General features: G+C 44.6%; 3 protein-coding genes across 3 annotated transcripts; 1 reads left to right on the top strand and 2 right to left on the bottom strand.

Annotated features, from left to right (window-relative positions):
• Window positions 1–25,992: 25,992 nt before the first annotated feature.
• On the bottom strand, window positions 25,993–61,433 carry CCDC69 (coiled-coil domain containing 69). Its single transcript, XM_027545916.1, has 9 exons — window positions 61,262–61,433; window positions 45,721–45,790; window positions 40,547–40,653; window positions 39,937–40,024; window positions 31,557–31,630; window positions 30,546–30,647; window positions 29,937–30,056; window positions 28,913–29,010; window positions 25,993–28,279 (listed from the first exon to the last, which is right to left on the bottom strand). Exons 1-9 carry the CDS (start codon window positions 61,307–61,309, stop codon window positions 28,102–28,104), a joined length of 885 nt encoding a protein of 294 aa, XP_027401717.1. The 5' UTR covers window positions 61,310–61,433; the 3' UTR covers window positions 25,993–28,101.
• Window positions 61,434–87,409: 25,976 nt separating this feature from the next.
• On the top strand, window positions 87,410–101,166 carry GM2A (GM2 ganglioside activator). Its single transcript, XM_027545915.1, has 4 exons — window positions 87,410–87,646; window positions 93,084–93,236; window positions 99,070–99,252; window positions 99,581–101,166. Exons 1-4 carry the CDS (start codon window positions 87,557–87,559, stop codon window positions 99,734–99,736), a joined length of 582 nt encoding a protein of 193 aa, XP_027401716.1. The 5' UTR covers window positions 87,410–87,556; the 3' UTR covers window positions 99,737–101,166.
• Window positions 101,167–113,359: 12,193 nt separating this feature from the next.
• Window positions 113,360–135,349, bottom strand: SLC36A3 (solute carrier family 36 member 3). Its single transcript, XM_027548494.1, has 10 exons — window positions 135,210–135,349; window positions 133,171–133,261; window positions 129,953–130,041; window positions 127,323–127,418; window positions 122,833–122,917; window positions 121,696–121,914; window positions 119,678–119,776; window positions 119,177–119,343; window positions 114,874–115,043; window positions 113,360–113,640 (listed from the first exon to the last, which is right to left on the bottom strand). The coding sequence occupies exons 1-10, from the start codon at window positions 135,347–135,349 to the stop codon at window positions 113,372–113,374; spliced, it is 1,425 nt and encodes a 474-aa protein (XP_027404295.1). The 3' UTR covers window positions 113,360–113,371.
• Between the last annotated feature and the right edge of the window lie 399 nt (window positions 135,350–135,748).

Genomic DNA, 135,748 nt, shown 5'->3' with positions numbered 1-135,748 from the left:
GTCCTGCAAGTGTTTATTTTGCTGGACTATAATTACCTGGGATGATTTACAATTAAATCGGCCAACTTGGGGCTTATTGGAAATGCCTGGAGAATCCCAGGGACGGCAGAGCCTGGCGGGCTGCCGTCTATGGGGTCGCACAGAGTCGGACACGACTGAAGTGACTTAGCAGCAGTAGCAGCAGCACACAGTTAATTAGAAAAAGGATGTAAAACAACAAATAACAGGAACCCTATTTCAATTGGTATTGGGAGCCTCCAAATATAATGAACCCAAAACCACTTCCCTGGGAGAAACACAATTATCTCAGAGCATTTCCAAATTGAAAAAATCTCTGAGGCTCCTGAGAGTGCTCTCTCTAGCTTCCTCTGCTCCTTCCTGTTCCTCTGAATGTCCACCACAATGTTCTCCTACCAGCTGTCCATCTATCTCTGAACTTCCTTTTTGTAACCCTGAGATTTATCCCCTGCATACTGCCCTTTCTGTTATGACAGTCCCCTTTAAAACCAGATATTATGCAGCTGGATGGGTGGATCAATCTACAATGTCATTTAAGTTACATCTTACAAATTTTTGCACAATTGTAAATGCAGCTCTAGAGGCAGTTCAGATTCTACCCATTCCTCTTCATGAATCCCAAAACCATCCCTATTAATCTCAAAAGGCTTGTAACCTCTCTGGGAACTCTTACCTAAGCCATCTCTGATTCCCAAGATGGGAGAAAAAAATTTTAAAAAAGGAAAAGAGGTATTTTTAAACTCAAATTGCCTAAAGGACTCTGTTGTTCAAATTACATCCTTAAAATTGCTTGTCAAAGGCATATATACCTATGGCTGATTCATGTTGAAGTTTGACAGAAAACAACAAAATTCTGTAAAGCAATTATCCTTCAGTTAAAAAATAAATGAAATTTTAAAAATTGCTTGTCAAGGGCAAATACAGGTCTTAAAGATATTCTCCACAAATAATGAAAGACTTTATTTAGCCTTCTGAGTGACTATACAATTTATTCCAATATTATTTTTTAAACTAATGAGGTTTTTTTTGTCTTTTTATTGACATATAGTTGATTTACCATTCAGTTCAGTTCAGTTCAGTTGCTCAGTCGTGTCCAACTCTTTGCAACCCCATGAATCGTAGCACACCAGGCCTCCCTGTCCATCACCAACTCCCGGAGTTCACTCAGACTCACGTCCATCAAAGTCAGTGATGCCATCCAGCCATCTCATCCTCTGTCGTCCCCTTCTCCTCCTGCTCCCAATCCCTCCCAGCATCAGAGTCTTTTCCAATGAGTCAACTCTTTGCATGAGGTGGCCAAAGTACTGGAGTTTCAGCTTTAGCATCATTCCTTCCAAAGAAATCCCAGGGCTGATGTCCTTCAGAATGGACTGGTTGGATCTCCTTGCAGTCCAAGGGACTCTAGTTTCAAGCATATAGCAAAGTGATTCAGTTATATATTCTTTTTCAGATTCTGTTCCTTTATAGGTTATTACAAGTTATTGAATATAGTCCCTGTGCTATACAGTAGGTTCTTGTTACTTATTTGTACCCATCTACCTACCTATCATTTTTTTTTGACTGTGCAGAAAGTGTGGGATCTTAGATCCCCGACCAAGCATCGAAAGTCTTAACCACTGGATTGCCAGGGAAATCCCACTTACCAATTTTGTACGCAGTAGCATGTATATGTTAACCCCCAACTCCTGATTTATCTCCCACCTCCTCCCTTTGATAACAATGAGATTATTTTCTCTGTCTGTGAGTCTGTTTCTGTTTTGTAAATGAGCTCATTTGTATCCTTTTTTAGATTCTGCAAATAAGCAATATCATACATTTGTCTTCTGTCTGACTTACTTCACTTGGTATAATAATCTCTACAAACTAGTGAGTTTTGTATTACACCTGATTAAGGACTAAAGTTTTAAAATGAAAACTGTGAGATCTTTGTGTCTGTTTGTGTAGATATCTATGTATGTACATTATAATATAGATATGGTATTTTTTTCTACATTCAGATGGTGTTGCTAAAACTAATTTGTAAAAGAGCCCTATTTAATTGGCTTAAATCAAAAAAGCACTATATAAATTGAGTATATTCCCCGATATATAACAGAAACTAAGCCAAATGTTTTTCAGGTTCACATGATCTAGGATTAATCCACAGTAAATAAAGCTAATTTGTTTATTGGCTTATTCCTATTGGTCTGCTCTTGATAATAAGTGAGTGTAAAAGGTAGAGCTTATTTTGCCAAAATTACACCTTATTTTCTACATTGTCTTTATCAGGTCTTTAGTCCTCCGGATATTAAAAAAGCTAAATTTTGCTCAGAACTATATAACCTGCTATGTTTGCCTATGAAGTCATTGTTATTATTATTTAAATGGATAACTAAGTATATTTTCACAGTGACCTATGATCCTTTTTGACCAAGTGTTTTGCAAACTTTTGATATTTTTGACAAACTTTCCAAAATGAAATTCTCAACAAAGTCTTTTGGACTTAGAACTAACTCTGAGATTTGAAATATTTCATAGGGTCTCTCAAATGTACCAAAGATTTGTTTTCTCTCCTTGTAAAAAGGGAGATGTCAAACTAATTAGGCTTATCTGATATGTTACATTACACGGGAAGCACTGTTTCCTGTGCTGTGAAGAGCAGACTCGTTGGATTGTCGCGGGTACAGACTTGACTGGAATGGGCTGAGGATTACAGAATGGGCTGCGTATTCCAGGAGCTTTGCTGTAAAAGCCAGCAAAGATACGTAGCAGTTTCTGGCAGGGGGATGGGGTCAAGGGAGAGTTCTGGGTTTTTTTTTTAATGATTGGAGGCATCACAGCATATTCACGTGCTGATGGGAATGATCAGATAGAGAGGGACAGCACAGATGATGGACAAAGAGTGGGAACTAGGGGACTTCCTTAGTGGTTCAGTAGTTAAGACTTCAAGCTCCCAATGCAGGGGGCCTCAGTTTGATCCCTGGTCAGGGAATTAGAGCCCGAATGCTGCAACTAAAGTTCCCACATGCAACAACTAAGACCTTTATTTACTTGGTGCAGTCAAATAAATAATAATTTTTTTAAAAGAGTGGAATCTAGTGTACAAGTGTAGGGATTTGCAGTAAGGTTAACTGAAGTTCGGAGAAATTATGGCCTTTGCCCAAAGTCAGCCCAAGGGACCGAGAGCAGGAGTGAAAGCCAAGTCCCCTTAACTGCAGAGCCCAGGGCCTTATTCCCGGATCTACAGAAAAAAGTCTAATATATCACTCATTCTTTCTGAGCCGATCATTTCATTTCTGGGAATTAATCCTAAGAAATTTTAGTCCAAAGGAAATAGTTTGAAATACAGAGAAAGCTTTTTTAGGCCCAACAGTGTATTTCTTAACTGCAAAAAAGGAAACAAGCTAAGCATGCAGGGACTGTGAAATAGCATATGTCACACAGCCTCATTGGCTGGTGGAAACAAAGCCTGAAAGGAGACAAACAAAGGATTTCTGTGTTAGGAAGAGAGAGCAGGCTAAGATGACTGCATCTCTTTGGCACTGACCCAAGCCCCCTCCTCCACGGAGTGGCCCTTCCAAAAGTGTTAAGAGACGCTGTGGTGCTGTGACACAGGTCAGAACAAGGGACTGAGATTCCAGACTTTCTCACTTTCCTTCGCTGGACTGTGGTTTCTCTGATATAAGAGAGAAGTTCAAGATCTGGTTGGTGACACTAGTTGTAAAGAACCCGCCTGCCAATGCAGGAGAGGTAAGAGATGCAGGTTCAATCCTTGGGTGGTGAAGACCCCCGGTAGGAAGGTGTGGCAACTCACTCCAGACACTGACAAGGAACACAGGCATGCACACCCCCTGGGGAAGCTTGAGACAGTCAGATACTGCCACCTACTGGCAGTTCCTAGTTCTGCCTGCCTCCATCCAGAGAGGTGAGCCACTGTTGGGTGGTCCCAGAGATGGGTCTGATTTTATTTTTTAAAAACTGTTTGGCTATACTACATAACTTGTGGGGTCCTAGGTCCCCGACCAGGGATTTAACTTGGGTTCCCAGCGGTGGAACTGTGGAGTCCTAACTACTGGACCACCAGGGAATTTCTGGGTCTATTTTATTTTATTATTTTTTATTTATATTTTTAGGCCACACTGCACTGCCTGTGGGATATTAGTCCCCTGACCAGGGACCAAACCCACACCCCCTGCATTGAAAGCACAGAGTCTTAACCACTGGAACACCAGGGGGGTCCCCCCAGGTCACACTTTAAATTCATTTGAGAACGGCACCCCAGACTGCTCACATGGCCACCAGGAAGAACCTTTTCCTCCACCACTCCTCTAAAAGCCTGTTTTAGTGCCTGGCATTTCTCCATAGGACTCGAGGGTCACTTCTGTCTAAGGAAAAGCACATAAGGGGTTTCACTTGGCACAAAGATTGTTTTCTGCTCTGGGGTCTTACGAGGACACTTAGTTTTGGGCAGGCAGCTCACTGAGAGGATAAAGAGATGGGGAAGCAGTGTACTAAAGGAAGACAGGCTTAGAAATCACAGACCCACTTTTCTCATTGTTTCATTCCTCATTATAAAAATAATGGGTGTGCGTTATAGATAATCAAAAGATGAAAAAAAATTAAAGCCATGATTTTACAATCCAAAGATAGCTTACAGCATCACATCATTCTTTATCATAACACAGTATTATTACTGTATTATAATAGCAATAATAGCAACATTTACGGAGAACTTTCGTGCCACTGGAGAAGGGAATGGCAAACCACTTCAGTATTCTTGCCTTGGGAAGCCCATGAACAGTATGAAAAGACAAAAAGATAGGACGCTGAAAGAGGAACTCCCCAGGTCGGTAGGTGCCCAATATGCTACTGGAGATCAGTGGAAAAATAGCTCCAGAAAGAAAGAAGAGACAGGGCCAAAGCAAAAACAATACCCAGTTGTGGGTGCAACTGGTGATGGAAGCAAGGTCCGATGCTGTAAAGAACAATATTGCATAGGAATCTGGTATGTTAGGTCCATGAATCAAGGCAAATTGGAAGTGGTCAAACAGGAGATGGCAAGAGTGAATATCTACATTTTAGGAATCAGCAAACTAAAATGGACTGAAATGGGTGAATTTAACTCAGATGACCATTATATCTACTACTGTGGGCAGGAGTCCCTCAGAAGAAATGGAGTAGCCATCATAGTCAACAAAAAAGTCCGAAATGCAGTACTTGGATGCAATCTCAAAAACAACAGAATAATCTCTGTTCGTTTCCAAGGCAAACCATTCAGTATCACAGTAATCCAAGTCTATGTCCCAACCAGTAACGCTGAAGAAGCTGAAGTTGAACGATTCTATGAAGACCTACAAGACCTTTTAGAACTAACACCCAAAAAAGATGTCCTTTTCATTGTAGGGGACTGGAATGCAAAAGTAGGAAGTCAAGAAACACCTGGAATAACAGGCAAATTTTGGCCTTGGAGTATAGAATGAAGCAGGGCAAAGGCTAATAGAGTTTTACCAATAGAACTCACTAGTCATAGCAAACAGCCTCTTCCAACAACACAAGAGAAGACTCTACACATGGACATCACCAGATTTTCAACATCAAAATCAGATTGATTATATTCTTTGCAGCCAAAGATGGAGACGCTCTGTACAGTCAACAAAAACAAGACTGGAAGCTGACTGTGGCTCAGATCATGAACTCCTTATTGCCAAATTCAGACTTAAATTGAAGAAAGTAGGGAAAACCACCAGACCATTCAGGTATGACCTATATCAAATCCCTTACAGATATACAGTGGAAGTGAGAAATAGATTTAAGGGACTAGATCTGATAGACAGAGTGCCTGAAGAACTATGGATGGAGGTTCGTGACATTGTACAGGAGACAGGGATCAAGACCATCCCCAAGAAAAAGAAATGCAAAAAAGCAAAATGGCTGTCTGAGGAGGCCTTCCAAATAGCTGTGAAAAGAAGAGAAGCGAAAAGCAAAGGAGAAAAGGAAAGATATACCCATTTGAATGCAGAGTTCCAAAGAATAGCAAGGAGAGATAAGAAAGCCTTCCACAGTGATCAGTGCAAAGAAATAAAGAAAAACAATAGAATGGGAAAGACTAGAGATCTCTTCAAGAAAATTAGAGATACTGAGGGAACGTTTCATGCAAAGATGGGCTGAATAAAGGACAGAAATGGTAATGGACCTAACAGAAGCAGAAGATATTAAGAAGAAGTGGCAAGAATACACAGAAGAACTGTACAAAAAAGATCTTCATGACTCAGATAATCACGATGGTGTGATCACTCACCTAGAGCCAGACATCCTTGAATGTGAAGTCAAGCAGGCCTAGGAAGCATCACTATGAACAAAGCTAGGGGAGGGGATGGAATTCCAGTTGCGCTATTTCAAATCCTAAAAGATGATGCTGTGAAAGTGCTGAACTCAATATGCCAGCAAATTTGGAAAACTCAGCAGTGGCCACAGGACTGGAAAAGGTCAGTTTTCATTCCAATCCCAATGAAACACAAGGCAAAGAATGCTCAAACTACCGCACAATTGCACTCATCTCAGTCCAGTTCAGTTCAGTTCAGTCGCTCAGTCATGTCCGACTCTTTGCAACACCATGAATTGCAGCATGCCAGGCCTCCCTGTCCATCACCAACTCCCAGAGTTCATTCAAACTCAAGTCCATTGAGTCGGTGATGCCATTCAGCCATCTCATCCTCTGTCATCCCCTTCTCCTCCTGCCCTCAATCCCTCCCAGCATCAGAGTCTTTTCCAATGAGTCAACTCTTTGCATGAGGTGGCCAAAGTACTGGAGTTTCAGTAGCATCATTCTTTGCAAAGAACACCCAGGACTGATCCCCTTTAGAATGGACTGGTTGGATCTCCTTGCAGTCCAAGGGACTCTCAAGAGTCTTCTCCAACACCATAGTTCAAAAACATCAATTCTTTGGCACTCAGCTTTCCTCACAGTCCAACTCTCACATCCATACCTGACTACTGGAAAAACCATAGCCTTGACTAGATGGACCTTTGTTGGCAAAGTAATGTCTCTGCTTTTGAATATGCTATCTAGGTTGGTCATAACTTTCCTTCCAAGGAGTAAGTGTCTTTTAATTTCATGGCTGCAATCACCATCTGCAGCGATTTTGGAGCCCCCCCAAAATAAAGTCTGACACTATTTCCACTGTTTCCCCATCTATTTCCCATGAAGTGATGGAACCAGATGTCATGCGTTAGTAAAGTAATGCTCAAAATTCTCCAAGCCAGGCTTCAACAATACATGAACCATGAACTTCCAGATGTTCATGCTGGTTTTAGAAAAGGCAGAGGAACCAGAGATCAAATTGCCAACATCTGCTGGGTCATTGAAAAAGCAAGAGAGTTCCAGAAAAACTTCTATTTCTGCTTTGTTGACTATGCCAAAGCCTTTGACTGTGTGGATCACAATAAACTGTGGAAAATTGTTTAAGAGATGGGAATACCAGGCCACCTGACCTGCCTCTTGAGAAACCTGTATGCAGGTCAGGAAGCAACAGTTAGAACTGGACATGGAACAACAGACTGGTTCCAAACAGGAAAAGGAGTACATCAAGGCTGTATATTGTCATGAGAAATGCTGGGCTGGATGAAGCACAAGCTGGAGTCAAGATTGCTGGGAGAAATATCAATAACCTCAGATATGCAGATGACACCACGCTTATGGCAGAAAGTGAAGAGGAACTAAAGAGCCTCTTGATGAAAGTGAAAGAGGAGGGTGAAAAAGTTGGCTTAAAGCTCAACATTCAGAAAACTCAGATCATGGCATCTGGTCCCATTACTTCATGGCAAATAGATGGGGAAACAGTGGCAGCCATTTTGGGCTCCAAAATCACAGCAGATGGTGATTGCAGCCATGAAATTAAAAGACACTCCTTGGAAGGAAAGTTGTGACCAACTTAGATAACATTATTAAAAAGCAGAGACATTACTTTGCCAACAAAGGTCCATCTAGTCAAGGCTATGGTTTTTCCAGTAGTCAGGTATGAATGTGAGAGTTGAACTATAAAGAAAGCTGAGCACCGAAGAATTGATGCTTTTGAACTGTTGTGTTGGAGAAGACTCTTGAGAGTCCCTTGGACTGCAAGGAGATCCAACCAGTCCATCCTAAAGGAAATCAGTCCTGAATATTCATTGGAAGGACTGATGCTGAAGCTGAAACTCCAATACTTTGGCCACCTGAAGAACTGACTCACTAGAAAAGACCCTGATGCTGGGAAAGATCGAAGGCAGAAGGAGAAGGGATGACAGAGGATGAGACGGTTGGATGGTATCACCGACTCAATGGACATGAGTTTGAGTAAACTACAGGAGTTGGTGGTGGAGAGTGAGGCCTGGCATGCTGCAGTCCATGGGGTTGCAAAAAGTCGGACACGACTGAGTGAGTGAACTGAACTGAACTATGTGCCACACACAGACTTTTCTTTGCAAAAAAACTGTAACATATTGAAAATATTTTTTAATAAGTTGATTTTTATTTTTTTAACAAATAACTTGTTTTTAAAAGTCGTATTTATTTATTTATTTTTGACTGTGCCATGAAGCCTGTGGGCTCCTATTTCCCTGACCAGGGATTGAACCCGAACACTCTGCAAAGTCTTAATTGATGGACCACCAGGGAAGTCTCGCAAATATTACTTTATCCTCCATAAATCTTTATTTTAAACATTTTTTCATGCAATTGAATATTGTTATTCAAAACATTTAAGTAGCTGGATCAAATTCCTTTCCATGATAATAGTATAATTTACTTATCTAATTGCCTGATGTTGAATGTTTAGGTTGATTCTGTTTTTTTCAGCACACTTTTGAGATTATTTTCTAAAACTTGAATTCCAAATAAAAAGAGTAGTGAATATTTTTTGAGGCTTCTGATAAATATTACCAAATTACCCTCCATTTAGAGGAAATCAGTGTACACTGTCAAAGAGAAACCCCTGAACTGTAGAATCATTACCTGTATTTCATACATCAAGAAACACATTGGCCTCCATTATCTCAGCACAGTTGAGGCAGACAGATCTGGTGCTATAGTCCCATCTAAAGGACATGGAACCTGAGACCCCAGGAAGCTCCGTGACTGAGTCACATAACACAGCTAGTTAGTGCCCAAGCTCAGACTCGAACTCAGGTTCTCTCACTGTGTCTCTTGAGTCTCATAAGCAAACTCACTTCTTTTACATTTGACACCACATCTAGGTCTTCAGTTTTCTTCCCATTTGCCATGAAGTGATGGGACCCGATGCCATGATGTTCATTTTTTGAATGTTGAGTTTTCAGCCAGCTTTTTTAAAGCCAGCTTTTCAACCAAGTGACTGAACAGCAACAACAACATCTATGTCTTCAGAAGGCTTCTTCGACTGGAGAATGTACTGTGGACCCTCCAGACAGCTCATCACCCCACAGCAAAGCTGAACTACGAGATTCCCTTAACCCCTAAGGAGAAGGTCACAGCAAAGCTAGGGTCATGGTGGAAAAAGCAGACTTGAAAGCCACCGTAATTAGAAAAGGAGGCATAGTACAGTGCTTTAGAGCAGGCTTTTTTTTTTTTTTTTTAAGTTGCCCTGAGGCATGTGAGATCTTAGTTCCCCAACCAGGGATTGAACCCTTGTCCCCTGCATTGGAAGGCAGATTTTTAACCACTGGACCACCAGGGAAGTCTCTAGAGCATAGTCTTTAAATTAAAAAGCAAATAACCATCAAAGCTGTAGGGGTCTGGTTCCACCACATCTAGCAGAGCAACTGTGAACCCTTTATTTTTCTGAGATTCTGTTTTTTCAGTTACAATACATGGATATTATAAAAGTATCTACCTTGCAAGTTTGATGTTGGAATTTACTGATATAATGATATAAATCCCTTAGCAGCAATTAGCACTTGGTAGAGACTATCAATTTAAGCATCATTATGGCTCAGTCAGTAAAGAATCTGTCTGCAATGCAGGAGACCCTGGCTCGATTCCTGGGTAGGGAAGATCCCCTGGAGAAGGAAATGGCAATCCACTCCAGTATTCTTGCCTGGAAAATCCCATGGACAAAGGAACCTGGCAGGCTATAGTCCATGGTGTTGCAAGAGTCGAACTTGACTTATCGACTAAGCCACCACCAAGCTGCCACCACCATGATTACTATTTATTAAATGGATGTTATCCTGGTCTGTAAATAGTAAGAGGCAGGAGCTACTCTGGCTGGGTTATGTGACCTTGCAGTGTAGTTTTTGTTTTGTTACTATCTGTACATTAGTAGAGAGGAGGGGATGGGGGAAAAAAATGATCTCAAGATTGCCTTTCTATTTGTCTGTGAAGATTTAGTCTGTAACATTCTAAGATTCCATTTGCTGTTGAGGAATCTGTTTCTTTCAAGATTCTGTGAGATGAAGGCTCTGTAACTTTAAGGTCATCTCTCTGGGATTCTGAAATCCCATGCCTCACTCACAATTCTATTGAAAGAGGCCATTTGCATGGAATGAGAGCTTTCCTTCAAAGCTTGCCTGACTAGCTCTCATTATTCTTGTGGGTTTCTCCTTAAATAGCACTTCTTCAGAAATTCCTTTCAGCCCTTCCTCCAGTGCACTTTATACACCCTTCTCCATTGTCTCTCATGGAATCCTATCCTTTTTCATCACAACTTGGGCCCCAGTTGGTATTTATATATTTACTTGTGTGTTTGGTTAATGACTGTCTTCATGTCTCCACTGATTGTAGATTTTCATTCATCACTTCGGATGAATGAAAAATAAACTGGTAGCGCAGTGGTTAGGGGTCCACCTGCCAGTGCAGGGGACATGGATTCGATTTCTGGTCTGGGAGGAGTCCACATGCCAAGCAAAAGCGAGGCCTGTGTGTCACAAGTTCTGAGCCTGTGTGCGGCAACTACTGAAGTCTGCACGCCTAGAGCCTGTGCTCTTCAAAAAGAGAAGCCACCAAAATGAGAAGCCTGCGAACCACTTCAGAAAAGTAGCTCCTGCTCGATGCAACTAGAGAAAGTCCACACAAAGCAACAAAGACTCAGCGCAGCCATAAATAAACACATTCCACAATTTTAAGATTCCATGAGTGTTTAGTCCCACCCTTACCCCTTCGGAGGGCTGACAGGAAGGCAGTGACCTTTCCAATTCCATGATGTTTCCTCCACCATTTATGTCCTGCCCCCCTCTATTCCCCACCTTTCTGTTACTTGCCACTTTGGGAGCTCTTGGATTAGAGAAGAGGCTGGGCTATGTCCCTCTGTTGAAACCAGCCTGGAGCAGTTCATTCAGTCATTCATTCAGCACATGTGTGTCTAGTGCCCACAAAGTGCCAGGCAGCGTGCAGGAGGCTGGAACAAGGTGGGAGCCAAGCAGACCTGGTCCCAGCTTCACAGAGCTCACACCCTAGAGCGTTGCAGGTGAACAATGACAAATTATCATAAAATTACAAACTGAGTTAGATGCTGTGGGACAAAGAGGGATGGGGGTCTCTGAGATTGTGTAATGACCTGCAGTCTAGACCCAGAATCTTGAGTGGCTCCGCCACGCTCATTATCTGGGACACATGGCTGCTCTCCTGGTGAAACTGCTCCCTTAGGGAATGGTCAACAAAAGCTTGAGTATGAAGTGGTGACTTGCCCAGCATCTAGCACCTCCATTAAGAGCACTGTGCCCATGAAACTGGGAGTTAAACCGGGAGCTCTAGGTGTCTCCTCTTGGAACTGATGGGGAAACTGAGGCCCAAAGGGAAGAAGAGGCTCCTCAAGGTCACACAGAAAGTGGCAAAGTGAGCACCAGACCCCAAGCCCCTCAGGCCCCCCATGCTCTGCTGCCTCCTGCCGCTACACACTACTTCCCTCCTTCTAAGAATGACTGTTAAACATATATACATGGGGAGTCTTGTCTCAACAAAGAGACAGGAGGGTTTCTACCAGCTCACAAACCACAGAATGTTGGTTAGAATGTTGACCAGACTTTGCAGGAGAGCAAGGGCTCCACCAGGCTCTGTTTAGAAAGACTTGCATGGTCGTGTTCACGTAGGTCACAAACATATGTGAATGAAAACCCATCCATGACATGCCTGTGTTGAATATATTCTTTTCCTTTAACAAACATTTTCTTGGAGTAAATGTAGCTATGTGAGCCTTGAAATGCTAGTTCCTGCTCACTGTAGCATGGTTTCCTGTAGCAAAAAAAATGGAAACGACTGCTACTGAAACAGCCTAATTAACATCTGTTGCTAAAGCAACAGATGAACGGTGGTAGAACCAAGGCATCGGCCACTCGGTAGCACTTTAAAAGGACAGCGGTAGGTCTATACAGGGGGCTACTGCTCATTGTTGAGTTAAAAAAAACGAAAAAGCAAGTTTAGGAAAAATATCTACAGTGTAAAACCACATACAGAAAACAAAAGAACTCATGAAACAATCCTGTATCTTTCTGTGGATACACATGTGCTTATATAAATGTAGAAATAAAATCTGGAAAAACACACACCAAGTTAATAAATAACATCAGAGGCAAGGGGAAGGGGCCATGTATTGGGGGAAGAGGTTATGTATTGGGGGAGGGACTGGTCAAATGGAACCTCATCAGCAAAAGAGACAGAGATGTATAGTCTTTTGGACTCTGTGAGAGAAGGCGAGGGAGGGATGATTTGGGAGAATGACATTGAAACATGTATATTATAATATGTGAAATGAATCACCAGTCTGATGCATGAGACAGGGTGCTTGGGGCTGGTGCACTGGGATGACCCAGAGGGATGGGATGGGGAGAGAGGTGGGAGTGGGGTTCAGGGTGGGGAACACATGAATCCTGTGGCAGATTCTGACATGAATCCTGTGGCGGATTCATGTCAATGCATGGCAAAACCACTACAATATTGTAATTAGCCTCTGATTAAAATAAATAAATTTATTAAAAAAAGAATAGACAAGGAAAAATTTATTTGCACATTATTTAAACTATTTTAAATTATTTATCTATTTATCAATATTTATATTTTGGCCATGCTGTGTGGCATGTGGGATCTTAGTTCCCCAACAAGGGATCAAAGCTGTGTCCCCTGCATTGGAAATGCAGAGTTTTAACCACTGGACTACCAGGGGAGTCCCAAGTTACACTAGTTTATAGAAATACTATACTTTTTTTTATATTGGAGTATAATTGATTTACAGAGTTGTATAGTTTCAGATGTACAGCAAAGTGATTCAGTTATACACATTTCATATACTATTCTTTTACAGATTCTTTTCCCATTTAGGTTATTACAAAATATTATATATTGAGTAGAATTCCCTGTGCTATGGGCTTCCCAGGGGTTCAAGTGGTAAAGAATTTGCCTGCCAATGCAGGAGCTGCAGGAGATGTGTATTTGATCCCTGGATCGGGGAGGTCCCCTGAAGGAGGAAATGGCAACCTACTCCAATATTCTTGCTGGGAAATCCCATGGACAGAGGAGGAGCCTGGTGGGCTACAGTCCAGGAGTCAGAGAGTCAGACATGACTGAGCAACTGAGCATATATAGCCCCCTGTGCTAAACCGTAGGTCCTTGATGGTTATCTATTTTATATACAGTACACTGTGGTGGGTATATGCTAATCCCAAACTCCTAATTTATCCCTTGCCCCACCTTTGCCCTTTGGGAACCATAAATTTATTTTCTAAGTCTGTGAGTCTGTTTCTGCTTTGTCAATAAATTCATTTGTATGGTGTGTGTGTGTTTTTTAGATTTCACATATAAGTGATATCATATGATATTTGTCTTTCTCTGTCTAACTTCACTTAGTATGATAATCTCTAGCTCCATCCATGTTGCTGCAAATGGCATGAAAAATACCTTTAGAGCCAGGGCTGACAAAGTTTTCCTGTCTGTGAAGTGAAGTGAAAGTCTCTCAGTTGTGTCTGACTCGTTGCAACCCATGGACTGTAGCCTGTCAGGCTCCTCTGTCCATGGAATTCTCCAGGTAAGAATACTGGAATGGGTAGCTGTTCCCTTCTCCAGGGGATCTTCACAACCCAGGGATCAAACCCAGGTCTCCTGCATTGCAGGTGGATTCTTTTACTGTTGGAGCTACCAGAGAAGCCCAGAGGTAGCAGTAAATATTTTAGGCTCTGTGGGCTATAGTCTGCTGTCGTAAGTGCAAATGCAGCCCTGAACAGTACATACAAGAATGAGTGTGGCCGTTTTCAAATACGACTTTATTTATGGACACTAAAATTTGAATTTCACATATTTTCATACGTCATCAAATATTTTCTCTAACCATTTTAAAATATTAAGACTATTCTCAGGTCACTGGCTCTCTTGAAGCAGGCAACAGGAGATCTGGCCCCAAGGCAGTAGCCAGACCCTGCTCTAAGTCCAGTCAAACCCCTCCCTGCTAGCCACACACATTTTTTTTGTCCTCAAGTATTCCTGTCCTTCAGGCTCCCTCATGGCCCTCTAGTGACCTGCAGTGGCCCCTCCAGCTGCCTCCTAGGTCCACCTGTCTGCCCTTTGGGACCCACCTTGCAGAGCTGCAGGGCCGTTTTTCACTGAGCTAGGCCTCTGAATGGCTCCATTCACCTTAGCAGGGGGAACACAGAGAAAATAATTGTGTGTGGAGCCTACTGGAGGAACCAGAACTTTGATTTGCCTTTGAAATTAGCCCTCTCCTCCCCTGCTGTTCCCAGGGATCCCTCCCACTTCCCTAATCACACCTTGCTTTTGCCATCTCTCCCCTGCAGGCCCACAGCTGCATCAGCATCTCAGTTCCAGGCGGCTCCACCATGGACCCCAGAGCTTCTTGCTTCCTGTCCTGGTGTCTGCTCATCTGAGTCACGTCAGGTATGGACGACTTCTTCCATCTCAGCAGATCTTTTTCCTCCCCAGTCCTCTTGAGGACTCCCTGCCCCAACCTTGCCTCTTCTTTCCCAGGAGTGTCTCTTGACAGCACTGGAGTGATGCTGGAACAGAGCACACAGCCCAGCTCCTCCCTCACTGTCTGTGGCCCACTCTCTGTGCTGGGTCCTGTCACCTCTTTGAGCTCAGCTTCCTTATTTCATAGTGACAAGGACGGACTGTGTGCATTATCTCCCATGTCTCTTCCAGACCCAACAAGCCTATCTGGTCTGAAAGTCAGAAACTATGAAGTCTAGTAGTCTGGGGTTCACCTGTGGTTCAGTGTGTGGAACTCTGAAATCTGACAGAATAAAACCTGGCTCCTATGATCACTGATAAGATTTAACAAAACCAAGACTCAGTTTATTTGTGAGTAGAGTGGGTATAACAGTTAATCATAGAATTATAGAGTAGTTTCAATGATTAATTTATATAATGCATATAAACATCTTTCTTTAGTGCTTAGCTTTCTTTATAGTCCAACTCTCACATCCATACATGACTTCTGGAAAAACCAAAGCTTTAACTAGACAGACCTTTGCTGGTAAAGAAATGTCTCTGCTTTTAAATATGCTGTCTAGGTTGGTCATATAAAGATGCTGAGCACCGAAGAATTGATGCTTTTGAACTGTGGCGTTGGAGAAGACTTAAGAGTCCCTTGGACAGCAAGGAGATCCAACCAGTCCATCCTAAAGGAAATAAGTTCTGAATATTTATTGGAAGGACTGATGCTGAAGCTGAAACTCCAATACCTTGGCCATCTGATGTGAAGAGCTGACTCCTTGGGAAAGACCCTGATGCTGGGAATGATTGAAGGCAGGAGGAGAAGGGGATGACAGAGGATGAGATGGTTGGATGGCATCACTGACTCAATGGATATGAGCTTGAGTAAGCTCTGGGAGTTGGTGATGGACAGGGAAGCATGGTGTGCTGCAGTCCATGGGTCACAAGAGTCGGACACGACTGAGCGACTGAACTGAACTGAACTGAACTGATATAAACATCTGGCCTGGAGCCTCACACACAAACACTCAATAAGTGGTAGCACTATTAATTTAAAGGAACTTGATTATACTTGATCATACCAAGATTATGTAAATCTAAGCATCTAGAAGTGTTTATTTCTAGATTCTATGACTCTGTTAGTTGCTCAGTCATGTCCAGCTCTTTGTGACACCATGGACTATAGCCTGCCAGGCTCCTCTGTCCATGGGATTCTCTAGGCAAGAACACTGGAGTGGGTAGCCATTCCCTTCTCCAGGGGATCTTCCCAACCCAGGGGTTGAACCTGGGTTTCCTGCATTGCAGGCAGATTCTTTACCATCTGAGCCACCAAGGAAGCCCCTCTCTAAGAATCTCTGATTTTTCTCACAAAGATCAACAGTTGTAGGGCTCCATCAGGCATACAGCCTGAAGGATTTCTGACAGTCAGTAAATGCTCAGGGGAGGCTCAGTCCCCAGGGAGACGTTCTTCTATCTCTCTGCTTCTAACCATCCCAGGAAGAGGCTGGGGCCGTAACAATCTCTGCGAGATTTCAGCTGTGGCTGAAATAGGATTTAGAGAGCTTGCATCACCCCAGATGTCCTCTCCCAGATGTGTCTGGTCATTGGCACCAGGTATTCCCATGTGGTGCTATCAGATGCTCTTTAGAGAGCCTCAGATGGAAGGGAAGGGCAGGCACCCTCTTGATAATAAGGCAGCAGTTTAAGAAAGGGTTAATTGTTGAGACTGGAGGGTTTATTTGAAGGGGAAGGAGTTGGAGGATGGGGATACTGGAGGTGATGTGGTCATACATTTAGAGCATGGGCACTGAGAATGATCCTTGAGAGCTCATCCAGACCAGAAATTTAAAAATGATGCCTGAAGGAATCCATTCTATCGCCTTACTGCCTACTTTGGGGTCAGGACAAGAGACGAGGAGAGTAATGTTTGAAAAGCTGGTTGGGTGAGTCTACAGCCCCCTCAATTCTTCAACCAGAAGGATCCCACCCCCCTTTTTTTTCTCAACATGTCTAGAGAGGGTTCTGTTATCCAGAGTGTGTCTATTCATTGGTTTGTTTTTTAAAATGGAAAATCTTGGTTTTCCAACCTCTTCATTTTATAAGTACAAAAACGGAGGTCCAGAGACAACAAGATGAGGAATAAAGAGGTAGCATCTAAGAATCTCCATCCTGGGAGGTCCGGCCTCTGCTAGTGAAGTGTTTGCAGCCACCCTGTAATCAGGGCTTGCTCTGGGTACTGGCTGAATCCAGCCAGGACAACCCTAGCACTGGGAGCTGCTCTATCCCAGTCAGTGGTCACATTTTAACTCCAGACCAAATAGGGTTTCAGACCCAAGTCCCAGAGATACCCCCAGCTGGTTGCTCTGATAAGATCTTCTCAATTGGGGCAATCAAAGAACCAGCCAGTGTTCCTGGCCCCTCTTTTATCCTGCTCACTGATTGGTTGATTCACTGAAGGCTCCTATCCATAGAGGTTTGCCTATTAAAACATTAGCTTTAGTTTTAAAAAATATACTATGGCCTCCCAAAGATGTCCACATCTTCATCCCCAGAACCTTATATAGCAGAGGCATTAAGCTCACAGATAGAGTTAAGGTTGCTGGTCAACTGACTTAAAATAAGGATAGTGTGCTGGGTTATTCATTCAGGTGGGCCCAATGTAATCACAAGGATCCTTAAACATGGAAGAAATGAAACTTTGGGTTAAATCCGGTTCACCTACCTTCACTAATCCAGGTCATCGTAAAACTTGCATGTCCCCCAAGCATCATGAAGCCTAAAGGATAAGATGTTTGCCCAAGTTATTTTCTAGGACTTGGAATCAGCCATGTCTAGTTTGAGCTGAGCTGGTGAAGATTGGGTGGACCACAGACCTTTCAACTGGGCAATCGCTAGTGACCTTTGGACATCAGAGGGTGGAAAACGCCATGTTTAGAACATGTGGCCTAGTTACGCCTGTACAGAATAATACTTACTGAACCTTTTCCGAATCACCTTTCCCCATGCCTCAGACCAAGCTGCTTCTTTATTTTTCATCCTGTAGACACTCCGAGCCCCTTGCCTTTGGGATGTGAATTTGAGACTTGGTCTTCCTGTTCTCAAACTCCAGTGGCGTCACAGTGCTTGACCGTCTATTCACTGAAAAAAACAAACTTGGTCTGTAACAAAGGGACTCACAGGAGAGGATCAGAGAGGTGGCACCACGATGAAGACTTGGTCCAACGAGGCTGGCTTTGAAGACAGAGAAAAGGGGAACGTAAGCCAAGGAATATGGGCAGCCTCTAGAAATCGGAAAAGACAAACATCTTCCACGAGGCCCTGCTGACACCTGAGTTTTAGCCCCATGAGAACCATTTCAGGCTTTTGACCTCCAGAACTATAAGATAATAAATTTACGTCATTCTAAGCCACTGAGTTTGTTACAGCACCAGTAGGAAATGAATAAATTATTCATGATAACTCTTTATTGAACTTCTGTCATATTTCAGGCACTGTGTTAAGTGTTTCACATTTATTACTTAATACATATAATAGTTCTATAAAGCAGGGGTTCTTGTTCCCATTTTCTAAATTTAGAAAATGGGACTCAGGGAAATTTAGTGACTTGGCCAAGGTCACACAGCTAGTGTGTAGCAGAGCAAAGATTCAAAGGCTAACACCTCTAGCTCTAAACGCCATGTACCATCAGCTTGTCCAGGCTCACCTCTGCTTATCTGGAGTGGCTTAGAGAGTACCTCCTCAGGGAATCTTTGTTTTCAGATGCCAGACCTCAGTGTCTAGGCCAGGGGTCCCCAGCCTCTGGTCCCCAGTACCTCCTGTCGGATCAGTAACAGCATTAGCTTAAAGTGCACTATAAATGTAACGTGCGTGAATCACCCTGAAACCACCCCCACCACTTCCCAGTCTGTGAAAAAATCATCTTCCACGAAACCGGTCCACTAGGCCAAAAAGGCTGGGGAGCACAGTTCCAGGCCGCCTCTTCAGTATTTTGAGTCCAACTGTTCTCTCAGAGGCTTAGTTTCTTGTAAAAAGAGGGTCATGATGCTCATTGGGTGCTCTTCTGGGCTATGGCAAGATTTAAACCAGAATGTGGGTGGTAAAATTCTCTGAACTGTTAAGTGTTCTCCATGTAAGTAATTCAGAATAAACCTCTTCAAAGTACCAAGACTTTCCCAAACCATTGCAACATCCTTTCCCTCCAAGGCTAGGAGGGGCTCCCAGGATACTTAACCCACCAGGGACACCAGGGAGACCTTTTATACAGTAGTGAAATAACAGAAAAAAATATACACCGGTCCTCAGTTCCTGACACCAGTTCCTAAAAACCCTCGGAATTTCCCAAGTGATAGGTGCACTGGAAGCGTCTTAAAATGTTTGGTCTTTGATCCCAGTTCCCAACAGAGTTCCTAGAGCTCTTTGGATTTCCCAGGTGACAGGAGTGTCTTTTGTTCTAACGAGGTGACTCTTGTGGGCTCCTGGATAAGGGCTGGTCACCAGAAAGAGCAAACCATGGTTAGAAGCTTGGAACTTTCAGCTCTACCCGTGTCCTCTGGGAAGGAGAGAGGGGCTGGAGACTGAGTTGATGGAGGATGTCTACATGAAGAAGCCTCCACAAAAAATTTTAAATTGAAGTATGGTTGATTTACAATGTTGTCTTAGTTTCAGGTGTACAGCAAAGCGAATCTGTTATACAAATACATATATCCACTCTTTTTCAGACTCTTTTCCCATATAGGTCATCACAGAGTATTAAGTAGAGTTCCTCGTGCTGTAAGTAGATCCTCAATAGTTATCTCTTTTTATCTAGTAGTGTGTGTGTGTCAATCCCAATCTTCCAATTTATCCTCCCCAACCCCCAGTAACAACAAGTTTATTTTCTGTATCTGTAACTTTATTTCAGTTTTATAGATAAGTTCATTTGTAGCCTTTATTTTAGATTCCACATATAAGCAATATCATATGATATTTGTCTTTATCTGACTTAGTTCACCTAGTGTGATAATCTCCAGATCCATCCATGTTGTACAAATGGCATTATTTCATTCCTTTTATTGACTGAGTAATATTCCACTGCCTCTCACATCTTCTATATCCATTGCTCTGTCCATGGCCACTTAGGTGCTTCCACATCTTGGCTATTGAAATATTGCTGCTAAGAATGTTGAGGGCACATGTATCTTCTTGGATTAGAATTTTGTCTAAATGTATGCTCAAGAGTGGGATTGCTGGATCATATGGTAGCTCTATTTTTAGTTTTTTTTTAAGGAACCTCCATACTGTTTTCCATAGTGGCTGCACCAATTTACCTTCCCACCAACACTGTAGAAGGGTTCTCTTTTATCCACACCCTCTCCAGCATTCGTTTGTAGACTTTTTGATGATGGCCTTTCTGACTGGTGTGAGGTGATTTCTCATCATAGATTTGATTTGCATTTTGCTGATAATTAATGATGTTGAGCATCTTTTCATGTGCTCTTTGGCCATTTTTATGTCTTCTTTGGAGAAATGTCTGTTTACATCTTCTGCCCATTTTTTGATTTTTTAAAAAAATATAATTATAACATTATTGAGCTGCATGAGCTGTTTGTAAATTTTGGAGATTAATCCCTTGTTGGTCCCATTGTTTGCAAATATTTTTCTCCCATCTTGTGGGTTGTCTTTGAATTTTGTTTATGGTTTCCTTTGCTGTGCAAAAGCTTTTGAGTTTAATTAGGTCCGGTTTGTTTGTTTTTGCTTTTCTGTTACTCTAGGAGACAGATCAAAAAAGATCTTGCTGTGATTTATCTCAAAGAGCGTTCTGCCTATGTTTTCCTCTAAGAGTTTTTTATAGTTTTGGTCTTATATTTAGGTCTGTAATCCATTCGAGTTTATTTTTGTGTATGGTGTTAGAGAATGTCCTAATTTCATCCTTTTACAAGTAGCTGTCCAGTGCAACCAGCAGCACTTACTGATGTGACTATCTTTTCTTCATTGTATAATCTTACCTCCTTTGTCATGGATTAATTGACCATAGGTGCGTAGGCTTCTTTTGAGGCTTTATATCCTCCAAGGGCTTTTTTCTAGTTCCAGAGAGCTGGGGCTACTCTCTAGTTTCTGTGTGCACGTGGTAATTCCACCAGCAGCGTATCTGCTCGAGGCAGCAAATACTGCCTGTAGGGAGAAATGTGGCAGTGGTAAGGCCAAGAAGAATGACCTGTCGGTGCTTGGATGCCAGGCTGGAGACATCCTTCTGTCAAGGACTCCATCACAGGGAAGGCAGGAATAAAGGCAAAATTGGTCCCACAGTGTTGCCCCTTTGAGTCCAGGGGAAAATTGGGCAGAGGCTGGGAAATAAAAACAGTTCAGATTTGTCCTCTCTCGATTGAGTCTCTTAAAATAAGATTTCCTGGGACTCTGCCTCTTTTGGCAGATGGAGGTATTCAGAGGGCATTTGCTGGCCTGAACAAAGGGACACAAGCAAGAAGCCAAGAAGGGCAAAGGGATTTGTGAAATTCCGTTTGCAAAGTGTGGGCAAGGTCAATGATGGTGGTGGGGAGGGGAGTGGTAGATGGACCAATTAGAAGCTGTACTTGAGGCCAGTGGGATAGGAGAGCTGGTCAAACTGTGGGTGGGGAGAATTCCCTGGCCATCCAGTGGTTAGGACACCGTGCGTGTTGGGTTCATCTCTGGCCAGGAAATTAATATCTTGCAAGCCATGGTGGGTAGGGCCAGAGACCAATACAAATCCCGACAGCTTGACTGGGGACGAGGGGAAGACTGAGTGGGTGGAGTGATAAAAGCTGGGGAAGGGGACTGTCAGCTGAACAAATGCTGCTCACTAGGTGTCTCAGCTCTTGCCCATCTCCTGCCCACCCAAGCTAGCACCCCAGAATGAAGCCAGCACAGTCAGTTCAGCTGAGAGACTCCGTGGGTGCAGACACAGGGAAATACAGCTGCTGGGCTCTGCACTGCCAGGACAGCACGAATGCAGAAGGAGAGGACCACCAGGGAAAGACCTGCATCTTCACAAGGGCCCTGGAGTCAGGGTCTCCAAGAACCTCAACTCAGAAAGTCCTTCACACCTGCCTTAAGTATCTCTTCTTAGACCCACCTGTAAACTGAGGGAGCTGCACTAGCGGTTCTCTAAGATCCTTCTTGTGACATTCTGGGATTTATGGTTAGTTCTACATGGAACGGGGGAGTCAGGGTCCACCTTTGTCCAACAGAGGAAAGAGATGACTCTTCTAGACTCAACGGTGTCTCTCCCTTACTCAATTCCAACCGTAACAGTAACGATGATCCAGTTTAGAAGATCTTGACCATGACTATCAGCATCACTTGGGAGGCTGTTAAAAACAGATTCTTAGACCCCCCCTGCCATTAAGTCTGGACAGATTCTAGAAGCCTAACAAGTCCTATAGGTGATTTCAATCTTCAGGAAGATTTGATAAGCAGTGTGTCTCAACTATAGCTGCACAGTAGGGTCACCTGGGGAGTTTTCTTTTTAATATTTTTTATTGATTTATTATTTTGCTGTGCCAGGTCCTAGTTGCGGCACACAGGATCTTCTGTCTTCATTGCTGCATGTGAACTCTTAGTTACAGCATGCGGGATCTAGTTCCCTGAACAGAGATCGAACCTGGGCTCCTGCATTGGAAGCATGGAGTCTTAGCCACTGGATCACTAGGGAAGTCCCCAACTGGGGAACTTTAAAACTACTGGCACTAAATCCTCACCTCAAGCCATGTTCCAATGGGTTTGGTCTGGAGGTGGGGCCCAGGAATTGGTTATCTTACAAGCACCTCAGTGACTCTACTGTGCAGCCGAAGTTAAGAAATCTATGCATTTGTCTACCTCAGCTGCTTCACCCAATACAGAAGGCTTTTAACAGATGTGGCTATTTAAATCCAAATTAACTAAAAGCTTAAAATCCTGTTCCCAAGTTGCACTAGCTACATTTGAAGAGCCCTATAGCTACATGTGACTGCTGCTGCTAAGTCACTTCAGTCGTGTCCGACTCTGTGCAACCCCATAGACGGCAGCCCACCAGGCTCCCCAGTCCCTGGGATTCTCCAGGCAAGAACACTGGAGTGGGTTGCCATTTCCTTCTCCAATGGATGAAAGTGAAAAGTCAAAGTGAAGTCACTCAGTCGTGTCCGACTCTTAGGGACCCCATGGACTGCAGCCTACCAGGTTCCTCTGTCCATGGGATTTTCCAGGCAAGAGTACTGGAGTGGGGTGCCATTGCCTTCTCCGCTACATGTGACTAGTGGTTACATATTCAGCAACACAGATGCCAGTGCAGAAAGTTCTATTGGTAGCACTGCTCTAGAAAACTGGTCCCCAGATATTCAGAATTCCTACTCACTGCACCATGATGTACCAAAGAATCTGATTTGAGATTGTGTTGCTCAGAGTACCATGAAAGAGTTTGACGAATGTTTGCCTCCCACAGGCCTGGCGTCTCATATCCAGTATCTCATTTGCTTCTTATCAGCTCTGCAAAATAGGCCAGAGTAGGATTATTGCTTCCACTTGATAAACAACCAAGGCTCACAGGAAGAAAGGGATTTGTTTAAGGTCCCACAGCTAGCAGGTGGCAAGGTTAGGAATCAAATCAGAAACCTGGACTTCTAGTTCAGTACTTCCAGTGATGTTTTTCACAAAGGGCCCTTTAGAGACCAACTGGTATGAACACCGTCATTGTATAAACGAAGACACTAAGATCAGAAAGGGAGGGAGACTGCAGATGCACAGCAAACTGATGACAAACCGAAACTGGTAAACTGGTTTTTAGTCTTCAGTGCAGGACCCCATATAAGAGAGCAAGGAGCATGGAGAATGGGGATGGGGAGGAAAAGTGGGATTTCAGGTCCCCACCAGGGACCTCCTGCTTGTAGGTAGTGGTAGAACATCAGGAAGCTAGAAGTCAGGCAAGCTCATTCTCTCCTTCCAGACCCAGAGGAGTTCTTCGTCCTCAGGGAGGATTATATGAGATGGCACAGCTGTACAGCTATCGGCCAGTTCTGCTTCCCTGTCAGATGAGCAACCCCCTGGCCTAGGGGACACTACATTCAGTTCCCCACTTTAGAGGTGGCAGTGGATGGGACCAATGTCTCCCTCTTTTAAAGTTTCATTTTCATAATTTTTAATTGAAGTATAGTTAGTATATGATATGTTAAAAGCGTACAACATAGTGAATCAAAACTTTTACATATTGTACTCCATTTACAGCTATTATAAGACCATGTGATGCTGTTAGAGCAGGTGCCACAGCGGCCACTGCTGCCCCACCTGGACCACACACACTCCAGGCCCCCGGGTCGCCTCTGCATCCCTAGACGCTCTGTTCCCAGATCCTGGCTGTCCTAGACCCAGTGCCAGGCTGTGGTGTGGACTGAGTGGGGCCGGGCATTCGCTCAGATCGGGTGAGGTGGTTGTTGCTAGGGCAGACCTCTCTGCCCTGTCTATTGACAGGTCAGCACCCATGTACTCCTCATGAGTGGAGTCTAGGCTCTGCCAGCATTTCTGTCAGTCCCACTGGTTCTCCAGGCAGCCACAAGGGCTTGTCCCTTCTGTGTGGGACCCTAGGACTGGAACGTCCAGTCTGTGGCTCCACCCGCTCACTCCCCAGGATGAGTGTCCACTCGTGTGATCAGATTTCCTTCTCAGTCCCCTCCCAGGGTCACAGGTGCTCACCCAGTGCTTTTCTTCCCGTCCTACCTGATTCTGTGGGAATCTTTTCGTAGCCTTGGTTACACAGGAACTCTTCCAGTTTCCAGATAGAATTCTGAGAGGCTTATTGTACACGTAGATGTGTTTTTGGTGTGTTTGTGGGGGGAGGTGAGCTCTATGTCCTCATACCCAGCTATTTTGTTCAGGCTCCAACTCAGATCTTTATTCCAACCATTCTAACAATCAGTTCAACATGTGTGTACCCATGTCTCTCCCCTTCTCTCCATGGCAGACCCTTCTTTCTCCCCTAAACCCGCCATCCGAGCTTCAGCGATCTTGGTACAGAAGAGTGCGACAAAACCCATTCCAGGAAGTACCGAGTTACCTTATGTCTCTCCTCCACTGGGGAGGAGCCCTCAGCTTCTCTCCAGGGACCTGAACAGCTTATCTTTGTCCACAGACACCTGGCCTTTCAGGTGCTCTGATACTGACGTGTGACGGTGGCCACGTCACTATTCTCTCACTGTGCCTCTTACCTGCCCACCATGCCCCATGCAGAGACAGCACATGGGGCAGCTGATAGACAGTAAAATTTTGTCCCTGCAGCTGGGCCCACCCCCTGATGTCAGCGCCAGGCCCACAGCGATACACGATGTGCTAGGAGAGCCAGGTGGGATGCAGGGAGCACCCTCTGTGTGGAAAAGACCTAGGCCAGGGATGCTGCCATTGATACCTGCCAGGCCAGGAACCCCAGGGTGTGGGGACAGCTACCACCCATGTCCTTGTGTCCCCCTGCACCCTGACCTCTGGCATCCAGGTGTAGAGCAGCAGGTAGAAGCAGGGGTAGGTAACTGTGTGAACCTTGGTGGTTTTGATGCCAAGGCTGCTACTGCTGCTAAGTCGCTTCAGTCGTATCAGACTGTGTGTGACCCATAGACAGCAGCCCACCAGGCTTCCCGTCCCTGGGATTCTCCAGGCAAGAACACTGGAGTGGGTTGCCATTTCCTTCTCCAATGGATGAAAGTGAAAAGTGAAAGTGAATTCGCTCAGTCGTGTCCGACTCTTAGCGACCCCATGGACTGCAGCCTACCAGGCTCCTCCGTCCATGGGATTTTCTAGGAGGTGCCCCTAAAAAGCAGAAAGAACCTTCACCATCACCCTTACACTCTGCCAGCCCATCAGTGCTTTCACCTCTTGTTTCAGCCTCAGGGCCTCACTCCAAGCCTTGGCCTATTCTGACAGGCAGCATTTGAGCCAGCCTTTACTCCAGCCTCAGCCCCAACACCAAGCCTGGGTAAGGCCAGGGCCCATGGGATGCCAGTTCCTGAGAAGTCCAGAACTGCTGGTGAGTCCCTCAGCTCCCAAGACTTACTCAGCAAGGAATGCTGCCCCCAGCAGAGGCTTTGTGTAAAGACCCACTTCCTCTCTCTCCCAGGAAAGCAAGGCCAGATGAATGCAGTATCACGTGTTCTTTTTATTTTCCATAGCTTGCCTGCCCCAGGGTGAAGGTATGACCACAGCTCACCTCTTCACAGCCACCACAGGCTACACGAGGGAAACCCCACCTCCCTCAACCTGCCCCTTCTCCAGCCTGGCCCGACCCTTCTCAATTAGAACAATGTTTTCTAATTTGCATTCTGCAGCCTGAAGAGCTCAGGTTGGGGGAGAAACTTGGTTAAAGATGTTTAAGAGACGCTGGATTCTTGGCTCCTTCTTTGTGAATTTGCAATGCACATTAGCATATTAAAGGATCTGAAAAGTCCTGCAGTTTGCAGAGCTGTGTAACTTGAGTGAACCTGTGTGGTTAGTTGCTCAGTCATGTCTGACTATTTGCGACCCCATGGACTCTAGCCTGGCAGGCTCCTCTCTATGGGATTCTCCAGCCAAGAATACTGGTGTGGGTTGCCATGCCCTCCTCCAGGGGATCTTCCCAGCCCAAGGATTAAACCCAGGTCTCCTGCATTGTGGGTGGATTCTTAGCTGTCTGAGCCAACAGCAGAGCTGTGTAACTTGAGTGAACTTAGAGTTTCCCAAATTACTTGGCCACCCCTTCTTTTATCGGTTGTGACCATTCACATCCAGAGCTGTCCCCAAGGCTCCTGGATAATGTGTTTGCACAGGTTTGGAGAAGCAGAGTTACATCTGAATACCTAGAAGGAGAAATGGATGAAGCCCAGATGGAGGGGAATGAAGAAAGCGGTCTGGGTTGATGCAGGAAACCTCTGTTCCCATGAGTCGACCTTTCCTACACGCTGGCCCCTGGGGGCTGGGAACCTCAGGCAAGGCCCACTGGATCTTGTGATCTCAGTGTGCCCTCTGCTAAAGCTTGGAAAGAAGCTGCTTGGAGGATCTTTCACAGAAGGGGAGTGAGGTGTATGTGAAGGCATTTAATCAAAATGCTGATACAGAGACGGGATTGTTACTGTCTCCAGATGACCCAGTGCTTCCTGAGAAGAATCTTGAATCCACAGATGGTCAGGCTTGGACAGGCCTGCCGAGGTTAGTTCCTCCAGCCATCCCTCTGCACTGATGGGGAGGCTGAGGGCCAGGATCTACAGGCCTGGGGTCGGGGTGCTAGAAGGGACTGAGTGGACAGCAGGACTGAGAGACTGGTCAGGGTGGGGCAAACAGAGCAAGGAGAAAGACCACGTCTCATACCTGACCTCCTAGACTTCAGGGAGGAAGACAAAGTACGCTCAGATGACAGATGAGCCCCAGTCCTGGCTCTGGGTCCCTCTCCCCGCCTCGGTTTCCTCATCTGCATGGGTATGAGGTTCCAGCTCTGGCTGTTGAGGGTACTTAGATCCACTAGGGGGCACCCGAGTCCTGATGGTGCTGAGGCTGCGGGAGCAGGAAGGTGCCAAGTGAACCCTGCCTGGTCCAGGAGGAGGAGCTCTGGCCTTAGCCCTTGGATGGACCAGACTCTGGGCCTGGGGCCGGTGGCGTGCCCGATGCTCTGCCCAGGGGGCAAGGGACTCCAGTGCCTCCCCACTTTGATTTCACAGCGTGCGGTCTCCACCCTTCCCTGCTGACCCCCCAGCCCCTAGTCTGACCTTCAGACAAGTCTAGAATGGAACAGTGAGTGACTCAAGGGCGGTCTGTTCAGTTGCCCTAACTGGTTTACAGGCTGAGGAAAGGCCAGGCGGGGTGAGGTGGCTGGGGCAAGTTAGGTCACTGAGGAGCTGGCAGCAAAGCTGACAAGTTAGGACCAGGGGTGTGTTCCCTCTTGGTCGGATGCCCAGTGTGGCACGGTTGCCCCTGGGGAAAGCCTCAGTACTCCCTGACCTGAACAGAGAGAAGGGTCGGGGTGGGGCGGGGAACAAAAGGATTCCTCTCGCTTGTCCTCTGCACCGGCTCGAGGGAGGGCGCTGCTCGGGGCCTAAGCAGCCCCCAGGTGATTCTGTGTGGCCCAAGCCCCCAGGGCCTGCTGGGCACACACCCTGGCTCCCCGTGTCACTCCTGCCCTAATCCCCTTCTGGGAAAAGGACAAGAGGCCCCTGCTGCCTTCTCTACTAGGTCCTGGAGAGGAAGCTGTGACCGCAGGCATCTTAGAGGCCCAGGCCCTATGTGGCCAGGAAGGAGACCTCAGTGGGGGTGACAGAGGCCAGAGGGAAGGCAGGGGCAGCGTCAGCCCCGAGGACCCGGTACAGCAGCTCCTCCTTCTCCTGCTGGAGCTGCCGCCGTGATTGCGACTCCTTCTCCAGGGCCTCACGGGCAAGAAGCAGGTCCTCCGAGAGCTGCCTGTGGACACAAAGCCGGCGCTGCCTGAGGGGACCACCTCTCAGGGCCTCCAGCAACTGCAAAGACCAGCCCATTCCTCCAGAAAGCCTGCCCGGTGGCCCCACTTGAAAAGGCAACTCCAGCTGTTGACCAAGGTGGCCCTCAGCTTTGGGTTCAGATCTGCTCCACCTCTAAGAAGTGTAATTCTGCCCCAGGTATTCACTCTGGGCAAACTTGCAAAATGGGAATGCTAACAGGACCGGCTCTCAGAGTCAGTATAATGATCAGGATTAGATGAGATAATATGTTGTCAACAAATTACATCTGACACATGATCTCAGCTGTCATTGACCGACCCCTTACCACTGATTCAGTCATTCTTTTGGCCTCTTGAACCCTAAGCTTCCTGTTCCTTCTTCCTGAACTGGGCTTTCCCATGGAGCCCACTCAGCTGGGATGGGGATAAACAGATATTAATCAGTCCTGCTACTTCTGTTTCCGGGCAGAGCTGGTCCCTTGGGACTCCTGACCCCCAAGCAAAGAGGAGCCAACCTCCTCCCCCAGACAGGCTTGGGCCTCCTGCAGACTCTCCCAACTGGAAATTCACAAAAAATAAGCGGTGGGGTGGGAGGAGCAGGGCATGGGAGCAGCTACCTTGACACAACCATCTGGTTGCGTCCTCTGGCGTGGAGGTCCTCGTTCTCCTGCTGTAGGGTGGTGATCTTCTCCTCCAACAGCAGATTTTTTTCTTTCTATAACAAATCAGAGTGAGCTCAGAAAGCCCCCGGCACAACGTGTGCTATCACCTCCCTCTTATCCGTGGCCACCAAAAACACTGATTCACTTTAGACCAAATGTTACATTTCACGAGGCACTAAGATTACTTGGAACAATGCAACTAAGGCGTGAACGCAGGACTGCCAACTTTTCACTTCGCCAGATGAGTATTAAAAAAGAAGACAGCCACTACCATCTAAAATCTCCATCAGTTCCCAAGAGAAAAAAAATAGTTTGGTTCTCCAAAAGACAGAAATAAATAATGTATATAAATGTAAGTGTATCTGTTATGCTAATCCACAAAAAATGGTTGAACAAAATGGATAAGGGTCCACTGAAATGGTCTAACTTTATGTTGTGCGGCACACAAGAGGCCAGGGAACTTCTTCCAGGACAATGTAACATAATCTGTTTGGATTCAATCCTAAATCCCCCAAGGCCTTCCTTCTGGAGACAAAGCCACCGTGTCCCTGACGCCCACCACTGCCCAGGCCCGTCCTTGCTGACTCTGATTTCCCATATCTGTCTGATTTTTTTTTTTTTTTCCGGCATTGACTCCTTCCTCAACCCTTGCCAGACCTGTGACATCTTCCAGGCCCTCCTGGTTAGCCAGGCTACTTGCTCTGGTGTCACCCAAGTGATAGCGTCGCGCATAGTCAAAAAGTACAAGACCAGGATGAGAAGGAGCCACTGCTGGGCCCAGACCAGCCCCAGGGACTCAAGGGCCAGCATGGGCGGCAAGTCAAAGCTGGTGTGGACCAGGCTGGGCCTTCCTCAGAGTATAATCAGTACCTACCCTCTGCACACATGACAGAGGAAATACCCAGAAAGTGGAAGCGTAAGGCTGCCTTCCCCTAGCCCCCTTCCCCATCCCTCATCCCAGCTGCTGCCAGCCACGGACCACTGTCTCCATGAGGATCAGCCGCTTGTCCAGCTCATGGATTCGCTCATTCTTCATCTCGATGACAAAGTGTAAGCTCTCCAGCTCCTGCTCCCAGAACTGGCTGAGGCTCCCGTGCTCCTAGACAGGAACACAGAGTAACCTTAGACCAGCCAGCATGGGGAGGGGAGAGCAGTGGGGAAAGTGGGCTACCTCCCTCCTCCCCATTCTGCCCCCAACGGTGTTTGACAAGTCACCTCCCCTTCTTGGCCTGTGGCAAGTGCTTAACGTGCTGTATCTTACTCTATTCCAACAGTGCCTGCTGCGCCCGCACCATCACGGACAAGGAAACCGTGGTTCACAGAGGTTAAGTTGCTTCTGCTACGTGGTAGGTCTGCTCTTGGCACTTCATTCTGAGTCCAGAGCATGAGCACTTGACCACCCACGTGCTTCTCTCTGATCTTTACGTTCCCCCTTAGTGACATGGGGACACTGTTTCTTCCAGACCCTCATTAAGGTAACAGCATCAGTTCTAGCCCCAACCTGGAAGAGGGACTGGCCTTTCCTGTTGCCCAGACCTGGACCTTTCTGGAGACTGAAGGAGGACAGGCTGTGGGGACTGCCACCTACCCGGATGTGCTTCTTGTAGTCTCGGCTCAGGATGGACTCCTCTGCCCTCTTCATCTTGGCCTGGAAGGCCTCTAGCTGTGCGGTCAGTCTGTCAATGGTCTCCTGGAGGGGGAGCAGACAGGAGATGAGGCAAGCCTGGCTCATAAGGCTGGAGGTGGACTTCTCCACCCCTTGGGGAGGGGTCAGTGTTGGCCTCTTCAGTCTGTCTTTGCTCTACCCAGCACTGCAGGCTGAAGCTACTTCAACCACTGTTCAAAACTTACAGCCCCAGCTCTCCATACCCTTGGGGATGATGTCGGTATTCACGGCTGGTGGCAGACTGGCATTCAAAGTACATGCAAGCCAGGCTCAGCATCCTTGCTCTGTCTCTTCTCTCACTGCTCCCTCTACATGCCTTCTCCTGCAGCCAACATCACATCACTCTTGCAGCTGCCAGGTACATGCCTGCCTCCATACTGCTCCCCTGTCAAGGATTTTCCTCCACCTAAACTTTGTCCGTCGCCTCTAGGATAGGGCACCCCCTTACTGGGGCTCACAGACTCCCATCGTTTGGTCCCTGCCTCCCTCTCTGGCCTCCACTGTTTCCCCCTCATGCTCTATACCCAGGTCTCCTGGACTTGTTTCAGTTCCACAGCTACTCTGTATTTTTTCCCCTTTCCTCCATGTGTTTAAACACGTGTTTTTTGTATGTTTGTTTTCTGCTAAGGCACTCTTCCTACCCTTTCTCATCTGAAAAATTCCAACCCACCCTCAGATTCCAGCTTAGACCTCACCCTCTCTAGAAAATCCCTGACCAGTCAATCTGGGTCAGAGGCCTTCCTTCATTCTTCCACAGCTCACTGCGCAGCCACCCTCGGCTCTAATCATACCGTGGCCCCAGGCCCACGACGTCTCCAAGATGCTCCCAACCATCCCTGAAAAAGAGGCCAACCCTCATCTCAGACCAAGACCTCCTGAGCTGACAGCAGGGTGGCCACATCACAGAGACTCACATGGCCCAACCCTTCTCACCTGCAGGGCCGCCTTGGCCTCCTGGAAGGAGTGGGTAAGGGCTTCCTTGTCCTGCTCATAGGAGGCCTGGAGGACTGGAGGGAAAGGAGACGCAGTGAGCTCAGAGCCCTGATACTTCACCCCACAGGGCCAGAGAGCCCAGGTGACCCCTTGGGACCATAGGGGTCACGAGTCTGAGAGTGCTTGTATTCATCTTTCTATCTCATGGGCTTGGGGCTGAACTAGAACTATAGCAGATATTTAATAGAAGCTCATGGAAAGGGAAACAAATGAGATCCTGGGAAGATCTTGCATCCTGCCTCCTCTACAAAGTTCCTTTCGGAAAATTCCAACTTTGTCTCAATTGAAAGAAGACAAGAGGGAAATGACCAGTCACTAGGTGGGATGGGAAACAGGACAGAGAACAGGAAAGTGTAATATAGCCGAAAGCCCAGGGATGCAAGGGGCCTGGGTCGTAGCGGCAGTGACACAAGGAAGAGAATGCTCAGTAATATAAATGTGATAGAGCTATCAAAATGGATAAGGTCAGCTCTAGAAAAACTATCTAAATTGTTATAAAAATGAATTTAAAACTTTTTGATAAATTATGGGACAGGTAATTTGCCAAGACAGGTTCGGTTCCAAGTAAGATGAAGGGAGCACATGCCATCCGGTCTCCTGAATTTAGCTATAAAACCAGGACAGAATGAATGGCACAACTATTTTCAGACTCTGAACAGTAAATGGTGGCAGTCAGACTGGGCAAAAAGATCAGAATTCAAAGCACTGCTCAACCAAGGTATTTATTTAATTTAAACAGGACCCAGAATCTGATGTATTCAAATACTCAAAATGTTCAGAATGCAATACAAAATTGCTCAGCATACAAATCCAAAATTCCCCAGGTGACAACTTCATACAAAGTGGGAAAATCTCATCTCTCCTGAGAAAAGACATTGAACAGATGCCAACACTGAGGTGCCACAGATTTCGTCCTCCAGGGGATCTCCCTGACCCAGGAATCAAAGCCAGGTCTTCTGCATTGCAGGCAGATTCTTTACTGACTGAGCTACAAGGGAAGCCCGTTGGAATTATGAAGGGACCTTAAGGAAGCCACTATATATATAAGGAAGCCCTGAAACAAAGGTGAAAAAACCTTTGAAAACAAAGGTTGAAAACAAAGAATGAAAAATCAGAAAGTGTAACCAAACATTGAAACCAGGAAGGAATTTTAGAACAACAACAACAAAAAATGAAGTGAAAACTCACTTGGGGGGCTCAATAGAGGAACAGAGATGATATAAAAAAGAGTCTGTTGGTGATGAATTCTTTTAGTGTTTCTTCATCTAGAATGTCTCTATTTCACCTTCTTTCCCGAAGAACATTTTTTTCTGAAGATAGGATTCTTGATTTACAATTCTTTTATTTTAGCACTTTTAAAATGTTCTTATTCCTTGTAGTCTCCAAGCTTTCTAATGAGAAATCCACAATTCATTCAAACTTATTTCTTCTACGTAATGCACCATTTTTCTTTGGTTCTGTTCCAGATTTTTTTGTCATTAGTTTAAAAAAAGAGATATGTTTGAGTGTGGATTTTCTTGGGCTTGCTTTGGGGTTCAATACACATCTTTCACCTGTAGGATGATTTTTTGCCAAATCTGGGAAGCGTCCAACCATTCCTTCTTCGAATAGTTTTTCTGCACCGCATCCTTTCTGAGTCTGACACAAATGTCAGACATCTTAGGATTATTTTACGGATACCTGAGGCTCTGTCCATTTTTTTTTCCAGTATCTTTCTGGCTTTTGTTCAGATTTATGGTAATTTCTATGGATCTTCAAAAGTTCACTAGCTCATTTTAATCCCTAGAAGATACCTACATTAAATATGTCACAGGTAGGTTAAAAGTAAAAGAATGAAAAAGCAACATTTAAGAATAAGGAAGATTTTCAGGGATGAAGAAGTACATTACATCATGATAAAGGGGTCTATTCTCCAGGAAGACATAACAACCTTAAATATCTATACAAGTATAGTTATTCTTCAAATGACATGAAGCAAAAACCGACAGAACTGAAAGGAGAAACAGACGAATACACAAGTACAGTTAAGACTTAAACATTCCTCAATACTCGATAGAAAACATAGGCAGACAATCAGTAAGAATATAGACCTGAACAATACTGCCAACTTGTTTTAACTGATTAATTTATAAAGTACTCAACAGCAGAATACACATTCTTTCTGAGGGCACATGAAGCATTCATAAGATAGACCATATCTTGAATCATAAAATAAGCTGTAACAAGTTAAAAAAGGAATGAACTATAAACTATGGTCTCTGACTGCAAAGGAATCAAACTGGATACCGGTAACAAAAAGAGAACTGGAAAATGTCCAAACACTTAGAAGGAAATACCCTTCTAAATTGTCAACTAGCTAAAGAGGACGTCTTGAGGGAGATTAGAAGAAATTTTGAACTGAACAAAAAATATAAAATGTCAGTTTCTAGGATGCAGATAATGCAGTGCTTAGGGGGAAATTTTTAGCATTAAGGGCTTACGTTAGAAAAGTGAAAGTCGCTCAGTCATGTCCAACTCTTTGTGATCCCATGGACTATACAATCCATGGAATTCTCCGGCCAGAATACTGGAGTGGGTAGTCTTTCCATTCTCCAGGGGATCTTCCAAACCCAAGGATAGAACCCAGGTCTCCCATATTACAGGCAGATTCTTTACTAGCTGACCCACCAGGGAAGCCCATTGAAGTTAAATTTGTACTTAAATACTGCCTAGAAAAGAAATGGCCAAGCATATCTTTTCTTGTGTTTATCTGGTGTATCCTCCATGGTCAAATATCTGTTTAAATCTTTAGGTTTCTCTGAAAAATTCTACTGAATATTTTAAAATGATATAGTGCAACTCTCTATAATCTCTTTCAGAGATAGAAGAGGAAGGGACATTTCCCAGATCGTTCCATGAGGCAAGCTTTGCCCTGATACTACAACCAGACAGATGGTACAAGAAAACTATAGACCAGCAGCCCTTATAAACACAGACAAAAATCTTCAATTAAATATTAGAAAATCAAGTTCAGCAACATATAAAAATACCAAGAGAGGTTTTGTTAATGCAAGTTCAAAAATTGAAGGCTCAAATTAATGTAACCTACCATGTTAACAGTATAAAAAAGGAAAATCACATGATTATATGGATCATGGATCTAAATGTAAAACTTAAAGCCATATAATTTTTGGAAGAAAAGAGAGAAGATCTTTGTTACCTAGAGTTCAGCAAAGAGTTCTTAGACATGATACCAACAGCATAATTGATAAAAGAAAAAATTACCTAGAATTTATTAAAATTAAAGGCTTTGCTTTGTGAAAACCATTAATGAGAGAATGAAAAAACAAACAAACCTTAAACACACACACATGGACTAGGAGAATATATCTGTAAATACAAAGGACCTGTATCCAAAATACATAAAGATCTCTCAAAACTCAACAGTAAGAACAAAACAGGCTAATTAGATACATAGGACTTGAACAGACATTCTGCCAAAGAGGTTATACAGACAGCAAATAAACCCAAGAAAAGATGCTCAACATGATTAATCATTATCGAGATGTAAATTATACCCACAATGAGATATCACTACCTATTTATTAGAGCAGCAAAAAAATAAAGTCTTGACAAGTGTCAGTGAAAAGGAACAGTGGAACTCACTCATCACTGATGGGAAGGTAAAATGACAGTCCCTTAGGAAAGCAGTTTAGTCGATTCTCACAAAGCTGAATATACATGTACCACATGACCTATCCATCCCACTCCTAGATATTTACCCAAGAAACTTAAGAACACACAGAAACCTTACACAAATGTTGAGGAGAGCACTATTCATAATTACCTCCAGTTGGAAATGACCTGTCCCCACTTGGACAAGGGGAGGAGTGAACAATGGATCACAATTCAGCCACGAAATAGGAGGCATTCCTGATATAACCAGTCACTTAGATGACTCTCAAATGCACCATGATGAGGGAAAGAAGCCAGTGTTAAATATTATATTGTATTATTTTGTTTCTGTAATAATCTTAAAAAGACAAAACCATGAGTGGAGAACAGATCAGTATTTCCCAGGGGTTAGGGTGGGAGAGGATGTGAATACAAATGGGCAGCCTGAGAGTATTTTGGGGGTGATGGGACTGTTTTATATTGGATTATGGTGGTGGCTGCATTAATCTATATATGTGTTAAAGTTTATGAAACTACATCAGAAAGTCCATTTGAATGTATAATAATTAAAAAACAAAAATAGAAAATAAAAGACAATAAAGTGTCATCAAGTGTTAAAAAAACCACCACTAGCCTTTCCCAGTTACACTTCCCCCATGGTATATTTCTAGTCATTTATTTAATTTTCACTTTGTTGTTGTCATTTAGTCACTAAGTTGTGTCTGACTCTTTTGTAACCCCATGGACTATAGCCCACCAGGCTCCTGTGTCTGCGGGATTTCCCAGGCAAGAATATTAGAGTGGGTTGCCATTTCCTTCTCCAGGGGAATCCTTCTAACCCAGGGATCGAACCGCATCTCCTGCATTGGCAGGTGAATTCTCTACCACTGAGCCACCAGGCAGGCCTTAAGCAGCACCTAACAGGTGCCAAGCAACTGAAAAATAACTATGAAAGAATTCTGACTGTTGGGAAGAACACAAGACAGGCAGTCCCTTCCCCTCTGGGTTTTTACAATAGGAAAATTGTCTTATTAATATCTTTATAACACTAAAACTAGTATCAAGTCAATGCTCTGCTTGGAGAAGAAAGCTGTTTTCCCATAATAGCTTTGAGAAGGAGGGAAGGACTTTAGAGATATAGATACTGAAATGAGATTCAAAGTAAGTTTCAGAGATACTGTAGAAAGTGAACTGAGGTCAACTGACAGGCCCAGTTTCACAGGGTACATTAGTACCCTTCAAATTCCCAGGGCAAAGGCTTCAGTTCTATTTCAAAACGTTTTATGCTAATGTTGCAATATGTTTCAAGATTCCTAAAATTGTTCAGACCTCTGTTCTAGTTATTCCATTTCTGGAAATCTAAGGATATAATGTAAAATATGGGCACATCTTTAGGCAAAACACATTTAGTGCAGTATTACTTAAACAGTAGTTAAAATCTTTATGTCTAGACTCACAGGAAATAAGGAAAACCATGTGTGCAGTGGTCTAGACTTTACACACATTTTAGCAGCAGACGAAGTACTTGCAAAGATGTTTGTCACAATGTTAAATAAAAAGAACGGTATATACATTTTACATATAAAATAATCTTAACTGTGTTTTTAAAAGATAAAAAATTCTGGGGGAAAGTCATAAAAATACTGATGATGAAAAAAAATTGGTATCACTTTTTTGAGGTAAATTTCAATAGCATCAAAAATCTAGATAACCTTCCCCAAAGAAGCTATACAAATAATCAACATGCACATGAGAAGATGCTCAGCAAAATTAGTCATTAGGGAAATACAAGTCAAAACCACAGTGAGATACCACTTTGCACTCACTAGGATGGCAATAATAAGAAGAACAACAATGACGAGCATTGGCAAGGATGTGGTACAACTGGAACTCTTGTGCATTGCTGTTGGAACTGAAAAATGGTACAGCTACTATGGAAAACAGTTTGGTGGATTCTCAAAAAGTTAAGCATAGAATTACCAAATGACCCAGCAGTTCTGCTCCTGGGGGTACAGCCAGGGGAACTGAAAGCAGGTGATCAACCAGGGGCTTGTACTGAAGGCATTTGTTCACAGCCCATCCATCAGCAGATGAATGGATAAGAGAGAGTGTGGGGTGCCTAGGCAATGGAATATTACATGCCACAAAAAGGAATGGAATAAATTTTTTAAATGGTGTTGGGGAAAGGAATGGAGTGTCCATGCACACTGCAGCATGGATGAGCTTTATGCTGGGTGAAGGAAGCCAGCTGTGGGGGCTGTGGGACTCCATTCACATGAGTGTCTGTAGTGGGCAAAGTCATGAGACTCAGAGCAGATTGGTAGTTGCTGGGGGGCTGGAAGGGTGAGTGTGGGGTTGGGGAGTGACTGCTTAGTGGGTATGGAGTTTGCTTTTAGGATGGGAGAGCTCTGGAAGGGTACAGTGGTGGTGGTTTCAGGGGACTGTGACTAGACAAAATGTCACTAATGGTAAATTTTATGTTTATTTTACCAAAATAAAAGATATTTGTACATAAACTTTGTCATACCAACCCTACTGGAATGTTTTTCTAATGATAAAATCATGAATGTGGCAAAGATTTTACAAAATGGGGTTCACTGTGTATCATCGATGTTATAAGCAATGGTAAAAGTTTGAACTTGCTGAAATGCCTAACCCAAGGGGCTAGTTAAAAGAACAAGGGAACACACTGGAATGCTATGTAGTTACTAAAAGTTGTGCTACAGGAGTTTGATGACAAGATGTTAATACAATGCACAGTGAAAAATCAATTTATCTCCTCCCCCCAAAGTAGGTGTGTGTATAGATGTATATTCTAGGTAAATACACACTAAAGAAGTACAAGGGATCTATATCAAAGGGGTAACAGTGACTAGTTCTGGGTGGAATTACACACAATTTTAATTTTCTCATTAATAAAACAATAAATGCTAATAAATACTTGCTAAGTATCTTGCAAAATATCAGGGACTGTTCTAGATTCTTTCACTATCTGCCTTTCTTTCTGTCTATCTATCCATCTGTAAATTAAATTGTTTGACTCTGTAAAAGACCCTATGAATAAGAGTTAACTGACTTCTTCAAGGTTACACAGGTGATAAGTGGTGAAGCTGGGATTCAAACCCTGAGACCATGGCTGCAGAGCCTGAGCTCCAGCCATTACAAGATCATCTTTTTAATCCATACATTCTAAATTTTTTATGATAAGCATTATCACATATAAAAGGAAAGAAAGGTATTTGAAAAAAATAGTCAACCTAAGTATATGCCAAAGCCTTTGACTGTGTGGATCACAATAAGCTGTGGAAAATTCTGAAAGAGATGGGAATACCAGACCACCTGAGAAACCTGTATGCAGGTCAGGAAGCAACAATTAGAACCGGACATGGAACAACAGACTGGTTCCAAATAGGAAAAGGAGTACATCAAGGCTGTATATTGTCACCCTGCTTATTTAACTTATATGCAGAGTACATCATGAGAAATGCTGGGCTTGAAGAAGCACAAGCTGGAATCAAGATTGGTGGGAGAAATGTCAATAACCTCAGATATGCAGATGACACCACCCTTATGGCAGAAAGTGAAGAAGAACTCAAAAGCCTCTTGATGAAAGTGAAAGAGCAGAGTGGAAAAGTTGGCTTAAAGCTCACCATTCAGAAAACTAAGATCATGGCATCTGGTCCCATCACTTCATGGGAAATAGATGGGGAAACAGTGGAAACAGTGTCAGACTTTATTTTTGGGGGCTCCGAAATCACTGCAGATGGTGATTGCAGCCATGAAATTAAAAGACGCTTTCTCCTTGGAAGGAAAGTTATGACCAACCTAGATAGCATATTCAAAAGCAGAGACATTACTTTGCCAACAAAGGTCCGTCTAGTCAAGGCTATGGTTTTTCTAGTGGTCATGTATGGATGTGAGAGTTGGACTGTGAAGAAAGCTGAGTGTTGAAGAATTGATGTTTTTGAACTGTGGTGCTGGAGAAGACTCTTGAGAGTCCCTTGGAGTGCAAGGAGATCCAACCAGTCCATCCTAAAGGAGACCAGTCCTGGGTGTTCATTGGAAGGACTGATGCTAAAGCTGAAACTCCAATACTTTGACCACCTGAATGGAAGAGTTGACTCATTGGAAAAGACTCTGAGGCTGGGAGGGATTGGGGGCAGGAGGAGAAGGGGACAACAGAGGATGAGATGGCTGGATGGTATCACTGACTCGATACACATGAATTTGGGTGAACTCCAGGAGTTGGTGATGGACAGGGAGGCCTGGCGTGCTGCAATTCATGGGGTCACAAAGAGTCAGACACGACTGAGCGACTGAACTGAACTAAACTGAAGCATAGAGCTGTCGTCATTGTGGGGAAGAAACATGGGTATTTAAATATTCTCCTGTTTGTCTAGGTTTTCCAAATTTCCTATAATGAATACAGATTGTTTCTTAAAATGGAAAGGAAAAACATCTCTCAACTAAGGTAAAACAAAGCATGGGGTCAAATATTATGAGCCTGAAAGGACAAGTCTTAGGACTCTGCAGACTCCAGTCCTGAAGTGACAATTGCTTAGGGACCAGAGGTGGGTGGGAGGGGAAAATGGGAGTCCTACGTGAGCTTGGCAGGTGGAACAGAAGGAGTCTGGTCCACAGCCTTCCAAGTGCATCTTGCCCTTACCTCGCAGGGCCTCCACATGCTCTCCCTCTAGGACTTTTCGCTGTTCATTCAGTTTCTCTCCAAGTTCTAGCTCCCTCTCCTTCTCCACCTGGAGGCAGAGGGTCCCGAGCAGAATGAGATTCAGTAGGTTCAGGGCAGCCTGACTTATCCACTTACCACCCCTGGAGCCTTTTGGAGGTTGGTGATCAGAGTCCCCCCAGCCCCAGTGATCTGAGTGATGGAAATAATGCGTACATTCCTATGAGGGCGCAGAGAGGGCACAAGGCCTCCAAGACATAGCTGATGTGACTGACTTCTCCCTCTTTAGGGCTTAAGAGGGGGCTTCCAGAGATTTACCATGTGGAAAGAGATTTTGGAGTCTTCTAATCCTGATGCCATTGAAGGCAGAAGGACCTTTGCTATGTTGGTGGTTCCCCACTTTTATTGCATAGAACAAATAAAACAAATTATATGCCCACAGTTACAAATATTTGTTCAACAGATATAGGACTCTTTTCTGGGCAAAAGGAGTAAGAGATACTTGCAACAATGATAAAACCAAAAGTTGGTCTTGCTCTGGAATTTAATGAAGTTAGTGGAGCAGGAGGAAAAGAAACAGCTTGGGACTTACCTGCTGCGCCCATTTCTTCTTGTCCTCTTCATGTTGCTGGAGGATTCTGGTGATAGCCTTCTGGTGCTGCTCAGCCTCCTCAGATGCACATACATGGTCAGTTGTGGCTATAGGTGAGGGAGAAAAAAATCACAGAGTGGAGGTTGGGTCCAGGCCCAATGGAGAGGGTGTGGGAGGCAGGAGCTACGGTGTGGGGAGCCTGGTTTCCCCCTCAAAAATAGTTTCAGTTGGGGGATCAACTTCTAGAGGCAGCTCCTTAAATCTCCCTGCCTTTGGAGCCCCTCCTTCATGAAGTGGAGGAGCCAGAGGCCTCATCTTGCCCCTAAGATCTACAGGAGAGCAGGTGACTCACTGAACACATTCAGCCTATAAAGGTGCTGTTTGCTCCATCCAGTGTCTAAATTAAAAAAACAGTGGCTGACTTAATAACTGGGCAGCTTTGACTTAATCCTACAGACTTCCAGCTTTTTTTAAAAGTCCTGATCTAAGCTTTTATTTATTTATTTGTTGTCTGTATTGCTGTGTGGGCTTTCTCTAGGCGTGGCGCGCAGGGGCTAAGGCCTAGTTGCAGTGCAGGGCCTCTCAACTGTGGTGGCTCCTCTCCTTGTGGAGCAGGGGCTCCAGGGCACACGGCTTTCAGCAGTTGTGGCAAGAAGGATCTTAGTTCCCAGACCAGGGATCAAACCTGTGTCCCCTATACTGGCAGGTTGATTATTAACCACTGGACCTACAGGGAAGTCCTCCAACTCTTCTTGAAGAAGCCAAAGAAGTAGCAGTGTGTGATTCAGTGTCCAGCAGAAGCTGGCCTGAGGAACAGCGGCCTCCCCCTCCATCCAGGATGTGGTTCTGCCGTGCACCACCATCCTCACCTCTCCTCTCCTCACTAAGGGGCTAGTTGGGTACTGTGTCTGTGTGACACCTCACAGCGCAGAAAGGCTGCTGTGAGCAGGAAGAAGACCTTGAAAACAGGAAATCTAGCCATTGATGAGGGAAACTGCGAAACAGGCCTGGTGATGTCACTCTGGTGAGTCCAACAGGCTCTGGGTCTCACCTAAGGTGGGGATCCACCCTCTCCGGGCCTCTGTTACCTAATACATTAAATCAGGATAATAGTAATACCTACCTCATAGGGCTATTGAGATGATTAAGTCAGAAAACAACGGTGATGAAAATAACAACAGCATGTAAAGAATGTGGAGACTAAACAAAAACAACAATAACAAAGGATACCAGGAGCTTATTATGCTCAGAAACATGCCCGGATCTGCTCCAAGTGTCTCCCAGGTATTACTCACTGAATCCTCAGAGCTACCCAGAGCGGTGCGTACTGTGATTATTCCCATTTCACAGATGAGGAAGCTGAGGGACAAAGAAATTATGCAACCTGTCCAAGATTACCCAGCCCACAACTGGGGTAAGGGGCTGTGAACCTGCACAAGCTGATTTCACAGCAAACACTCTGAACTACCATGTTGTTCTGTCTGCTCATGCATCAAAGCAGTAAGTGTACCGACACAGGGAGGCAACCTAAGGATCTTCAACATATGAACGAATAAATAAGATGTACAACAAAAAACGTCTACACATACAAAGGAGCGTTACTCAGCCATAGAAAAGAATTAAATGCTGCTATTTGCAACAACATGGATGGACCTAGAGGGTATTATGCTTAGCACACTAAGTCAGAGAAAGACTAATACTCTAGGTAATCACCTATTTGTGGAATCTAACAACTACAACAAACAAATGAATAAAAAACTAAAGCAGTAGGTGTAGCGCCAGGCATTTGGAGGTGCTGAATGAGTGCTCTTCAGGACTTCCCTGGTGGTCCAGTGGTTAAGCTTTCACACTTCCACTGCAGGGGCACAAGTCTGATCCCTAGTCGGGGAACTAAGATCCTGTGTGTTGCATGATGTGGCAAAAAAATGTTCTTCATTGTTCTCTAAATGTTTCTCAGGGCTCATGACAGCATTGGAGGCTTAGATTAGCATTGTTATAAATGTAGCAATAATATTATTATAGAATTTCATAGGCCAGGTTGGTTACAAGGTACAGTGAGAAGTGTGAAGACAGAGGCTGTGGTCAGTCCATCAGATAGGAGCCCTGGGTGTGGGGGAGGGGGGCTGAGAGGAGGCAGTGGTCATGATCATGGAGTTCCAGGCTCTCATAAACCATTTGGCTCAAGATCTCAAATGTTGGTCAGCAGTACCAAACTGGTCCCAACTTGTGTGCGGGGTGCTACTTACTACAGGGACTTACCATCACTAACAATGCAGACTGTGGCTAAGATCATAAACTCCTCGTTGCCAAATTCAGACTGAAATTGAAGAAAGTAGGGAAAACCAGTAGACCATTCAGGTATGACCTATATCAAATCCCTTATGATTAGATAATGGAAGTGAAAAATAGATTTAAGGGACTAGATCTGATAGACAGAGTGCCTGATGAACTATGGATGGGCATTGTATGGACATGACATTGTATAGAAGACAGGGATCAAGACCATCCCCAAGAAAAAGAAATGCAAAAAAGCAAAATGGCTGTCTGAGGAGGCTTTACAAATAAAATAGCTGTGAAAAGAAGACAAGCGAAAAGCAAAGGAGAAAAGGAAAGATATACCCATTTGAATGCAGAGTTCCAAAGAATAGCAAGGATAGATAAGAAAGCCTTCCACAGTGATCAGTGCAAAGAAATAAAGCAAAACAATAGAATGGGAAAGACTAGAGATCTCTTCAAGAAAATTAGAGATACTGAGGGAACGTTTCATGCAAAGATGGGCTGAATAAAGGACAGAAATGGTATGGACCTAATCGAAGCAAAAGATATTAAGAAGAGGTGGCAAAAATACACAGAAGAACTATACAAAAAAGATCTTCACAACCCAGATAATCACGATGGTGTGATCACTCACCTAGAGCCAGACATCCTGGAATGTGAAGTTGAGTGGGCCTTAGGAAGCATCACTATGAACAAAGCTAGGGGAGGGGATGGAATTCCAGTTGCGCTATTTAAAATCCTAAAAGATGATGCTGTGAAAGTGCTGCACTCAATATGCCAGCAAATTTGGAAAACTCAGCAGTGGCCACAGGACTGGAAAAGGTCAGTTTTCATTCCAGTCCCAAAGAAACACAATGGCAAAGAATATTCAAACTACTGCACAATTGCACTCATCTCACACGCTAGTAAAGTAATGCTCAAAATTCTCCAAGCCAGGCTTCAACAATACATGAACTGTGAACTTCCAGATGTTCAAGCTGGTTTTAGAAAAGGCAGAGGAACCAGAGATCAAATTGCCAACATCCGATGGATCATTGAAAAAGCAAGAGAGTTCGAGAAAAACATCTATTTCTGCTTTGTTGACTATGCCAAAGCCTTTGACTGTGTGGATCACAATAAACTGTGGAAAATTCTTTAAAAGATGGGAATACCAGACCACCTAACCTGCCTCTTGAGAAATCTATGCAGGTCAGGAAGCAACAATTAGAACTGGACATGGAACAACAGACTGGTTCCAAATAGGAAAAGGAGTATGTCAAGGCTGTATATTGTCACCCTGCTTATTTAACTTATATGCAGAGTACATCATGAGAAATGCTGGCTAGATGAAGCACAAGTTGGAATCAAGATTGATGGGAGAAATATCGATAACCTCAGATATGCAGATGACACCACCCTTATGGCAGAAAGTGAAGAAGAACTCAAGAGCCTCTTGATGAAAGTGAAAGAGGAGAGTGAAAAAGTTGGCTTAAAGCTCAGCATTCAGAAAACTGAGATCATGGCATCTGGTCCCATCACTTAATGGCAAATAGATGGGGAAACAGTGTCAGACTTTACTTTGATTTTGCACCAAAATCACTGCAGATGGTGACTGCAGCCATGAAATTAAAAGATGCTTACTCCTTGGAAGGAAAGTTATGACCAACCTAGACAGCATATTAAAAAGCAGAGACATTACTTTGCCAACAAAGGTCCATCTAGTCAAAGCTATGGTTTTTCCTGTAGTCATGTATGGATGTGAGAGTTGGACTATAAAGAAACCCGAGCGCTGAAGAATTGATGCTTTTGAACTGTGGTATTGGAGAAAGACTCTTGAGAGTCCCTTGGACTGCAAGGCGATCCAACCAGTCCATCCTAAAGGAAATCAGTCCTGAATATTCATTGGAAGGACTGATATTGAGGCTGAAACTGCAATACTTTGGCCACCTGATGCAAAGAACTGACTCATTGGAAAACACCCTGATGCTGGGAAAGATTGAAGGTGGGAGGAGAAGGGGACGACAGAGGATGAGATGGTTGGATGGCATTACCGACGTGATGGACATGAGTTTGAGTAAGCTCCAGGCCTTGGTGATGGGCAGGGAAGCCTGGCGTGCTGCAGTCCATGGGCTCACAAAGAGCTGGACATGACCGAGCAACTGAACTAGCCAGCTAACTAACAATGCAGATTCTTCAGCCCCACTCCTAGAGATCCTAATTTAGTTGGTCTGTGGTGGGGCCTCAGAATTGGTATTTTTGAAAATCCACTCCAGGTAATTCTTATGTATAGTCAGATTGGAGAACATCTAAATTCTGACCCAGTTGCTTATCTGGTACTTTAACTTCATCTGCAATATCCTGATAGTCTCCAGGTGGTAATTAAACACTTTCAGAGATGGAGAGCGCATTCTATCAGTAGCTCTGATGACTTTAAACCATCAACCAGACAAAAAAAATTCCTTTGAGACTGAACTGAATTCTGCCAGTGTGTTTGGCTACATTCGGGCCGTGGTACTGACCTCTGGGTCACACTGAACAAGACTCATCTTTCTTCTCTGTGAGTCACTTGGAGAGAACTGTTGTGTTTTATCGCAACATCTTCTGTTTCTTTACCTGTTCCTTAAAGGACATGGTTTCCAGATTCCTCATCAACCTGATTCTTCTTCACTGTACTCTCTCCTTTTCCAGATTTTTCTGAAAATGTACTTTTCAGAAATAAACTCAGCACTCCAGGTGTGGTAGCAATAGCCAGGATCAGGGAAGAACTATCACCTCCCTGATCTTAGAAATGATACTCCTATTAAAGTAACCGAAGTAAAATCTCAGGAGATAATTAAATAGCCATATCGTGTTTGTTGATTATAAAGTAGGAAGCCTCACAGATGTCAGAGAGGACATTTATAGGGCTGACTACTCACCTGTGTCACCATTGAGGGGACCCAGTTCCTGAGGCTCTGGTTTGGGAGGCTGATCTGGTCTTTGGCGCCTCTGGAAGAAATGAGATAACAGTGAGGATGAAGGTCGGAGGTGAGTGTGAGGAGAGATGCTATGGTAATCCTTCCAAAGGCAGGATAGGAATTCCGGTTGTGCCAGCCCCTGCACTACGCCCAGTTCCCTTAGGCTTTCTTCCTCACAGTCCCAAGGCAGCACCCGCTCTGTGGGGAAGGGGTTCTCAGACAGGATTTCATCTTGGCCAGGGAACCCCTCAGCGGGGAGCTTGATGCTGGTTGACGTCTCCTTAGATTCTTGTACTTTGGCTCGGCTACCAACCATGGGCCCCTCCCTGCCCTTATCTTCCTTCTCCATGGACTTGGCCAGACGTTATGCTATTCCGCTCATCCCAGTTATGGCCTTTAAGTATCTAAAACTTCCCAACCCCCAGTTTAGAGACAATTCCCCTTCCTCCTCAGGGCCCTTGGCTACCACAACTTTCAGCAAGTTCGCTGTAGTGAAGCCAGAGCATCACACGTCAAGCCGTGGTTTTACTATGCTTCTTCTCTGCTAGAAGGGCTGTTTCCCCAACTATATGGAGGTGGCAGTATATAATGTGACAGCTGGAGGTGAAATACTGCAGCGAGGTCATACCAGGCACTATCTCAGCTAATCTTCAGAAGAACCCCGGAAATGTGTATGTCCCCCAATTTAAAAATAAGAAGGCTGAGGCAAAAGAGGATTCCATCAAGGCAGATCAGGGGACATCTGGCAGAGTCAAGTATTTGACCCATACCTAGTAAGCACTTTAACCTTGGTCAGTGGGGGTTGAATCAGAGGAGAGAACTGATGCAAAAGGGCTTTCTCTAATAACTTTTAGAAATAATTGTTTCTTTAATGTTTATTTACTTGACTGTGCTGGGCCTTAGTTACAGCACACAGGATCTTTAATTGCGGCATGTGAATTTTTAGTTGTGGCACGCGGGATCTAGTTCTCTGACCAGCCATCAAACCTGGGCCCCCTGTACTGGGAACAGAGTCTTAGCCACTGGCCACCCGGGAAATCCCAAAAGGGTTTTCCATACCACAAAACAGTGTCAGTGGCTCTAAGATTTCGGTTTTTATAAATAATATTTTCAAATAGGAGATTTGGTATGGGTTGACAAGCAAGAATGCTGAAAAAAAATAATTTGCAGACTACCACTATCATTTCATAAAATAGAAGACATTTTAACCTTTCAAAATCTACTAAAGAAAGCTCAAGATAGTTCTTTCAGGAAAGGAGAAATAACATCTTACTCAAAGTTACACACAATGAACACCTTTAATTTTCTCATTTCACCCCAGAGATGTGAAAAGTTGGTCAAAGTCCAGCACTGGTCACTGGACCAAGATGCGGGGTAGAAAAAAATTTAAGCCGTTTTGTATACTTTTCAAAATGTTCTAAAATGTTAGCTAGACTTACTGTGATCATTTTACAATGTGTACAAATATTGAATCATTCGGTTGTACATCTGAAATAGTATGTTATTTTTCAATTGTACCTCAAAAAAGTTTTCTGATTTTAAAAAAAGATACTCTAAGCCTCATTTTAGAAAACACTTAAATAAGTCAGCTCATGAAAAAACTATGAAAGTGTTCAATTGTGAATTACCACTGTAAAAGAAAAACTTTATTTTTTACTGTGATAATAGATTAAGTGATTAATAGAATGAAAATTATTAACAATTTTCTGAACTCGAGAATGAATGAAATGCTGCTGGAAAGCATAGTTCTGGTTGGGGATGGATGAGAAGGGAAGGCTTCTAGAACCTTCTGTTCCTGCCCCACAATGCCCACAACAGAGCCTGGTGCAAACTGAGCCTGGCAAACTGAGCAAGAAACAGTGTCTCCCCCAGGTCCTGGTCCCCAGGATCTGTTCAGTGGCTGGCAACCCAGCCACCCTCCTCCACCCACCCTGTGAAGTCTCGTCTCTTCCCGCCCAGGGGAGAGGGGACGCTTGGCCCAGGAACAAGCTGTCAACACAGGACTCTGGGGTAATGACAGGAGCCAGCCTCTCTCCCTGGGCTGGAGGAAGGAGGCAGACAAACACCAAAGGTTGATGGCCTTGTCCCTGTTGCCACTCCTGGTTACAGTCAATCTGGTCAATGTTTTTATGGGAGTGAGATTTCCAGAATTCCAGTTCCAGCTCTTCTACAAACTTGGACAAATCTCTTCCCTCCTCTGGGCTCCCGCTTTCTCCTTTGCAGAGGAAGTGGAGGTGTGAGGCGTTCTTACTTTCACTCAACAATGCCCATGGTATTCAAACTCCGAGTGTTTGATCTCAGCTCTTCTCAACTGCGCTGAGAGATAAGGGTTATTACGAGGGAGGAGACTGGAGCTCAGGGAGGTAAGACACAGTCAAATGCGGCCTGGATGTCAAAATCAGCATGAGAACCAGGTCTCAGAAGAGTAGAGACCAGAACAGTATTGTTAAAAACTCAGGGATTCTAGGGACTTCCCTGGTTGCCCAGTGGTTAAGACTCCATGCTTCCAATGCAGGGGGCATGGGTTTCATCCCTTGTTGGAGAACTAAGATCCGACATGCCACACAACACAGCAAAGGAAAAGGAAAAAAAAAAGAAAAAACTCTTGGATTCTAAAATCACCCAGATTTGGATTCAAACCTTAAATTTAACACTGTGTGACCACACTGCCTCTCCAAGCCTTGATTTCCTCACAAGGTTATTTTAAGGATTAGCTAAGATAAAGCACCTATAACTCCATAATTCTAACAGCTCAAACATGGCATGATGACTTTTATCACTTTATATCTGAAAAAGCATGGCAGGATCTAAGACCACAGTGCTTTGCTAGACTGCTTAGGCTGCCATTGGCCTCAGGTTGCCTGAAAAAAGATCATAAAGCTCATGATAAACTTCTCCCAAACAACCACCATGGAAGGTGAAAAACTCTTCTCCACTAACAGCTTCCAGACCTTAGGCAGGACACGGCCTCGTGCTTGAGTCTCCAGATCCTGACAGCACCTCTGCCCCCAGGATAACCATCCAGAATCAAGGCATTCAAGACTCATCTTAGGACATCCCTGGGGGTCCAGGTCCCTGCAATGTGGGGATGTGGGACACCCCAGCTGGAGAGCTCAAGCCCATAATGATTCCACAGGCCACACCTAGGGCCCAACTCCACAGAATAAATAACTATTTGAAAAATAAAATAAATATTTTTAAATAATTAAAAAAGACTCATTATAATAGTCCTCATGCTACTGTTCTCTCTATTAACATTTAAATATTGATAAACATCTTTTTCCAAATATAGGGGTAATAAAGAATACACATTTATTCACTTTTGGAATTTATATATATTCTCTTACATCTCATTTTTTAAAATATAAGCATTTACTACATGGCATTAAATATTTTATAATTAATTTTAATGACTTCAGTATGATGAATTTAATCATTTAATCAATAATCTACTGTTGAATGGACTTCCCTGGTGGCCCAGACGATAAAGAATTTGTTTGCAATGTAGGAGACCTGGGTTTGATCCCTGAGTAGGGAAGATCCCCTGGAGAAGGGCATGGCAACCCAATCCGTACTCTTGCCTGGAGAATCTCATGGACAGAGGAGCCTGTGGAGTCTGTGGGGTTGCAAAGAGTTGGACACGACTGAGTGACTTACACTTTCACTTTCCACTGTTGAATATTTACATTATTTTCATTTTTAAATTTTCAAATCATGCCTTAGGGAACATAATGATTGTAAGACTTTTACACATCTAAAGTTACTGTCTCTACACTTCAAAAAGGCTCTACCAATTAACTAACCTACTAGTAGCATACAGAAGGCCAGTTTTACTGCAACTCTGCCAACACGGACTAGTGTCTTTTTTTTTTTTAATGTTGATCAATTTGCTAGGCCAAAACCAAACCAAAAACAACCTACTGTACTCCTGGCCCCAACACGCACAACCATGTGTTCAACACGATCCCAAGTTGCTCAAGACCATCCCAGCATGACATATGGTCGATAATTTCTCAGGCCTCCAGGCCCAGCTCATATATAATTTCTACTTGGTCTCTCCCCAGGGCTGAGTTAGTTCCTATCAGCAGGCCGGTTCAAACACCCATGCGATTAGTTCCCCAGTTACCCATGCTTCTGTTAATCCAAGGGGGCTCCTTGAGGACAGGGACCAATTTTGAAACTGACTTTGGATTTGATGCCTGTTGTGATGCCCAGACAGTATTTCTAGGGATTTTGAGGCCTAATAGAAGGTCTCCTGTTTCAGGACTATCTGAAGCACTTGCTTAACACAGCTCCCAGGCCCAGCTCTGGACCTACAGAATCGGAGGGTGTATGTGCGGTCTGGGAAGCTCCGATCTACCACCCCATCCAGGTGATTCTGAGGCTCCTGAAGACACATAGCCAGGACTGAGCAGGAATCAATAAGCAACTACTGCATGGAAAATTCCCACGGCGGGGCCTTGGCTGCTTTCTCCTCAGAGGTCATGGAGCAGAGTTCATTCTACAGTGGGCAGGGATGGGAGCTGGGAGGGGGTCACAAGGATTTCCCCTGCCAAAAGCAGAGTGGGGCAGGCCTCAGGCTGGGAGGGTCATCCGGCTGAGCTCTGGAAGAGGGCTGGAGGCTTCCTGTGTCAATGGAAACTTGGGAGAAGAACACTATGAGGTGGCTGCTAGCAGCACAGAATGGACCTGGGAGGAGGGGAAGGCCAGCACACCCAGGTCTCAGCTTCACTGTGTGACTTTAGGGAAGTGCTGTCCCCTCTCTGGACCCTCTTTGATGGGTCAGGGTTGGAACAGAGGTTCTTCTCACTCCTTATGGGCTCCAGGGCAGCCCTTTGACCAGGAGGGCTGGAAACAGGGCCTCTCCATCTTGGGAACATGCACAGTTCTGGGGCCCAGCTCCTTGCTAAGGACCAGAGCCCTGCTCTGGGGTCAACCGGAGGTAAACCTGGTCTGTGGCAGAACATGGTTTCAAACACAGAGTCCAGGCAGAGCAAAAGGACAGCACCCAGAGCGGCAGGGAGAGCAGCAAGCTTGGACTGGTCCTGGCAAGACCCCCTCAACCTTGCTTGCGTTTTGGAGGGTAAATTAACAGGAGGGACTAGTAAAGGTTGATAAATAAAAATCGTGAAATAAATAAAAATAAAATAAATAAAAAACGTGAAAAACAAAGACTCTGGACTCTGGCTCCAAATCTCTGCAGGACCACCATGAGGTAAAGGCTGCTAGTGTGTGGCCCACAACCTCAGAGGACAGGATGGTGACCAAGGACTAGAGGTTTTAAGAAGCTTTAGTGCAACATGAAGGATCTCAGAATGGTCCCAGAGATAGGCTGCTGTCTTGGAGGGTGGAGTGGGCTGGCAGTAGTGAGCTCTCCATCACTGGTAGCATGCAAGAAGCAAACTTCATTTTGCAGGTTGGACTGACTGATCTCAGAGGTCCCTAAACTCCAACAATCCAATTCTGTAAGATATCCTTGATGTTTAAGAAGTAAATATCTCTGTTAAACTAAGTGTTTAGCTAGTGCAGATGGTATGAAAGACCCACCAATAGTATCAGAGTCTCAGTGGGCTCTGCTGAGTATTATTCAAGTTGAATTCAGGGTGAACTTTTATAGTCTTATACTAAAGCGTCAGGAACAGACTCCTCAACTTCCCTCAAACTTGAGCTGGGAATTTCTTACACCATGAAAGACTGAGGAAGGCAGAAGCAACTTGGATAGAAGCTGCCCAGCTATTCTCTCCCTCAGGGATCCTACCAGGATGGAAGTCGAACCCTGAGGATGGCACAGCCTTTCCTGAAGACACTTGGTCTCACCTTGCTTTAGGGACGATCATGCCATCCTTTTCATGGCCCTTCAGGCATTGTGCATTTCTGACTGAGTGGTGTGATTTATGGCCTCATTATCCCTGACTAGCTTAGAGAATTTAGTAATCAAAGGACCCTTGAGAGTTCACCAAGCTCCTCCACTGTCCCCATAAACTGCAGACCTGGATTCCCTTGGCCGTGTAGTTCTGTCCAGCTCCTTGGCTGTGGAAGGCTTACTGGGACCCAGAAGATAGGGTTGGAAGGGATCCTGGAAACAGCTTATCCAATCCCCACCTTCTATTTCCAGATGGAAAAACTGAGGCCCAGAGGTGGAGTGGGCAGGGCCTGTCAGAGGGGCCACAAACCAGGATCAGAGCCTCCTGGGAGTCCAGACTCAAGCCAGAGCCCTTCCCTTTCCTTCGTGCATACGCCAGATTGATCCAAGTAATCCAACATTTAGGGAATTCTGAGCCTCAAGGGACTCAGGTCACACTCCTTTGCAACATCAGAGCTGCCTTTCCGGTGTCAGGACTCGTGCATGGGTGGGGCCCTGGTTTCGGGATCTGAACAACCACAGGCAGAGCCCATTGGCTGAGGGTAGAGGCAGGAAGGAGGTGGGGGCGGAGACCCAAGGGGCTCCCTCCAGGGCCTGGGGTGGAGGAAAGGCGGGGCCTAAATGTTCAGAGCTGTTGAGAAATGTTAGCCTTCACACCCAGACTACAGAGGCTCAGAGGTAAGAATACCACAATCACTGGCCTCAGCTTCCGCATCTCTAAGATGGGCAGAAGTATTTTGCCAAGTAATGCCTGAACGTGATTTTATTTTCACGCAGCCAGGACAGCTAAAGATTTACTTTGACTTGTTCATTTTACACATTACAGTGTCAAGCATCACCCAGTACCTGCCTGGGACACACCAACGTGACCACACCACCCAATGAAAGGCAGGAGCAACCGCAGGTTCTTCCCGGCTGTGTCAGGAGGCCCTGCCTATTCTCCAAACACCTGCAATGCCCCCAGAACACCCCGAGTCAGGGGCGGATGTGGTCTCCATCCCTCCTGTCTGACCAGGCGATGAAAGGTCTCAGGGGAGGACAGAACCACTTCCCCCCAAGCACCTGCTGATACCGCCCACACCAGACAGTGAGCGCAGGGCCCAGCCCCTCCTGCACGGATGAGAGGCTGAGGCCTAGGGAAGGGTTTCCAATACACCATAGCCCTTCCTTCCTCCCTAGAGCCCAGCTTCTCCTGTCCTGTATCAGCCTCGCATGGGTCTGCCTCCTCTGATCTCCTGGGAGGGGCCAGAGCTGGCAGAAGCCCTCAGCAGCATTTCTGGCATTTGGGTCAGCCGATCAGGGAGAAGGACCCTGAATTAGCAGGACAGAAAGTGGTGTTAGTAGCCACCACGGGAGAAGAGACAGGCTGAGGACGCAGACACACGGCCGGATATCCGCCTGTCTCACCAACCCAATGGAAACCCCGCAGTGTGAGTCCAGAGTCAGGGCCCTGACTTGCTACTTGCTTGCTGTGTGACCTTGGGGGAGCACCCTCCCCTCTCTGGGCTTCTGTTTCCTCCTCTCTCTGGCATGGAGTTGGGCAATGGGATGCATCATGGCCCTTCTAGCCTTGATATGCTATGGACGCAAAAGAAGCGGCAGAGTGAGTTCATTCTGACACCTCACCCTCCATCAGTCCTGTCACGCTTGCTGGTTCCCAGCACAGCAGGGCTGGTGGCTGCACACACTCAGCGGTCAGCCCCCTCATGCAGAGGGCTTCTCTGCAGGACAAGGCAGGAGGGGTACTTGCTTAGGAGGGCCTGCGGGGGGAGTGTCCTGAACCCTTCAGACCACCCTCTGTTCTTGAGCAGCCCCTGTGGGGAAGCTGTAAAAGGGGGGACTGGAGTGCCTAGAGAAGAGGAGGACATAGCCCAGCAGCCACCACGCAAAGTACAGGCGGCAAGCGCCCTGCCTCAGAACTGCCAGCAGAGAAAGAGGCATCCATTAGTGAGGACGACGGCCCCTGCAGGGTGCTTGGGGCAGGGTCACTTAGAACAGGGAAACACTGGAAACCAGCCTCACATCTACAATGGGGCATTGGCTCCATACACTAACGTATCCATACATGACACTATGCAAGGCCACTCATCTGTTTAAAAAAACAAAGTAGGTATTTACCAACAAAGGTGGAAAGTTGTTTGGTAGAATATCAATAGCAAAATAAACGATTTCTATGGTACAAACATGCAGAGGAAAAACTACCTAGAAAAGCACACACCAAGGGCAGTCAGTCATCATCTCTGGAGAAAAGACTAGAATTACTGTGGTCAAGGAGGGGGAGCTTCAGTTTTGCCCAAGTTCTTAGAATTTTTAAAACAACGGAGTATTCAAGTTTGACTCATGTACAAAGAAATGAACAGCAGACAGAATCAATACCTCTCTTGGAACCTAAAAGCAGCCAAGGGGGTCATTTTACAGGTGTGGAGGTCAAGGCCTGGGTAGCAATCACACAGCAAGTTAGTGAACCAGGAAGGACTAGGATCCACTCTTGACCCCCGGCCCAGTGGTCTTTCCCCTGCAGATGCTGCAGCTGGTCTGAAAGCACTGGGGCCGTGTCCAAGCACCTCCTTGTGTGCCGTGCTCCCTACTTTGCTGCCAAAGAAGAGGCACTGGGTCTCCCCTGCCCATTTCAACCGGTGGCCAGGTCAGGGAGGGGTTAGAGAGGGTGGGGAATTAATAAAATATATACATCTCCTAGGGCTGCTGTAACAAATTGCCATGCAGTTGGTGACTCGAAACAACGGAAATTTCTTCTCTTCCAGTTCTGGAGGCGAGAAGTCCAGAGTCAAGGTGTCAGGTGGATTGGGTCAGTCTGGAGGCTCTGAGGGAATTTCTGCTCCATCCGTCCTTCCTAGCTTCTGGTGGTCGCAGCAACCCTTGGCGTCCCCTGGCTTGCAGACGCATCACTACCATCTCTGCTTCTGTCAGCACATGGCCTTCTCCCGTGCTTCTCTGTCCACATTCCCTTCCTCTCACAAGGACATCAGTCCTTGGACTAAAGCCCACCATCCCCCAGTATGACCTCATCTTGACGGATTACATCTGCAAAAGCCCTGTTTCTAATAAGGTCATACTCACAGGCCCTGGGTGTACATGAGTTGGGTGGGGGGACACTATTTAGCCCACTACAGGTAACTTTTCTGATGTCACAGCTGTTTCCTCAAGGAGGGGGTAGAGTGCACAGGGTGGAGGAGGAACGACAAAGTTCGTTGTACACTCTGAAAAAGAACTTCACTCCCGGGGGGGAAGGAGAATTGGAAGTAGGCCAGTCTGTACATCGCTTATCTGGGGAGAAAGCATGGGATGTGGGATGTGTGGGATAGATGTATTATGAGGCGTTTGGCCTAGATGTTCTGGAAGATTCAGTCTTGAAAATAAAGTGACACAAGATAAATGATTTTTAGGGATTCATATTTACCTGGTGAGAGAAGTCACATGGCTTGTCTGCAGGTGATGGAGAGATTTAGATGTATCTATGCTAAAGATGGATGGATTTTTCTCATTTTCTCTTGCTCGTTCTCTCTGCCTGCAGTGGAGTCCTGGTTGGTCCCTCTGTCAGAGCTATATATGTCACAGCACATATGTATGAAAGCTTGTATTGGCTTTAACTGGGATGAGAGGACATTATATTGTGGGTTGGGCAAAAACCAGGGCTTCCCTGGTGGCTCAGTTAGTAAAGAATCTGCCTGCAATGAGGGAGACCTGGGTTCAATTCTTGGGCTGGGAAGATCCCCTGGAGAAGGGGAAGTCTACCCACTCCAGTATTCTAGCCTGGAGAATTCCATGGACTGTATAGCCCATGGGGTAACAAAGAGTTGGATACGACTGAGCGACTTTCACTTCACTTCATACCTAGATAAAGGTCTAAATTACTGAAGCTACATAAAAGATCATGGCATCTGGTCCCATCACTTCATAGCAAATAGATGGGAAAACAGTGGAAACAGTGACAGACTCTATTTTTTTGGGCTCCAAAGTCACTGCATTTTGCAGATTGCAACCATGAAATTGAAAGACGTTTGCTCCTTGGAAGAAAAGCTATGACCAACCTAGACAGCGTATTACAAAGCAGAGACATTACTTTGCCAACAAAGGTCCATCTAGTCAAAGCTATGGTTTTCCCAGTAGTCATGTATGGATGTGAGAGTTGGACTATAAAGAAAGCTGAGCACCGAAGAATCGATGCTTCTGAACTGTGGTGTTGGAAAAGACTCTTGAGAGTCCCTTGGACTGCAAGGAGTCATTCCTAAAGGAAATCAGTCCTGAATATTCATTGGAAGGACTGATGTTGAAGCTGAAACTCCAATACTTTGGCCACCTGATGCAAAGAGCTGACTCATTTGAAAAGACCCCAATGCTGGGAAAGATTGATGGCGGGAGAAGGGGATGACAGAGGATGAGATGGTTGGATGGCATCACCAACTCAATGGACATGAGTTTGAGTAAGCTCCGGGAGTTGGTGATGGACAGGGAGGCCTGGCATGCTGCAGTCCATGGTGTCACAAAGAGTTGGACACAATTGAGCGACTGAACTGAGCTGGGCAAAACTCACTAGCTCAGAAGCCACATACACACCAGTGTCCCCACAGTGTTTGGGACAGGGGGGCTCAGTGCCTTGCAAAGGCCATTTTCTTTCACAGACCCTATGTCTAAAATGAGTTAAAATTCAAGTTTGCCCTACTCCTACGGATCAGGTGTCAGGGACCCTGCATCTTGTGTATCCCAGTCACCCTGATACAAGTGTTTGGCCCCCACCCACCTTCAGAACCCAGCCAAGATGCCATCTCTTCTCTGGAGGCCTTCCCTCCCCCCACCTCTTCCCTCCAACCAAAAGGCACACTCTCCCAGGATTAGGATGATAACACAAGGATGCTCATGAATAACAAGGGTAGGAGTGGAGAGTGTAAATAACCAAGTGTCCAAACTGGTTAAAAAAGCCACAGAACATCCACAGAACCTTAGATGGCCATTAAAAATCACATTTCCACAGACTTTTAACATGCGAGACTGCCCCCAGCAAAATATTAGGTATAGGATTGGTCATAAAGTTTGTTCAGGTTTCTCTGTAAGATGTTACAAACTTTTTAGTCACCCCAATAACTATTAATACAATATAATCGTTTAAAATATATCCCTAGTTCTACAAAAATAGTCACACTCACATATAGCATACTAGTGAGGAAAAACAGAAGAAAAATGACACTAAAGTGTACATAGAGGTGATCTCTTCATGGTGGGGTTAAAAACTATTTTAAAATTTCTTTATATTTTACCAAATTTTAAATTTTGCCTCAAACATTATGAATAATCACAATAATTAGGTGTCGAGTGGAATCTTAGTACTTCCTACTCCAAGGTTCGTAACACCTCTTCTATTCCTCCCCACCCCCCTTCTATTTCTGTCGCAATCACATCTGACCTCTGCTTGAACTCCTCCAGGATGGGGAACTCACTACCCTTCTTCCTGGTGAGTAGAATCTGGCTCCCCTTAGCTTCCCCTCACTGGCCACAATCTGCATTCTGGGGTCAACAGAGAACCAGGTTGCACTCCATGCTGCTTGACAACACTTCAGAGGCTGGAAGCCAGTGGCCAGGCTCCAGACTTTATCTTCGCAACCCCAAACGGCCTTCCAAGTACATTCATGGCCGCCTTCTCCCGCATCCCTGTTTGCTTTCCTTGGGTACAATCCAGGTGGTGATGTCCCTCACCTACATTCCCTGCTAACCAGTCAGTGTACCAGGGACTCTACCACATGCATTCTTTCATCTAATCTCAGAACCCCATGACTCAGGAGCTACATCACGTCTATTTTACAGATGAGGAAATCGAGGCATGGAAAACCCAAATTCCTTCCAGGGTCACTTAATGGGTCCACGATGGTGCCAGGACTGAAGTGGCACCTGGCCCAGAGTCTGGAGAGCAGAGTTAATAAATGAACGTGCTCAGGCACTCAGTTGTGTCCAACTCTTGGCAATCCTATGGACTGTAGCCCCCCAGGCTCCTCTGTCCTCTGGATTTTTCAGGCAAGAATACTGGAGCTGGGTGCCATTTCCTCCTCCAGGGGATCTTCCTGACCCAGGGATTGGACCTGCTTCTCTGCACTGGCAGGCGTTCTTTACCACTGAGCCACCAGGGATGCTCCAATAAATGAATACGTGGACTCAGTGCTAAAGCCCAGGCCCTTAGTGTCCACGGTTTTGTTTTGGAATTAGTTGTGCCCATGCCAAACTTCCATGTCTTTCACTTCTGTATCTCTGCCTCTTTCACCTGGTCTGCTGCCTGGAAGCACTCATGAAGGGATACTGACCCCAGAGAACCTGTTGCCCGAGGCCCCGCTCTGGAGCAGTACTGAGCCCAGGTCTCAGGTGTGGTGCTCAGGGCTGTGGCATGGGGGCCAGAGCCAAAGCTCTGAACCCTGGGCCACACGAGGCACACTCAGAGGGTTGACCATGAGGCGCTAGGTCTCCCTTCCCACCTTGGCCCAGATGGGGCTGGTAACTTTTGGGGGATGGAAGGGCCCTAAAAACCCCCATGTCATCCTATAGGCAAGTCCACGGAGGCTTGTTTCCTTGGCCACGCCCTCTCTGTCTGGCCTTCTCCCACATCCTCCTGACGTGGCCACAACAGCCATAGTCTTTGTTAAAAAGGGTTTAGGAAGGACCACATCACACAGATGATTCTTCAGTATCTACACCCAACCTGCTAGGGATCTCCACTCATTTTTTCACCAGGATTTCAACTTGTCACCAAAAGTCCCAGTAACACTTGGCCCCAGGTCAGGCCTCTCAGTGGGGTCTAGGACAGCTGGCCAGCTAAGGCTACTGGCACTGCCAACCACAGGACTCAGCAAACCCTTAGGGCCTGGCCCCTGGGAGGGACCTTGAGAAGTCCTAGTGGTCAAGCCCCTATCCCTAGCCGGGCAAGTCCCCCCTGAAAGCCCTGGCCTCATTCCTCACGGCTGGCCACTCCCACTCTCCGCAACCAGCACCATCACTCTGCTTCTTCGGCTCAGCCTCCACTCAGGCTGTCCTCTCTGCCTCAACTGGGTCATTCCTACCAAACCTTCATCACCCAGCCAAGGCATGCCCAGCCCTCAGCCAAGAGGCCATCCTGTGTCTCTCAAGGATAGATGAGATACTCCTGCTGCACACTGGGTTAACTTCTAGTCCAGCTCTGATGTGGCCCTCATTCACACTCAAATATTTAGGAGGCACCAGCTCTGGGCTCTGTGCAAGGCAGTAAGTACCAACGGGGAGGGCAGAAAAACCAGGCTCCATTACATGGTTTGGCTACCAACCTACTGAATGACATCACTCCTCCCTGAACCTCAGTCTCCTCATCTATAAAGTGGAGAAGATCCCACAGCTCAGCCTGACTTCCAGGCTTTAGTGAGGTTGGCAGGATGTGAAAGTACCCTGTAAACTGCCATTCAGGGTGAGTCATTGTTGTCGTGACTTGAGCCTCCGGGGGTCTGAGCTCATTTTTGTACATCCCATCCTCAGAGGTTTCCTCTCTCCTAGGGGGCTGACAACCTGCTGGGGGTGAGCTTGGACGTTCAGGCCTTTTAGGGGTTGTCACCTGGATGAGAAACCAGGCAGAAGCATAGCACAGAGGGATGGAAACTACCATGAACTTTAAACAAAATCAGCTTATAAATCCTGCCACTCAGGGGCAGGAGCCTGGCACTGCCGGGGCAGAAAGGCAAGCCAGGCTGCTCTGAGGCAACAGGGCAAAGGCTTTAATGCCAAAGGGCTTTGGAATCAACAAGAAGCCACTGGAAGCACTGAGTAGAGGCAGAGACAAAGGACACAGGGCTTGGGGACTGGGAATTTGGGTTCTGCTCTAAGTTGTTCTCTGACCTCAGTCAAGACCCTTCCCTCTCCAGGCTTTAACCTCCCAGCTGCATGTTGCATGCATCAGCACAGGTGGTACCCAAGGTCCTTTCCCTCTGGGATAGTCTCTGCTGACTGTACTTGCCCTTCCTTCACAGCTTGGGACAGGGGGTCCAGTTCAGGCTGTGCCAGGGATGGACAGGGACAGCTGGCAAGGCTCTCAGACAGGCAGGGGAATCCTTACTCACTGTGGGCTCCTTTCCCAGACTACCGAAGAGTCAAGGCCTGGAACAGGGCTACTCCAGTCTCTTCCCGCCACCGAGTAGATGGAATTCACCCTTGGCAGACTTTGCAAGCTGAGTGGTTAACACAGGTGCAGAGAACACAGGCTCTCTGACTCCTAGAAATCATCCTGCTCAAAGCCCTCCCTGTCCATATAGAGGGAGAAACTGAGGCACAGAGAGCACTATGGGCATGTTTGTGGCAGAGCCAGGATTAACACTGAGAATCAATCACCAGCTTTGTTATAAGTCTCAGGCAGGTCTCAGGTGTATCTGTTCATCATCCCATCAGCCAGACTTCTGCTTCCACGGATGGAGGCAAGCCTCAGTTTCCCTCTTGGAGCCAGGAATACAGGAGGGCTTCTGGGTCAGAGCTCCATGAGGTATTTTGAATTGGGAATTAAGGAGGAGCAAGGATAAGGGGGAAGGTACTGTACTTGGGACAAAAGTCCTTCTCCCTGGACTAGGCACAGAGCAGAAATAGAATCATCCAGGTTCGGGACAGTACGGCATGCTCAACAGGCAGAAAAGCTTGGGCTCAGGCGCAAGCAAAGCAGCAGAGGCTCAAGTTCAGTGAAAAATTACTGAATAGTGTCACAGTGTGGGGCCTCTCGGGGCCTCAGGGGACTGATCTTCAAGTTCCTAGGACCACCTCTTCCCACCTGACTGGAGTAGGAAGAAGGCTCAGGACTCGAGGGTCCACCCTTCCCTCTCTGTGCCTCAGGTTGTCCTCTGGCTCCAGGCTCTGACCTTCTGGGCTTGTCAGAACCCAAGGGGCAGCTGGTCCCACTGCTAGAAACCCGAGTAGTGTCTCCTGGGCCCTAACCCAGCTCGGAGGCCCCTTGGGGGAGCGACAGGAAGGGAGGGAAGGGCAGCAGAAGGCCGCAAATCTCCTCCCTGGTCGGCCCCTCCCAGCTCCCCCGCGGACAGCCCACATGCACCGGCTCTAGGGCCTGAAGAGGCTCTAGGCCAGCGCTTCTCAAACTTTAAAGTGTATTGTAGTCACCTGGGCATCTTATTAAAAGACAAGTTCTATTTTAGCACGTCGGGAACACAGCCCGAGATTCTGCAAGTCCTAGGTGATGCCGATGATGTAAATCTGTGGGCCATTCTGCCGCGCAAGTAGCGGCCCTAGAGAGAATCTGCCTCTTAATGGTAGGAAAGCCAAAGGCCCAGAGAGGTCAAGCACACGTCCATGGCCACACAGCGAGCAGCGCCTGACCAACGGAAAAGGGCACCTGCTGCAGCTGCTGCTAGACAGTTCCCACCTCCGCCAGCTGGGATCAGTTGCCTGTCCCGGCCCTGGGGCTGTGTTTGTAAACTCGGCTGCCCCGCGTGGCTCAGCCCTGGATCAGGAAGAGAGAGCTGCCCGACCAAGCCTTACCCGCCTCCCTGCCTGCCGGCCTCTAAGTGTTCACCGCCGGGCATCCCCAGTACACCCGGGGCGCCCTGGGTCCCCAGCGGCGGAGCGGTTCCGCACCCGCCTTCCTTTCCGAAGGCAAACTTCTCCGCCGGCGCCCTTTACCTTTTTGGGGGGTTTGCAGCAGCTCAGTCTGCTGTGTCCGCAGCCCATCCTCCTCCGGGGGCTCCCGGACTCCGCCTCCCAACTCTGGGGCCCCCGGAGAACCCTGCCGTCCAAGCCCCGCTGCCCGCTTGGCGCCCGCCGGCCGGGGCAGCCGGCGAGACCCTGAAACTGAACCTGGAAGCGCAGACTTGAGCCGGAGCTGGGGCGGCCGTGTGCCGTAAATCCCCGAAAAGCAGGGCCTCAGGGAAGCCCGTGGGGCTCGCTGCGCTGCCGCCTGACAGGTGATCAGAAACTTAGTAAATGACAGAAACTCGGGTCAGGGCCGAAAAGGTCCCAATGAACAATGGCTTTCTTTCCAGACTCGCAGCAGAGAAAAGGCTAGGAAAAAAATTACAACAACTATTTAGTAAACACAACAACTATCATTTATCAAGAATTGTTTCTGTCCTGGCTTCCTTGCACATATTATTTCTGTTTCTTGCCATCTCCTTGCCACAGAGGTATTATTAGTTCCTCCACTTTACACGTGAGGAAAACGAGGCTCAGCTATGTGATCTGCTTACACTCCCCTAGCTAGTCAGAACCAAAGCCCAGATAAAAACCAGTTCTAACTCCAGAACCTAAGCTTTCAGCCATTTCCCTACAAATACATAATAATGTGAAAATTAATTATAATGATCTTTCACTCTGGGTCCCTAACTCTTTCCAGCTCACACTCATCTGTAATATTCTACTGTATCCATTTTGAATAGAGGTTACCAATCACAACAACTCTGTGAGGTAGATAGGCAGATGCAGGGAGAATAAGGGACATACAATGTCAGAACCTAGGAAAAAGAACTTCTGTTTACCCTTGCTTTGTTATTAGCTGAGGTTTCTGGGAGTGGCAATGCAGGGCAACTTTGAAAGTCAGTGTGAGTGTGTATGTTAGAAAATGATACACAGCCCACAGACACTTGGAAAGATGTGTTGATGAAAGGGACTTACAGTCGGGAATGGAAAAAGAACGTGAGGCCCCAAAAGAACTTCCCCTCCAGAGTAGACCAATCACAGTAGGTTCCAAGAAAGGAAACTGAGGACACAGGTTATGTTAGGTCCTTGGAAAGAAGAATAATAGAAGATGGTGATTCACAAAGTGTGGCCCCCAAGTCAACAGCATCAGCACTACCAGAGATCTTAGTGAGAAACACAAATGCTCGGGACTTCCCAGTGGTCCAGTGGCTAAGACTCCACGCTCCCAGTGCAGGGGGCTCTGGTTTGATCCCTGTTCAGGGAACTAGATCCCACATGCCAAAACTAAGAGTTTGCATGCTGCGACTAAAGATCCTGTGAGCCGCAGCTGACTGCAGCTAAATAAATAAATAGAAATAAATATTTACAAAAAGAAATACAAAAGCTCAGACCCCACCCAGACCTACATATCCTGAACCTGAGATGGGGCTCAGCAACCTCTAGGTTCGCAAGCCCTCCCGGTGATTCTGAGCCATGCTCAAGTGTGAGAACCACTGCTGTAGAACATGCTGAACAGGTAATGAGGAAAGAGTGTCTACTTAAATTATCAGTGACTGTGAAGCAATGCTCCTGATTTACTAAAAATCCAAACCAACAAACCAGCAAAAGACTAGAACAATCTAAATATCCAAGAAAAGGAGCTTGATTAATAAATTATGATATATCCATGAAGATAGAATATCATGTAATCTGCTAACATACTGATAAGGATAAAGTTTTAAAATGTCATACAATGTAAAAAATTCATTCTTATTAAAAAAAAAAATTGGACTTCTGTGGTGGTCTAGTGCCAATCAATGCAGGGGACACGCTTCGATCCCTGGTTGAAGATTCCACATGTCGCAGGCAACTACGCTGGCGAGTCGAGACTACTGAGCCACACACGGCAACCACTGAAGACTGCAAGCCCTAAAGCCCCACTCTGCAACAAGAGAAGCGGCCGCAAAGAGAAGCCCACACACTGCAACTAGAGAAAGCCCATGGGCAGCAACTAAGACCCAGTGCAGCCAAAAATGAATAAATAAATCTATATATACTTAAAAAGTGTTAATAGTGATTACCTCTAGATGAGGGTGAGATTTTGATTACTCGTTTTTTTACATTAAAAAAAATGAGTACGTACTTGCTATAATAAAAAAAATTTATTGTGATAAGAAAAAGTTTTCTAAAAACTATGTTTTTGAACCCAGGCATGAGATTGAGACTAGTTTTCCACCAGCAAGTGGTAAGTATAAATATGTGACATCTCAAAAAAACAGACAATGATTCTGGATGAACTAGGTAGAAAAACCACGTAAAGGGTCAACAGGGCCAAAAATGTGTAGGGAGATCCTAACTGGCAATGCCCTGAGTGATCCTGAGCCTCTTGTTTCTCCTTTGGGAGAGTTTCCCGTCTGAACATCAAACAATTGAGCTTTCTAAAATGGGTCTCCAATTTTAATATCAGGAGTTGAAATCAATAACTTGGGCTGGGGGGGTAGGAGCCAGGAAGGCAAATTCTGTTTCTGAAGCCTCTGTTCTCAGGAGCTCTTGCCTCCAGCTTCTTTAAACTTCTTGGGAGACCAGGTTCAGATTTCCCACTTTCACACAACCAGCTTTTTGGCTACAAGCTTTGAAGTTTCCGCTTGAGAAAGAAGCCCTAAGTATTTTTTTTTCCCCCTTAGGAATTTGAGTTTGAATAAGCTGCTAATGAGATTTTTAGAAGTTGTTGAGCCAGTCAGGTTAGGTTAGGTTTTGCTGCCGTGATGAAAAACATACAAGTTTCAGCAGCTTATCATAAGTGAAGTGGAGTTTTGCTCATACCATGTGAGGCCAGTATGCGGAGGCTGAGGGCTGTGCTTCACAGAGACATTCGACAGCATCCCAGGATGCAGCCATCCCCACACCAGGGCTGCACGGTTTTTCAGGTCAGGAGGAGGCTGTATATGGAGAGTGGTGCTGGGGTCTGAGCAACACACATTAAGTCCACTCGCATTTTATTGGCTAAAGCAAGTCACACGGCCATGGGTAACTTCAAGGGGATGGAAACGTGTAATGTGTGCCCCGAGGGAGAGGAGAACCAGAAATACTGGTGAACAGCAGATATGTCTATCATAGACAGCAGTCAACAAGTAAATACTATGATGTGCCCATTTCTTGGGCAAGCTCATCTTGGTCTGCTCAGGATTTCCCACTTGTAGCTCTCAAAGTCCCACAACCCAGGAAACTCAGTACTAGGTACCCTGGAATGGTTGGTCACCCTATAGCAAGGCATAGAGAAGACTCAGTTTTTGTCTTGAATTAGTTATAACCTATTTTCTTGGTATTAGACCTATACATAGTAAAAGATGGAAAATATAAAAACAGGTTATAAAGCAAATGTAAAGTTGCATAATCCACATGGGCAATGTTAGAATTATAAGGAGATAAGAGACCATGGTGGATGGGGATGGGGAAGGGGCATTTCCTGGAGAAACACTAAAGCCAAAGGGCTTTCATGGCAAAAGGAATCCTAGAGTCTCAGGTTGAGATGGAATCTGATGCTTTGCTTTCATTGCTTGCAACTCAGATAAATCTTTTTTTTATAATTTCTCTTCTATAATTACCCTTCTGACTGTGTTTGTGAAGTCTATGTTAAAGTACTTCCAGTGATTACCTATTTTCCATATCTAGGGGGAAGAGGAGAAGCAAGAAGGAGTAAATACAAGAGGGAGGATTAGCTTATAGTCTTTGGGAACATGAATAGAATTTGTATCCTACCATTGTGTGAGAATTGTATAATTCTTAATTATGATGAATTGGTTCACAGTGCTTTTCAGGTCTACTATGTCCGTCTACTTTCCTGTATATTCATTCTATTAATTTTTCAGAGTTTGATATCGAAACTCTAACTAAAAATCTTATTTTATCTACTTTAAAATAACTGTAATATACAGTGGAACTATAAATAACTCTGTTCTGCATTTTCCATATCTCCTGTAAATGTGTTGTCATACTTTCATAATTTAAAAAATAAAAAAGAGAGAGGAAAAAAAGGGGGAGGATCAAGAGCATGGGTCAAGTCAGGATAAATGTGGAGGCTGGGGAGCTGGGGAAGGAGGAATGTGTTGGTGACTAACTTGGTGTAAAGAAACAAAAGCTGAGACTGGAGTGAACAATTTTGGGGAAAGACTGGAAAGACCGATATGGGACTTATCTTGAACATCTTTCATATGAAAATTACAATATACTCACACATAACAAGTTTTGCCTAGAATTTCAGGAAGCTCAGGGCTCCCTGCAGCCCACACACAGTGGGGCTGTGTGTGGATACTGGGTTAAGTACCTCTCAATGCAGTGATCGCTAACCACATTCTAGCCCTGAAAGTTTTCTCTGTGTGGGTTCCGACTGGGCCCAGTAGTTTCCCAAACATGTTGTCTGCTGGGAGTGACTTTCTTCACCATCTGTCTGTGTGGTTATCATTCTACCTGCACAGCAGCAAGCAGCTCAAATCCCTTCTTCTTCCCAAAGCCCTACAGCTCCTGCCCTACAACTCTCTTGTTTGTGTGCTTTGTGAGTCCTCCCTAAGGGACTACAGGTCACACAGCTCTGCCTCCTCCCTCCTCACACCCCCTGCTCCTTAGTAGGTTGTGGCAGAGACTTCCAGTCACCTTACTCAACTTCCATTCTTCCTCCTCCCTTAGTGACGGAATCCTGATATTCTCTGGGTCAGCGGTATGCTGGGAGAACACGTTACTTACTCAGCTAGTCAGTGATAGGTAAGGGGACATTACTGGTTGGAGCTTCCAGGAAAACATGTCATAGAAGAATGACTCAGCTGGGAGCAGGACTCCCCTTTCCTTGCCCCTGCTTTTCCTGCTTGGAATACAGACATGATGGCTGAATTACAGAAGCCATTTTATTACCCTGAGCAAAAAGGTGGAAGGAGCCTTGATCTCTGAATTGATGCAGCCTCAGGGCCAGCTTTGATCAATTTCTTCCTAATATTATCACATAATAGAATAAATAAAATATTTGTTTAAGCTACTGCCACTGAGATTCTGCAGTAGAATGCCATTTCTAATCAGTTCATAAGTCACTAATTAAAGTTTGTTATATTTAATTTAATTAGAATAGTTTACTCTTAGAGATACTGCATGTACCCCAGCTTCAGTTCGAGGGGCAGAACAGGAGGACCTGCTGAAAAGGTATCCTGGATCTGTCAGACTATTGACAGAAATGTTAGTTTTGACAGCTTCCTCTTGGAAATATATATAAGAGAAATAAATGAGAGGGGTCCTAAAATTGTTGAATTCTTAGGCTTCCATTGGAGTGTTTCTCAAGGCGTGGGCAGATTCGTGTGCTACAGAATCATCTGGATCCTTTTGCTATCTATTCAGTCAGGCTCTGCAGGGCTGAGTCTGAGGCATTTTCACACTAAAATTTGAACCTGATTGCTCCAATGGTTGTGGTGGGTCATCTCTCCAGGGAATTGAATTGCTACATTAATCATATTGAGTTGGGTTGAACTGAATTAATGGGGAGTTCCTTGGAAAGGAGAAGTGAGCCTGAGTAATGATAATTAGCAAGAAGCCATCCCTGCCTATTTTCCCAGAAGACCAGTGGTTTGGGACTTGGGGCTGCCTTGGGAGAGGCAACAAGATTCACTTTACCATTTCCTTTAAACCAAGAATGATTTCATGCCACAATCATCGTTTAGGGGCTTCCCTGGTGGCTCAGTGGTAAAGAATCCGCCTGCCAATGCAAGAGAAGCAAGTTCGACCCCTGGGGTGGGAAGATGCCCTGGAGAAGGAAATGGCAACCCATTCCAGTATTCTTGCCTGGAAAATCCTATGGGTAGAGGAGCCTGAACAGTCCACGGGGTTTGCAAATGATTGGACATGACTTCGTAACTAAACAACAGCAATCATCATTGGTTGCTGCTTTCTCTGTTTGATGCAGTTTGGATGGAGGTCCTCAAGGGGCCTCAAGGGGCTTCTTTGGTGATGCAGAGTAGGAGGGTAGAGAGCATCGCCAAGGGAATCCAGGGAAAATTATTAATAGACGTTACCTCTTTAAGTGCTTTCTAGGGTCTGCAGGCTGCTAGTAATGAACAGTAGCAACCCCCCCCCCTTTTTTTTTTAACATCAGTGGTTCTCAAATGTGGTCTGGGGATCAGAAGCATCAGCATTTCTTGGGAAATGGTTAGAAATGCAAATTTTGGGGCTCTGACCCAGACCAGCTGCCTCAGAAATTCTGGGTGGGGGACCCAGGAATCTGTGTTCTATGAATCCTCCAGATAATTCTGATGTGTGCTTATGTTTGAACTGCTTTCAACCTTATGTCTTCCTGACATCCATTTTTTAATGGGCACAGAGACGAGAGACTGAGTGGGGTCCAGGGCTGAGTCCACGAGTGGTGCCCCGTTTTCCATATTTTCTCATCTATGTCACCTGCTATGTAATCAAAATTTAAGCAATCCTTTTCTAACAGATAACTTGCCCTAAATCCCTCCTTCCTGGAAAATCTGTTTCCTGCCCTGATGCCTCCTTCCTTGCTCAACTCCAATGGGAGCATCTTCCCCACAGGGAACTAACAGGAGCAAGAATTGGAAGATGGTGAAGCAGGGACTGTTTTCTGAGTCAAAAATTGGAACACATGATTTAGCAAAGGAATTTGTGACATGTACATTTTGTATTTACCTGATTCTATTCATTTACTCTTTGCCAACATACTGGAATTTCTAGGGCATCCAAACAGTTTATGGGGACAAGGAGGCAGAATATTTTGTAAGCAGGAGTAACCCAGAACATATGAGAGGTATGATCCAGCTCCAAGGCTTAAAACCTGTCTACGAGACTGGGAAGGTACATAAATGAGGAGAGGCATAAGACAGGGAGGGGGCGTATATCAGGGACCACATACCCCTCTAAAAGAAGCACAAGTGGATGTGTTGGGATGGATGGTGTTAGAAGGAAATGAAACCCCAAGCTGGCCTGACCTTCCTTTTCAAGAGAAACTAGAAATCTTGGGGGATTTTTAAAATCTGGTTTTTCTTTCCTCTCTCTCACACACACACCATCAGGCAAACTAAAGAAAATATTTTCAGGCGGTTACATCTCTTCTAGTCTAGGTAGGCAGATAATGCAACAAGGGGTATGGAAAAATACCATGGAAGCAAAAGGAGTAGCCAACACTATCTGGGAGGAAAAGGAAGGGCAGGCTTCCCCAGGGATGTCATATTTGACCTGAGCTATGTAGACTAAGCACGGATTCTTCTTATCAAAAAAGTGGGGAGGAAGTATAGCTCTGTGAGGACATGGCTGCGTTAACTGACCTTATTGTGCTGATATTTCTGCAATCTAGCCTGGTAGGCTGTGGTCCATGGGGTCGCGAAGAGTCTGACACGACTGAGCGACTTCACATTCACTTTTCACTTTCACGCACTGGAGAAGGAAATGGCAACCCACTCCAGTGTTCTTGGCTGGAGAATCCCAGGGGCGGTGGAGCCTGGTGGGCTGCCGTCTATGGGGTCGTACAGAGTCGGACACGACTGAAGCGACTTAGCAGCAGCAGCAGCATACATATATAAAATGAAAAGAAAGTGGGGAAGAACATGTGTGTCCAGTGCACAGAGCTGGGTGGGTTTTCAGAGGAGCTCAGCTGCTTTGCGTGTGCCCGGCGAGAGCAAGAAGTGTGGGGGACGGAGAGAGACCAGAGAACATTGAAATCTTGGCCAAGACGTTCTTACTTAATCATGTGGACAGTGAGAGCGGCGCAATCGGATTGGTGTTATTATTCACGGTCACTCTCGGGGCTCAGGTGGAGAGCCGACAGAAAGTGCTCTTCCGAAGCTCTCAAACATCTCCTGGAACTGTTCAGGAGGGAACGGGGGCGCTTCCCAAAGGCACTAGGTTCCAGAAGGCCTGCAGCCCCCGGGTCCGGCTCAGGTCCCGCCCCCGCTGAGCTTCCAGCCAGAGATAATATGGTAGGGAGGCGGGAGCTGCACGGAGGCTGAGCATGAGTGTCTGTCCCGTAGTAGGCGGGTAGGCGGGGAGCAGTTTCCTCTCCTCTCGCCTAGGAGGCGGCTGTAGCAGCCGGCAGTGTTGTGGTTACCAGGGCCTTGGGTTACAACACATATTTTTTTTTTCAAACCGTTGCAATACCTTTTAAATCAGGGCCCTGGACAGGATCCAAGGACAGTAGCAGGACCAGTTCCTATGATGCTTCTTAAAGAAGCAGCTGCAGAGGGAGGGAGCTGGAACCTGGACTGCTGGGGGAGCCCGAGGTCAGGAAGGCCTTGGAAGTTGGGCAAAGTGGGAAGGAGACCAGATCTTCAGGTCACCCCACTGCCACTGTGCCTTTTTCAAGGCACTTTTGCATCTCAAGCACTTGAAGATCATCAGTGTTCCTGGAAAACTAGAAGCAGTGGGTAGAGCAATCAGGGATTGTTGGAGCTCCAGCTCCTTGGGAAGAAAGACCTTCCAGCTGGTCCAAGATTCAGGGGTCCAGCTTGGCAGTGAGTGAGGTCCCCATTGAGGGAGGCTAACATTGGGAGGTAAAGCATGTTGGAAAAAGCACGCAAGGGCCTGCTGGGGTAGGGGCGTTGAGGGAGTGGACGCTCAGATCCATTGTGATTGTGACTTGAAGAAGTCTTCGTTGTGGTCCCCTTTCAGACATGGGGACACCGTCTGATGGCTCAGAGGGTTAAGAATCTATCAGCCTGCAATGCAGGAGACCTACGTTCGATCCCTGGGTTGGGAAGATTCCCTGGAGAAGGGAATGGCTACCTACTCCAGTATTCTTGCCTGAAGAATTCCATGGACAGAGGAACCTGATGGGCTACAAGTCCATGGGGTTGCAAAGAGTCAGACAAGGTTGAGTGACTAATTTTTTTTTTTTTTTCCAGACACAGAAATTCTTCCTCAAAGAAATCAAGATTGGCAATCAAGACACTTGCATTCTGGTACATGTTGGTGGGAATATAAAATGGTACAATTGCTATGAAAAACAGTATGGAGGTTTCTCAAAAAATGAAAAAATACGGTAATATAATCCAGCAATCTCACTTCTGGGTATATTTTCAAAAGAATTGAAATCAGGATGGTAAAGAGTTATTTGTACTCCTAATGTCCACTGTAACATTAACAAAAGCCAAGATCTGGAATCAGCCAAAGGTCTGATGACAGATAAATGATTGTATGCATACAATCAAAGTTTAGTTAGCCTTTAAAAAGAAATTCTGCCACTTGGGACAACATGGCTGAGCCTGGAAAATATTGTGCTAAGCAAAAAGAACCAGTTACAGAAGGACAAATACTGCATGAATCCACTCATATGAGGTATCTCAAATAATGTCTTAGAAGCAGAGAGGAGTTCGGTGGTTACAGAGATTCTGTGGAACAACACAGTGTCTGGAGTTAACAGTAGTATTGTGCGCTTGAACATTGTTAAGAGGGTGAATCTCATGGTAAGTGTTCTTGCCACAAAAACAAAACAAACAAAAACAAAAAACAAAGGGGAGCAAGGAAAATTTTGGAAGTGATGGACATGTCTATTACCTTGATTGTGGTGATGGTTTCAGGGGTGCATGCGTATGACCAAACTCATTCAGTCATATAGGTTAAATATGTACAGTTTTTAAAAATTTTGCTTATAAATTATACCTTAAGAAAGTTCTTTCAAAAAAGAGAGAGACTTTCATTCTAATTTTTAACTTGCTATTGGTTTCCATTTTTAACCCTGGATAATTCACATACATTCCCTTCTCAGGCCTCACATCCCCCTACCCTACACTTTACCCAGTGCCAGGCATGGAGTAAACTCTAGCAAAATCTGTTGAACAAATGAATGAATGGTTGAATTAGCTGAATTGGGTCCAAAGTTGGACTGGGATCAGCAGGCTTCAGGGGCTACCTGAACCTCCTGAAATTACATTCACAACTGTACATGTATGAGCAATTCTGTTTTTTCTGGGTAGAAGATCTGTAGCTTTAATCACTCTTGCCATAATTTACTAAGGATTTGTTATGACAGGCTAAGGTCTGTACATATTTTATCACATTTAATCTTCAGGAACCATGATGGAGGTTGTGGGCAGGGGTGGGAGGGGGTTACTATTTCCACTTTACGGAAGTGGAAGCTCAGGTTTGGGGAGTGTAAGGTCTTGCTTAGGGTCGTGTGCTGGAGTTGAACTCAGGTCCATCACACTCCACAATGTAAGCTCTAAACCACCATAGTAAATTACTATAGCTTCTCAAAGGGATCTGTGACCCCAGAAGATGAAGAAAAAACATCCCAGGATCCTGGAGTTCTATTTCTCTGCGGGACTGTGGGGAATGGGAAGAAGGGTGGAGGTGGAGGAGGAAGCCAGCCAGCAAGCCAGAGCAGGACAGCACCCACGCCAGCAAGGGCTGCTATTTAGAGCAGCCCCAGAGCCCCCAGAAAGGATGATAAGGGGCAGGGCAGGGAAGAGCAGTTGTAAGAGGAGCCCAGGGAGGGGGGGGCTCTCTCCTCCCCCGTCCCTGCTGCCTCCAGCTCACTCTGTCGCCTGATGTCTAAATAAGGCTTAGAGGCACATTCTAGGCAGCTAAAAATAAACTCCAGCTCCCCCTCCTGCCCTTGGGCTCTGGCGACCTCCCCCGTCCTGTCAGGGCTCCCCTGGTCAGGACCAGCTCTCGGAGCATGCCAGTCTCGTCTCCCTTAGGACCCCAGGGTTTTGGTGGGAATGCTTCCCAAGGCAAGATGACCTGGACCAGAAGTAGGACTCCGGGCACCAACTCATAGCTCTGCCCTAACAAACCTGGGCAAGTCTCTCTTTTCTCTGATCCTCAGTCTCCCCACATGTCAAAAGCAAGCATTAAATGAATTATGTGAAGCCCTGGCATTTTTGAATGAATTTCAGGATCCCACGCTTTGGGGTCAACTTCAGAGTGTGCCCACTCGGGTTATTTAGGGATATCTGTCTTACAGACTTATTTTTAACTTATACAGTTTTTTATTACGATCTGAATTCTCTGCCCATCCTTAACGATTTGAAACATTCACATAAAAATCTGGACTCCCAGCTTCTCTTGAAAAACTAGGTCTGTCCACACTGGGCCACTGTGTCAGGTAACAAGGAGCCCAAATTGGGTGGCGGTCTCCCCCTGCTGGCGGCATAAATGTACTACAGGTAGTTGCTGACAGCTACTCATTTCTGACCAACCCTGCAGGGTGTGCAGAGAAGGCAATGGCACCCCACTCCAGTAGTTTTGCCTGGCAAATCCCATGGATGGAGGAGCCTGGTAGGTTGCAGTCCATGGGGTCGCGAAGAGTCGGACACGACTGAGCGACTTCCCTTTCACTTTTCACTTTCATGCATTGGAGAAGGAAATGGCAACCCACTCCAGTGTTCTTGCCTGGAGAATCCCAGGGATGGTGGAGCCTGGTGGGCTGCCGTCTCTGGGGTCACACAGAGTCGGACACGACTGACGTGACTTAGCAGCAGCAGTAGCTTCAGGGTGTGAGGTGCCTGAAGCAATAGAAGTGAGCACACTGAGTGCCGGCAGATTGCATCCCAGAGTTGGGACACTGGCATTGCTCTGCCCAGCAAATGCTTGCTGAATGAATGAATGAATTAGATAGCTGATAGAAATCTTTGGAAACTGTCATTAATATTACCAAACCAACTCGGATCTGCTCCTCCAATGCGCAGGAAAGCCAATGTACTGACACAGAGTGGTAGTGAAGAAAAGAACAGCACTTACTGCAGGGTGCCACAGTAGGGAACTGGGAGACGGGCCTCAGAGATCCACTCCAGTGCAGTCACTGATTAGGGGTTTCTGTAAGGGGAGGAACAAAGAGGTTGGGAATAATTATCCTTGTGACATTTCTTAATCGTCATTTCAGGAGGTCAGGATATCTCTGGTTTATGATTCTCGAGCCAGGTGATCCATGGCTCAGGGGTCTATTAGCTCATCTTGCCCCTCAAAAAACTACCTGAGTTTGTACTTTAATAATGATATCTACAATAGTAATTTTGGTACATTAACATGTTATTGACAACAGCAATTTTAGTTATCTGACTCTAGTTGATTAGTTTTCAGTTAGTACAGGCTTGAGGTCAGAGAGGACAAGAAAGAGAATAAAGTTGTGGATAGAGAGGGAGTTAGTTTTAGGGGGACTCAATTTCAATTGTAAAGGCACACATGCAGGGATTTTGACCAAGGTGCCGCTCAACTGAAATTTGTTGCATTGTGACCCTGTCCCTGAGTTCATGTCCCAAGCCCTTAGAAGGGACAAAGTTCCTAATACTCTCCCCCTCAGTTAGGCATTGCCCTCCTTCCTCATAAGTCAGTGGGGTTGTCCTTGGTTGGAAGGTTACTGGCAAAAACAGCCAAGGTCTGTTTGATTCAAACTATTTTGAGAGCCACTTTGGAGGCTAGTGAAGGAGCAGGGAAGGAGTCGGGAGAAAGGGTAGGAAAGGTTGAGGAGAGCAGTTCAAAGAACAGGCTTTAGGCCAGACTGCCTGGATCCACCCAGCTCCCCTTGGGCAGCTCACTGGAGCCAGACACTTCACAGAACCAAAGGGTGCTACATCTGCATTGACCTTCAGACATCATGGAATCCATCCTGCCTCAACATGTAGCAGGGCAATGAGGTGTAGAGTGAGAATCTGGCAACGGCTGAGGCTTTGTCCTTTCTGCTCTGTCTCAGTAAACAGAGGAGGGGGAAGTAAGTTCACCAGACGCCTTTCTTGAGAGGAAATAGAGATTCCATCTGTATCCCACTCCTACAGCTCAGGGCTGGAGAGAGTATCTGGACCTGACATTGCTTCCCTGTGGTCTCCTGGATAACCCTGGCCTCATCAGCAACTTCTTAGAAGCACAGATTCTTGGGCTCTACCCAGACCTGCTGAAGCATAATCTGCATTTTAATGAGATCCCAGGTATTGTGCATGTTTATTACTGTTAGAGAAAAGCTGCTTTTGTCCAGTAGTTCTCCAAATTGGCTGCACCTAGGAATCATCTGGGGGTTACTTAAAAAAAATGTTGCTGCCTGGGTCCCACCCTGGGGTGCAGCCTGGGCCTGGGCTCCTAGGTGGTTTCTTTAAGGCTCTCCTGGTGATTTCAGTGTATAGCCAGCATTGAGAATCACAGCTCTAGGCAAAGGCTGTAATGAGATGAAAATTTGGGGGAATGAAAGCAATGCAAATTTGAATGGGGCGTCCCACCCCGGGTACTCCTGCGGCACCTTCCCCAGCCCTGCCGGGCCTGCCTGAGCAGTCCAGCCTCTGCTCCCCAAGGCCCTGGCAGGCCTCCATCTGCTTTCCTGGTTCAGAAGGATGAAGTGAGAAAGGGGCTGTGCTTTGGCAATGCCACCCAGAGGTGCGAGCCTGAGCGAGAGGCCAGAAACCTGGATTATCATCCCATTTCTGCTGGGTAGCCTTGGGCAAGGTCTGTCCCTCTCTGGGCTTCAATTTCTTGATCTCTAAAATGGGCTAGCCAAAGGGGATTGAAATGACTTCCAGAGCATTCCTACCAGTTTTCTACAGGTATGTATGTATGTGTTTTTAAAAATCTATTTATTTTTAATTGAAGGATAATTGCTTTACAGTATTGTGTTGGCTTCTACCAACCATCAACATGAATCAGCCACAGGTCCACTGATGTGTATGTGTGTTTAGGTGTTCAATCAAGTCCGACTCTTTGCGACCCTTTGGACTGGACTGTAGCCTGCCAGGCTTCTCTGTCCATGAGATTTTTCAGGCAAGAACAATGGAGTGGGCCACTATTTCCTCTTCCAGAGGATCTCCCCAACCCAGGGATCAAACCTGTGTCTCCTGTACTGCAGGCAGATTCTTTACCAGCTAAGCCATTAGGGAAGCTCAATCTACATGTATAAACAGACTCTCAAAGTTGAAAGGGACCTTGGGGATCATCTAGCTTGATCTTACTTTCTAACAAATGGGGAAACTGAGGCCCAATAAAGTTAAGGGCATCAGGAAGCTTGCTTAAGCCTCTAATCCTCATCCATCAGAGGGCAGACAGAATGAAAACCATAATCACAGAAAACTAATCAAAATGATTACACGGAACATAGCTTTGTGTAATTTAATGAAACTATAAGCCATACCGTGTAGGACCACCCAAGATTGTCAGGTCATGGTGGAGAGTTCTGACAAAACGTGGTCCACTGGAAAAGGGAATGGCAAACCACTTCAGCATTCCTGCCTTGAGAACACATGAACAATAAAAAAAGGCAAAAAGATATGACACTGAAAGATTAACCCCCCAGGTCAGTAGGTGTCCCATATCTACTGGAGAAGAGTGGAGACATAGCTCCAGATGGAATGAAGAGGCTGAGCCAAAGCGGAAACAATGCCTGGTTGTGGGTGTGTCTAGTGGCAAAAGTCAAGTCGGATGCTGTAAAGAACAACACTGCATGGGAACCTGGAATGTTAGGTCCATGGATCGAAGTAAATCGGAAGTGGTCAAACAGGGATGACAAGAGTGAACACTGGCATTTTAGGAACCAGTGAACTAAAATGGATGCGAATGGGCAGATTTAATTCAGATGACCATTATATCTACCATTGTGGGCATGAATCCCTTAGATGAAATGGAGTAGCCATCATAGTCAACAAAAGAGTCCACAATACAGTACTTTGGTGAAATCTCAAAAACGACAGAATGATCTCTGTTCGTTTCCAAGGCAAACCATTCAATATCACAGTAATCCAAGGCTATGCACCGGCCACTAATGCCAAAGAGGAAGAAGTTGAACAGTTCTATGAACACACACAAGACCTTCTAGAACTAACACCCAAAAAAGGTGTCCTTTTCATCACTGGGAACTGGAATGCAAAAATAGGAAGTCAAGAGATACGTGGAGTAATAGGCAAGTTTGGCCTTGGAGTACAAAATGAAGCAGGGCAAAGGCTAACAGAGTTTTTCCAAGAGAAGGCACCAGTCATAGCAAACATCCTCTTCCAACAACACAAGAGAAGACTCTACACATGGACATCACCAGATGGTCAACACTGAAATCAGATTGATTATATCCTTTGCAGCCAAAGATGGAGAAGCTCTATACAGTCAGCCAAACAAGACTGGGAGCTGACTGTGGCTCAGATCATGAACTCCTTAATGCAAAATTCAGACTTAAATCGAAGAACATAGAGAAAACCACTAGGCCATTCAGGTATGACCTAAATCAAATCCCTTATGATGATACAGTGGAAGTGACAAATAGATTCACGGGATTAGATCTGATATAATGCCTGAAGAACTATGGATGGAGGTTTATAACATTTTATAAGAGGCAGTGATCAAAACCATCCCCAAGAAAAAGAAATGCAAAAAGGCAAAGTGGTTGTCTGAGGAAGCCTTACAAATAGCTGAGAAAAGAAGAGAAACGAAAGGCAAAGGAGAAAAGGAAAGATATCCCCATCTGAATGCAGAGTTCCAAAGAACAGCAAGGAGAGAGAAGAAAGCCTTCCTAAGTGAATAATGCAAAGAAATAGAGGAAAACAATAGAATGGGAAAGACTAGAGATCGTTTCAAGAAAATTAGAGATACCAAGGGAACATTTCACGCAAAGATGGGCTCAATAAAGGACAGAAATAGTATGGATCTAACAGAAGCAGAACATATTAAGAAGAGGTGGCAAGAATACACAGAAAAACTGTACAAAAAAGGTCTTAATGACCCAGATAACCACGATGGTGTGATCACTCACCTAGAGCCAAACATCCTGGAGTGTAAAGTCAAGTGGTCCTTAGGAAGCATCACTACAAACAGAGCTAGTGGAGGTGATGGAATTCCAGCTGTGTTATTTCAAATCCTAAAGGATGATGCTGTTAAAGTGCTGCATTCAATATGCCAGCAAATTTGGAAAACTCAGCAGTGGCCACAGGACTGGAAAAGGTCAGTTTTCATTCCAATCCCAAAAAAGGGCAATGCCGAAGAAAGTTCAAAGTACCACACAAGTGCACTCATTTCACATGCTAGCAAAGTAATATTCAAAATTCTCCTAGCTAGGCTTCAACAGTACATGAACTGAGAACTTTCAGATGTACAAGCTGAATTTACGAAAGGCAGAGGAACCAGAGGTCAAATTGCCAACATCTGCTGGATCATAGAAAAAGCAAGAGAATTCCAAAAAAACATCTACTTCTTCTTCATTTATGCTAAAGCCTTTGACACTGTGGATCACAACAAGCTGTGGAAAATTCTTAAAGAGATGGGAATACCAGATCACCTTATCTGCCTTCTGAGAAACCTGTATTCAGGTCAAGAAGCAACAGTTAGAACTGGACATGGAACAACAGATTGGTTCCAGATAAGGAAAGGAGTGTGTCAAGGCTGTATATTGTCACCCTGCTTATTTAACTTATATGCAGAGTACATCATGTGAAATGCCAGGGTAGGTAAAGCACAATCTGGAATCAAGATTGCTGGGAGAAATATTGATAACCTCAGATGTGCAGATGACACCACCTTTATGGCAAAAAGCAAAGAAGAATTAAAGAGCCTCTTGATGAAAGTGAAAGAGGAGAGTGAAAAAGATGGCTTAAAACTCAACATTCAAAAAATTATGATCATGGCATCTGGTCCCATCACTTCATGGCAAATAGATGGGGAAACAATGGAAACGGTGACAGACTATTTTGGGGGGGTGGGCTCCAAAATCACTGTGGATGGTGATGGCAACCATGAAATTAAAAGACACTTGCTCCTTGGAAGAAAAACTATGACAAACTTGGACAGTGTATTAAAAAGCAGAAGCATCACTTTGCTGACAAAGGTCCATATAGTCAAATCTCTGGTTTTTCCAGTAGTCATGTATGGATGTGAGAGTTGGACCATATGGAAGGCTGAGCTCTGAAGAATTGATGCTTTCAAACGGTGGTGCTGAAGAAGACTCTTGAGAGTCCCTTGGACAGCAAGGAGATCAAAACAGTTAATCCTAAAGAAAATCAACCCTGAATATTCATTGGAAGGACTGATGCTGAGGTTGAAGCTCCAATACTTTGGCCACCTGAAGTGAAGAGCTGACTGAAGATGTAGATAACCCAGAGCAATGGAAAATAATCTTTGCCTATAGACAGTCATTTTTGTCCTGTGACTTGTTAAATTGACTTCTCTCCCCCACTGTGGAAGAGACTAATTTTGCCTCCATATGTACTTTTATCTCAATTCGTGATCCATACTTACGTTTGTTCTTTGGACTCTCCTTTACACTGGCTATAACATCTCACAGGTTCGTACATTTAAGGAGTTAAAAATAAATCACTACAGCAAGCTCATTTCACATCTGTATGAGAGTTATGATTTTACCTTTTAAAAAGTTTGAAAAGAATTTAATAATAAGAATAGTCAAGATTTAAAACCAGTTCAGCTCAGTTCAGTCGCTCAGTCGTGTCTGACTCTTTGAGACCCCGTGGACTGCAGCACGCCAGGTCTCCCTGTCCATCACCAACTCCAGGAGTTTACTCAAACTCATGTCCATTGAGTCGGTGATGCCATCCAACCGTCTTATCCTCTGTCGTCCCCTTCTCCTCCCACCTTCAATCTTTCCCAGCATCAGGTGGCCAAAGTATTGCAGTTTTGGCTTCAGCATCAGTCCTTCCAATGAATATTCAGAACTGATTTCCTTCAGGATAGACTGGTTGGATCTCCTTGCAGTCCAAGGGACTCTCAAGAGTCTTCTCCAACACCACAGTTCAAAAGCATCAATTCTTCAGTGCTCAGTTTCTTTATAGTCTGACTCTCACATCCATACATGACTACTGGAAAAACCACAGCTTTGACTAGATGGACCTTTGTTGGCAAAGTAATGTCTCTTCTTTTTAATATGCTTTCTAGGTTGGTCATAACTTTTCTTCCAAGGAGCAAGAATCTTTTAATTTCATGGCTGTAGTCAACCATCCGCAGTGAATTTGGAGCCCAAGAAAATAAAGTCTGACACTGTTTTCACTGTTTTCCCATCTATTTGCCATGAAGTGATGGGACCGGATGCCATGATCTTAGTTTTCTGAATGTTGAGCTTTAAGCCAACTTTTTACTCTCCTCTTTCACTTTCATCAAGAGGCTCTTGAGTTCTTCTTCACTTTCTGCCATAAGGGTGCTGTCATCTGCATATCTGAGGTTATTGATATTTCTCCCACCAATCTTGAGTCCAGCTTGTGCTTCATCCAGTCCAGCATTTCTCATGATATATTCTGCATATAAGTTAAACAAGCAGGATGACAATATACAGCCTGACATATTCCTTTCCTGATGTGGAACCAGTCAGTTGTTCCATGTCCAGTTCTAACTGGTTTCAAACCAGAGGTCCAGGCTAAATTTGGGGTTGAAACTCACAGAGACTGAAACCATTAGGGTGTCATTTCAGGGGCTCCAAAGAGCTCCAAGAGCTCCTTTATGTCCTAGAGCAGAAAAGAGGCCCATCGAGAGGCGCAATGATAAATAAGAAGTGACTCATTAGAATAGGACCGCTGGGAGGCTTTCAAGTGCGTGGTTGTGGGGGTGCCATGCCCCAAAAGCTTATTGGGCTACAGTTTTATAATCAAAGGAAAGGTGGGGAGGGGAGAAGAATTTTGTTTTTCTTGAGTAGATATCACATTTCCATCATCAGATCCTCCTCCAGATTGGGCGGGAGAGTTTTTTTGTCCCTACATGTCAAGCTAGGTCCACAAATTATTGTTATTTTATCTGTGCAGAGAGCATGTCCTAGGGATCATTAACTTGCTGAGTTCACCAGGAGGTATATGGGTCTCATGTCACCACTGATTTGTTGTTTGGGGGCATGTATCATGCATCTACTGTATGGCTTTGTTGCTAAGCAAGCCTGCTTGGTTTTGTGGTTAAGCAAATCTGCTTTCTTGAGTAATCATTAACTTCCAGGGGTCTCCCATATTTTTTCTACTTAAAATCCCCTAGTGCAAATAACTATTTAATCACCTACTTTGTCCCTTCACTCTGTCCCTGTCATAACCGGGTGGTAACAAAAGTGAGTCACATGGCCTGTAGGGGCTGTGGGGACTGCAGAACCCCATCAAGGACAACTCCGTTTCAGTGGACTATTACCCTGTGGGAATGCACAGGAGTGTTTTCAAATTCTGAGTCTTTCAGGAAAGCTGGAAATACATAATTTAATGAGAAACCACTGGCTTTTATTATACACTGGCAACCAAGTATACACATTACTATACCTAAAATAGGTAAATAACAAGGTCCTACTGTGTATATAGCACAGGGAACTCTATTCAGTATCTTGTAATAAATGATAAAAGAAAAGAATGGAAAATAATACAAACATGTATATGTATACACACATATGTGTGAGTGTGCATCTGAATCACTTTGCTACACACCAGAAACTAATACAACTGTTGTAGCCACGCGTTCCGGGAAACAAACTCACTCAAAAGGACAATGCAGAGAGTGGAGTGCACACTGGTGGGCCCAAGGCAGAGTCTCCTCTTAGCCAAGGACCCTGACCAGTTTTTGTGAAAACTTTATATACCCTAAGTGTACTTGCTCAAATCCACCTCCCCAAATTCCTTGAAACTAGTCTGGACAAGGTAAAAGAGAGATACGATCAAAGTTAACCCATGATTCATGTGTCGCAAGACCAGATAAGCAGTGGATATTTATCAATAGGCCTGTGGTCATATCCCGATAAACATAATGGAATTTACCACTTTGTTCTGTTACAGAGATAATTAGCATATTCTTTTAGGCAATGGAGAGTCCAAGTACAAGTCCTGAGGCTATTTTGTCCTGGGGGTCTGGTTTTCCATTGTTATGCCATTTCTATAGACACCTGGCACAAAGTTCAGAGTCCATTGGGAGAGTGACCATGCGTGTAGCCTAATGTTTGCAGCCTGGCCCAAGATGGAGTCCAGCTCTGTCCGTTTCCTCCTGAAGGAAGCGACCTCATGGACTGTAGCCTACCAGGCTCCTCCATCCATGGGATTTTCCAGGCAAGAGTAGTGGAGTAGGGTGCCATTGTCTTCTCCAAAACCAACTATACTTCAGTTAAAAAAAAAAAAGCAAAAATTCTAAGAAACACAACATAGACAAATGATGCTTGAGGCTTGTGTTGCTGTCCGTGACCTCTTCACACTACTATGAATTTGAGGAGGTAAGCATTCCTCACTCGGAGAACGCAATGGCAACCCACTCCAGTACTTTTGCCTGGAGAATCCCATGGGTGGAGGAGCCTGGTGGGCTGCAGTCCATGGGATCTCGAAGAGTCGGACACGACTGAGTGACTTCATTTTCACTTTTCACTTTCATGCATTGGAGAAGGAAATGGCAACCCACTCCAGTGTTCTTGCCTGGAGAATCCCAGGGACGGGGGAGCCTGGTGGGCTGCCATCTATGGGGTCGCACAGAGTCGGACATGACTGCCGAGACTTAGCAGCAGCAGCAGCAGCATTCCTCGCTAAATCTGAAAATGAGCAGGACCCTCCTAGATATAAAAACCTTTCCATGTTTACCATTTCTTGTCTATAGCGAAACGTTGTTAGTGTTCTAGACCTTCCCTGAGTTCCAAAGGGCAGATTTAATCAGTTACTAATCAGGAAAGAGAGGGAATGCAACAACAAAGGAAAAACAAAGAAAAACAACAGTTCAATAAGGAAACAGAGTCCTAGCTCCGCAGGGTATGTGCACAGCAAGGTCATACATACCTTTATCAACTGTAAATTGGTACTGGCCATCTACCTCAACAAGAATTAAATCATATGCCTCTGACCTTCAACACACTCTGAAAGGAGTTTAGAATGGAGATCAGGAATGAGGTGGGGTGGTGAGGGGAGGGGAAGACAGGGAGGACAAGTCGTCAGAGAGTTAGGTATTTTCAGAAGCTGATTTTATGAGCCCAGTTCTTTGTTGTTGCTGTTCAGTCATTATTCGTGTCTGACTCTTTGTGACCCCAATGGACTGCAGTATGCCAGGCCTCTCTGCCCCTCACTATCTCCTGGAGTGTGCCCAAATTCAAGTCCATTGAATCGGTGATGCCATCCAATCATCACATCCTCTGTCGCCCTCTTCTTCTGCCTTCAATCTTTCCCAGCATCAGAGTCTTTTCTAATGAGTCAGCTCTTTGCATCAGGTAGTCAAAGTACTGGAGCTTCAGCTTCAACATCAGTCCTTCCAATGAATATTCAGGGTTGATTTCCTTTAGTTTAACTGGTTTGATCTCCTTGCTATCCAAGGAACTCTCAAGAGTCTTCTACAGCAGCACAGTTACAAAGCATCAATTCTTCGGCTCTCTGCTTTCTTTATGGTCCAACTCTCACATCCATACATGACTACTGGAAAGACAATAATAGCTTTGACTAGACAGACCTTTGCTTTTTAATACACTGTCTAGGTTTGTCATAGCTTTCTTTCCAAGAAGCAAATGTCTTCTAATTTCATGGCTGCAGTCACCATCTGCTGTGATTTTAGAGCCCAAGAGGAGAAAATCTGTCACTGCTTCCACTTTTTCCCCTTCTATTAGCCATGACATGATGGGACCAAATGCCACAGTCTTTGTTTTTTTCAACACTGAGTTTTAAGCCAGCTTTTTCACACTCCTCTTCTTGTATCTCCTCACATCTAGAAAAGCACTAAAATCCTTCACGGCGACGACTGTTCCTTATGACTAGCAAAAAAAGCTTCAGGAGACTAGCAGAAATCTTCTGGAAAGATATGCGCATGACTGCATGTATTCCCTCTTCACCAAAATCTCATATATACTGACCTTCCCTGCTGCTTCTTTGGAGCAGTTTCTCAGAGCTGTCCTAGGTTCTGTAGCATGGGCTGCAGTCCTCATTTTGCCCCCAGTAAAGCTTCACTTGAAACGCTCACACTGTGCACATTTTCTTTTAAGTAAACACCTTGGAGTCGTTCTTCAGGAAGCAAGTTTTGCTTTGTTTCCAGTCACTGTCTCTAGCCTTCCACAATTGCATCCAAAGCCCTTCAGGTGGAGATGTCAGTTACTCTAATCCCCAAGGAATGTGCCTGTTTGTTCATTGAGAGGTTCTCCTAGGTGGCCAGGAGATTTGGCCTTTAATGGCCCAAGACCCCATTGACACCTAACAAACTGTGGAAAATTCTTAAAGAGATGGAAATACCAGACCATCTTACCTGCCTCCTGAGAAATCTGTATGCAGGTCAAGAAGCAACAGTTAGAACAGGAAATGAAATAACAGACTCGTTCCAAATTGGGAAAGGAGTAAGTCAAAGCTGTATATCATCACCCACTTATTTAACTTATATGTGGAGTACATCATGTGAAATGCTGAGCTGGATGAAGCACAAGCTGGAATCAAGATTGCCGGGAGAAATATCAATACCTTCAGATATGCAGGTGACACAACCCTTATGGCAGAAATCGAAGAGGAACTAAAGAGTCTCTTGAACAAAGTGAAAGAGAAGAGTGAAAAAGCTGGCTTAAAACTCAACATTCAAAAAGTTAAGATCATGGCATCTGGTCCCATCACTTCATGGCAAATAGATGGGGAAGCAATGGAAACAGTGACAGACTTTATTTCCTTGGGCTTCAAAATCACTGCAGATGGTGACTGCCGCCATGAAATTAAAAGACATTTGCACCGTGGAAGAAAAGCTATGACCAAACTAGACAGCATATTAAAAAGCAGAGACATTACTTTGCCAAAAGAGGTCTGTCTAGTCAAAGCTATGGTTTTTCCAGTAATCATGTGTGGATGTAGGAGTTGGTCTATAAAGAAAGCTAAGCGCCAAAGATTTGATGCTTTTGAACTGTGGTGGTGGAGAAGACTCTTGAGAGTCCCTTGAATTGCAAGGAGATCAAACCAGTTAATCCTAAAGGAAATCAGTCCTGAATATTCATTGGAAGGACTGATGCTGAAGCTGAAACTCCAGTACTTTGGCCACCCGATGTGAAGAACTGACTCATTGGAAAAGACCCTGATGCTGGGAAAGATTGAAGGTGGGAGAAGAAGGAGATGACAGAGGATGAGATGGTTGGATGGCATCCTGACTCGATGGACATGAGTTTGAGCAAGCTCCGGGAGTTGGTGATGAACAGGGAGGTCTGGCGTGCTGCAGTCCATGGGGTCGTAAAGAGTCAGACATGACTGACTGACTGAACAGAACTGATTGACATCTTGCGTGAAGGAGTGTGCCTGAGGCTGAGGGAATGGAGTCTTTAGGAGCTGGAAGGAAATGGTGTAGGGCTGCACTCTGCAGTCCTGCAATCTTTGCCATCACCTAGCTCTGATACTGAAGAAGGAACCCCGAAGGAGTCAGAGACACAGACATCAACTATTGGACAGGGAATCTTACAAATCAGAGGCAAAGGACCTGGAACGATCCCCCACAGAGTACCAATGGCAGAAGGCATGACACAGCTGCAATCTCCACTACACAGGGGAGGAGGAGGTTACTAGTTGAAGTGGGCATGACATCAAAAGGGCTCCTTGGATGCCAGGGGGACTTGTAACTCACTTCTCCCACAGCTCTTTTGGTACACAATCCTTGCAGGCAGTCACTGTTTCCCATGAATGATTGAACATGCTGGAGTTGTTCTGGTTAGAGGGCTAAAAACATTATTATCTTGATCACACAGGCTTCCTAGGTGGCTCATTGGTAAAGAATCCGCCTGCCAATGCAGGAGAGGAAGGAGACATGGGTTTGAATCCACTCCAGTATCCTTGCCTGGAAAATCCCATGGACAGAGAAGCCTGGTGGGCTTCAGTCCATGGGGTTGCAAAGAGTCGGACACAACTGAGCATGAACATGCATACCAGCTGATCATGCAGGTAACTGTTGATTAAACTTTCACCTTATATACATATATATATATATAAGGGAATATTACTTAGCTATTAAAAAACAACCATTTGAGGCAACATAAATGAACCTAGAGATTGTCATACTGAGTGAAGTAAGTCAGACAGAAAAAGAGAAATATCTCATGATATCCATTATATGCAAAATCTAAAAAAAAAATGATACAAATGAACATATTTACCAAACAGAAACAGACTCATGACTTAGAGAAAGAACTTATTGTTACAGGGACTGGTGTGGATAGTTTGGAACTTACATGTACACATTGCTATATTTAAAATGGATAATCAACAAGGACCTACTGTACAGTACAGGGGAACTCTGCTTAATACTCTGTTATAATCTAAATGGGAAAAAAATTTGAAAAGGAGCAGATACAATATATGTAAAACTGAATTACTCTGCTTTACTCCTGAAGCTATCATAATATTGCTAATCAACTTTACTCCAAAATAAAATTAAAAACTTTTAAAATGAAATAATTTTCACTTTAGGAAGGGGAGATAATCATGCAGATAATATAAGGGTGAGGCAGGGCCAGATCGGGCAGGGGATATACAGAAGCAAGAGAGGAGCCATCGTATGGGGCCTGACCATACAAGTGGATAATAGGGTAGTGGGGCCTTGACAGGTGCAAAGAGGAAGCAGGAACGCTGCTGGAAGAGAGTTGTACAGCCCCCTTGTGGCTTCCCAGTGAGGCTCCAGGTCATCCACCACCTACACGTCCACCAAGGAGCACAGTCCCAAGGACACGTCTTATACCTCTTTGAGAACAGCTTCAGGAGAAGTGTGTTCTAGTTTTGTTCCTGCTATGTGACATTGGGAGCTTCCCCAGTGGCCCAGTGGTTAAGAATCTGCCTGCAATGCAGGAATTGCAGGAGACTCGGGTTTGATCCTTGGGTTGGGAAGATCCCCTGAAGGAGGCATGGCATGGCATGACATACCATACCTTGGCATGGCAACACACTCCAGTATTCTTGCCTGGAAAATCCCAGGGACAGAGGAGCCTGGCGGGCTACATACAGTCCACAGGGTCGCAAAAAGTCGGACGCAACTGAAGTGGCTTAGAATACATGCATGTGACATTAGACAAGGCCTCTCACTCAGGGGGCCTGAAATTGCACTTATGTATAATGAAGAGGTTGTGCTAGATGAGAGAGGGAAGGGGTTATCAGAATGGGAGGAAGATGTGCAATCACAAAAACATATTAAAAGATTAGGTGAAATCTGGAGCTTAGTTAATACATCAATGCGAGTTCTTAGTTTTTATAAAAAATACCCTTATATCTTAATGTTAACAATAGGGAAAACTAGGAGAGAGTTTTGTGGTTATTTTGGCAACTTTTCTGTAACATAAATTAATTCCAAAATAAAATATTTCTTTTAAAAGATGATTGCTGCTGCTGCTGCTAAGTCACTTCAGTCATGTCCGACTCTGTGTGACCCCACAGACAGCAGCCCACCAGGCTCCCCCATCCCTGGGATTCTCCAGGCAAGAACACTGGAGTGGGTTGCCATTTCCTTCTCCAAAAGATGATTAGGTTGTTTTAAATTCTATTCATGCGTTCATTTATTCAATAAAGATTGATTGCCTATTATGTGTCAGGCACTGGGTACACATTACTGGTGACCATAAGCCACGGTTTTACCCCCTGTGGGGTTTACAATCTAGTAGTAATTTGGCAGGAATAGTATACCCACTGCTTTTTAAAAATATCGAACCTGAACTACAAAGTGTACTAGCTTAAGGAAATCTTGGCTGATGAGACATATATAAGCAGAATCCTTGCTCTATCAGTTCTTAGTCATGTGAGCTTGGCAAAGCTAACTTACCATATCGTGTATGTTTCTTCAGTGGTAAAATGGAGCAAAAAAGTAGAGTCCCTATTTTACAGTGCTTGGCATGCATTAAAGCACTTAATAAATTGTTGGTTATCATTATAATAATTATTAAAAAGACAGTGATTTGTAACGCGGCTATGGGGAAGCGTAGTATAGACAGGGAACAAGACATTTTTGTCAAGAAAGACTTGGATGTGAAAATATGATGGTGCTTCCAGCAGTGAGTGACGGTAACAGCGGTGAGTTCAGAAGCAAAAACCCCGCCCCTCCCTCGCACTCTGGCCCATCCCAGTCAAGTTTCGTCCCTCCCTCGAGTTCCCTCCCCGGTCGCGCACTCATTCCCCGCCCCCGCCCCGCCCCCGCCCCGCCCCCGCCCCTTCCCTTTCTTCTTCAGGCACCGCCTTCATCCTCCGAAGGCGAGGCCTGACGCCCACGCGTGAAGCGAGGGTCTAAACGAGGAACCTCTAGGGGGTGGGGCCGGGAGAGCTCTGTCCAATCCCCGGCCCCGAAATCGCAGATCCGGAGGGGGCGGGGCACAGTGGGAAGTGGCCTCATTCAGCTTTGCATAGCAATGCACAGCTTTGCATAACAAACACGGGCAGGTATTTAACAGAGTCGTCGCCTCCACGAAACTGCAGTTAACCAGGCGAGGACCCACCCTTTACGATGAGCCCCCTGTTGCAGGCTCCCTTCCTGGTCTCCCTGGGCTTGCTTCTTGCCGGCCCAGCGCTTCCTGCACGCATTCTCCAGAACCGGGTGAGTGCTCTCTCCTTTAGGAGGCTGCTGCTAGCATCCCTGCCGAGCTCGGGCTGTGCGGCTTAGGGTGGGATAAGGAGGTAGCCTCTCCGGTCTCTAGAATTACTTTTTTGCAGTAGAACTTCCCAAAGTCACTAATCGTGGGACTCTGAGTGGGTTCTTTTCTCTCAGCGCGTTTCATTTGGATTTTGGTTTCCCTATCTGGACAGAAGGCGGGCTGTAAGGCCTTGCTCTGCTCCAAATTGTTTTGGAAGGATTAATCTCACTCTCTCCTGTACTCTCCTGTCCTCTTTCCAAATGTCTGAGTGAAGTTTTGTAGAATTGCAAGACCAGTTCTCTACTCCCAGGCCCAGAGACTTAGCCCCATTTACTTGTCCCCTCTTTTACCCCGTGAGAAGGCCTGGCACCCAACTGCTCCCCTCTGTACTTCTCTGAGGCGCTGCCTGTTCTGGTGGGTGGCTGGTTCTGAGAGGCTCTTCAGGCCAGAAGGTCCAGACTTGCTCCTCTGGCAACAAAGCTGCGGCCCCACTCCTGGGTGTGAGTCATGGAGAGGGTCCAACCTACAAATTTCCCCCTTGTCATCTCAGTCACTGTGCTCCAGATCCTTGGGAAAGGGAAGTTCTGTCATTCTGAGTAGAGAAGCCTAATTCCCTGGCCTCTGCTGCACAGCTAGGGGTCAGACACTTGCAGATCCTTGGGAAAGGGAAGTTCTGTCATTCTGAGTAGAGAAGCCTAATTCCATGGCCTCTGCTGCACAGCTAAGGGTCAGATACTTGATATCTTTGGCAGCAAAGAGAGAGTCCTACCCTAGGTACCCTCCCGCCAACCAGCTTGCAAATGTTTGTCAGAGCCAGGAATAGGGAGGTATAGGGGAAAGAGGAATAGGACTAGGAGACTTGGCTTCTGATCCCTCCTCTGTCTCTAATCCATGGGCGTGGCGTTTGGGCTCCTTAAGCCTTGGTCTCCTCATCTGTAAAATGGGCTTGATAACACCAGCCTGCCTTTATCAGTGGTTGTGGATGAAGGGAAATGCTTCCCTGGATGGAAAAGCTCTTAAATCTTAAACTTAGGAAGTGATAGAAGCCAGTATGCTCAGTCTCACCCTCCCTAAGGGCAAAGAGTCTATTTTGCCAATTGAATGGAGGAGCAAAGAGCTCTTGGCTTTATTGTCCCAGAGAATTCACAGTTAGTCCCTGAGTGTAGGTTGCGAATGTTTCTCTGGGCTCCAGATCTGACTACTATGGGGTGGAATCTAGCTAAGGCTGGAACTTTCCCTGTGTTCCTGCTCTCCTGCATATCTTGGGTGTGGATGCCATCCCAGACCAGAGTGTCTTAGGTTGGCAGTTTTGGAGAGGCCATGAGACATCAGGGAGTTAACCCACCTTACTCAGCCCCAGGGAGAATGGTGCTCATCTGAGATTCCACAGTAATGGGTACTTCTTTCCATCCTTATCTTCTATTGTCTGGGTTTTCTCCGGGCTCATGTGATTTGGAACCCTGACCCTGAGACCCTGGGCCACAGGAAGGCTTGAGGTGACAGTGAGCAGTGAGCATGAGGAAACTAGACTGAGTTCCAGTTCCTCTTCTAGCATTAAGTGGGTCTCATGGCCCTAGGCTGTGGTGAGCCTTAGATAACAGGGGAGAATGTCTTGCCCCAGATTGGGCATACAATAGGTGCTTAATAGACACTCTGATACTGTTGATATCATTTACTGTGCACACACTATGTGCTGTGTGTTGATCCATGTGCTTTTTTTCCCCTGATAAGCTTACTTTAGGGGAATAATTATAGACATACAGAAAAGTTGCAAAGAAAGTATAGAATTCCCACATACCCCTCACTTGGTTTACCCTGTTAGCATCTTTTTACCACCATGGGGCTTCCCCAGTGGCTCAGTGGTAAAGAAACCACCTGTCAATGCAGGAGACTCAGGTTTGATCCCTGGGTCAGGAAGGTCCTCTGGAGGAGGGCACGGCAACCCACTCCAGTATTCTTGCCTGGAGAATCCCATGGACAGAGGAGCCCGGCAGGCTACAGTCCATGGGGTCGCAGAGTCGGACACAACTGAAGCGATTTAGCACGCACGTACACATCCATTGGAATTCCCTGGTGGCTCAGACGGTAAAGAGTCTGCCTACAGTGCAGGAGACCTGGGTTCAATCCCTGGGTCGGGAAGATCCCCTGGAGAAGGAAATGGCAACCCACTCCAGTATTTTTGCCTGGAAAACCCTATGGACGGAGAAGCCTGGTAGGCTACAGTCCATGGGGTCGAAAAGAGTCAGACACGACTGCGCGACTTCACTTTCACACAAGCATTACCATGGTACATTTGTCAAGACGAGAAACCAACAGAGGTACGTTCACACTAGCTCAACTTTCAGACTTCCATTTGGATTTTACCAGTTTTCCCACTGATGTCCTCTTCCGGTTCTGGGATCCAGTCTGGGGCACCACGTTGCATGCTGTCCTGTCGCTCCAGCCTCCTCTGGTCTGTGACAGTTTCTCAGTCGTGTGTTTTCACGGCTGTGACAGTGTTGAGGAGTTGGGACCTTGAGAATTTGTATTCTTTCTGTTTACAAATGTCTCACCGTAGTAGCCCTGTGAGAAGATGTAATTATGCCCACTTACTAGATGAAAAAATAGAGCCTCAAGAAGGGTCACCTGACCCCTGTTCTCAGCTAGTGTGGTTTTAATCCAGGTCTGTGACTTGCATCCGTATTTCTGCATCCACAGCTGTACCTTTGCCCTCTTCCATATGCTGCTTCTTCCCATATGTTAGCCTGGGCTGGGATGACAGATATCTGGTGCCAGGTCTGTCCTTAGTGGGCACTGCTAAGACATCATACCTCCTTTTCCTGATGAGCCTGGACTTGGCTGCAGAATTTATTATGACAGAAGCCTCTAGTCAGTCATTGAGAAATCAGTTTGTTAAGTCTCTCCAGGGACTGGGCGAAGGAGAAGCAAGACACTTTAGACACTTCAACGTGGAATCAATCCTCACGGTGAGTCAGGCTGCCTTGGCATCTGTGAAAGCGGCTCTAGGAAATGGCCAGTCCGGCTACCCACCCTCCAGGCCAACTCTTAGTCCCAGGCACTCTTTCATTTGATATTGGCCTCCTAATTGGTCTCCCCTTACCAAACAGGACCCTCTGCAATCCATTCTCAACCATAAGCCAGAGCAGGGCACTCTCCTGCAATGGCATTCCATTACATTTATAGGAGATCCAGCCTCCTGATGATGACCTACGAGGTCTTGCATTTATTAAACGACCCTGCTACCACTCTACCCTTAACTAGGCGCCTCGTCCATTCTATCTAGCCCACTGGCCTTGTAGGGCCCAGAGCAGTTGAGTGTCTTCCCAATGCAGGGTGCATGTTCCTTTGCTCATGTTCCCTCTGCCTGAACCTTCTTTCAGTACATACATGGCTGGCTCCTCATCTTGCAGGATTATCTCTTCTCAGGACCCTATTTAAGTAAGTCCTTTGTTACTCTTAACATGACCCTCTGTTTGTTTCATTTATGGTACCCAGAGATCATAGTGGGTAATATTTATTTACATTAGACTGTAAGCTCCTCACTGCAGGGCAGGCACATCTCCAATTGTTTACCTCTATGAATAGCACTTGGCCCCAGGCCTGTGATCATTGCTCCATAAATACCTGTGGATTGAACACTGAAGGAAACATTTGTTGGTACCTAACCCAAGGGGCTGTGGGGAACACAGGGATGAATCAGGCCTTTCTTAGTCATGGTCTGATGCTTCATTCCAAGGAACTGAAGCCCATTCCAAGAAGCTCAGGTAAAGGGAAGTTTATTTCAGGTATACAAGGAATCGCATGGAACTAATGGCAGGAAGCAGGGGCTGGGGTGTCTAATGGCTATCATTTAGGGAGCCAGCTCATGCTTTGTGTCTGGCATTGGGTTATGAGCTTTATGTGTTACATGCTGTCACCCTCGCGGCACTGTCACAGGTCTGAGAGGAAAGCAGAAATGACTCCGCTTAAAAGATGAGGAAACTGCAGCTCCAAAGGGGAAACTGGCCTACAGAATCACATGATATGGTGGTCAAGCTAGGGTTTCAAGCCATGTCTACTGACGAAAGCCTTGATATACCCCATGTCTCACTCTAAAAACATGCTCTTGGCTACTCTGCTGCACTGCCTATTTAGATAGGGGGCAGGGGAAGGGGTGACTCTATCTGTTCTCTTTTCTACAGACCAGCAGAGCCCTTAGTTCTTGACCCTTTGACTTGGTCACGAGTCTGTGTTCTGGTTCCATCTTAAAGTTTATGACCCATGACCGCTCAAAGCCCAAAATCCTCTGAGTGAATTTGCCTCTGTCTCACTTCCCAAATTGGAGGCAGAGAGACTCTGTCAGCCTAGTCTGTGTTAGGTATTGTCTTCTGGTCCACCTACCTGTGGCTGTGTTGATGATGGAGGTTGACTTGGGGATGTGGGGATTGGCAGGTTTTCCTTCTAAGATGGGATGTGCCTGGGGGAATACTGAAAGTCTCTTGTAGATGGCCTTCAGATGGGATGTGCCTGGGGGAATACTGAAAGTCTCTCGTAGATGGCCTTCAGGGGGCTGGGAAAAGTGTGAGTGGGTGGGCAGAGCCTGCAGGGTGTGGGGAGTGTGGTCACAGACAAGGTTCCGTGGGAGTGGGGAGTCAGTGGTCATTTGTAGTTAGACATGATGGTGGAGTCAGGAATCAGGAGACCTCTTGGGAGATGTGGAGGAGGAGGAAGAGGATATGGCTCAGCAGAGGGGAGGGGGATGACTTGGGGTGTGGGACCAGGCAGGGCATGAGCAGTGGGATGAGAGTAAAAATGCACTGGTTAGGGTTGGGAAGTTTGTTCACTGGGGATTGTTCATTAACAAGTGGCCCCCTGGGGATCTTTTCATGTGTGTCCTAGTCCCTTCCTGACTTAACTGTCCCTCCTTGAGGGTGCAGTGTTCCATGCTGTTATGTTCCCCATTGTTTTGTGTTCCTTATTGTTCCTGGTCCTGGACTGGGCCCGAGGTGTGACGTGAATCAGGTTCTGGGCATGGGCTGTAAAGGTGAATCCTCCAAAAACTTCCCTCTGAGAAGATGCCAAGACTAGCAGAGGAGAGGTGGGTGGAACAGGGAGGTGAGGGATCACAGAAGGTGGATATGGCTAGTCACCTATTCTGAAGTTCAGGGTCTGTGATACTGTCCTCTATAGTTCATGGCACACACTTGGGAGACGGTCTTTTAAGTCTTTTAGTTGAGTCCTGCCTACAAAATGGGTAGGACCAGAGTTATCCCAGGTTTACAGATGTGGAGTTGCAGATGAAGCTCAGAGCCAGCAGGCACCTCATCCATAGGCACACGGTCAGTAACCGCTCTGTTAATTCTTCTAACCTTTTGTCAACTCTTTTCTTTCCTTGCTGCTATATGTCCTTGGCTCTCCCAGCTGGGTAGCTTTTCCTGGAATAACTGCGATGCAGGGAAGGACCCCGCGGTGATCAACAGCCTGACTGTGGAACCTGACCCCATTGCCATTCCGGGGAACTTGACCATCACTGCTGAGGCCAAGACCAGTGCTATCCTCAGTGATCCTCTGAAGGTGAGCCCAGGGTCAGGGAGGCACTGGAAGGAAGGTGCTGTGGGCCAAGGGCAGGGCCCTGAGGCATGTACACTCAGGAAACTTAATATTTTTGGAATCCTGGAATCCCAGAGCAGCAAAAACAACATAGATTTGTTTAAATGTCATTTCATAAGTTTGCCTTTGTATTTTTGTTTCAGAGTAACCAGTTCATTCCTGCCTGCTGCCTGTTTTGGGGGTGGATATTTGTTTTCATACAAAACAACAAAGGCTTTCTGTGTATCCATGGCAATTATATATATCATAGTCCTTTCCTCATTGCTACCTTTATACCATATGCTTATACGCCTTCAGCCTGTTCTGGTGCAGATCTATTCTGGCACCAGTTCCACTGGGCTCTTTAAAAAGTTTTCTGATTTGGAATCTGTGTCCCTGAAACTGCCCTTTGACTTGGTTAATCACAGCCCCTACCTCATATGTTTCTGAGCTATTATTGAATTAGTAACATGGAGAGTGCTTTGCACATGGCCTGACACGCATGACCAGCTCAGTACACATTCAGTCAGTTCAGTTTAGTCGTTCAGTCGTGTCTGACTCTGTGCAACTCCATGGACTGCAGCACCTGGACAGCACGTGGACAGGTCTCCCTGTCCATCACCAACTCCCAGAGTTTACTCAAACTCCTGTCCATTGAGTCAGTGATGCCATCCTACCATCTCATCCACTGTTGTCCTCTTCTCCTCCTGTCTTCAATCTTTCCCAGCATCAGGGTCTTTTCCAGTGAATCAGTACTTCACATCAGGTGGCCAAAGTATTAGAGCTTCAGTTTCAGCATCAGTCCTTCCAATGAGTATTTAGGACTGATTTCCTTTAGGATGGACTGGTTGGATCTCTTTGCAGTCCAAGGGACTCTCAAGAATCTTCTCCAACACCACAGTTCAAAAGCATCAATTCTTTGCCTTTCAGCTTTCTTTATAGTCCAACTCTCACATCCATACATGATTACTGGAAAAACCATAGACTTGACTAGACGGACCTTTGTTGGCAAAGTAATGTCTCTGCTTTTTAATATGCTTTCTAGGTTGGTCATAACTTTTCTTTCAAGGAGTAAGCGTCTTTTAATTTCATGGCTGCAGTCAACCATCTGCAGTGATTTTGGAGCCCCCCAAAATAAAGTCTGCCACTGTTTCCACTGTTTCTCTGTCTATTTGCCATGAAGTAATGGGACCAGATGCCATAATCTTAGTTTTCTGAATGTTGAGCTTTAAGCCAACTTTTTCACTGTCCTCTTTCACTTTCATCAAGAGGCTCTTTAGTTCTTCTTCACTTTCTGCCATAAGGGTGGTGTCATCTGCATATCTGAGGTTATTGATATTTCTCCCAGCAATCTTCATTCCAGCTTGTGCTTCTTCCAGCCCAGCGTTTCTCATGATGTACTCTGCATATAAGTTAAATAAGCAGGGTGACAATATACAGCCTTGACATACTCCTTTTCCTATTTGGAACCAGTCAGTTGTTCCATGTCCAGTTCTACCTGTTGCTTCCTGACCTGCCTACAGATTTCTCAAGAGGCAGGTCAGGTGGTCTGGTATTCCCATCTCATTAAGAATTTTCCACAGTTTATTGTGATCCACACAGTCAAAGGCTTTGGCATAGTCAATAAAGCAGAAATAGATGTTTTTCTGAAACTCTCTTGCTTTTTTGAAGATCTGACGTGTGTTGGCAATTTGATCTCTGGTTCCTCTGGCTTTTCTAAATCCAGCTTGAACATCTGGAAGTTCATACTTCATGTACTGTTGAAGCCTGGCTTGGAGAATTTTGAGTATTACTTTGCTAGAGTGCGAGATGAATGCAATTGTGCGGTAGTTTGAACATTCTTTGGCATCGCCTTTCTTTGGGACTGGAATGAAAACTGACTTTTTCCAGTCCTGTGCCATCGTGGTTATCTGGGTCAATAAAATCTTTTTTGTATAGTTCTTCTTTGTATTCTTGCCACCTCTTCTGAATATCTTCTGGTTTTGTCAGGTCCATTCCATTTCTGTCGTTTATTGAGCCCATCTTTGCATGAAATGGTCCCTTGGTATCTCTGATTTTCTTGAAGAGATCTCTAGTCTTTCCCATTCTATTGTTTTCCTATTTCTTTGCATTGATCACTGAGGAGGCTTTCTTATCTCTCTTTGCTATTCTTTGGAACTCTGCAATCAGATGGATATATATTTCCTTTCTCCTTTGCCTTTCACTTCTCTTTTTTTCTGAACTACATGTAAGGCCTCCTCAGACAACCATTTTGCCTTTTTCATTTCCTTTTTTTGAGGATGGTTTTGATTACTGCCTCCTGTACAATGTTACTAACCTCCATCCATAGTTCTTCAGGCACTGTTAAGTCTAATCCCTTGAATCTATTTGTCACTTCCACTGTATAATCATAAGGGATTTGATGGGCCTAGTGATTTTCTCTATGTTCTTCAATTTAAGTCTGACTTTTGTAATAAGGAGTTCATGGTCTGAACCACAGTCAGCTCCTGGTCTTGTTTTTGCTGACTGTAATAGAGCAGTCCAGTGGTCATGTATGGATGTGAGAGTTGGACTGTGAAGAAAGCTGAGCGCCAAAGAATTGATGCTTTTGAACTTTGGTGTTGGAGAAGACTCTTGAGAGTCCCTTGAACTGCAAAGAGATCCAACCAGTCCATCCTAAGGAAATCAGTCCTGAATATTCATTGAAAGGACTGATGTTGAAGTTGAAACTCCAATACTTTGGCCACCTGATGCGAAGAACTGACTCACTAGAAAAGACCCTGATGCTGGGAAAGATTGAAGGCAGGAGGAGAAGGGGACGGCAGAGGATGAGATTGTTGGATGGCATCACCGACTTGATGGACATGAGTTTGAGTAAGCTCCAGGAGTTGGTGATGGACAGGGAAACCCAGCGCGCTGCAGTCCATGGGGTCGCAAAGAGTCGGACACAACTAAGCGACTGAACTGACTGCAATTTTTAGAAGTTGGATGCCCCAGGTTCTGTGAGCCATGGGCAAGACTGGAGTCTGTCCAGGAATGCCTTTTCTTTTGATGTGTTCCATAGGGTTTGGCATAATTTAGAACTCCCTTCTTTGAGCTCTCAAGTTCAAGTGTCCGAGACCTTGGTTTCCCCATCCTCAGGAGTGGTAAATTGCCACCATGTTTGGCATGTACTTATTTCAGGCTTTTAGACACATGGTGTTTAGGCCTGATGGGTTAGCTTTCTTCTCTCTCTCAAGTACTGTACCCACAGTGCCTCTGCCCGAGCCCTGTGTTTGAGGTATAAGTGCCTCTCCCTAGTCTCATCAAATGGCCCCCCTTCAAGTCAGTGCATCTCTACCTACAACTACTATCCCTGAGCTAGAAGAGACCAAGAGAAAAGTCATTGTTTTCAACTTGCAAGATACTGTACTCTTAGGATGTCATATCTGGTAGGTCTCTTCAAGATTATGACATCCAAATATTCCATGGTCAAAATGGAGGAGCAGAGGCCTGAGAGGGGAAGGGACTTGCCTAAGCACCCTGGTGGGTACGGAGATCCTGATTCCATTACCTGCCAGTGGCTCTGTCTGTCCTGTGTTGCCAGGTCCTGTGATACAGGGGTTTATTTAGGTTGAGCTGTGGAGGTGCTAAGGAAGTCCTGGACTAGAGGGATTGATGGTTCCCTTGTTACTCAGCCTTGCTTGCTCTTTTTTTTTTGGCTACGCTGGGTGTCTTGCAAGATCTTACTTCCCCAAGCAGGGACTGAACCTGGTGCATGGCTGGAAAGCACCAAGTCCTAACCACTGGACCATCAGGGAACTCTCCTTGCATTTTCTTCTGAGCCATATGAGCAGGTGGACTGAGAGCAAGACTGGAAAGTCAGTCATGGTTTGTAATCCCCCAGTAGCAGTAGCAGGCTTGGGCTATTGCTTAAGTTCCAGGCGCCCCTACCAAGTACCTCCTGTGCTATCTTGTCCTGGCTGGGGGACACCTAGCACCTGGTAGATGCAGCCCACAGGCTTCCACTCCTGTAGGAGCAGCCCAGGCAGGACTTGGTCTCTGGTGGTCCCCTTATCTGGGTGTTCTTGTTCAGGGCAGAACTGGCTTAACCATTTTCATTGGGATGTTGGCAAAACCAAGAGTGGTACTGGCTAAGAGGAGAGAAGTCCCATAGGAAGAATTTTTAGATTTCAGGCAGTGTGCTAGCTATTTGACAGGCCTTGTGTCACTCAGTGGGACCCTGCGAGAGTCTGACACTCTATAAAGATCTCATTTTGGAGATGAGGGAATGGAGACAGAAGAAATTCTCCAAGGGTACCATACTAGGGCTTCCCTGGTGGCTCAGATGGGAAAGAATCCACCTGCAATACGGAAGACCTGGGTTCGATCCCTGGGTTGGGAAGATCCCCTGGAGGAGGGCATGGCAACCCACCCCAGTATTCTTGCCTGGAGAATCCCATGGACAGAGAATCCCATGGACCGAGAATCCCATGGACCAAGGAGCCTGGTGGACTACAGTCCATAGGGTCGCATAGAGTCAGACACAACTGAGCGACTAAGCACACACCATACTAGGAAGTGGCTGAAGTAGCATTCACTTTCAAGCCCTCGGCTCTTCTAGGCAAAGGGTTCACTGAAGCAGGCTTGGTGGAGAGGAGAGAGTTGGGCTGAGAGGGGGCTATGTGTGACTGGGGGTGGGGGTAATATGTGGGGCAGCAGAGTGGGAGGAGGCACATTTGAGTCTGTCCACTCAGGATACACGGTGCGTGGACTGCTCTGTCCTGGACCTGGGCCCTGACGTGTGGGTAGTTAGAATGCTGAATCCAGAGCCTGCAGAGCCAGCCTGAGCCCTGCAGGCTCAAGGGGAATAAATGCCTGTCTAGGACTTGCCTCTTTGAAATGGAAATACTAGATCAAGTGAGCCTGGAGGCTGGGATTCATGGAATGCTGTGATGTTACAACTGCAAGTGATTTCTTACCATAACACCCACAGAGAATCAGACTTCTGCCCTTTGCCAACAGTTTGCTCTGATACCCCGGAGGGATGCGAGAATATGGTCCCTAAGGGACAACTCATTTGGTTCTTAGGCAGCTAATACTTCGTGAATGCTTAGCCCATGCCAGGCACAACTGGTTAGCCCCAGCCTCCAGAAGGGGAGCAGAATCATGGCTGTGTGGAGGTGTGTAGCACTCAGAGGTCTCCTCACCCAGCTTCTCTCTGGGTGCAGGAAGTCCTCCAGCTTCCTCAACTGGGTCTAGGACCCCATCTCTTCCTGAAGAAGTTCCATCCCTTGTGACCTCACTAAGATTGTTAAGATCTTCCTCATACCAACCCCCAAAGTGATCTCCCTGTAAATTCTTATTGTTTTCAGTTCTGTCTTTTATGGCTGCATGGAGGAAATAGGATCCAGGAATAACAAATAGGTTTCATCTTGGTAAGCAACTCTAGTCAGCTGGTGGTAGCTGCCTGAGGTCCTAGGAAGGAAAAGGTTCTGAAGCCAAGACTGGGCTCGGAAGGGAAGTCTAGAAGCAATGCCATAGTTAGCCAATTAGCAGTTACATGACAAGTGCATTTCACCTTCAACCAATGGATAGTAAATACCTAAAGAATGCTAAGACAGGGTGTTCAGTGCAGGGGGAAACAAAGTCACATTTGATTATTAATGGTCTGCTGTGGGCACAGGAAAGGCTAATATTGGGGCATGTACCACAATATTGTCATTTCTGGATCAGAGTATTGCCAAGGTCCCATCCAATTAAAAACGCTGTGTTAAAAGAAACTGCTGACCTTTGAAAGAGGCAGAGGAACTGGTTCATCTGCCTTGGAATTGTACTTTTTCTGCAACTCTCTCACCAGGTGGAATTAACTGTGGAGAAGCACATAGCCGGCTTCTGGGTCAAAATCCCATGTGTGGACAACATTGGTAGCTGTACCTATGACAACTTCTGTAATATACTTGAAATGTTAATTCCCATTGAGGAACCCTGCCCGGAACCACTGCACACCTATGGGCTTCCCTGTCACTGTCCCTTCAAAGAAGTAAGTACAGGGAGGGGAGAGCATTTCCCTGTGACTGGGGTAGAGATGTGACATTGGGAGACATTCTCTTGCAGACCTGGACATCTGTGGGTGTAAATGACCCGATCTATCTTGAATCACTTACCTTTTGGGGGCCTCGGTTTAGCCATCTGTAAAATGGGAAACTTGATGCTTGATCTGACCTCCAGTGCCCTTCTGCTATTACATTCCATGCTCTACATGACTCTTAGGAGAGTGGGAAGAGGGGCAGTTCGAAGCTGCAAACTTAGAGGTCACTCCAGGAGAGAGTCCCGTCTGTAGGCTCCCACTGACACTGGCTTTCCCACAGGGCGCCTACTCACTGCCCAAGTCCGACTTCATGCTGCCCGACCTGGAGTTGCCCAGCTGGCTCAGCACGGGGAACTACCGCCTGCAGACCATCCTGAGCAACAGTGCGAAGCGGCTGGCTTGTGTCAATATCTCCGCCTCCCTTAAAGGCAAATAAGGTGGCACCTGCCACTGCAGAATGAAGAGGGTGTGAGGAAGGCATCCTCTTCCTCTGTCTTACGTTGGCCAAGGCCAGATTCTACTCTCTGTCCTTTCTCAAGCCCTTTTCTACAATGATGATGTTCCCCTGCTGAAAGTCATCTTATGCCACTTACAGAGGTTATAACTGTGGGCCAGCAGCCCTGACCTAAGGGAGGATGAGCCTGGTGGTTTTTGACAGCCCAGGACACCTACTGGGGTGGCTGTTGCACTTGCAGCCTCACCTCCATGGCTTTCTCTCTAAAATCTTAACTCATTTTCTAAGGAGGCTAACATGTTTTATGACCCCCACTTTCAGAATGACCCAATCTTGGTCTCCTGAAGTACCTTTATGATTTTTCTCATTGATTTTTTTATGTGTGTCACTGACCTAAAAGCAGAGTGAAAGTACTAACAGTTTTCATTTACTCCCACTCCCTCTTACAAGGAAGGGTCTGAAGGAGTTGATCTAAATCTATTCCTCTATTAACTTCGATCATTTAGTGTTCTTTTTCTAGACTTGCCCAGTTAACAGTGGGGCGTAGCGTATCCTGGAGAGGCAGGGCATGTGGGAGAACAATGGAGAATGTGTATTTAAGGTAGTCTGCAAATTCAGGTGCTTTCAGGGCAAAGCACGGGGCATCCGTGAGTGATGAGGGCCACAAGAAGCATGTTGTTTCCAGGCGTATCTTGCCTTTGTACAACAGCACTGATCTAAGGCAGCTGCTGCCCCATCTCGAGCTGGGGCTCTAATCAGGGATGTGAAATCTGGGCTGAATTAGAATGGGTACTTGCAGTCTGTAGGGGCAGTTGCTGTCCAGCTATTGCCAGTGAGTTCCATAGGAGATTGTGGGCCCAGCATTATGAAATATTCTCAACATTTTTCCCCTCAAGAGGCCAGAAATCCAGACTTTTATATGAAATCCATTTTTAAATATTGAGAGTGAATTTTTTTTTTTTTTTAAACACTGCACAGGCAGAAGGGGCCAAACAGAGTTGTCAGTAGGGAAATCTGGCTCATGGGAGGCCAGTTCGTGGCCTTGGATGTAAGAACACGCATGCCTTGTCCTTTTAACCTTGGGACAACTCCAGCACTGTTTCTCCTTCTGTGGGGCCGAATCCATAGTGCCTGACCCCGTAGGCTCCTCTGATGCTGGGGGAGTGAGGTGGCCGCAGAGCTAAAAGCTCAGGGCCTCCTGCCCTGGCCCAGAGTGCTGTCAGGGTGAGGGAGGCAGCTGAAGAGGTGGCCCCACCAGCAGCCATTCTGTGGAGCAGGGATCCATGATGAGAGGTGGATTTTTATCAGGTGCCTGGGTTTATTCATCATCCTGTCCTCCTGTGACCAGCCTCAGGTTTGGGGCTCACGCGAAGCCTGGAAGGGTAATAAATCTTTTTGACTTTCTGAGAATTCCTCCTTTCTTGTGGCTGCATATTTTTTCCACTGATCACATCTCAGGGTTTCCAGAGCTCGTTTGCTGGGTTGTTCCTGCTGGAAGAGTTTATAGCAGCCGGACAAGAGCTGAAGCAATGCCAGGGACTGACTCTTCTGTTTCTGGCTTGTGTGCTGCTTAGCATCTCTGCTTCATTCTGTCCCAGCACCATCCAGCTTCTGTGTGTGTTTGTTTGTTTTTGACCTTCTCCCTCACAGTATGGCCTCTCCAGCCTTTATTTCCTCTCCTGGCTCTTTGGGCATTATTCTCACAGACGTATTTTAGTTCCCATCTTTGCAGGGAAGGACGTTCAGTAGTTTGGTTAGTCTTTGTGTATGCTGTGCTTTCGGCTCAGATGCTCCTCCAAGTCTTGTTGAGAGGTGGCGAATGGTGAGAATCTCAAATCCCAGAGCAAAGTGAACTTTTTAACAAATGGTGCTGGGCCAAATGGAAAGCCATTTGGAAAAAAGTTGAAATTGGATCCATACTTAATGCCATAGGAAAGAATAAACTTCAAATGAGTCCAGGGTCTAAGTATTAAACATGAAACCATACAAAAAAGAAACATGGGTGAAATGTCCAGAGAAGATAAACACTGATAAAGTTGACTGCATAAGAAATAATGTGCTTTGCCGAGGACCAGCCCCGGCTGATCCAGGGTATTCGAAGGGGAGACGGCGTTGGCGACCTATTCAAATGGTAATTAGAGATATAAAGAGTAATAGAATGAGGATAGCTCAGTAGGAAAATTCAGTGGAGAAAAGAGGCTGAGTAGCTTGGTTTACGCGGAAAATCAATATAACCGGTGACACCAGGTTAGCTCTGACCACGGAGGCCGCAGGCGCCCTCTCGAATAGCGGAAGGTGCCCCACCTTAGACACCTTCTCGAGTGGGTCTTAGAAGCCCAGGCAAATAAGTGGTCGCAGAGGATATCCACGCTCCAGATGGAGACTTCAGCCGGAAGTTAAAGGAAAGAATGACATGGGGAGACCAAGCATTGGTGAGCAAGGCCCGTAGCTTTATTTTTAACAGGGGTTTATATACCCTAAGTTACACATAGAGGATAATAGGGGATGCAAAGTCAGCAGTTTTTGATCCTTATCAAAAATCAGGGTTTCTTTCCTGCAAATTTATCGTATACAAATGGTTTAGGTGATTTACATCATCTTCTGGCCAGAAGGCCTACTAACATTTTATGACTCTTGACAAGGACTTATCAACAAAGACTTATTTTCTCTAAGAGTAATTATTTTAAGGTTTGGTGCCATCTTCCAAAGATAAAATTGCATTCCTATAGGGTGGATGTGTAATGGGTTTACAACAAAGGAAAGAATTTATTACCTTAAGGGTCTAAAGTTACTAACACCAAGGCCACTACTTATTTTTTCTACATACCAACTATATTAATTAATACACATTCAAGGATACAATTCAGGGGATGTGAAAACTTGGCAACAAACATTGACTCATCAATGAAATCCTTTACTAGTTTTATTCTGACAGTTTCTAATTCTCTGAGAGGCTCTAAGCTATTTGAATATCTTAAGCTTCCCGTGCCTCTTGAGGCTGGGAGACTAAACAATCGTATGCATAGCTGTAGGAGTCCGGGTAAACTTGTCAGGCGAGTTAGAGAGCCATCTGAGGGGTTTGGATTTAAACACTCCTAATTGCCCAGGAACTTTATTAATTGGAGCTGTAAGTTAACTCTTTGACAGAGAGAGCGAGATGGTGGTAGGGGACAGCCCCCAGTAAAGTCAGAGGTGAGAGCACAAAGCAATAAAGTAGGCAGACTCTGTTTTTTTTGGGGGAAAATGCTCGAGAATATCCGGGCAGACTCCTGAGGCTTGATCCCGCCTTTGCGTATGCCGAGCCTCCTTCCTCATGACCTTTGTCACGAGCGGAATGCCTCACCGGCTCCCGGCAGTGCTTGGCAAGAGACACAGTCAAAAGACTGGAAGAAAATATTTATAGCACATATCATAGACAAAAGGTTAATAATATTCCTACTGTAAAGAATGAAGTATCAAGGGATCAAAAACCTGATAGGAAAGTTGGAAAAATAAATGAACAGATAAACTCTCACATAAAGATATAAAAATGACTCAAACATAATAAGATATGGAAACTCACTTCAAAATCAGAAAAATGTAAATTGAAACAATATTAACATAACATTTGTCAATTTCTTGGGTTGGTAAGAAAATAAGCACACTACCACAAACCACTGGGCCAGGCTGTGTGGGAAAAGGTCCCCTCAAACATAGCGGGTAGGAATACAGACTGGTCCAGTCCTGCATGAGGGGAATTTGTCAGTGTTTCTGTTCATGGAGGTTTCCCTGGTGGCTCAGAAGGTAAAGAACCCGCCTGCAATGCAGGAAAACCAGGTTCAATCGCTGGTCAGGAAAATCCCCTGGAGAAGGCAATGGTAACCCACTCCAGTATCCTTGCCTGGAGAATCCCATGAACAGAGGAACTTGACGGGCTACAGTCCTAGGATTGCAAAGAGTTGGACATGGCTGAGTGGCTAAACACACACACACTGTTCATGTAAGAAAAATACACATGTGTCTGCTCATATGTACATAAGGAAAAATAAGCTGGAAACTAATGAACTGGTTATTCACAGAGAGTGGAAAGAAGAGGGAAATGATAACAGGGTATAAAGGATGAAGAGGATGGGATGCTTCTGAGTATATCTTGATATGTATCTGACTCTTAGAACCATAATAATGTTTCTGAGTCCCAAATCATAAATCAAGCAGGAGATAAGGGAAATTCAACATGGAATATAAACAGTAACAAAATATATTTCAATAAATAATACAACAACACTGAAGTGGGTGGGAAAACAAAGTTACAGTATTTTGATGGAGTACTGTAAAGCAACAGAAAAAAGGAGCTGCACACAAATGCTGTATATGCTATAGTTTGTTTTTTCACAGGAATAGCGTTAGCAATCTAAAAGTATTTCCTGTGTATATTAGGACTGAGAAAATAAATGTGGATAATGAGAGCGTGGGGGCCTACTGAAAGGACACAGGAACCAACTGGAGGGAGCTCTCAGTGGCCAAGTCTTGGACAACTTGAGCAAGAAAATAAACAATGACAGTAATAGGTTATAATCCTTTGAATGAAAACAAACATCCATGAGTCTGTACACAACAGAATCTCAACTAAATGTAAAAGGAATGGTATTAATAGGAAAAAAAATCATTAGGTAAATGCTACTGTCAGAACTGTTGCAGATAAAGAACATCTATGGATGCTAAAATTATTGGATAAACATATGATGAGAAACAGGATTTTGCACAGTCTCAAGATACCTCCTCACAGGATACAATTACAAAGGGGGAAATGTAATGGTGGAGAAAACTGGCAGACAACACTTCCAAGTGATCCAAGTTAACATCACCAGTAAGTAATAAGACAAACTGACATCATGCACCTCCCAGTACGGTGTACTGATAAAGGACACTGACACTTCTCTGCTTTGCTCAAAATGTGTAATCTCAACTTTATCACAAGAAAGATCACACAAACCTATATTGAGAAACACTACAAAAGAACTGGCCAGTCCTCTTCAAAAATGTCAGGGCCACGAACAGTAAGGAAAGACTGAGGAACAGACAGATCAGAAGAGAATAGGAATTGTGAGATCTCGGATTAGATGCTGGATTAAAAAAAAGAATCAGAAATAGGGTTTCACCAGGGTTAACTATTTAGGTTTAATAATTGTGTTATGTTTGGGTACGATGTTAACATTAGTGAAAGTTAGGTGATTTAAAGGCTTTCAAAATAAAAAAGCTATGACAAACCTAGACAGCATATTAAAAATCAGAGACATCACTTTGCTGACAAAGGTCCATATAGTCAAAGCTATGGTTTTTCTAGTAGTCATGTATGAATGTGAGAGTTGGATCATAAAGAAGTCTGAGGGCCGAAGAACTGATGCTTTCAAACTGTGATGCTGAAGAAGACTTTTGAGAGTCCCTGGAACAGGAAGGAGATCAAACCAGTCAATCCTATTAGAAATCAACCCTGAATATTTATTGGAAGGATTGACGCTGAAGCTGAAGCTCCAGTACTTCGGCCACCTGATGCAAAGAGCCGACTAATTGGAAAAGACCCTGATGCTGGGAAAGATTGAGGGCAAGAGAAGAGGGTGACAGAGGATGAGGTGGTGTGATGGCATCATTGACTCAGTGGACACGAGTTTGAGCAAACTCTGGGAGATACTGAAGGACAGGGAAGCCTGGTGTGCTGCAGTTCATGGGGTCACAAAGAGACACAACTTAGTGACTGAACAACAACAACAACAATAAGAAAAAAGGTTGTAAAAGTATATTGCAGAAGTTTCTCCATGACAACGGAGAAGTGTTACAAAATAGAAGCTTAGCAGGGCTTGCAGAGTCTGGGTCAGTGGGTGAAATCAGGGAGGGTTTTCCTGAGGAAGTGATAACGGATCTGACAAATGAGTAGGAGTTAAGCAGGTAGTTCAGTTCAGTTCAGTCGCTCAGTCGTGTCCGACTCTTTGCGACCCCATGAATCGCAGCACGCCAGGCCTCCCTGTCCATCACCAACTCCCGGAGTTCACTCAGACTCACGTCCATCAAGTCAGTGATGCCTTCCAGCCATCTCATCTTCTGTCGTCCCCTTCTGCTCCTGCCCCCAATCCCTCCCAGCATCAGAGTCTTTTCCAATGAGTCAACTCTTCGCATGAGGTGGCCAAAGTACTGGAGTTTCAGCTTTAGCATCATTCCTTCCAAAGAAATCCCAGGGCTGATCTCCTTCAGAATGGACTGGTTGGATCTCCTTGCAGTCCAAGGGACTCTCCAGAGTCTTCTCCAATACCACAGTTCAAAAGCATCAATTCTTCGGTGCTCAGCCTTCTTCACAGTCCAACCCTCACATCCATACATGACCACAGGAAAAACCAAAGCCTTGACTAGACGGACCTTTGTTGGCAAAGTAATGTCTCTGCCTTTGAGTATGCTATCTAGGTTGGACATAACTTTCCTTCCAAGGAGTAAGCATCTTTTAATTTCATGGCTGCAGTCACCATCTGCAGTGATCACCATAAGCAGGTAGAGATGGGAGGAAAGAGTTCCAAGTGGAGGAATCAGTATATGTGTAGGCTCTGCAGCAAGATGAAGCTGCTTTTTGGAAACTGGACAAAGGCAGGTGTGGCTGGAGGGGAAAGGTGCCAGAAGAAGTGAGAGAGGAAGGGGAAGAGCGGATCACAGGGCCTGTGGTTCACGTGTGAGTCTCCCTGACCAGCAAGTCCAACTTTCTAAGTTATGGTCCCCTTGAACATTTCTCCTTAAGAGGCTCATATCACTGTAATTTCACTTCCAAGAGGTGTCAGCATGCCAAGCAGAGGTTCTGCTCTCCCCACCGCCCCAGGTTTTTTTTAGCCTTTAATCTTAGATCAGGGAATTGCTTGAGGGGCTCCTGTGTGGGTTTGAGTTTGGCACTCTGTCTGGATGCTGTTTGCTAGTAACAAATCTCATGACTCCTTAGAGTGTTGCCTGTCAGTTTCATTCCCAGGGTCACAGTGGCTTATAAATCACTCATGTCACTTGCGTTGACTTGGGAGCCAACTCTTGATGCTCCAGTTTCTGATGGACAGCTTCCACTGCCACCCCCATGCAGGGCTCGTGTTGCTTAGCAATCTCAATCTGTGTTCTATAGCCATCTCAACCCTCTCATTCCTCTTTCTTTCAGTGGGCTTGTTGAAGATCCAAATTCAGCTTCTCCTTAAAATGGTTCTGTGTAACATTCCCCCCAAAGCCCCATCACAGTCCATCTCAGTCATGTTAAGATGAATCACATTCTTGGAGACAAGAAATGCAGTGGGAAATGATTCTGAAGGTTCTGGGGGTCAGGAATCCTCCTAGAGCCTCTGTATCCTCCCAGATATCTCTATTCCAATGACCAGGTCCCAGTTTTTGCCAAGGAAGCACATGGGAGCAGAAAATTCTCTACACATTGCTGAAATTGGAAAGGCCAATTTGGGTCCTAACAGTGATCTCAGAGTGCTGGCTGCAACCAGAAACTGTTCTGTACCAGTCATATGGTGGCCTGAGTCTCATTATCTGGTAACTTACTTCCCTAATCTGAGTTCGCATATCATTCTATTCTGCACTCAAACCTTAGTGCCAGGGTTGGCTACCCACCATCTGCAGACTGTTCAGTGCTACAAGGAGCAGAAATTCTTGCATTCATTTTTTCAGAGGTTCTTTTGCAACTTAGAGTCTATTAGTTTCATGGGGTTTGCGACGGCTCTTAAAGTTGCATGCAAAATTTAATATGTATATATGAGAGTTGTATGGAAGGGGGATCCATGGCTTTCATTAGCTTCAACAAGGTGTATGACCCCTCCAAAAGTTATAAACCACTGTCCTATTTGCATTTTATTGTTCTATATTCTATAGTAAGGCTTCTATATGTGCCATAAAGCCTCACCTGCTCTAGGCTTATGGTCTGGGTCCCCAAAGAGCAAAGATTTTATTATTGGCATATATTAATAGCTTTCTTACATCTTGATAGGATGGTCCTCCCTACCTCCTCTTCCCTCATGATGCCATAGCTACTTCACATCTCCAAGAGGTTGTTCCTTGACATCTGACCATTGCTAAATGAGTGAAGGCGCATTGCAGGGTGAGAACTCTGCCAACTCCAGCTGGGATTCCTGTTATTTAAGCCGTAGACCCAATCATCAAATGGAAGGCAAGGCTGAAAAGTGATGTTACCTAGAAATACTCATTATTCTGTAGATTTATGCTTTGCATACTTTTCCATATAATAATATAGTTCGCTGTAAAATGTTTTTAAGAAGTGGTGCTTCCATTAGAGTGAAACAGATCATTAAAAGTTTCCCTCACATGAAGTTTCTTTAGTTATAAAATCAACACATTATTATTAAAAATGTAACAACACAGGTAATAAAAAGGAAAAACATAGGACTCCCCTGGTGGTCCAGTGGTTAAGAATCCAACTTACAATGCAGGGAACATGGGTTCGATCCCTGGTCCAGGAACTGAGATCCCACGTGCCACAGGGCAACTAAGCCCGTGTGCCACAACTACTGAAGCCCATGTGCCCGTGCTCTGCAACGAGAAGCCACCACAGTGAGAAGCCTGCACACAGCAACTAGAGAGTGGCTCCCGCTCGCCACTAGAGAAAGCCCATGCACGCAGCAACAAAGTGCAGAGCAGCCAAAAATAAATACATAAAATTACACCCCCAGAACCCACCCAAAAGCAAAACCACCACCACCACCAACAAAAACGTATAAAACTTCACTCATAATTGAACCCATTTGGAGAAAATTCCTGTAATATTTTACTGGGTTGGCCACAAAGTTTGTTCAGGTTTTTCTATAACATCTTCAGAAAAATGGGAATGAATTATTTTGCAAACCCAATATGTTGCACATATCCTTCAAAACTATTTGACTATGTGCATACATGCTTTTTAAAAAAGAACCAAAATGGCATCAGGTTTCACATTCTAGTTTTAACAGATATATAATGAAACTTATATATTGTACAACTGAATAAAATTTGACATATATACACACCTGGGAAACCATCCTCACAGTCAAAATAGTAAGCATATTATCCATCACTTCTGCAAGTTTCCTCATGCCCATGCTCACCTCTCTCACCTTCAAGGAACCTGATTTTCTTTCTGTCGCTACAGGTTAGGTTGCTTTTTTTTTTTTATGAATAGAATGATACAATTTGCCACCAGCCAATGCAGGGAATACAGGTTCAATCCCTGGTCCCATAAGATCCCACATACTGTGGACCAGCTAAGCCGTGCTCCACAACTACTGAAGCCCATGCACTCTAGAGCCTGTGCTACACAACAAGTCACAAAAATGAGAAGCCCAAGTGCACCACAAAAAAGAGCAGCCCCTGCTCACCACAGCTAGAGAAAGCCTGCGAAGTGTGTATGAAAAAAGATTCATCCATGTTATTGTGTGAATTGATAGTTTGTTCCTATTTATCACGGAATTGTACTCCACGGCTTGGATACCCCACAGTTTATCCATTCACTTGTTAATGGACATTTGGGTTGTTTCCTTTTTGCTACTGTACATACAGTTACCATAAACATGTGGGTACGAGTCTTCTTTTTTTTTTCTTGGCTGTGCCGTACAGCTTGCAGGATCCTACTCCTCAGCCAGGGATTGAACCTGTGCCTTTGGCAGTGAAAGCATGGAGTCCTAACCACTAGACTGCCATGAAATTCCTTTTATAGGTCTTTTTATAGGTAGAAAATCCCTTTCCTTTCAGGTAAATACCTTGAGGTAGAATAGTTGGATTATATGGTAGGTGTGTCGAACTTTTTAAGAAACTACCAAACTGTTTGCCAAAGTGGTTGCACCATGTCTGTCCACAATAGCGGTATATGGGAGTTCCAGTTCCTTTATATCCTTGATGAGCATGCTCAGTCTTAAAAATTTTAGTCATTCTAATGGGTATATAGTAGTACCATGTATGGTTTTAATTTGAATTTCCCTAATTATTAATGATATTGGGACATCTCTTCAATGCTTATTTACCATCCATGTATATTTTTTTGGTGAAGAATGCATTCATATTCTTTGCCCATTAAAAAAAAAGTTGTTTCCTAATTGTTCAGCTTTAAGAGTTCTTTATGTATTCTGAATGTGAGTATCTCATTAAACACAAGCTTCTCAAAGACCTTCTCCCAGATGGTGACTTTTCCTCCTATCCTCTTAACAGCACCTTTAAAGAAGAAAGATTTCAACTTTGATGGAGTTCACTTTAGTAATTTCTTCTTTTATGGATTGTGCTTTTGGTGTTATATCTAAGGAAGATCTTAGCCCAAGGATCATAACATTTTTCTCTCCTATATTTTCTTCTAACAATTTTTAGGTTTTACATTTACATTTAGACCTAAGGTACGTTTTAAGTTGATTTTTTTATATGTAATGTAAAGTATGGATCCAAGTTTGTTTTTTTTTTTTTTGGTGGAGGGGATCATAAAGATTTCCAATTCTTGCACACAACTTTCTTGAAAAGGTGATCCTTTTTCTACTACCTTGCCTTTTCTTCTGAACCTTTGTCAAAAATAAGTTGCCCACATATGTGTAGAGTTCTGAACTCTCTATTCTTTCCACTGAACTATTTGTCAATTTTGGTGCCAACACCATGCAGTTGTTTTTTTGGTTTGTTTTTGTCCACACTGCATGGCATATGGGAATCTCAGTTCCTTGACCAGGAATTGAACGTACGCCCCCTGCGCTGGAAGCACAGAGTCATAACCACTGGATCACCAGGGAGGTCCCAACACCATGCACTTTGGATTACAGTAGCTCTGCTATAATTTTTGAAATCAAACAGTGTTAGCTCTTCAACCTTGCTCTTTTTCAAGAAATATTTTGGCAATTCTAAATGTCTTTGCATTTCCATGTGAACTTCAGAATCAGCTGGCTAATTTATAAAAAATTAACATACCTTGCTGAATTTGATGAGAGTTGACATCTTAACTGTAACGTGTCTTCTGAGCTATGAATGAGGTGTATCTCTCCATTTTTTTGCTGTTCAGTCACTAAGTCATGTCTGACTCTTTGAGACCCCATGGAGCATGCCAAGATGCCCTGTCCTTCATCATCTCCCTGAGTTTGCTCAAACTCATCTGCATTGAGTCAATGGTGCCATCCAACCATCTCATCCTCTGTTGCCCTCTTGCCCTCAATCTTTCCCAGCATAGGGGTCTTTTGCAAGGAGTCAGCTCTTCTTGTCAGGTGGCTGAAGTACTGGAGCTTCAGCCTCAGCATCAGTCCTTCCAACAAATATTCAGGACTGATTTCCTTTAGGATTGACTGGTTGGATCTCCTTGCAGTCCAAGGGACCCTTCAAGAGTCTTCTCCAGCACCACAGTTTGAAAGCATCAATTCTTCAGCACTCAGCCTTCTTTATGGTCCAACTCTCACATCCACACATGACTACTGGAAAAACCATAGCTTTGACTATATGTATTTTTGTTGGCAAAGTGACATCTCTGCTTTTGAATATGCTGTCTAGGCTTTTCTTCCAAGGAGCAAGCGTCTTTTAATTTTGTGGCTGCAGTCACCATCTGCAATGATTTTGGAGCCCAAGAAAATAGTCTGTCACTGTTTCCACTTTTTTCCCATCTATTTGCCATGAAGTAATGGGACTGAATGGTCTTAATTTCTTTTAGAAGTATTTTATAGATTTTAGTGTACATGTGTTTCATATCTTTCATCGGAATTAACCCAGACTATTGCATGTTTTTGGTGCTTTTGTAAGTGCAGTTTCTAATTGTTCCCAGTCACAAATTTTCAAATAATAAACCAACCCTCTATTCCTGGGATAAACCCCACTTGGTCATGATGTATTATTCTTTTAATATATTGCTGAATTTGATTTGCTAAAATTTTGTTTAGCATTTTTACATCTATGTTCATGAAGAATTTTGTTCTGTAGCTTTATCTTCTTGCAATGTCTTTGCCTAGTTTTGGTTCACATAGTGTTTTAAACCAGCTTTTAAAAACTAATAAATCACAAATATATCATATGCATTTTAATGCTGTATTTTGCAATGTTTGGGGGGCATCACAGCATTTTATTTTGGATGAATCATAGTTTAACCTAATGTTGGATATTTGTTTCCAACTCTTTACTGTTATAAACAATGCATCCAGGGACTTCCCTGGTGGTCCAGTGGTTAAGAGTAAGCCTGCTAATGCAGGGGATATGGGTTCAATCCCTGGTTCAGGAAGATTCCACATGCCATGGGGCAACTAAAGCCATGTGCCACAAATACTGAGCCTGAACTCTGGAAAACGTGAGCTGCAGCTGAGTCTGCATGCCACAACTACAGGAGCCCACGTGTCTTCAGAGCCTGTGCTCTGCAACGAGAGAAGCCACTACGATGAGAAGCCTGCACACCACAACTAGAGAAAGCCCGTGTACAACAACAAAGACTCAGTGCAATTAAAAATAAAATAATAAAATAAATATAAAAATTTTTTAATGCATACATTTTTGAAGACATAAAAGATTCTTAAGATAAAGCCCTGGAAGTGAAATTAGTGGGTCAGAGGGCTATGCATTTTAAGATATATACTGTAAAACTTCCCTCCAGAAAAGTCATAAAAATGTGTTCTGCCATCTTCAGAATACAAGATTGTCTGTTTTTCCAAACCCTTACCAAAAGTAAGTATTATTTTTAAAAGGTCAGTAGTCCTTGCACATGATGAAATCCTTTCCGTCACACAAACTGCTCAGTCTCTTTAGCCTAAATCAGCTCTAAGTGGTCTTAAGGTATCTGAGAAGGTAGGATGGGGGCGGGAGGGAGAGGGGTGCAGAGAGATAGAGGAAGAGGGAGAGAAAGAGCTGATATCCTTCTAAGTAGGAAAGTCATTTGTAATGAAAGATTGCTAAGAAATGTTTTTATCCCTTAAATTACTTCTGGGATCCCATATCTCCAGGGCAATAGGGTAACTTGCTGATGGAAAGCCCTTCAATTTTCACACATGTGCTTAAAGGATAAACCCATTTCTTTTCTTTTTTTTTTTCTCTTTCAGAATGTCAGAGCTGGAAGAGCCCTTAATAGCCAATCAGTCCAATCCTTCATTTCAAAGAATGTGAAAATGAGATGGAGAGGGGGAGAAACTTGCTCAAGATCCCACAGGAAATCAGTGGCAGAGCCAATGGCTAGACAAAATTACTACTAAGTTCTATTTTTGTTCTGTGACTCTTCACTTAGAACCATATCTGAAACCATAGAAACTCATCTTCACCCAACATACTTTTCTAAACCTGATACTTCAAGGGCAGAATAGAGAGAATAACTGCTTTTGCATTTATATTTGTGCTTGGTCTGTTTCAAGGACATGGGCAAATGGCATCCTTTTCCCCATTAAATGAGGCAGATAATATGAGTGGTTGAATGTGGTTTTGGTTCACAGGTACAAAAGGCCTCCAGAGAAATCCACAAACCAGAAAAGACATAGCCTGAGAGGTACCAGTACTGACTAGTATCATCTACATTTCTCTTGGAAAGATAAAGAAGCCACTAATTAATATAGAGATGCTGGGGTTTGATGAATGTATATAACATCCACAACAGAAGTCAAACTGGGAATGGGAATATGGGAGAACTATCAGAATAAAAATAGATAATTATGCATAGACACCTGTGGAGTTGGCTACAGAATGGTTGATGGGTTGGGTCAACTCATAGAGGGCTTGGTATGTTCCAAATACACACCCCAAAAGGCCCAGAATGCTGATCATGATGTCCTTCACAATGGTGATACAGTTCATGTCTTCAGGGTAAAAGGTGATGAGCTCCAGGAAGGGAGGGATGATGAGGGCTAGGGCACTGCTGCTCACGGAGCCCACCAGGGAGATGACCAGGTCCAGGCGGGGGATGAGGATGGCTGAGACACCTGTGGGGGGAGAAGAGGCTTAGAATCATGGAATGTTCCTTCAGGAAGGGAGCCCAGAAACAAACCATTTGTTTGGAGCCTTATAATTCCCAGACGCCTGAGACACCATCTGGAGAGGTGGGAAAGCAGCTCATTGTGAACTTGAGCAGCAGATCAAGCACTGTGGCTCTGGACTTCCACATTTGTTTTAACACCAATTTACATGCTCTCCTTTCATGCTTTATCTATTGAGTTTTTCTGCATATAATATTTATTGATAAGGATTCTCTATCACCCATCCGTAATGATCTTCTCATTGCAGAGTTGGGGAAGTCTAGAACTCTAGAGGGAATGGGTCATGCCCAAGGTCACATAGAGCTGAGACGAGAATCCAATGAGACGGGATTCCCTCAACTGTAACAGAGTCCTGGAGACTTTAAGATGAAATTTACTCTCTCTCTTGCACAACAATCCTACAATTGTTTGAGATACAGATACAGAGTTTACCCAAGCCTTTGTTTCTCCAGGCAAAACCTCCCTAGTTCTTTCCTTCATTCCTCACAGGCCACCATTTTAAATTTTCTTAGAGAAAGCATTTCCCAGCCCTATTCACAATGTTTCCCAAACATCTACAATGGCACCTGATATCAAATGAACTAGGAAATGAATGAATAGAAGGAAGAAAGGGAGGGATGGGGGAAGGGAGGTGAAAATGACTTCCAAGAATTTAACAAAGCAGCCCTTTGAGGTTCTTCCTATAGTTAAACACCGCCTTAAGAGGACTTCACATTAATTTTTGATAGGAAGGAATACGGCACAGTGGAAAACACAGGCTTTGGCGCCACACAACCTGCATCAAATCTCAACTGTGTCACTTGGCAGCTACATGATGTGAGCATGTTACTTCATTTCCTGGGTCACAGTTCCTTCAGCTGGTAATATTACATAGTTAGGCTGTCCTGAGTATTGCATAATCTCAGTGTTGTGCCTGACATATAGGAGGCATATAGGAATGAATAAATGACACTTCTTTCTCCCACAAACCAGCCAATGTATTCTATGTGTAGATAGTAGAGATTACTGTAACATTTACTCTGTGACAGTTCTGTTAACCCATTTTTCAGCCGGAAACTTGAGGCTCAGGGAGGTAAAACATGTTGCTTGGCTGGTGGCCGAGCCAGCGATAGTGGGGTAGCTGTCAGTGTGGCTGCGAGCCACAGCACTGGGCAAAGAGAGCCCTTTCGTCCTACTCACAGGTCAGACAGACCAAGGCTGTGCGGACAGACAGGTCTGCAAACAGCGCCCAGCTCTCTGACACCTGGGAGATGATGACGGGGATGATGATCTCAGCTGGGACATGGAACTGGAGGGCATAGGTGAAGAAGATGCCGATGGAGTACATCAGCTTGACTGACTGGTACAACCTGTAGAGAGAGAGGGACAGCACATGAAATTTGATGTGGCTCCAGGGCAGGGCCATGCAGGATTTGCTCACTGCTTGGAAGCTGGGATTGTTAAGTTATATCACTACCTAACTTCCACTGACTCAGCCTGACGTCATTAGAGCCACTTGGGAAGTTTATTAAAAGTGCACATTCTTGGAGATTCTCATTTAATAGGCTTGTAGCTCAGGAATCTGTGCCTTCTTTTTCCTTCTGTTTGTTTTTTTTTTAAAGGTATATCTGCATAGAGTAAAGTTCACAGTACAAAGATTATATTCCCTCCCACCTTTGATTTCCAGTCTCCAGTGCCTCCTTCCACAAGCAACTCCTCTAACTTTTCTTGAAGGCCCTCCAGAAATACTGTAGACACAAATTTGTACAGACTGTAGGTACACATCTGGAAGCACCCTTTACGTACCACTGATTTTTGTTCATTAAATATTTCTTAGATATTGTTCCCCATCAGTACACATAGATCTGGCTCTTCTATTTAATAGCTGCTGATATTCCAATTGCATGGATATACTATGATTTGTTTAATTTTAAAGATATTTTTATTGGAGTGTAGTTGATTTACAATGTTGTTTTAGTTTCAGGTATATAGCAAAGTGGATCAGGTGTGTGTATATATATATATATATATACACACACACACACACACATCCCCTCTTTTTTTAAGATTCTTTTCCCATATAGGCCATTACAGAGTACTGAATTGCATTCTCTGTGCGATAAAGCAAGTTCTTGCTAGTTATCTATTTTTATAATCTTTAACTGCTCCCCAATTAATAGACATTTAGATTATTCCTAGTCTTCTGTCAGTAAACATGCAGCAAAGAATATGCTTGTACATATACCTATGCACATATAGTATACAACCCCAGATGTAAAAATGCTGAGTAAAAGTATATGTGATTTCACATTTTGATAACTCTCATTAAAGGGAACCCTCACACACTGTTGTAAATTGGTGCGGCTACTGTGGAAAACAGTATACCGGTTCCTCAAAAAACTAAAAACAGAACTACCATATGACTCAGTAATTCCACTCCTGGGTATGTAACTGAAAAAAATTAAAACTCTGATTCAAAAAGATACATGCACTCCCATGTTTGTGTGAAAGTTGCTCAGTTGTGTCCAACTCTCTGCAACCCCATGGACTATACGGGCCAGAATACTGGAGTGGGTAGCCTTTCCCTTCCCAAACCAGGGATCAAACCCAGGTCTCTTGCATTGCTGGAAGATTCTTTACCAGCTGAGCCACAAGGGAAACCCCTATGTTCATCACAGCATTATTTACAATTGCCAAGATATGGAAGCACCAGATGAAAAGATAAAGAAGACATGGTTTATGTATATAATGGAATGCTGTGCTGTGCTTAGCTGCTCAGTCGTGTCTGACTCTTTGTGACCCCATGGACTGCAGCCTGTCAGGCACCTCTGTACATGGGATTCTCCAGACAAGAATACTGGAGTGGGTTGCCATGCTCTCCTACAGTGGATCTTCCCAAACCAAGGATTGAATCCAGGTCTCTTGCACTGCAGGTGGATCTGAGGCACCAGGGAAGCCCAAAAATACTGGAGTGGGTATCCTATATGTTCTCCAGGGGATCTTCTGACCCAGGAATCCATCCAGGGCCTCCTGCATTGCAGGTGGATTCTTTACCAGCTGAGCTACCAGGGAAGCCCATAATGGAATGCTACTCAGCCATAAAGAAGAATGAAATTTTGCCATTTGCAACGGTGTGGATGGACTTGGAGGGTATTACGCTAAAGTGACGTAAGTTAGACAAAGACAAATACTGTATAGCATCACTTATATGTGGAATAAAAAAAAATAACTAGTGAATATAACAAAAAAGAAGCACATTCACAGATAGAGAGAACCAACTAGTGGTTACCAGTGAGGAGAGGGGTGGAGGGAAGGGAGAGATAGTTGTAGGGAACTAACAGGTACAAACTACTGTGTATAAAATAAGTGAGCTGCAGAATATATGGTACAACACAGGGAATATAGCCAATATTATATAATAACTATAAATGGAACATACCATTTATTAATAAAAATTGACTCACTGTGTTATACACTGGAAACCTATGTAACATTGTACATCAACTATACCTCAATAAAAAGAAATAAAAAATACAATTTTGATAGCTCTTGACATACTGCTCATTTGTTGTCCAAGTACAGTGGAGTGCTCCATCCTTGGAAAAACACAGTGTGTGAACACATGCTGGTTTGTGCCATTGTGTTTTGTAAAACTGACATTTCTATTATTAGGAGCGAGACAGAGCAATTTTTCAAATATATAAATTGTCATTTTTGTTTTAATTTGCCTGTGAACTATTTGTTCACACCCATTTCTTCTTGGTCTTTTGCTTATTCCTTCTTTAAGCTCTTCTGGAGTATTTCATCATCAGCCAGGCTCAGAGAATGTGTGAGGTCCTTATGGCACCTGATGCCCATTTTTTTTCCAGCTGATATACCAGAAGGAAAGTGCCCTGCCCAAGGTAGTGGCAACCCGAATTCCCCAGAATAAGAACAGCATATTAAGTTGATATCTTACTGGTATAAAATAAGTCACAATTTCAAGGAAATTCCACATTAATTATCTCATCCGGTCATTACCACAACACAGTGAAATGGGTAGGACTGGTGATATTTTTCTCATGTTATAGCTGTGGCTTCATGGGAAGTGAACACCCTCCTCCCCGACGTCCCCCACCCTCCCTCCCCTCCGACCCCCCCCCACTCCCCACCGCCTCCCGCATTCTACTGACTTCCAAAAGACCAAGGCTGTGGGGGAGACTAACAATGATAATAGCTAATACTCAGTGAGCACTTACTGCATACCAGACACTTTTCTAAGCGTTTTATGTATTTGTAGCCAATTTGCCCTCACAGTCACTCCCTAAGAGACAGTGTGGCAGTCATTTGTGCTGCTCAGCTGCTCAGCAAATACCTCTGAGTCTTCCAGACAAGTGGCAGAATTTCACTTCCGTGTCCTCTGCAGTGAGGCATGGTCACTTGCTTTGATTGACGAAGTGTGAACAGAAGAGACAGGTTACTTCCTAGAGAAATTTTAGGGCCTTCATGATGAAGGATGTGATTCAATGTGCTTTTTGCCATGGCAACCAATCAAGTTTCAGGGAGTGGCTGGCTGATCAGTCTGGGTCTTGGAAGTTGGGATGGTGCAGAGCTGAGCCCCAGCCATCCCATAATGGACATGAAGCATGAGCATACAATTAAACATTTGTGTGTGTTCAGCCACTGAGATTCTGGAGTGGCTTATTTTGTTTATTACCAGAGCATAACCAATCATGACTGATACAAATAGGCAAGAGTATTATCCTTATTTTACTGAGGATGGAAATGAGGTCTGCAAGACTAGGTAGCTTGTCCAAGGTCACATGAGAACCAGGGTCAAATCCCATTGCTCAGATGTAGAATCTGTGCTCTTGGTTCTACTGGCAGCTTAGTCATTCTGCACGTACTACTGCCAGAATAAGGGCAATGGCTAATACTCGATGAACGCTATATGGCAGTGCCCCAGATGTTTCCTGGATGAATGAATGAATGAGTAAATGAATGAATGATTAATGCAAGGACTTGAGTCAAAGTTCCAGGTGGGGCACAGCGATGGCAGTCTAGGCCCATTTCTGGAACTGGGGACCTGAGTAGCTGTCCATACGCAGGACCCTCAGGCACTACTTCAGAGTTATACTTTTTGTTGTTGCTGTTTCTGTTCCCTAAGCTCTCCCAGATCATTGCTGTTTGAAAGCCTTTGAACCACAGAGTCAGACAGAATTCAGTTTCAACTTTTCATGAACAACACGAAATGGGAAAGTTACTTACAGCCTTTTCACATATCAACTTCCTCATCTAATTCAATGGAGTTGATAATAATGCTAACCCATAGGGCTGTTGAGAGAATTAAATGAGATGATACACAATGCCTGGATTATTAAATGTACTTGTTATTATAACACAGATACTAGCAGTCAATATTTTGTTGTTGATAATGAATCAAGGATGCCCCATTTTGCTGCTAAGGCTCAGACTCTGTGACTCCCCTCCTCTTCCCCCGAGTCCCAGATGGGCAGGGACATACCAGCAATTGGGCAAGTTGAGGGTGATGCTGGCCTGGGTGTTCGACCCAAACTTCATGTAGCCCAGTGTCCCCAGGCAGATGTAGAGGACGATGACAAGGGACATCCCCCAGTACAGAACAAAGGAAAACTGCTGTGGATGCTTCATCTGGTTTTTGAGAGGTAGAACCTGGAGGTGAAAGGAGGTTAAGAAAGAAAAGGTAGAAGGAGAGAAAGCAGGTTTCCTCTCAAGGTTGGACCTCCTTCTCCAGGTGGCCCAGAGTCAGGAAGGGTCCACATGCCCTTTCATCTCCTCCCACATTTTCTATAGCCAAGAGGGCCTCATCTTCAAGGCTTGGTGTGGTGTGCAGAGCAGGCGGCATCCTGCAAATGCGGACTGACTTTCCCTTCTTCCACGAGATCATATTCTGCACTTTTCATAAGTACTACTATTTAGATACCTGGAACAAAGACTGGCTTCCATAGAGAGAACTGAGGACTCTCAAACTCCACACCCATCTTACCATGCCGACGCCTTCAAATGTGAAGATGGCTGTACCGAAGAACAATAAGAAGGTCTTCCAGCTTGCCATCAAGGGTAGGTTCCTGGGATCTGGAATCTCCTAAAAGGAAGAAGAAGGGCATTGGTTTTTTCCAAGGCATATAAGTCACCCCAAATCTGGTAGAGAGGTAGGCTTGCCTGACGTCAGCAGGGACAGTATTAGAAGCACCCATTAGACATCTAAAGCTGAGTCAGCCTTCTCAACTTTTAAAAAAGTTACTTCTTTTACACATAGCATACGATTTACCATTTTAAACATCTTGAGTGTACAATTCAGTGGCATTAAGAACATTCACATTGTTGTACAATCATCACCAATTTCATCTCCAGAACATTATCATCATTCCCAGCTGAAGCTGTGCACCCAGTAAATAATAACTCCCTGTTACCCAGCCCCCCTGGAAATGCCTATTTGACTTTCTGTCTCTATAAATTTGATTGTTCTAGGTACCTCATATAAGTGAACTTATATAATACTTCTCTTTTTGTGGTTGACTTATTTCACTAAGCATAGTGTCCTCAAGGTTCATCCATGTTGTAACATGGATCAGAATTTTATTCCTTTCCAAGGAATACATTATATATGTTTAATTTTGATTTACCACATCTTTACATGGAAAAAGGAACCCAGGGAGGAGAAGGAATTGCCCAAGGCCACTCTACTAGTCAGTGGTACAGTCCAGATATGAATTCAGGTCTTGTGTTTTCCAGTTCTCTAATACCTCTTTCCCATCACTTCTCTCAGAGCTGTGAAGTATTGGCAAAGCAGCTACCACTGATCTAGAAGGAATGATTATTTTAATAAGATTCCTGTGGGCAGAATAATGTCCACATCATAATCCCTGGAACCTTGAGTATGTTACATTACTTGGCATGGGAGAATTAAGTTTCTAGACTGAATTAAGGTAGCTAATCAACTAAATTTAGTAGGAGATTACCCTGGATTATCTGGGTGGGTTTGGTGTAATCACAAGGGTCTTTTAAAGTGGAAGAGGGAATCAGGAGAGAGAACCAGAGAGATGGAAGCATGAGAAAGACACGGCCTGACACTGCTGGCTTTGAAGAGGGAAGTGGGCCATGAGCCAAGGCCTGAGGGCAGCTTCTAGAAGCTGGAAAGGGCAAAGAAACAGATTCTCCCCACAAGCTTCCAGAAAGAAATGCAGCCCTGCCCAGTGAGACCCCAAGAGTTCTGAGATAATTCTGTGTTAAGTTACTAGATTTGTGATCATTTGTCACAGCAGCAGCAGAGAACTAATACAACCCCAGAGACTTTCAAAGAAATGAAACTGTAATAGGGAATTTCAGGGCCTATAATGATAGCAAAGCATGAGGCAAAATGACTGCATTTAGGGGAAAAACTGTTTATCAGTTTCCTTGTCTGTGAACTGGGGATAAAGTAGCACTACTTCCATAACAACATCATTGTGAAGATTTAGTGAGTTAATCAACATAAAGAAATTGGCACAAAGTAAATTGAATTCCTTTATCATCCATATATCTCTTGTCAACCTATCACTATTACAATTTTCGTTGGTTACTTGGCTGAGGTTTATCTCCCCAAGTGATTGTAGCCTCCATGAGAGCAGACAGCTTGTCAGTTTTACTTATCACTGAATCCCCTGTCCCCTGTACATTGCTTGGATCACAGAAAGTGAAAGTGAAGTCACTCAGTCATGTTCAACTCTTTTCGACCCCATGGACTGCAACCTACCAGGCTCCTCTGTCCATGGGATTTTCCAGGCAATAGTACTGGAGTGGATCACAGAAGGTATAAATAACTATTTGTTAAAAGACCCATTGCTATCTAATGTGATGACGACAATGATGATGATGGTGAGTAGCTTTTATAGCCTGTGGGGCAAAAGAGTTCACAGACATCACTTGAGCAGGAGGTCACCTTTCTCGCTCTCATCTGCCCATAATGACAGTGTCTCAGAAGCCCTGGACCTTGACCCTTCTGCAGTGGTTTTGGGCACAGACCTGCATGATATACTGAAAGATCAGAGCCATGCTGCCCAGGGTGGTGATGTTGGCCAGCGTGGAGAAGATGGACAGCACCCTGAGGTTCTGGATAAACACCAGCAGGATCAGGAAGGGAAGGATCGTCAGCATGTAGAACCGAATGTCCACGTTGGGGGTCAGCACCAGGATCTTCCTGGGTTCGCAGGTTTTGGAGGTCACGTGGACTTCTTCCACCATCTGATGTGAAGCACAATGAAAGGCAGTATAATTACAGTTGCTACATTAACAAAGGAAACCCAGAGTAAGTTTCAATTTCAGATAATTAACAGATAACTTTTTAGTAAAAGTATGTCCCAAATATTATACAAAGATACACTTGTAGTAAAAACAAATTGCTGCTTATCTGAAATTGAAACTTAATTGGGTTTCCTATACTTTTATTTGTTACATTTGGTAATCCTAAATTGTAGTACCCATGATTGTGACAACCGGAAACCTTTAGAATCATCAAATCTCAAGGCTGAAGCATCATTCTGTCATCTAGCCCAACCTCTTCTTATGTACCAAATAGTTCTCTTTCATATATCCAGAGAACAGGAAATGATTACACAGGAGTACCTTCTTCAACTTTAGATAGTCCTAAAAGTTAGAAAGCTAGAATTTGAGCAAAATCTGTCTGCTTGAATATTCTATCCATAACGCTTGTCATAGTTTTGACTATTTGAATGCACAAAAACAAGTATACTACTTCTGTTTCATGAAGCCAAGAAAGAATGCTATGATTGACTTGTAATGCCTGTTAGGAATGCAATGAGGGCAAGATTGCAACTTGTTTGCTTTAGTTATCTTCTACATGACAACCTTGAGATACCTAAAGAAAATCTCATCAACAATTTCAGGCTAAAAATTCTCAATTATTTCTAATTGGACATGACTGTAAGCCATCCTGGCTGCATTCCTCAGATGTTGCTTTGGCTTCCCTATGATCTGTTTAAAGAGTGATTTCCAGGACAGAAAGAACTCCCAACCAAAGCCTGATTAGGGAGTAGAAATAAAGCCTCTCCTACCATGATCCAAAAGCTTTACTTTTGCTAATGCGACCCTAGCAGCAAGAGGTCTGCTTTCCCCAACTCTGCCCAGAAGAGACCTCTTTACCTGTTGTAAATTGTCTGCCATAAACATAAAATAAACACTGCAGAAGCCCAGTTGGGTGGTGATTAATAAGAAGCTGACAGTGTACCTGAGAAAGAAAAGAAGAGGCAGACAGAGGAGAAATGAATTATTTTTAATGCATTTATTTTTATTTTTGAGACAATTATTTCTTTTGTTATTATTTTTACTATTTCCCCATTTTTTAACTTTCAAGTTTAAATTTCAAGTCCACAGTAGAAGTTGAAAGACAAGTATAATTAGCATCATATATCCTTTCACTAGAAATACTAATTCTTAACTTTTAGGTCTAACTGCATTATGTATAGATGGAAGAATGTGTTCATCCATACACACATACACACACACACACGTGTGTGTGTGTGCATTTTTCAGAACTACTTTAAAATTAACTGCATATGTTATAACATGTCAACAAAGACTGTAATACCTTCTTTAGTACTATGATATCCAACTTCAATATCCTCAAATATATAGTCTATGTTTTACTTTATTATTATTTATTTTTACTTCTTTTTTTTTTTTGCTGTGCTGCTGGGCTTGTGGGATCTTAGTTCCCTGACTAGGGACTGAACCTGGGTCCTCAGGAGTGAAAGCTCTGAATCCTAACCACCAGACTGCCAGGGAATTCCCAAATATTTCTCTCCAAAGTATCTTTTATAGCTGTTTTTAAACTTTCTTTGATTCAGGATCTAATTACATTTCATATGTTGCATTTGCCTATGTTTCTCTAGTCTTTCTTTTCAGGTAGAGCAGCCCTATACATATCTACCCTTTTTGTTTCCCGTGACATTGGCTTTTTGGGAAGAGTCTAGGCCATCTGTCTCGTAGAATGTCCCACCGTGTGGACTTACATGACTGTTTCCTCGTGATTCAGAAAAGCAAGCCTACCACACAGGTGACACTTTGTACTTATATTTCATCATATTGGGAGGCATAGGATGTCCTGTGGTTCTACTGTGATGTGAATTCTAGGCCTCTCCATTATAAGTACACATTTCCTGCTTTGCAACCTGTAGGTAAAACAATGAGACGGCATGAAGAGCCTGTCTTCCTCAAGCCAAAGGTTTTAACATTCATTGATAATCTTTGCTGAATCAGTTATTTCATTGGTTGGTTGCAAGGTGTTCTGTCATTTTATCTAAGTTGATTAGCTAGCAACTAAGAAAAATGCATTCTCTTCCTCTTTTTTATCACAATAAATTCACATTAACTATTCTTTATTTATTATATTCTGCTATTGTCATTATTCTTCTGGATTCTTAAATTGTCCTGAATTTGGAGATGTATTTATTTACTTTTTTGTGAGAACATTTTGAGAGTTCTACATTTAAAAAACTTTTTAATTGGAGGATAATTGCTCAACAATGCTGTGTTGGTTTCCGATGTGTAACATCATAAATCAACTGTAAGTATACACATATCTCCTCCCTCTTAAGCCTCCCTCCCACCAACCTCTCTATCCCACCATTCATTTTTTTCAAAAGAAGAAAAATATGTTCCTCTACTTAGGTGCTAATGTTTAGATCCATGTTTTTCAAGACTGGGTTGTAGTAACCAATGCATCAGAATCATCTGAGGTTGGTGATTCCTGGCTCTCATATCAGCCTATTGAGTCAGAAGCTTGGCAGTGTCATGTGAGACTTCAGAAGGGAGATTTTTTTTTTCTCTTTATAATGAAGATTTTTAAGCATACAAGAAAGCAATGATAATCATTCAATGACTCCTCATGAGCTCATCCCAGCCTCAACAATTAACTTTTAGGCAATCTTCTTCCATCTATTCCTTCACCCCCACTGCACACAAGCTTCTTCTGTTGGAGTATTTGAAGTTAAGGGAAAAAAATAAGCAAGGTGAGGGGAATATAGCAAATTAAAGTATTTGAAGTATTCCACCTGTAAATAATTCAGTACGCAGTTCTAATGGTCAAGAATTTAAATAAAATATAACCATCATGCCCTTAATCACCCCTTACAAAATTAACAATAATTTCTTTCTTTTTAAAAATATTTACTCATTTATTTGGCTGCACCTGGTCTTAGCTGCAGCATGAGGGATCTTCGATCTTAGTCGTGGCATGTGGGAACTAGATCCCACATCTGATCTAGGGATCGAACTGACCAGGGATGGAACCTGGATCCTCTGAATGGGGAGCGTGGAGCCTAAGCTACTGGACCACCAGTGAAGTCCCACAATAATTTCTTATATCATTTAATATTCCACCATAGTCAAATTTTTCCAATTTTTTTCAAAAACATTTCAGAGTTGGTTTCTAAACAAGTCTCTATGTTGCATTGTGTTATTATGTCTCAAGTTTTTTAATCTGCTATATTCCCCTTGCCTTGTTTATTTTTTTCTCTTGGAATTTTAATTTTTTTGATTGGTGTTGAAGATGCCAGAAAATTTCCTTGTAGTATGTTTAACTTTCTAGATTCAGTGGATGAATTCATAATGTCATTTACCTTGTTCTTCTATCCCCTGTATTTCCTATAAGCTGATATTAGATCTAGTGGTTTGATAAGATTGAGGTTCTTCCTTTCTGTTTCGGGCAAGGGTATTTCAGAGGTGGCTCTCTGTACTCCCTGTTGAATCCTATTATAAGACACACTGTGTCTGGTTGTCCAGTGTCCAAACATGAGATGACTAGAAGGGGTCAGGTGATGCCTGTGTATTCTTTCTTTATCATTTTCCAATGATCTTTCACAATGAGGATAGTTGCTTACATGGAATAGATAATTTTTAATCAAACTCCCCAGGTATCTCTTAGCACACTAAAGATGACAAATTATTGATTTAAATAAAACAGTTTCCTAATTCTTTCTCAGTTACTGGCATTCTTTCTCATTGCCCCAGAGAAATGGCGTAGTGTAGTGGGTGAAAGCTGAATGTTCTAGATTTCAGTCTGTGCTCTGCCATTAGATTCCTGGGTAACTTAAACCAAACTTATGACTCTATCTGGTCTTAATTTTCTTCCATTTGAATAGATATAGATATACTGATCTTCAAGGAGCCTTCTTGCCTGAAGGTTTTATTCAGGGTGTCATCAGAAGCTGATAACTTGGTGAGAAAGGATGGACAGTTGTGAGATCTCTGTTATTACTGCCCCGTGCCTCTCTCGTCTGACAATCAGAGTGATTCCTGACATTCTCGAGAGAGGAGTTGCAGGAGGGATCTTGGCAGATGAGGGACTGACAGCTCCTTGAGGGCTCTGTTGGGAAAGGCTAACATGTTAGGTGCTTGCTTGAAACTCTGCTTCTCCACTATCTGTGTCTTTGATCCTAGACATGTTATTCTATCTCTGTGAGCCTTGGTCACTGTATTTCTTCCCAATAAAGATGCACCACCTACCTCACAAGGTCACTGAAATGATCAGAGGTGATCAGATACAGGAAAGCATTTTTTATACCATAGAGTTTTTATCCAATCAGTGAACAAGCTAAATTGTAATGTTCACTATTAGGAGGAGGATTAAATAAAACCACAGGATCCATCTATATGGATGGGGAACATTGTGAGACTTACAAAACAATGAAGTTAATTTGTATGTCCCAATGTGGAAAGAAATTAGAGACATAATGTTAGATGAAAGAACAAATTTCCAGTAAATACTCCAATTAATATACAAGAAAATACAGAATATATATTTCCACTTACACACATATATCCTGTTCATGCAGAGAGAAAGTCTAGAGGAATATTTATTAACTATATATCAGTGACTTCATTTTATTTATTTATTTTTGGCCACACTGCACAGCTTATGGGATCTTACTTCCCTGACCAGGGATTGAACCTGGGCCCTTGGCAGTGAGAGCTCAGAGTCCTAACCACTGAACCTCCGGGGAAGTCCCAGAGATTACTTCTTGAATGAAGAGTAGGATAGGGGATGGAGCTATCAGAGGAGATTCTCTATATTGGTCAATAGTTTTCAATAAAAACATGTTCACTTAAAACTTTTGTTACTCAGGTGGTGTGGTGGTAAAGACTCCATCTGACAATGCAGGAGATGAAAGAGACATAGGTTTAATCCCTGGGTTGGGAAGATCCCCTGGAGAAGGGAATGGCAACACATTCCAGTATTCTTGCTGGGGAAATCCCATAGACAGAGGAGCCTGGTGGGCTACAGTCCATGGGGTCAAAAAGAAGCTGGACACAACTGAGCATGCCCATGCAATGTACTAGCAGTAAAGGAAGAACAGGTGAGCATTTTTATCGCTGCTGTTGTTATTATTACTATTACTCCTGTGATATCTGGGCTTCCCTTGTGGCTCAGCTGGTAAAGAATCCGCCTGCAATGCCAGAGACCTGGGTTCGATCCCTGGGTTGGGAAGATCCCCTGGAGGAGGGAAAGTTTACCCACGCTAGTATTCTGGCCTGGAGAATTCCATGGATTGTACAGTCTATGGGTTTGCAAAGAGTCAAACGACTGAGCGACTCGCATTCATTCATTCATTTGTGATGTCTAGGACTACTACCTTCCCCACACTGAGTGTGTCCTCAGCCAGGCATTTGGGCAGGTTTCGAGACTGTACATCATGGCTTCTCCATAGTTCACAAAAGTCTTCTGCAGCCTAAAGAACGGACAAACAATGCATACCTTAATTTTTTTTAAGTACAATTTATTCCCAAAGGGAGTAATTACTATATGTTCATGTATTAATATGGAACATTTTGGTAATTTTCCAGCAATGGTATCATTGAGTTATTTTATAATGGTACACTTTTAAAAGTTTTAGAATTCTGCCTCTTATTTTTTGTAGTCGTCTTTATTAACACTAATTTTTAAGTGGATAGTATTATTATGTAGGTGGACAGTAGCTTGGAATTGATTAGGTCAGCAAACAAGGACAGTGAGGACGTGGGAGCTGTGAGGTGTGCAGACCTAGTCAGGGGGAGGGGAGAGAGGGCAATGAGGTGTAAGTGTGGCCAAGAGAGTGGGTCTACCTTTTCTGAACTGACATTCCCTTCTTCACTTCTGAGGGTGCTGGAACATTTAAGATGCTTTCCCTGGACCAGATTCCATGCAAAGGTGATTTTTAGCCTCCTGCCCAGCACCCCTGTCAGATGTGACACCCCAGTTCTAGCCCATCCCTCTTCCCCCATCCCTCCTTCTCCAGGCAGCCTTTCCAAAGGGAGGCGGAGGCCCTCTGGAGCGCTGCTGACAAAGCAAGTGGAAGCAAGTTGCCTGCGTCCCTGGAGTTAATTGCATGACTGAGGGGAGTAACTTGGAGAGAGAAAGAGACCCGGACTTGTCAGGAAACCAGAGTTTAAGTATCAACATGTCCCTCTCAGATGGCCAGGAGACCTTGAGCAAGTCTTTTTATACTTTGGGGCTTCAGTTTTTTTTCTTCACATACAGTCTGGGTTTTGGGGAGAAGACAGTGAGAGATGGATATGGTGATGCACTGGGAACATGGCACGATGCTTCTGTTTTTATTATTATTCAATGTGTCTGGCATTTGAAATACAGATGAGGTTACATTGCATAGGACTGGCAAGTATATTAGTCTGAAGATTGCAAATTCAAAAGCAATGGGGACCAGAAAGCTATCAGTATTGTGGTGAGAATGACTGGGTGTAAGACAAAACAGGGAATCGTGGAGACAGAGTTCAAGGCTCTGGTACATGTCCTGTTCCAAAAGGGGTTGATCAGGATGTGGCTCTAGCTGAATGATGCAGGAATAAAGTCACAGAGGTAGCAGAATGTCTAACTGGCAAGAAGGTGTAGATTTTTTTTTTAATGTGAAATCTCCAGGTTTTTAAACGTTGGCTAAAAACAAAAAGCCAAAAAAACTGTAGAAGTCCTCCATAATATATCTAAAAACTACTATGAGTCTGTAACCCTATATTAGAAAAAGAAAAGAAAAAAACAAATCAACAAAAACAAAAGTCAGGGAAAGGCTATAATAAATGACATATATTAAAAGGCTGTATGGTGGTAAAATGGTCCCAGCAGGCTTGAGGGAAGAAAAAGATTTGCAGATAGGTTAAGGGGTAGAGTCAGACAGGTCTTGGAATACCAGCTCTGCCACTTCCTGGCTGTGTGACATTCAGCAAGGCATTTAACTCTCCCAAGCCTCAGTTTACTCATGTGTAAAATGGGAATAATGGTGCCTACCATAAAATTTTACTGTAAGGAATAAATAAAAGAAGGCTTGCAAAACTCTTGCTATGTACCTGGAACAATGTAAGTGTGCAATAAATTTAATTGCTAAATGCGTAAATGCTCTTAACAGTGTTTCATGAGCTGGAAAGTACTACACAAGTTAGGTGTGACTGATACATACTCCAAATGCACCAATTTGGGTTATGATGATTTGACTTTATGAGGAGCTTCATTTAACAACTCTGCTTTGACTCACAAGGCCTTTCTGCACAATGAGGAGGACATATTTAGATTTGCCTGCCTTGAGAGTAGCTGAGTCCTGTGGAGAGAAAATCTCCAGGCTGTGGCTGTAAGGAATTGCTAATTACTGTGAGTTGCTAGTTTATATATACACGAAATTCTCAGCATTGTTTGCCTTCCACTGCATTTGCCTTTTTTTCTGGAATTTTGTTTTACATTAAAAGTTTTAACTATACAAACACTGTGTTGTATATATGCTTTATTAGAGATTGAAATCACTGTGAATTATTCATCTCATTGCTAACTATGTTTTTTTTTTCACTATTACTAAATTGTCCCCAAAAGGACTTACTTGGAATAAATTTCCCTTCCAAGGTGTGTGTATTGGAGCTGGGGGAGGACCAGGAGATAAGAGGTGGAGAGATTAAGAGGAAGTATCTTGAATACACATAGGTGTGTATAGAGCAAATTTGCATTTCTTATTACTTCTGATCTTTCTAGGAATGGATACTTGGGCTCATAGGAGCTTGGCAAAGTGCTCCAACTAGTCAGCAGCAGAGCTGTGCCTGGAACTTGGAGTTTCCAGTAGGATTTTAATCACTCCCTTCACTGCCTCAGAGCAGCAGGGTGGTGGCCTGGAGAAGTGGCCAGCTAATTGGGAATTGGGTCAGTGATCCCGGGAAACTTAGCACACCCTCAGTTGGAACCTGGTGCCATTTGGTGAGAGAGATGATAGAGACAGAGAAGCAGAACTCTCACCTCTGACTTAGGTGATGAGCACAATTCAACAGGATGACCATGCAATGCACGGTGAGGATCCCGATGGCCAGCAGGCTGAAAGGACCGACCTGGAGGGGAATGGAGAGGTGGGCACAGTGAATTACAAATGGATGCTCCCACACCTGGCCCTCTCCCTGCTTAGGTGCTGGGGTCCCTCTTATAATAGAGATTTTTGGATGAGAACCCTAGGATGATAGCCCCTGCCTGAATGTCCTTGTACCCCTAGATGCTCTGGCTTGAATGCTTTTCTTAGCATCACTGCAAAGTGGCTGTCCAACCTGTGCTAGAATACTTCTGATAACAAAGAGCTCATTACCTCCCAGACAGCCCATGCCTTTCCTCATCTGCCTTTAGTTCCACTTGAGAACCCTCATTCCTTTTCATATCCCAGCCCTTACCTCCTCCAAGATGCTTGAAGACCAACGTTCTTCTAAAGGATTAGTTTTCTTCTTCTAGTACGGGGTTATCAAAAGAGGCACTATTGACATTTTGGGCCAGCTGATGTTTCTGTTGCAGGGCGCTGTCCTGTACATTGTGGGTTATTTAGCAACATCTCTGGCCTCTACTTACTGGATTTCAGAAGCATTCCCCCTCTCTCTATCCCAATTTGTGACAACCAAGAGTGGCGTTAGACATTGTAAATGTCTTAGGGTATATTAGTCACTCAGTTGTGTTGAGCTCTGTGCAACCTCATGAACTGTAGCTTGCCAGGGTCCTCTGTCCATGGGATTCTCCAGGCAAGAACACTAGAGTGGGTTGCCATTTCCTTCTCCAGGAGATCTTCCTGACCCAGGGATCGAACCTGTGTCTCTTGCATATTTTTAAAGTATTTATATTTATTTATTTCTTTGGCTGCTCCAGGTCCTAGTTGTGGCATACAAACTCTCAGCTGCTGCACGTGGGATCTGGTTTCCCAAACAGGACTGAACCTGGGCCCCTGCCTTGGGAGTGCAGAGTCTTAGCCAATGGACCACCAGGGAAGTCCTTCCGTTTTATTTTTTTTTTAACTAAAAATTGTATGTACTTAAAGTGAACAACATGATTTGATATATATGTATAGCTATACACACAGAAATGATTACTAGAATCAAGCTAATGAACAAGTCTTCTCCTCACATGGTCTCCATTTTTTAAATATGTGATGAAATTATAAAGTAGGGCTTCCCTGGTGGCCCAGACACACAAGATTAAAAAGTAGGGCTCATTATTATTACATTTTGGCCATGCTGCGTGTGGGATCTTAGTTCCCTGACCAGGGATCAAACCTGTGCCCCCTACAGTGTAGAAGCATAGAGTCTTAACCACTGGAGCACCAGGGGAGTCCAAGCAGGCCTCATTATTAATCCTTATCCCCCAAGTGTGACCACAGGGCAGAGAGCAAAGAGGGACTCTCTCACCCTCTTTGTGTTGGACACCTGTGACTTTATAGATGTGACCTATACTAACAGCATCATGAGGAAACAAATGAGAGATGAAGAGCACCGCTAGAGTTCACCGGAATGTAGCCTCCATATAGCAGAAGACTGTTTTTTGGTCTTGCATACATCTATATTGCCAGAGCTTAAGAATAACAGATGCTCAATATATATTTCTCAAATGAATCATGATTAGAGGTTCTGATGGGACTTGGAGGATAAATAAATCACCTAATAACTCTTAGGAAGCAAAAATCAAAGGATAAAGGAGTTGTCTTAAAATGCAAAGACTGCACCGGCAAAGAGAGCCTGGCTGAAGGCCATGTGCTAATAATGTTCTTCAAAAGTTCTAGAACCCTGAGAATTCTAAAGGGGGAAAGGTCCCATCTCTGTTGGAACTGATACAGATTGGAAGTCATGTCAGAAGCCAGGGTCTCAATGTGACTTTTTTAGACACGAGGGCCATTTACAGGCTTGGAGAGAAGGAGAAATTTGCTTCAACTAAATTGAAATCATCTATCTATTCAACTCTGTAGAACAAACTGGAACCTTCAGCGTGCCAGTATCTACAAGCAGGTACTGTGTAAAGGAGGGTGTAAAGATGAATCAGAGAGTTCCTGCCCTCAGAGATTTCAGGTAAGTGAGGAAGCTGGGAATGTAAAAAAATGAGCACGTTCCATCTTTGTAAGTGCTGTAAGAATTCCAGGTTATATAGCTATAAGTTCTAGAAAAACACAAGATGAAGGAATTTTAATAGGAGACAGAGGAAGGGGATTTCAGAGGACTTCAGAAAGGGAAACAAAGAATCAGCATTTTTAAAATTTTACAGAGGAGGGGGATTTCAAAAGACAGAAATAAGGGAGATGGGAACAGCATAAGATAGAGGATGGAGGAGGGAGGGCACAGGAGGTGGCATGGGATTGGTGGAGCCTTGTTCACCCTCATCTTCCAAAATTACCTTCTCACAGTCAAATGGATGGAAACAGGAGTTACACACTGACATGCCTGGAGGTGCCAGGCTACTGATATCAATGAACGAAATGGCAAGGATATAATCCTAGGAAGTTGGGAGAACTGTGGCAAAGTAGATTCTGAATTAGTATGTGAGTTATGGTGAGTCCTTAAGAACAGTGGTGGGGAGGGGGAACTGGATGAAGGTGGTCAAAAGTAACAAACTTCCAAATATGAGATAAATAGGTACTGGGGACTTAATGTACAACATGACAACTGCAGTAAACACTGTTATGTGGTATATTTGAAAGGTGCAAAGAGAGGAGATCCTAAAAGTTCTCATCACAAGGAAAAACAATACCTATTTCTATAATCATATGAGGAGATAGACATTAACGAAACTTATGATGGTAATCATTTTACAGTATACGCAGTACGTGTGGTAAGTCACTTTGGTTGTGTCAGACTCTGTGTGATCCTGTGGACAACCATAGAGCCAGCCAGGCTCCTCTGTCCATGGGATTTCCCAGGCAAGAATACTGTAGTGGCTTGCCATGCCCTCCTCCAGGATATGCAGTATACCTTAAATTAATATAGAGGTGGTTGTCAATTATATTTCAATAAGATTGGGGGAAATATGGCCTGTCCCCTCCAGGCACGTTCCATTTAGCTCCAGGTTGGCTCCAGAGGATTGATGCCAATAGGTTCATTTCCCATTGCAAAGAGTGCTCCCAAATTGCCAATTGATAAACAATGCTAAGGCTGTAGGAGCCTGCCAACCCTTTCCCTGAAATGGGGAGACGTGGTTCCCATTCCACAGGTCCATCTTACCAACAAGCCGGCATTTTTCATGGCCAGAGGAAGTCCCAGGAGCCCTGTGCCAATGTTGCATTTCAGTAAGTGAATCAAGGTTTGCATCATCCTGTAGGGGGAGCACAGGGCAACAAAAGGGTATGTTAGTGGAAGAAAATGTGACCCAGCGCTCTGGCTTCTTTCGTCTCTCCAGCACCCTCTGGTGGGAAGATGGACAAAATCAGATGAAATGGACTCTCCATTTTACTCTGTTCCCAGGATCTGTTCTGCAACCTCTGATCCAGAGCTGGTGCTAGTTCAGGTGACTCAACAAATATGTACCACACACTGTGCTGTGCTCTGCTTAGCTGCTCAGTTGTGTTCGACTCTTTGTGACTCCGTGGACTGCAGCCCGCCAGGCTCCTCTGTCCATGGGATTTCCCAGGCAAGAATACTGGAGTGGCTGCCATTCCCTTCTCCAGGGGATCTTCCCAACCCAGGGACTGAACCCAAGTCTCCCGCATTGCAGGTGGATTCTTTACCATATGAGCCACCAGGGAAGCCTACCACACACTAGGCTCTAAATAAAAAGTTAATAACCATTGCTATCATCCTGGATAACTCCCTGCTGCTGCTACTGCTGTGCTGTGCTCAGTTGTGTTTTACTCTTTGCGAAACCCCCTGGACTGTAGCCTGTCAGGCTCCTCTATGGAATTTCCCAGGCAAGAATACTGAGTGGGTATTTCCTCCTTCAAGGGATCTTCCTGACCCAGGAATTGAACTCAACATCTCTGGTGTCTCTTGCACTAACAGGCAGATTCTTTACCACTTGAGTCACCTGGGAAGCCTGGATAACTCTGGGCTTCTGAAAAACTGTAACCTGCCAGGCTCCTCTGTCCATGTAATTTTCCAGGCAAGAATACTGGAGTGGGTTGCCATTCCCTACTCCAGGGGATCTTCCTGACCCAAGGATTGAACCTGCGTCTCTTGGGTCTCCTGTATTGGCAGGTGTATTCTTTACCACTAGCGCCACCTGGAAGGCCCCTCCAAACCCTTATGTCATCATACTTTATTTAAATAATCACTCATTGTGTCTGAACTATCAATAATGTCACAGCCAGATCTGAAGTCAAGATCTGGCTTCAATAAAATTATCATGCATACCTGTGTTATTTCATTAGGAAAAATTCCTGGAATGGTATTATTGATCAAAGGACTTTTATTTATAGTTACTTAAAAAACCCTAAGTAACACAGTATGAAGTTTAAAAGGTAAAACAAACAAAAGAAGAACCAAAAAAACCTTATATACTGAACATAAACGTCTCTTCTATCTGCCTCTCAGTCTCCCAATTCTCTTAGCCAGAAGCAACCACTAAGGCCAGTTGTGTGTGTGTGTACTTAAAAAAAAGCATACGTCAAATACTTGTATGTTTTATATAAATATGTGTTAGGACTTGACATACATCACAGCATTGCCATCTAGAAAGCTACCAGTTTAATTCTTTCCAAAATAACATGAAAGTGGGCATTTCCTGACATCCTTATCCAACACTGGGTATTGTCATTTACAATCTCTTCATGCCATGGATATTATCTGATCTGATTACTAAATAATAGTTTAATTGGCAATAAAGCCTTAAGGAAAAGAACCATGTGTCTGAGTTTAGGGCAGTAAAAGTAGGGACATAGGGCTAGGAGGTGAACTTTTATTTTCCGGATGGGTTTGTATGAGGAAGGGAGGGGGCGGTGGGGAGAGAGAGAAGAAGGGAGAGAGAATATGAATACTAGCAGTTGTTGAAGGAGTGGAAAGCAGCCAGCCTGGGGTAGAAACTGCTGAAGAAAGAGCCGTCAGCCTGATATAGAAAATTGTTCCTGGAATCAACAAGTTCATGTAGGGGATGACTACCTGTTTTTTGCAAAACCTGTGAAAAAGTTTGACGTGGGTATAACTTTTCAGAGTCTAAAGGTTTCATCTTTAGTCCATGCGTGTCCTGTTCAGTGGGGTTAAATGCGGCCCAGCGCCGTGAAGGCAGCAGTGCCTGACCTCAGATGGGGAAGGGCAGTGTGGCCACTTACGACAATCCATTGGCTTCCTCTGCAGGATGGATCCTCTCTGAAGTGATACTACTACTACTCTCCGAGAGTGACTTGGACCCGTCATCCAAGGACTTGGGCTTGCTGGTGTTGTCCCTTGCAAGCAATGAGATCTTCAACATGGTGGGTGGGTGGTGACGGCTGAGGGTTAAGGCCTGTAACAGCCTTGAACCAGTCTCCCATGGGTTTTTCTCCAGAGAAACCAAGGCTGCAGGCCTGAGAAGCTGGCTCCCAATTCCTGAGCTGGTCCTGGCGCTGGTGACAGGGGGAAGCTGATGTTGACGACAGGCCTCGCCTGGCTTTGGGGACTTAAGAGAGTCTCATCTCAGGATGGTCCTCAGTGCCCCTTTCGACTGCCCGGCCACACAGGACCTGCCTGGACTTTCAGCTGCTTCCAGTTCAGCCCTCAGTGCTTTAGGGCAAAGTGAACCGTGTGGCTGGGAGGAAGAAGACACCATTGGACTGGAGGTCCTGGTGCCTGGATGTGGGGCCAGGCTCAGAACTTGTCTCTCTTTGGTAAG

Source organism: Bos indicus x Bos taurus, chromosome 7 (assembly GCF_003369695.1).
Source record: "Bos indicus x Bos taurus breed Angus x Brahman F1 hybrid chromosome 7, Bos_hybrid_MaternalHap_v2.0, whole genome shotgun sequence".
In the NCBI taxonomy this organism is placed as follows: Eukaryota; Metazoa; Chordata; class Mammalia; order Artiodactyla; family Bovidae; genus Bos; species Bos indicus x Bos taurus.
Note: the sequence above shows the minus strand (reverse complement) of the source record. Positions and strands in the feature narration are given on the sequence as shown.

Excerpts from the sequence above, each read along its gene's own strand:
- CCDC69 (XM_027545916.1), bottom strand. The coding sequence starts at position 61,309 with ATGGGCTGCGGACACAGCAGACTGAGCTGCTGCAAACCCCCCAAAAAG. Across the intron at positions 30,648-31,556 it reads AGGCCAAGGCGGCCCTGCAG|GAGACCATTGACAGACTGAC; the intron begins GTGAGAAGGGTT and ends CTCCCCCTCCAG. Across the intron at positions 28,280-28,912 it reads AACCAGATGGTTGTGTCAAG|GCAGCTCTCGGAGGACCTGC; the intron begins GTAGCTGCTCCC and ends TTGTGTCCACAG.
- GM2A (XM_027545915.1), top strand. The coding sequence starts at position 87,557 with ATGAGCCCCCTGTTGCAGGCTCCCTTCCTGGTCTCCCTGGGCTTGCTT. Across the intron at positions 87,647-93,083 it reads CACGCATTCTCCAGAACCGG|CTGGGTAGCTTTTCCTGGAA; the intron begins GTGAGTGCTCTC and ends TGGCTCTCCCAG. Across the intron at positions 93,237-99,069 it reads TCCTCAGTGATCCTCTGAAG|GTGGAATTAACTGTGGAGAA; the intron begins GTGAGCCCAGGG and ends CTCTCTCACCAG.
- SLC36A3 (XM_027548494.1), bottom strand. The coding sequence starts at position 135,349 with ATGTTGAAGATCTCATTGCTTGCAAGGGACAACACCAGCAAGCCCAAG. Across the intron at positions 119,344-119,677 it reads CATTTGAAGGCGTCGGCATG|GTTCTACCTCTCAAAAACCA; the intron begins GTAAGATGGGTG and ends TTTCACCTCCAG. Across the intron at positions 115,044-119,176 it reads CTCAACTTGCCCAATTGCTG|GTTGTACCAGTCAGTCAAGC; the intron begins GTATGTCCCTGC and ends CTCTCTCTACAG.